Genomic DNA, 121,102 nt, shown 5'->3' with positions numbered 1-121,102 from the left:
TGTTGTTCCAAACTCGTAAGACCTCAGCTCATCTTCGGAACACAGTTTAAGATATTTTAGATTTAGTCAGAGAGCTTTCTGTCCCTCCATTGAAGCTGTGTGTACGGTATACTGTCCATGTCCAGAAAGGTAATAAAAACATCATCAAAGTAGTCCATTTGACATCAGAGGGTCAGTTAGAATTTTTTGAAGCATCGAAAAATACATTTTGGTCCAAAAATAACAAAAACTTTACGACTTTCTCTTCTGTGTCTGTTGTATATTTGGGTGAAATAACCCTTTAAGTCTTCCTTCACTTAGGATTTTATCAAAGCAAATCAGCAAGCTCCTGACATTAACCACATCAGGTCATCACATCTGCCGTCTTTTCTTATATTTATGTGCAATTTTAATGTCTCATCAGTATTACTTTTTTTAATGCAAGTGCCAGGTATTTTAATTCAATATTGTATTTCATCCCTGCCTGTGTTTTGAAAAATATCAGAATTATTACACCAGTTGATATGACTGCAATCACACAGTGGAAGAAGAGCATTTCATGTAACAAAGAATGTGTATAGTTCTGAAAATGTAGTTGTCACGTACCAAAGCCAAATGCATTATTACATTGTTGGGATTTTTAAGATGGATTGTAAGTTATATTATTTGTCACTGTCTCAAAATAATTTCTTAAATTTAAAAGTGCCCCTATTATGGATTTTTGAAAATTACCTTTCATGCAGTAACACAGCTCTCAAGGTTTCAAGTGAATGAAGACATCCTGCAAAGTTTTAAAACTGAAAGTACACCATGTATAAAGTCATTGTCTCTCAAAAGAAAGAGTCGACTCTGAATCATTGAAACAAGTTGTTTTTAAAACGAATCCCAAGCAGTTGACGTCAACATGAAACATTAGCATATTGTCCGCCCACTTGTTGGTCTTTTCCTTTGGTCTGAATGAAAATGCTAATTCATTCTTTGCCACTAGGTGCTGCTTTTGGAGCGGTAAAAATACATTGTAAAAAAAAATCTGTGACATTTACGGTAAAATACTGGCAGCGGTGGTTGCCAGAACTTCATCGTGATAAATATGGTAGCAACATTTTAGGTTTTACAGACTTAACTTAAATTCACAATAAAAAAAACGTATTTAATTAACTGATGTAATGTTAATAAACAAGCATATTAAAGTACTAATATCTGTTTTGAACCATTGTAATACTGATAACCACCAAAAAAAGGTGGTGATGAGAAAGTCACAAGATGAATCAAAGCTCATCACAAACAGCTCTTCCACAAGCTGAGAAGGGATATATATATATATATATATATATATATATATATATATATATATATATATATATATATATATATATATAGGTGCACAGTGTTTTTCAAAGAAACACTAAACACCATCAGGATATCACACATGATACTGAAATAATGCAATAAACATTCATTTGACAACTTTAGATGTAAGATAAAACCTTAATGTACACAACTGATAAGAAAAATACTAAAAAGGAAAACATAAACACAAAAACAAAACACTGGGAGTGTCAATTTACGTTTTTTTACTGTAAATTATACAATTGCTTTTTCTTTTTCACTTCCAAAAACTGTGATTTTGACAGTATTTTACTGTAAAATTAGATTTTATGTAATCACAGTTATTCACCGTTTATAGTATGGAAACTTACTGATAACCAATTAACAGATTTTTACTATAGCATTTTTACAGTCTTTTACTATTAAAATCAATCATTTTTTACAGTGTTGCGTTTTCCCCAGTAACTGAGTTTGGGAAAATTAATCGTTGAGCAAATCGTTTGAGAGTCGTTGACCAAGTTAGGTAAAGATAAATGCTTATTATAAGACAGTGAAAGTGTTTTTTGACCTTACATGTTGGGAACGTCCAAAACCAAAATATGAACCTTTCATTACCCATAATAGGGGCACTTTAATGACAACTGGCCAAAACTAAATCTATGAGGAACAAAAAACCACGATGTGACTGCCTGAAGCAATTGAGGTTTGCACATAACGGTGATTTTTCCCAATAAAACCTTTCAGATCTTATTCATTTGTCTGTATTTCATGTTTCTATGATTCTCAAGACAATCCAAACTAGATTAAATTATTTGTAAAGACAATATGTGATGCTGGTGCTCATATAGCACACTTCCCTGAACCATTTGCAGGATCATTTAGGTCCAAAGCAAAAGCATGCATGCAATATGAGTTATGTTCTCGTAATAAAATCCAACAATACAAGACTGTATGGATTTAACCATGCAGTCTTTGCGTAAATGTATTTAGATGTAGCTGTCTGTATTCTGAGACCTGCTAAAGTTATTTATAAGATAAATAATTGAGTATATGGTATTATAAACCTACTTTCATCTTCAAAAGACGCTATTCATTTAAGATACTCCTCTGGATTAGGTTTAGGCTTATCCCTCAGATGATTAGCATTACATAGTTTAAACTTTGTGTGTTTGAAAGGATGGTATCTGATTACACATAATTCATTAGTGGTCATGGGATGCAGTTTTGGTCCAGCGTTTTCAGAGTGTTGGGGTGCGTACAGGATGACTACAATGGGGAGGACAGGAATCTGATACAGAGGTCGGAGTCACTCTCCTCTCCAGATGAGAGCATATTGAACCGGATCACTGTTAGTGTTCACTTACACAATCCAACCTTAATGTTTACAATAACACTGTGCATCGGAAGTAACATTATGGTGATCAATACAAAAAGCATAATGAATATCCACACACACACATTTTATATATATTTTATATAAGGTGATGGAAGCATATATATATATATATATATATATATATATATATATATATATATATATATACACACATTTTGTTGGACCTTGTTTAAATAAAAAAAGTAAGTTAATTGTTTTTGATATATGGATCTTTAATTTGATAAATAGTCCTTGTCGATGGAAAAATAACCAATCAACTGTAAGTCATATTGAACCACGTTTGCATTTTAGGGTCAAACAACAGTCCAATCCAAAGGTCTCATTAGAGCATCAGTCTATGGGCCCCAGCAGGTAAAGGCCCTCAGTATTCCTCCTCCTTCAGCTGTTGGGGCCCATATACCAGTGCTCTAATGCGACCTTTCTCCTGCAGTCCAGTTTGATTAGCGCGAGGGCCGGACGAGCACTGAAAGACCTGTTCACAGCCATTAGCGAGATTCCTTTATCAATGTCTAGTAATTAAAATGTCACCACTTAATTTTCAGGCCATGGCGAACCTCTTGTAGCAATCTTTTCCTAATAAAACAGTAATCGAAACGCTATTTTCACTCGAAACAAAAAGGTTGCGGCAGGCGACTCGGGGGTGTCAAGGCGACAGAGATCAATATGAGAGAAGCAGATTGATCTCGCGCTAAAGTGAAATTTATTGGGGTCGCGCTTTTATACTGAGCGGATATAACGGTGACTGTAGAACACTGCTTTTCAGCTGATGCGTTTATTAAACGTCTCTTGGTGAATTAGTCTGCCTTTGATTTATGTGCCAATCTTCGCAATGACCTCCAGGACAGCATCTCGTATTTTTCTAAAACACACTGGTTTAAATCTAAAAGGTTTCCGTCTTTGTTGTCATCAGCAATAGAATGAGCTTCTTAGTCAAATAAAATATTTAAAAAAAAGTTGGCATTTTATATTATCTTATTATTATTCGCGTCAACATGCTGTGGTTTAAATAAAATTGGTTATTTTAATATTAACCCAGACCAATATGCGAAATAAAAAATTAAGACATAAAAAATATAGATTTGCCTGGTCTCTTGCCATTGTCTTTAGTCCTCTAAAACGACACCCAGAGGGCATCAGTTCAAACTGTCCTGCAGGTCAGCTGATGATGGCATTAACCAATTTTTGTTTTTATTTTTAAGTGCCTTAAATATATTTCCGCCTGACTCATTCCGATATTACTGACTACTATAATCAGGTTGGTTGGTTTATTTATTTAGCCTATTCTGTTGTCCGAACCATTTGTCACTGACAGATTCAAAATAAAAGGAGACAAGTTGTGCGGTTACATAGTAAATATTAAACTAAATTAAAGTCATTTTATTGCAACTTTATGTGTGATGCAACTAATTATATTTTAAGAACATGTTTTTAATCCTAATTGTATGCAAAATAACATCTACAGTGCACTATTTAATGAAGACGTTTTGTTTTCTCGATCCTTTCTTCCACAGTCAGCAACTGGCCTATATAAAGTTTCTTTAATTAGTTTACTCATGCTCGTGTAATATAATAGCTTGTATATTAATGAGCCAATAATGGCATATGTCGTCCTGAAACACAATATTTATCGTATTGATTCAACCGTTATGTAAAAACAATCATTGATTATTTAATAGCATGTCAGAGAGGTTACCAAGAACATCAAGTTAAACACAAAACGGTAGTCAAATTAATAGTGATAAGTTTAGTCTATGCAACCATTAAATGACTACAAATGCATTTTTGTCAGAATGATTGCAGTATTTCGAGGTGGTAGATGAACGTGCAATAAGGTATATTAATCTCAAAGGTCTGACTAAATGATGGCAGGGTAGCTTGTTTAAAGACGGCTGTTGTGTAGCTGTACCTGCTCGTGGGAGGATCCACGCCTGTAGGACACGTGAGCCCCTGTCTCCCCGCCATAAACACAATGCTGCTTTGAGTCGGAGCTCTAAATAATTAACACGAAAGGAATAATTACAGAATAAAATTGTAATTATTGTTGGGCCAGAACGAAGCTTCTTAGTTGTGAAAGGAGACACGTCCAGGCAGATCTGGTTAAAGTTTCCCTTCCTATTAATATTGAATTAGGTTAAGCCGCTGGCCCCTTGGTCACAGGGCATACTGAGCATCGCTCGACAGATTTTTAAACTTTCCCATTCGTTTTCAACTCTGAGGATATAAGCTAAGTATGATATTTTATTTATATCGTTTTATTATACTAAATAAATACATTTTAAAAAGCATAACGTATACTTAAAGTATGCTTTATTCTTTTAAAATTTATTTATTTATTTACTTATTTTTTGCTCAAACATTTTGGAAGAATTTATATAAAAACTCATCACTTTAGTCTACTTGTGTCAAATGCCCAATGATGCAGCCTATCCATATACTAGATACATGTTCACTTAACGAAAAACACAGTTTAGCTTGAAGGCAGTTTTGATGTAATGGCTCTGCCAAGAAGAATAATCGCTCTAAGGGATTTTTTGGACATTATTAACTAATTGATTCTGGGTAATTGTTAACATGTTATATAATTAACTACCGTTTAATCAGGTCTGTTTTGACACCTCAGCGAATGACGGGAGGTAGCCTATTAGTCTATTAGCCTAATAGACGGTTGCTGTAATAATTAAATGGGATGGGAAAATTTAAGACAGATATTTCGCTTGTTTAAAACAGACTCCAGTGATTTTTTTTAATCCAACGTCTGTCTTCCTAAGTGAGAGACGCATGCACTGAAACGCGTGGCTGGTGACGCCTGCACACATCGCCAAAACATTTCCGAGAGAATGACGATTTTCCACTGTCGTATTTCAGAGTGGACCGCACAACTTTGCCCTGTTCGATATTGATATCTTTAGGTCAAGACTTAGTGGGGTTAACTGAAGGTCATTGATCAGGTTTTAAATAGTTAATACGGCCATATAAGGTTGCACCACTTACCTCAGTCCGTTGCTCTGATATATCACTGTTTGTACACACTAGCCGCTCTCACTGCCTGGTGTGTTTAACAAATGTGCATCATTCACCGGGAGACGTGATGTAAAATGCGATGACCACGAGCCTCTAATAGCAGTTCAGATGCCCTGCGGACATGTAGCCTACAGGAAATATTCAGTGCAAATTCATAATGATATATTAGTTGGTTTCCGACGTGTCACTCAAACATAAACATTAAGTTCACAGGAAACGTATTATTCCAAAACAATAAGACGCAGGTGTACATGATATCAGTGGGGGGAAATTACAAATCATCAAAAGTACCGTTGTTCATTGTTCTTCGTCTCCCTGTAGTTACATGCGCAATCGCACAAAACCGCTAACTTACTTGATTTAATAATATCTATCTATCTATCTATCTATCTATCTATCTATCTATCTATCTATCTATCTATCTATCTATCTATCTATCTATCTATCTATCTATCTATCTATCTATCTATCTATCTATCTTCTGTAGAAGGAGCTCAATTATAAATTGGCAGTGATCTTTGTTTTGGAGTAGTGGAAACAAACGGTTAATACCAGAATCGGATTTGATCTCGGTGGGTGTGCCTTCTTATTCTTTTTGGCGTTCCCTCTCTTCAAGCAGATCGCGCACAACCTATTAAGAAGAGGCACGAGCTCCGGGATTGCCATGTGGTCACTCGGCTCGCGCTCCCGTCACCACGCACGAGAGCTGAGTGGAATGGAAACTCTAAAGTGTTTTTGAGAGGAGAGAGTCTATATAACCTCGCAGTTCTCATCACGCACTACAGACGGACGTTCTGTCCTTGTTTTAGGCCTGTTAATTTGACGCAAACTCACTCGCTCATCTGACTTCGTTTCCTGATAAAAAGGTAAGTTTATTTTTATATTAACAAGTTAATATCAAAATAATAATCAGCGAGTGTATTTTCTTGAACTGACGCGCTTATTATTGTCAAAATTATTTTAGAAGAAAAGCTAGCCTGGCCAATGTTTAAAAAAATATGCTGATACTTTATTACGAAAGAAAATTTATTGCACCTAAATCACTTGATGCAAAATAATATGACAAATCTATAGAATAATTGTGCATCGTAAAGATGTAAGGATTAGGCTACGGGTACATATAGCAAACGAATATATGTGTAGGACTGAAATATAACTGCTCCATGCGCAATGTTTTAATTATAAATGATAAGAGTTTTATTAACAGATCAAAGTCGAACAACACAGGCTGTGTAATTACACAGAAAGCTGCTTACTGCTTCTTTTCCTTGTTGCTAAGCTCATTGGAGTAGCTAAAAGATTCTTCCCTTCTGCCTCTTTGCGTATTAGAGCCGTAAGAGGCCTTTAAGTAAATCGCTCCGGCTTCTGAGCCGATTTGATGCAGGCTCTCAGGTCAGAGAATGCGAGCTTTTAGGGATAGCGTTAGAGCCGGGAATATTCTCAACCTAAAAAACGAGGTATTATTTGCAAATATTAATTAGCAGGCCTAAAGCTGTCATTTAAAATGTAAAGTGTTAACTTAAAATACTAACAGTATAGTCTGTAATATAATGCTAAAATAATTATTCAAATGACTGTAAAAATTGACATTTTTAAATATAATTTCTTATTTTGCACATGTAATTTTATCGAGGATGAAACTTAATATAAAAATATGACAGACACAATTGTAGACAGAAAGGAGACATTTAAAAAAAGAATATAGCTGCCAAATACTGCCTTTTTTCATTTTGCCTTTTATACTATTGTAGACCTATACTATTAAAACTACATCAAATAATATTAAAATTCTAATAAAAAACACAGTAATAGTAATACCTCTTATGATAAAAAAAGTGTTTATATTAGGACAATGCTTGAGGCTACAGAAAGCACACATTAATAATTCCAGATCATCTCTCAGAAGTTGCATTAAAAAAACAGTTCTTGAACCTAAATGCAATGTAACATTTCTGACTCGTTCTTCACAGACTTCCAGGAATGGAGTCGATACCCAGTCAGCTTTCCACGGGACGAGATGTTTGCTCTTCCCCCAACTCAAAGCAAGAACTGCAGCCTTACTCCAGCAGCATCTCGCTGAAGCCAAATCAAGTGAGTGAGACTGTGCTGTACGGAGTGCCCATCGTCTCTTTGGTCATCGATGGTCAGGAGAGGCTGTGCCTGGCGCAGATTTCCAACACTTTATTGAAGAACTACAGCTATAACGAAATCCACAACAGACGCGTGGCGCTTGGAATAACGTGTGTGCAGTGCACGCCGGTGCAGCTTGAGATCCTGAGGCGCGCGGGGGCAATGCCCATCTCCTCGCGCCGCTGCGGCATGATCACCAAACGCGAGGCCGAGCGCCTCTGCAAGTCCTTCCTCGGCGCTCACAACCCTCCCAAATTACCCGAGAATTTTGCATTCGACGTTTCCCACGAGTGCTCCTGGGGCTGCCGAGGGAGCTTCATACCTGCGAGGTACAACAGCTCCAGGGCGAAATGCATCAAGTGCACCTACTGCAATATGTATTTTTCACCCAACAAATTCATATTTCATTCGCACCGCACACCTGAGTCGAAATACACCCAGCCGGACGCGGCCAATTTTAATTCATGGAGACGCCATCTAAAACTCACCGACAAAAGCTTGTCTGATGACCTTTGTCACGCGTGGGAGGACGTCAAGGCCATGTTTAACGGCGGGAGTCGGAAACGCGCAATGCCAGGGAGTGGATCAGATATGTCCTCCCCGCTCAAACAGCAGGCCTCCGGAAACATCACGCAGACCGCTTCCTCTGACATTCCTCACAAAACTTTGCGCTGCGATGACGACCGTGGGAACCTCAGCTTAACCAGCAGCGTGCGTAACTACCCGGTCATCCCCGTGCCTAGTAAGAGTTTCGGCATGCTTCAGAAGATCCCGCCACCCATCTTCCCGCATCCATATAGTTTCCCAGCATTTGGACTGTGTCAAAAGAAGGACGATGGAGTTGGTGAGCAGAATAAGGCCAATTTACCTGGCGTGTTTTGGCCAGGTGCGAAGGACGGTATCTATCCATCGTTCCCCATGTTCTGGCCCACCGCGGGCAGCCTGCCGCTCTCATCCTATCAACCAGCACAACCAAAACCCCACACGGAGCTCCTGGGCGGCCGGCAAACCGAAACAGACATGTCAGAAAGTGAGCGGGGAGGAAACAAACCTAGAGACAGTCTGTTCGAGAACGAGCGCTGTTCTAGTTCGCAGTCCCTCAGGAACGACGAGGACAAGTCTGGGGACGAGGCCAGGTCAAGTGAGGGTCAACCCAGCACCCCCAGAAAACTGAGCTATATTTCTGCGTTCAGACCCGTCGTTAAAGACGCAGAGAGCATAGCTAAGCTCTACGGGAACAGGGACGCGTACAGCGGAGCTCATCCTGGACATTTGTCGCCAGACTTTGTGAGTGAGAGCTCCAGCTACAGATCCGCCTCTCCGTGTGTGGACAGCGGGGAAGAACCGGATGTCGACGTGGAGACTCACAGAATTCCGGAGGACGAGGAGTCTATACAACTTTCCGTGGACGACCGAGAAAGTCCCGTTAGGGAACACAGTCCAACTCCGCAGCCGGATGATGACCAGATAGCCACTCTCAGTGACGGGAGCTCCCCTGATCAAAAGCAGAACAAGCAGGTGGCAAAGAAAAGTGATGCCATTACTTACGAAGTGAGTCACACAAACTGTCATATTCGGTAGCACCGTAACTGTTTGAATCTATATCCAGTGTTAAAACGTAAAATAAAATATCTCCCTCTTATTGTCAAATTATTTTAAATCAACAAAATGGCAGACCGTATTAAAAAAGTCATTGTTTAAAATAGCACTTGCCTGATACAGCAGTCTTTCAGCTCTAATAGCAAGTAATGACGCATAATTGCCTATGGACTCTACATTCAGTTTTCTATTTGTGAACAATTTGCAATTTATGTTGTTATGGATACAGATCGTTTATATTCTATTTGTTAAGGTATAACGATCTTAATAAAAGAACCCAGCGGCGCGTAATTATAGTAAATTAAATGTTAAGAATGAATGGTCATTTCTCCCGCCGCCCGTGGGCTATTGGTGCGTTTTGTGTAAGGGCTCCCCTGTGGATACTGTGCGATTTATTCCTTTGTCAGTCCATCTGACCGAATTTACCTTGTAATAGGAGTAATTTGGCTTGATGTTGCCAAATATTCGTAGATCATTAGAAGTAGTATAAACTGTTTTCTGAAGCATGGTTGCGTAAGAAAAGAAGAAAATAATGCATAATTGGGGTTGCAATTATTTTTTAAACGCTTGGTTAATTTTTGCAGGTGTACTCACATGAAAAGGAGGGCGAATCTGTTCCGAGCACACTGCCCTGCTCGTCCCCTAAACCTCCTCGCTGCGCACCGGAAACAAACGGTAAGACAGTTTAACATTTAAATAAGTGAATTTGGGTAAATTTGGACAATTTTTGCTATTGAGATGACTGGGAAGAATGTCCCCCAATTTACATTGCATCAGTAGCCTATTATTAAGCGTATACTTTAGAATTTTTTATTTTTTTAGAACTTTTATTTAGTCGATTTTAGAAGAAATGATAGGATTTAATTATTTACTTCTGAATACGTGGCCTGCTAACAAGACTATTTTCCTTTAGATTCACGCATTTCAAACAACAGCCCTACTGACGACGAATGTGAATCACAGAAATCCTGTTCGGATCATATCAGTGTTAGCAAAGAGACCCCACGTGAGTAGCAATTAAAAATAATGTCCTGTTCTTATGTGTGTTTTAAAACACCATTATACATTTATATTAAATAAATACTTTTTTGATGCAGTGTGATAAAACATTTCTTCATTATTTTGTGGCAGGCGACGCTACATTGAGAAATACTGATAACAGATTCAATTTCGAGAAAGACATCGAGAATATGGCGAAAGGTAATTATTTGGATATTTTATTGTCAATTCTGAGCAGTGTTATTCCATTGTCAGCTAAGCAAATGTGTTAGGGTGTTGAAATAACAGTTTATACACAAAATAACGAGACAAATTACAAAACAGAGGCAGCCACAAGAAGAAGATGTAAGTCTGTTTTAAAGGGAAATAGCTCTTTGTGTGCAATGTTTCTCTATTTTACACGCATTATGCATTTAAAAATCCGTGTGATCACTACGCAATTGTGTATAGGCTAACTGAGAATTGTCCTTGAACTGCAGACGATCCACATTGCAGGCTCGTTTTCCACACACCCCTCAGGCAACTGTCCTAATTATTTTGCAATGTCATGCTTGAGAACACGGGGACCGTGTGTTTAGCCTTAGTAACCTAAATAGCGCCATTAGACAAGAAAACCAAACAGAGAGTGAAATACATGATACAAAAAAAAAAAGAAAATTTGTAAAATAATTCTCTGAAAGACTGTAGCTTACTCAAAAGCTATTGGGATATGTGTGGTGATTAAAAGTCACAGTGATGTGATAAATGATGTGATTTCTTTCGGTTTCCACAGAGGAGCTCCAAAAGCAGCTCTTGGAGCAAGTGGAGCTAAGAAAAAAACTGGAACGGGAATTTCAAAGTTTGAAAGGTAATTAAGAGATGGATATATTCACACCATGCTTGAATTTGCTATATCATTTCTTTTATTTATAACTTAAGTTAATATAACACCTGTTGACTCTAACAGATCATTTTCAGGATCAAATGAAGAGGGAACTGTCTTATCGAGAGGAGATGGTCCAGCAGCTGCAGATTGTACGAGGTAAAACATATTCTGCACTAATGAAAGAAAAATGGACAGCTTCGAAAAAGTAACACTTGCATATATTTTCAGACAGACAGAATAATTAAAGGAAATATTAGGTCACAGGGATTCTAAAAACATTTAATGTTTGTGACCCGCGCCGAATGATTTATGAATTTTTTTATTTTTATTTTATTTAGACACATTGTGCAACGAGTTGGATCAGGAGAGAAAGGCTCGTTATGCAATTCAGCAGAAGCTTAAAGGTAATTAAGAGACATACACTATCAACCATAAACGTTTTTTGTTACATTATTCTAAAAGAATTACAAAAGAAATATGCAAGTGCTACTTTTTTTTTTTAAACAAATGGATGTACTTAAAAAGCACTGAAACGTCAAAATGTGCATTTGGCTAATTGTAAAGTAGTGCTGATTAGAAAGGAGTTTGATCTAATCTTCATTCACTGGACATCCAGTATGGCGTATCATTGTGTGTCACTGTGCCATTTGGAGAAAGTTGCATGACTCAGTAAAGAATTCTATAGGTTTAGCTGTAGATTTCCCTTGTGCTCTGGTTCTTGGAACTAAATCGACCTTTTCCCTAGAAGCTCACGACGCTCTTCACCATTTCTCCTGCAAAATGCTCACTCCACGCCACTGCACAGGGACCTGCACATTCAAGCCACCCCTCTTGCCACCTTAACTTAAAGCTGCATCCCAGGATCCCAGTGACATCTGTAAACCTCCCCTAAAGGAATTCTCGACTTACACTCTGTCTGAGAGGTTCAAGTTACGCACACCGAGCACTGAGGCCTGAGGACTGCTGAATCACTATCCATCCCAAGTAGGCTATTCACTGGCATCTGAACATTCCACTGCGAATGAAAGTATCTAGGATTACTTTATGAAAACTGTAAAACAAGCCAGAGGATGACGAGAAACATTCTTATAATTGTGCTGTTAATTGTGTAAATAGTTTGATTTTTTTTTTAAAACAATACAAATACATAATATGTGGCAATGTGCAATGAACACTATAATGTGAAATTTCATAAACTGGAATTGTTGATTATTATTCTTATTATTTATGTATTTATGTGTTTTTACATGTATTTGTTTTTCTCTAAATGAATTCACTGATGTGCTCTCCCAAATTAATTGTGTTTTAAGCACTTTAAATAAGCAACATTTCAGACCCATCTATCCAAAATGAATCAACCCAAAAGTGATTGAAAATCAGCTGTACTTCATATTAATGTACAGCAAACACAAGTTTGAACAAGCACTTAACCCATATTTTCCAAATAAACAATTGAGAATACCACAAAAGTTGATATTCCACATGAAAGTGCTCAAACTAAATGTCATAAGACCCCTGGAGTGTCTCTCTCTCTCTCTCTCTCTCTCTCTCTCTCTCTCTCTCTTTTAAAAAAAAAAAGAATATTATCTCTAGTCTCATCCTTCAATAAAAGTTCAATCAAAGCCACAAGTATTGACTCGTAAATTCAAAATATCTCCGTCACAAAATGTTTCGAACATAGGCTACTTTTTAATGATCACAGATTAAATTTCTATTTTAAGACACGAATTCTAAATCCAGAAACTGTATTTATCTTACCTGGAAAACATTTGCGTGATAATAATAACGCCCGGATCATTATCTTGCTGTAGGCTATCCTACAGACAAATAGCCTAAATATATAGGCTAGTCTAAATTAAACAATAATATTTTCTTATTAAAGTGTGTCGACCCCTTTTCACGAAATCGGTCTAGCCTATATTTCGCACGATATAAACGCACGAACCCGAAAATGAGTTTTGGCGTCTATTACTGTTGTACAATACAACACTGCCATCTAGTGGTAAAATCAGACATTGCACATTGCCGATGTGCTTATTCAGCGACAGAAATGTTCGTAACTGCGGACAGTCTATTCTGTTTGATCACACGCTTATTTAGACCATGTCTGGCACGTGCACACACTCAGTACCTGGCGGGGGGCATGGAAATTCCAAAAAACAAAATACAGTACAAAAATATTTCAGAAAATATTTTGTAATAATTAGTGATGATTAAACCATTGTCATTTAGAATTCTTAATAGGCCTAAGTAAAATAACGTATTTTGTATGGTATATTAAAAGGTTATTTATTAATATATATAAGTTTTTTACGTTACAGAACTATGACATTTTGCGCCAATTCATTCATTCATTCATGCATTCGTTCATTCATTTTACGATTGCGATATTTAGGGGGTCATAACACTTCTGTAAATCCAGTAACATTAAAAACGATCTTCTTCTCGATGTTTTAGCCGCAAGATTTAAAATAAAATACAGGTAATTTGGATTCTACAGCAGTTTTGTTCTTTTAATTGGACGGATGTGGACAGAGTGTAGCTATTTATTTGGATTTTAAAAAAATGTAGAAGAGTGTCAAACAAAACTGAAGCACTTAGACTGAATACTTTTAGTTAATTATGAGCCAAAACAACATTATTTTAATAGATTTGAAACCCGTTGTCATACTAAATTGAATGAATTAACTTTTGGGAGCTTTAAAAATCCTGTGCAAGTGTGCTCAGACGCGCTAAAACAGACTTAGCCTTCCTATCCATGAGTCTCTAGTGACGCCCCTGTTTTTGGGGCAGTAACCATATTAACTTTTCCAAAACATACAGGCTTTCCTCTCGAAACCGTAGAGCAACATTTCGGTCACTACTGTTAGAAAACGTGTGAACGGTTACGCCGGCAACGAGCTGCGCGTGCACACCACGTGACCCGATCGCGTCTCGCCTGCGCTAGCAGTCACAAGATGGCGGAGAGTGCGGAACTAAAGGTAAAACGCTGCCCTCAATTTCCAGTCGGATAGTGTGCAGGGAGATCTTATTGTACCGTTAGAAGTACGCGTACTACTAACCTGCTGTATTAAGAGGCCGTTAAAATGGATTTGACCTCTGTTCTTATGTCTAAAGTTGCACGAGAGATGGTTTTGCAGTGGAGGTGTTGTAGAAAGCGTCCAGCGTGTTATTGTTGATGTAGAGGGAGCTGTCTGACCAGCGCTCTCCTCAGGCTCAGGGGAATTACTAACTTTAACTCTTTCTCCCTAAAAACTCGCGTTAAGAGTGTTTGCAGAAAAAGCAGTCTCAGACTCGGGCTGTTTTGAAATATGCTGTTAGGAGACCGTGTATTTTTGATGGTTTGTGTGTGATGTAGTCGCCTGTACTTGTGGATTTGCCAGAAAGCTCCATCGCTTCGCGTGCAGGGCGCGAGCGCTGTTGACGAGCTGTCAATCAAGTGAGTGGAAGTGCACGAGCACCGTCACTCAAATTTCTGTAGATAGCAACTTATTATTGCAGCTGATCTCCAAACTTCAGGCCGATGTCTTCACTTAGACGGAACGTTTAAGCTCACCAGCCCTATGCTAAAAGACCAATGGACATCCTTCGGCTCATAGAAGGATGAAAAAGCTTTTCTTAAAATAAAAAAAAATATTATTCCAATTATTGTAAAAGTACATTGCTGTTAGTTAAAGTGTCAGTTCACTAAAGATGTTAAAACTTATGTGACAGCACCAGTCACCGTTTGCTTATTGCATGAGGGGAAAACTGAAAGTGAATGGTGACTGAGCCTATCATGCTTCATCTTTTGTTTCACAAAAAACAGTAAGTCATACCGTTTTGGAGCAATATTCATTTTTTGTTAACTAACCCTTTAAGTGTAATGTAGTGTGCTAATAACAGGTGTTGGATGACTGTGATGTTCTGATGTTGTTGAATTTCAGTTAGGGTATGTGAGCTGACATTCATAATTGTATAAGAATGGAAAATACTGATCGACAACATGCTTAAGCAGTATTTTTATTTATTTATTTATTTTTCAAGCTGATAAGGCTTTTTTATTTTTGTGTCTATGTCTATGGACTGTAGTGTCTGTGGAATTTGAAAGCCTCAGTGTCATGATAGAGAGTTGACAGCAGGACTGAAAGAAGTTCATACTGTTTTAAATAAATGTCTTTGTTTTTTTTATTTTTTTATTTGAGTGATGCTCTCTTATTTATGCTCATGCAAAGTTTCTTCTTGTATATTGCTTTCCATAAAATGTAGTCCTTTGTTCTTGTTTTGTTTTTATTACTCGTTTCTTACATATAGACGTATTGTTTGCCCTTGAACCATGTCTTTGGCAGGTCCACCAGTGCAGAAAGAAAAGCCATAATTAGATTTGGCATCTAACCTGATATTTTACACCACCTCTATTAAGCAACCACTTTGCTTGCAGAAATATTTAACAGTTACGTTAAAGGCAGTAATCAGCAACTTACAAAATGTTACTTTGGCTTGGAATGACTGTTAGTTCGATGGCAGAAGGTGTGGGTAGTGTGGATAAGAGAGATAGACTTGCCCACACGTTGCTTACTGGACTGATATGCATCGGTTCGAGGGCTCAAGGGCTTGTGATGTGAAGACTCATGTGTTCTTGGTAAACACAGTGGACTCTTTGCATGTAAACTACTTGTGTATTTTCACTGGAATCTCAGTGCTACGTGAGCTTCAGGTATAAAATAATTCCATAGCAAACTCTTTCTGTCATATTTCTATAAAATTATTAGATACTGACTATACAACAATAAATTAGACACAAACCCTGCAAATGTATTTTATCATTTGTCTGCAATGAAGCAGCTCGACTTTGTACTGCAAAGCCAATTTATATAATATATCCATAACAGTATCCCAAAAAATATTACACTTTTTTTTGTTGTTGTTGTTGATGGAGGCCTCGTACTGATGAAAGGCTAGAAACACATCTGATTAAAACATTCAGTTTAATAATGAGTTCCAGAATCTTCATTCTTTAAGCTTAAAGGTGAATCATCAATATTGCTTTGTCCTGTTGTGGAACACTTCCTCAAGATTAATTTTGTGGTTAATTTTCTCACAATTTCCATACACTGTGCTGAGTCTATGAATTCAGCAGATCACTGTTGTTGTTGTTTTTAAAGAAATTTTAATTGCAACTAAAACTTTAAGAACTTTATTGATTCCAGAAGGGAAATGTAATTAATGGATCAGATTACTTATTTATTTATTATTACACCTCTTATTTATTTATACTTCTTTACGTTTTCAGTTGCAGTGATGTGATTCCCAGAGGAGCATGGATATTTGTCTTGTCATATATTCATATCTGGTGTTGATTTATATAATGGTGTTTAGGTAAGAGATGATGTAACCTAAGCTGTTTTTGAACCATGCATGATTGATTTAAATGGTCATTTTGTTACCTGCACTAGGAAAAATCAGTGTAGGCCCAGATGTTTTATTGAATGGATGTTGCTGTTTGTTAGCACAAAGAAAAAAATAATTTGAGTGTACACGCATTCCTCATTTCATTATTTTGTGCAATTGATGAGATCTATTTAAACACACACACATGCTTATACTGATGTACTCATTCCCTCTCTCAGGCTTTAGCCAGCTATCTCCAGCCACACAAATAGCCTCCATCAACTGAGAGGTGATTAAAGTGGGGATTGTGGTTGTGTGTGTGTGTGTTTTATATCTCCCTTCAGCAGATGTTCTCTTACCTGGCTCTAGCTCCTGTACCAATTTCCTGGGGGTTTAGCTCATAATGCACATTCTCTCACATAATGCAGCACAAAAACAAATAGTAGAATAGAGGAATTTCTTCCAGAACTTTTTGGAATCATCCTACTGAACTGGGGTCATTTGCTGCTATTATGGCTTATAAATATGTGTAGACGGTTCAGCATTCTTGCTCTGTTTGGACAAGGACTATAATCTTAATCATCTATTAAAGTCTCCATGTGTCCTCTCAGCATACTTCACACTACATCACAGCATTATACATGAATGAGGTTTAGATTTAAAACACAATGAGCTCCACGTGGTCAACAAATTAGATTTTATGTTTTTGAAGCTGCCAAGAGACAGTGTTGCAATTCCAGGCTGACTGAAGAAAGAGGAGAAGCTCTCGTTCTCTCGCTCACTCTATGATTTGTTTGTAATTGAGGGTGTTGTAGGCCCTGTTTTTATATATTTAATCAAAAGAGATGAATGAGACATGGTGACATATCGGACAGTTTAAACCCCATGCCTCCACAACTGACTACAAGCTCCTATTCATTTTTTAATTCAATGGCCACATGTCAAAATCCAATCAACAACTGATTTATAGAACCAAGTCTGACTCTTTTTGTTCTCTTCTTCTGATGATTTGTTACACTCAGATTTATATTACAATACAGAAAAAAAGATCTCTTGCTCATCATGACTTTAAGGCATGTGTATGTCCATGCCAATCACATGATAAATCTTAAAGTGCGCTTATTCCTCTATGAAACTATATTCAGTGTTTTGGCATTATATAGTGGTTTGGAAATGCATTTGGTGATAAATATAATTTAATATGTTTTTCTGTGTAAACACAGGAACAACGATGACTTTCTCTTCCAGGAAATAAGGCTTAAGTGTGCTTTGGTCTCTGGTTTGCTAGTGTTTTGGATTCATGTTATGCTCTGAAGTCTGGTCTGAATTTTTCATTGTGTTTCCTGCAGAAAGTCCTCTGTAGTCTGGGTATGTCCAGGCATTAGAGCATGAAGAGAAGGGACACCTTAAGATCTGAATGTCTTGGACCCTGTAGAAAGAAAAGTTGTTGTTTGAGATACAGTTTGAGTGTGATAGAGCCGACTCTTTATGAAGAGATTACACAATGACATTCCTGCATCAGGAAAGTTCATCAACACATATGCAAAATAATGCCAGGTGGGCTCAGAAAGCTGTCGTGTCCTTGGTTTTACATGTTAGCCTGTTTTTGAGCTTGCAAATGGTAAGTGATTAACGGCAAGCCTCCTCTCTGGCAAATGTTCAAGGCCACCTGCTCCCTTCTCCTGTTTAAAACAAATTATTTGGAAGTGTTTAAAACCAAACTGATGACTGATGTATTAAACAGACGGATTATTTGACTTGGCCAAATTTTGATGCTGGTTGATAATAGTGTCCTTTTGACCTATTAACAGTAGGCTAGTGTTAGGCTAGTTCACCTTTTTATCAGTTTCTGAATCTACTAAGGATGTCATTATATAAAACTCTCATGATACAATAATATATCAATATAAAGTCCACACGGTATAATATTTATTGTGATATATAGATATATAAAAAAACTTTTATGTCAGAAAAAAGTCAGTGAATTGAACTTTAAAGGGGACTCAAACCTCTTTTTATTTGTGGTGTACTGTCTTAGTCTAAATTACATTCACTCTGCGTTTTAGGAAGCCAAACTAATTAGAATATAATAATAACTATAACAACAATTTTATAATATTTTTACTCAATATTCATATAACAGAAAGACATGTATTGTAAAAGAGTTGCACTGTAAAATAAATGAAAATATTATATTATTTTTGCTTTACACTACAGTATGGAAATTACAAAACTTATTTTCTAGTTTCTACACTTGAAAGAGATATTTTGAATTTAGACTGCAGCAACGTTACATTTAAACCAGCTGTCAGCAATTCATACTGCACTAGTGGACTTATAAAGGGATAGTTCACCTAAAAATTAAAATTCTGTCATTAATTACTCACACTCCTGTCATTCCAAACCCAAAATACCTTCGTTCATAGACAGGAAGGATATTGCCATGATCAATTCACGTAGCAAGGTCATTGGAAAAATAGTCTATGTGACATTAGGGGTTCAACCGTATTTTATGAAGCTACACGAATACTTTTTGTGTGCAAAGAAAACGATAATAACATAAATTATTTATTATAGGGTTACATAAATTATTCAACAGTTCTTCTCCCTGAGTTACCATTTTCCACCATTTTGGAGAGAGTACCCCAGAACATAATCAACGTAATCAGCATTGTTTACGATCAGTATTCGCGAACTGTCTACTGAACGTAAACAACGCTGGAAACTGCAGTAGAGCTTTTATCCTTTTATCCTGATAGAAAACTCCAGCTTCAGTAAAACATGCTTACAAAAATGTGTCTCACTACAAATCTAATGCTGTAATCATCTGCTGTGAAAATAAAGCATAACTGGTGGCTGTTGCATTCCCAAATGTGTGCTAAACTCACAGCACATGCAATAAACGAGTTCACTGCATTGTGAACAGAGCCGTTCTGAGGCGCGGAAAACACTGGATCGCGCGCGAGCTGATCGCCTTAACACAGTGCATCCTTTGCTTTGAAACATGCAGCGAAAATAGACTTGAAGGAATTAAGCCATATAGTGCTTTCAGGTTTGAGTTCGTTTGACACATACTGTGCCAAAGCATAATGGCCCAAAACACATTAAAGACACCTTTTATGTTAGAATAATAAATTTAAATATATTTCAAAAAAGTTTGCCCAGAAGACATATTGTTTCATATCGTCATGTGACCACGATGATATCGAGACAGTTTTGCTATCGCGATACCACAGTATTGATAAAACTATTAATGTAGAATCTACAAGCTTTATCGTCAATGCATACAACATTTCTATTTTTGTTCTCCGTTTTGAGCGCATTTTGTAAAAGTTTAGTTTAGTTTTGTTATGCGAGTAAAGAAAGTGCAAAGTTTTTGTAGCTAATTTTTATTTTTTTCTCTGTTTAATGAAACCAATCACTACTCATGGACCAAGTAATTCTGTCTAGATGACAAATTATAAATGTTGGAAAAACAAAAGCTTTTATCTTCACTTCTAAAGGCACATTTTCAATAATTACAGTAAATATATGAAAATGAAAGAAAAATAACTCTTCAAAATATAAAATTAGTTTAGACATAGCTACTAAAATTGTACCAGTCCATTTTTGTGAATTCAGGCTTATTTTTTCCTAATTTTTGGTCTATATGCGTGTTTAGTCAACTGCCCCTTCTTTTGTGAATGAGCTCCATTGAGTAGCACACCATTTAGTAGATAGTTTAGTGACTCTGCTGGGGACTTTGCTATTTACTGCTGCCATATCTGGAGCCTTTAGATCATGCTATGATAATATTGTTACATGGATGTGTGTGTGTGTGTGTGTGTGTGTGTGTGCGCGCGCTCGTCGCTGGAGCTGTGTTGGTGAAACACAAAGCACTGAGGTATGTGAGAGAGAGTTGATCTTCCGCCAGTGAGCTGCAGGGCTGGAGATGGTGGGGGAGGGGCGGGAGAGAGAGAGAGAGAGTTAGAGTTAGAGTTAGAGTTGGAGGAAAAGCTGGCACTAATTGTGTTCTGGGCTAGAGAGGGAGAGTGAGTGTGCATGCAAGTGAAATTGGGGGTAGGTGTGTGTGTGTGTTTGTAACCCCTCAACTGTTTGTTGGCTGTCAGTCGCAGCATCAGACAGACAGGCATGTGAAAAGATGGAGGGATTCTGTCTCTGAGTCACCTTCATCCTCTGAAATTACACTTCAGGAAAGATGATCTTCATCACAGGCTCATGTGCACCTGAGCCCCAAAGACAGACCGCAAACGCACCTACACAAATGCTTTAATTATCACGCGTTACACCTGAGCCTGAAAAACACTTCTCTGTTTCAGCAGTGGAGAAACACCAAAACACCTTCAGGTTTTGTGCTGGTGTATTTGGCATTGTATGTTCTCCTTTCTGTTTTTAATAAGTATAAATCTGCATGACCTTGAAGAATATTTGGCTGGATCACCCACATCAAGTGGAATTAGAGCATGTACCTGGCACAGATTTACCCTGAACAGCAGAAGCCGAAATATACATACACGCTTATGTATGCTGCAAAAAAGAAAAAAATCGTTTGAATGTTTTTCAGAAGAAATGAGAAGTATCCTTTCTGTTGCCCCGAGAAAAAAACATAAACCCATAAATTTGCATTAGATAAGTAAATAATTTATTTAGAGTTTTTTTGTACGCTGAGCAGTCGTAACCTTTGTGCTGTTTGTGTAATATTACACAGACCTTCACTAATGTGCACCTGTTTAATAAGCCCTTCTCTAGATGGTCATATTCCATATTCCATACGATTTGAAGTCTTTCATGAAATGGCAAGATACCCTGTTAAGTCCACTTTGTCGGGCCATATCAGGTGATTGGAATGGTCTATGATTGGAAAGAATGAGCTAGCTTTGCAGAAATATTTTTAGCACTCTTCCTATTCATAGCGGTTTATTCTATTTAAATAAAGCTGACTGATTATGGAGACATCAAGCACACCTCTTCGTTTCTCCGCTCTGTGGGTTAAGAGTGGTGGTGGTGTTGAATCACTTTGAAACTCGTATGATAGTTTGTGTGGGAAAAATTTACCAGGGTGGCCATATCTGATGTTGACTTCACACTGGTGTAACTGGCGAGCTTTACTTTCTGACCTCTGGGATTTGGTGTGTGTGAATTTGTGCTGTATTAGTTGGTTGTAAATGGCTGTGGGATAAAACATTAGAGCCTCCGGGCTGTGATGAGGGAGAGGGGGTTGAGTGTAGGAGGGAGGTATGTGGGCGGTTCACTTGGTGAGAAAAGTCAGAGGAATAAAATTCATATGAACAAAACATGAATATCATGCAGGTATACACTTGGCTGCTCACTAAGGTGTTTGGTGAATTCTGCATTTTAAGCTCATTTTTATCATGGTTTTCTATGCTTAATACTGCAAATGTCATGTGGTGTTAAATTATATGAACTGAAGGGTCTCAAAAGGATTTTCAAACAACGTTGTGAATTGTCTGAGCTGTGGTGACAGCAGGTCTTGTACACACATGACCTCCAGTTCAAACAACATCAAAATGTGGTTAAATGTACAGAATAGACACTATGTGTTAAACATCCTGCTGTCTGTTTATATATGAATGCATCAGTTTCAGGTTCAGTGTGGTTCTGCAAAATGCTTCACAGTGTGTCACGATGCTTCACACCCAATGATATCCAATTCCTGGAATGTAATTTAACCACAGCTAACTCCTTTATTATGATTGGATCTGAATTATTATTATTATTATTTCTTTCACAGTGTCTTCAGTTCTCTCATTTTTCCATTATTTGATAGTTAAAACAAGTTACTACTTTGACACCCTGGACATGTGAAAAAGCAAGTGTTTCTCAGAAAGAGAACTGACAGACATGCGAAGCATTTGACAGATGCTGTGTGCGTGCTCATGGTCATAGCCTCCATCCCTCTCTCTCTCTTTCTCTTTTTTCCCTTTCAGTCAAGCTATTCAGACTCATGAGCTCAATCATACATCTCTCATTTTGTTTCACACACACACACACACACACACACACACACACACACACACACACACACACACACACACACAACACACACATGCTGTGTGAATCTCCTGTGCTGTCAGTGTGTTGTTGTGTGAGATGTTCATGGCTGGTCTGCAGTATTTCACCTGCTTTTTTTTACTACCCCTTTTTCTGAGTGTGTTCACCAGACCGAATGATTTGTCCGTAAATGAATGTCTGCATCACTTTTAGTTCTGATTTCTCCATCCCTTCACCTGAACAGCTCAGTTATTGATTGTCTTTTCTTTATTTGTTCCAGACAGTTGTTGGAATATGATAGATCAGTAAGTGAATTAATGACTGATTGGGTTGTTATGGGTCATTATAGGGGGAAATTAGAGTCGTTCTTGTAAGCTGCAGTCACTGCACCTTTGTCGGCAGACTCTGCTTTCAAACAGCATTATGCCTGCTGAGTATTTTTACTGGAGCCGTCTCTGTGTGCATGTGTGTGTGTTTGAGTGTGTGTTCAATTTCATTTGTCTTGGAAGCCGAGCAGCTCATGTCTCTGCCCTTCCCCCATCTCTCTCTCTCTCTCTCTCTCTCTCTCTCTCTCTCATGCCCACTGTCATTCTCTTTTTCTTCCTGAACCAACCTCTCTGCTCTCCTCTCCTTATTTTAAGGCAGAAATGCATCATGTGTTTTATTCAGGAATGTCTGGCAGGCTCCTGGTTGTAAGAGCATCTGCTCTGATTTGTTCTTGTTTGCAGCAGAGGGATTGAGTTGTTAATCAGTGCATTGTTAGCTTTTTATTGTCTGGTTAATTCTCAAGTAATATCTTGTCAAAAGGAGAAGCTAATATATATTTACACAGGAAAGAATGCAAACAGACATTACTTAAGAATATTGTAGGTTCCAAATGCAAATGGTTAAACTGAAAGTTCAATCCAAAATTCCAAATTCTGTCATACATTCACCTTCATTGCATTCCAAACCTGTATAATGTTTTTTTGACTGAAACACCAGAAGGTATTTTGAAACATCATTTTAACTGTTTTTTCTTTTAGGTACATATAGTGAAAGCCAATGGAGTCTAAAACAACACTGGACCCTATTGACTAACATTATATTTTACCATTTTTTACTTCTGAATAGGTTTGGAATTACATGACTGTGAGTAAATGATGACAGGATGTTTCTCAATGTCTTATTGCTCAACTGACCATCCCAGCACATTTTAAATAGCAGGACAGCACCACCCATTGCACAATTATATACTCTGAACCAGGGATGGAAATTAGCACCCGCCACCAGCCAAATGCGGGTGATTTTGTGTTGTGGCGGGTAAACTCGCTTCACCTACCTGCCACCGTGGCGGGTAAATAAAAATAGCATACTGTTTCACCCGGCCGGTGGACAAAAAAAAAGTAAATTTTCATCCCTGGTGTGTGTACAACATGCAATAAAGTGTAATATCATCCGAAGCAGCTCCGTGGAGAAAGGCGGTGTAAACCGGGCTCGAAACGGTGGCGTTGTTTCCAGCACAGTGTTTGCAGCTGAAGTTAGTGCCGCCGGCGGAGTGATATATTTGTTGTTTATTTACAGTACGTTTTATAACACGCGCTCATGATATACAAGATCGCGTGAAGAGTTGAATTTGTTATTGCGCACAAATTTCTGCATGCTGTCTTGTCTCTATCAGACCCCGGTAAGTTCATTCTCCTCCAGCATTCTGCAACATTTTAGATTATATGGACAGTTTGTGTTTATCTTATTGTTTTTAATGGCAAAATAAGCAAACTAACAAACAGTATTATCGGTCACGTGTCTAATAACTGCTGTCCAGGGGATGCATTTTATTTCCAGTCTTCAAGTACTTTTTCAGAAGTTAGCTCTGTGGCTAGTAAGTCAACCCTCTACATTGCGAGTAAATCACTCACATATGGGACTAAATCTTCCTTCTGGCTACTAAATGGTGTCTAAAATTAGCCAATGGCTAATAAATTCTCTGATTTGAAGTTTAGCACAGATATTTTCACTCGCGAACACTCTCTGACTCTCCGTCAGACGATCTGTGCTTTTTTTCTCCTCAATGGATGCGCAACGCACCTGTATAATGTACCGTAAACTCTAGTGTTAAGGAGCACAAATCGCCGTCGCTTTCTCTCACACTCACATAGAGAAAGAGGGGGGGGGGGGGTTGACGTGCTACATTTAAACAATATTATTTGTTGTATTTTCCTGTCAAAATAACGGCATTCCTATAGAAGACTTCAGCTTTTAAGAACAGCTGGGTTTTTTTCGGTAGTGGGTGGTTAATGCATGAACGGCAATCTCATTGGCTGGTGCTCACCTATTATCGTCCCTGTTTTGATTTCAGCAAATCAGTTCGAGTGAACACACAAAACCTAATTAATATTCATGAATCCAGCAGCTCATTAATCCTTAGTAATCCTTAGTGTGTTTTATAGTTTTTATTAGTAGGAATCATATTATTATTATCTTATCAGTATTCTTGTAAGTTTTTTTTCCCAATTTGTTTTTTATTTTTATACAGAAACACTGAATGACCAAAAAAGCACCACCACCAGTCCAGTTAAAACGACTAATAAGCATTCAAACATGGTTATCAAGTTTACTTCTAATTACTAAAGTTCTATTCTTAAATGATACTTGATTATTATAAAGCTTGACTGACTGGCTAAAACTAAACTAAATTAAATTAATTACTAGCCAATGGCGATTCAATTGCCAAGGTGTCCGTAGAGGGTTGTAAGTTGTTATGTAGAAACAACATTGTATCACTACAAATGTTTGACAGCTCTGGCATGACGAGACGCGTAAAATCAATGTATTAAAAACGCTGTGTGTTCGTTTGTCAATGGTGTAAAAGTTTGCGAGCCTAAATTTCTTTCAGTGATACAGAGTTGAACAGGTGACTTTTCCCCACCGTGTTCCCTCAACCACAAAAAAAAAAAAAATACACCATACAAATACTGGTGAATCCTTTCCTTTGGAATTAAATACAACATTATTAATGCGTACGAAAACAGTGCAGTGTATCATCCGGTTGGGCTACGGAGTTGGGAGAATGAGCTGCTTCAGCAAGAGTCGGCTGTTTCAAAACCTAGTAAACTGCCTGGATAGACAGCATTCTTGAGCATCACTGAAAGAGAAAATGTCAGTATTTCACTGAGACTTGAGATTAAATAAACTGCTTAAGTATTGTAGATCTTGTAGTATTAATTTTAAACATGCAGTTACACATTGTCGGTTAAAAACAAGAAAGTGGCTGGTAAAAACATTGAGTGGCTGGTAGATTTTGAAATCCACCAGCCACAGTGGCCGGTGGACAAAAAAGTTAATTTCCATCCCTGCTCTGAACATAACATCACAGATGTCATCATAACCGATTAAAATATTTACTTAAATTATTTTATATCTTTGTATTTTACTGCATGTATTTGTAAATTGTGCTCTGGGCTTGGGCTAACAACTGTTTGAACTGTTCCTTAAAGCTTACATAATGCTGTCTATCCACAGTGTTTATTGGGATTTTTAACAGTTTGCTTAAGTGTGCATTTGCTCCATCCTCGATATCAAGAACACTTATGGGTAGTTTTATGAATGTCCTCTGTATTTGCATTCTTGAGTATTGGAATTGAACTTCAATGGTTTAGGACGATGTTCAGCAAAAACACAAGGATGCAAGGTTGCATAGGAACACGTACTGAGAAATGACAGTTCATTTTTTGGTGAACTGTCTCTTTAATCTCATCAGGAAACGCACATCAGTCAAACTGGACAGCATGTGTTCATTTGCCATTCTGGAGAAGAATGGTTTATTATTACGAATGTTAGTGTGTACATTGTCCGTCTTTGCTCTGCATTGTTTGAACTCTTCTGTTTGGTTTTTCAGTCTCGTTTTCAAGCATGTGGAATGTGACACTTCCGTTGTGTTTGTGTGTGTTTGGGGCTGCTCCTGCATATTTCATAGCTTAGACCATTACTGAACTATCCTAGCCTGAGGGAAAGCGCGTGTGTGAGAGATGTGTTTGTATTTGAGTGTGTGCCTTCAGATGTGTGTATCAGTGTCTGAGCTGCGAGTATGTGTATGTGTGTTTGCCCAGTAAACAGTTTGGCCTATGCAAATGAAGTGCGTTTGGCTTGGAAGTGTGATGTTGTCATTGAGTTGGCTCAGAATGTACTTGTTAATTTCTGCCTCTCTCGTTCTTTCCTTTTCCTGTAGCAAATGGTGATGAGCCTGCGGGTGTCAGAGCTGCAGGTTCTTCTGGGCTATGCGGGCAGAAACAAACATGGACGAAAGCACGAGCTCTTGACTAAAGCCTTACACCTCCTTAAAGCCGGCTGCAGCCCGGCTATCCAGATGAAGATCAAGGAGCTCTACAGACGACGCTTCCCCACCAAGCTGGTGTCCCCGGCAGAACTGGCCCTGCCCGGAGTCCACCCCGCCGCTGCCTCCCTGCCCCCCGGCCTCACGCAGTTGGGATTTGATGGGCACGGAGCACCCCCGTCCCCTCTGCTCCCCATCTCCCTCCTCGGGCCCAAACACGAGCTGGGCCTGCCCCACCTCCCCACGAACCTGCACCCCGTACACCCTGATGTCAAACTGCAGCGGCTGCCCTTCTACGACCTACTGGATGAGCTCATTAAACCCACGAGTCTTGGTGAGTTTCTTGAGATTTTGAGGAGTGCATGTTAATGCACATTTTTATTGGTGTATTTTTTATTATAGAACAGTGCGTATCTGTGTGTAGATCTGTGTGATGTACGGCAACCGTAGAGATGTGCGGACCCCTTTTGCCTACATTAGCATTTTAATGGTGTTGGCTGGTTTGGATCAGCATGTTCGTTTGCCTGAGGAGTGTTGTTCAAATAGACTGCCAATCCCCACAACCAACCACAGTCTCTCTCTTTTGCTAAACTGTCTCTCTCACTCTAATTTGCATACAGTGTTAAAAATCATGAGTACACACACTATGGCACCAGACACCATTACAACCCTTGCACAGAATGTTCTAGAGCACACGTTGCTGTGGTCCAAACAGCCAGTCCAAATTTAACTAGTGAATATCTATCTATCTATCTATCTATCTATCTATCTATCTATCTATCTATCTATCTATCTATCTATCTATCTATCTATCTATCTATCTATCTATCTATCTATCTATCTATCTATCTATCTATCTATCATCTATCTATCTATCTATCTATCTATCTATCTACACATTGCAGTTTTTAGAAGACATATATGATAGTCATTAAGCTTTTTGTGTGTTTACCATTGTAATTTTGCATTAATGTCACACTATTTTCCTAATTAATGCTGTACAGTTGCATTGGCACAATCTGTTTTGTTAAAAGCGCTATATAAATAAAGGTGATTTTCTTTAGCTGAATCACTAGTGTTGATTACTTCAACAATTTCTGAAAGTTCCTTTGTTCCTCAGGAACAACAGTATACTTCCACCCCACAGCTCATGTATAAAATATCAGCCTGCTGATAGATCGACTATTCAGGGTGTACTTTGCTAAAACATCGAAAGTCAGAGCAAAAGAGTCATGTTCTCAATGGTGTAAATAGGTGCATCACACACCAACTGAAACGTTTCACAGTTTGTTTTGCAGCCGTATAGGTTTTGAATTGCACATATGAAAGGTGTAATGCAGTACAGACAACACAATCCCAGCAGTACTATCATGACAGTATGGCTTTTTAAAGAGAGCAATATACTAGACTTGCTGTGTAATAAAGTAAAGTGTAAAATTAGCAGTTTTGAATAGATAAACAGGCATGTTAGATATGTAGTTAGTCATTAACGTTAACTAAATAAGCCCATACCTTCAGTCTGGGTAAAACAATGAGGTGTTTGATCAGTTTGTGCATATTTACATTTTCATTGAGCTTTATTGAATCATAGATTATATTCCAGTGGCATTCAGTTTTATTCATTGCAAGTGCTTAAGGCCATTTGGGAGTTGTGTGCTCAGTCTCTTGGAACAGATCTGTAGGTTTGGTGTTAGCATGGTTGAAGACACCATTTTTTTTTTATAGCTAATTTTTTTCAAGCTAAATGTTTGTATGATGATGATATGTCTATTTAACATGCCTGTTCTCTGTTTGTTCTTTGATAGTAGTGCATTGTGTTTTGATTCTCTAATTTCCCTTTGCTTTAAAGTAATGGTAGAATTAATGATGTTAAAACACACCCTACTAAATGCTGTGTTTAAGTCCTCTCGGGAACATCCTAATTACAAATTCGGAATATGGTTAGGTGATTTTCGTCAAAATAAAATTAACTCAGTGGACACAAAAGGTTATGGGTTCAATTTCCAGGGAACACGCATACTGGTAAAAAAAGAAAGAAATGTATAGCCTGAATGCACTGTAAGTCGCCTTAGTGTCTGCTAAATACAAAAATGTAAAGGTAAATCTTAGAAGTATTCAAATTATAAAAATTTTGCTTCAGAAATATTTCTTATTCTTATCAGTGATATAGAAAGTTCAAAAGAACAGCATTCAGAAAATAGAAAACTTTTGCAACTTTGTAAAAGTGTTTACTGCTACTCTTGACCAATTAAATGTGTCCTTGCTGAATAAAAGTAATGTCTTTAAGAAAACATCACTCCAAACGGGACAGTAATGTAGGTATGAAGCTGATGCAGCATTATTTAACTTAAAGTGCTAAATAGAATGAAAAAGAATTTAGTTGTTCAAGTTATAAATTAGTAGTATTACAAAACGTCATTGCCATTTTCATCTATACCACACAAAATGTTCACAAACTGAATTGTTAGCTTTTTATATAATGAGTTACACCTGTTATCATCATAATCATTGAGAAGTTTTTTGGGAACGGAACTTTCAAATCCATTCAGATAACTTTTTCCTGGATAATTTGTCCTTTCATGTGATCACATGTGATTCTCATTGTGCTTGAACAACATATTTATCTCTAACAGCATAGCATTGCCTTCCTGCCTCATAAGCCACAGGAAGCAAGTATTTATTTATTCGTCATAATCACATTATCATCATTATTTTGCTCTCATCGGAGCTATCCATGCACTATGCCTAGATTAGTCATTACATCAATCACTCTCTGGCATGCTGGCATATAGGAGCATTTAAAGAACTTGGATCCTTTTTAGATGTATTTTCGTCATAGAAAGGATGTCAGTGTCTTGTATTAATTAGCAGAGATGTGTCTTACTGCTGCTCGCAGCATGAATGTACTCCCACACATTGAGAGTAATGTGGTGAGCATCCTTCAGTTATGAACCAAACAATACAGTATATACACTTTCTGAATAAAGACTGCATCATAGACCATTTCAGCAATGTCAGAATAGTTTTGTAAATGAAATGAGTTAAACAGATTTAGAGCATCAGCATCAGCTCAACACTAGAAGATGCTTTGTCTCATTTATTTCAAATTGAAATTAACTTTAATTACCGCAAACAATACAACATTGCCGAAGCTAAGATCGCATTTAAACAGAAAGTAACAGATTAGTAGATAATTCAGAATTAGTTAAAGCTGTGCACAGTCTCCCTTTCTGTTTCGCTCTGTCTCTCCATTTCTTTGTGTTTAACTTTCTGTCTTAGCGTTCTGCAGAAAGACTGAGAGTAATTTTTATTGGGGTGTATGTCGGATTTAGAGTATCCTAGCAGTGTTTTCATTAAGACGAATGATCTATAGACGCTTAGTATGGGGCTGTGTGTATGTAGGCACACTAAAGTCAAACATCACTGAAATATCACAAAACATCACTGACTATGTTTACACGAATACCTAAATTGATCTCAGGCACGCTATTAGTGGGTCGAGTGTGTAAACAGATCCACTTACAGTCATGTGGGTCTCGTGGATGTTGGTTTGCATGGTTTTCAAAGTGTTTGGCTTTCCATAAAGTTCATGACTAAATAAAACCATTACTAATAGTAATATGCAGTTTGATATGCTGATGAGTGACTGCAGCTTTGCTAAAATAAGCACATGTAATATTAATTGCTCTCGTGTCGCAATCATTGCTGGGATGTTCCCCCTTTCCATTACTCCAGTCTTCAGCATCACATGATCCTTCAGAAACAATTCTGAAATGGAGATTTGGTGCTCAAGAAAAAATTCTTCATATTATCAATGTTGAAAACAGTTGTGCTGCTTAATATTGTCATGGAAAATTTAATTGAGACAGAAATCCTTTGTAAAACTATAAATGTCATACCTTTCACTTTTGAATTTGAATGCGTCCCTGATAAATGTACTAATTTCTTCCAAAAGACCAGATCATGTAACATTGAAGAAAAAGTATGCATTTCATTGACCATCCATGCTTCTAAATGAAGATAAAGTAAATGAAATGAAGCGCCTTTCATTTTTATTCCATTCCATTACCATCTTATTGGAATTTTTATGTATAATTTATATATCATTGCTGAACTGGATTATCTGGATTATTACTCATATCATGATATGAGATTTTGGTTTGTTGGTTTGATTTTGCGCCAATTCCACACAAAGTTGTGCAGCCGCAGTGAGTGTCAGTCTAACTATTACTTAACTCAGTATCCAGAATCATGACTCAGCCAGCCTCTCTGAAGAATGAAAACGCACCGACATCACTATCAATCACACAACACACAGCCAGCCATGCAGTCAACACAATAAAGAGTCTAATCCACAAGACACTCTCCTGTGAAAGAGAAAATCAAATGCTTATTTAGCTCATTCTAATCTAAATTCAGCAACAAATGACTTTACCAATGAAAAAGTATTTGTTAGGCTAAGCATAGCCTTTTGTCATACATAAAAACTCATGCATATCTTCGGGTTTTTGGTTTGGCTTCACATTTATTATCAGATGCTAAGAAAGGTGCACTCTTAGATACTGTTGCCCTGACACATGGCTACAGAGCAGGATTTATGTCTGTGTCAATTAGGCGCGTTCAGATAAACGGGAAGGTTTGTCAGAAAACAAACTGTAACACACAGGCCCTCACGTCCACTTTGCTTCCAACTGTTGAAGCAAATCGGATGATAAAGACTGCTGTGCTATTTTTAGATTAGACATGGGGGAGGGAACTTGTGCTTGTGCTCTCTCTCTCTCTCAATCTCTCTCTTTCTCTCTCTCTCTCTCTCTCATATGCCTCTGTCCGCCTCTCCCTGTCAATCTCCCTTTGTTTCCCTTCATCTCAACAATGTTATTTTCTCTGTCTCTCCCATACCCGTCTTTTTCTAGCTCTCTCATCTTTTACCTCCCCAGTGTTGATTGTGAGAATAGAGATCAGGCTAATTATGTGTCGGTGAGTTGATTTTCCAGGTTTAATTGCACCCCTGCTGTTTCATGTTAAGGAAAGCGAGAGATTTGATGAAGGTGCCAGGGAGAAAATGAGACCGATTGAATACAAGCAAAGCAGGAAAGAAAGGGCCAGAGGAAGGAACAGCCTGTGAAAATGGGTAGGTGGGTGTATAGTGGCGCTTGTTTGGGCTTTCATCACCACGGCCCTGGTCAATCTTCATAGTTAAATGGAAAGTAATTAGCTCCATAACGATGCCTCACACACTCATATTCAGAGAACACTCTCTCTTTTTGGTGTATGCTGATGAAATAGAGAAAAGTCAATAGACCTGTCAACAGGATGATGTATTGTACATGTACGAGAAGGGAAAAGACAAATGAAGGCAACAGAGAAAATAAAACTAATTGAGAATAAAAGCAGCCGGTAGGGGGACAGCGTGCAGCAAGTGTCCAGAAAGTAAAAGAGTAACAACCTGAAAAACAGCTTCACAAAGAAGCAGGAAATTAAGACATTTTGTGTAATTTTTGAAGATGCTTGTTTACATGATGACCTTTGTCAAAATAACAACATGATACCAACTGGGTATCAAATGTCTCATTAACAAATCAAGCATTCTTTTAGGAAGATATTATACAAGCAAGAGTGCTGTAGTACATAAAGTTTATTATTATTATTCAACAGTATCAATTTGCAAACTCAAATGGGGAACGATAAAGTGCATATATATATATATATATATATATATATATATATATATATATATATATATATAGTGACTTTTCCAATTATATCTTCATCATACATAAATGTCCATGTGTATATATAGATCTCTACATATAATAACAATAAACAAAACAAACATTCTTTAAACATTTCAGGGGGTTGCAAGGAGAGAGAGAGAATAAAGGACCTTACCAGTCTTAAAAGGAAAGAGACTCATGCATGGTTTTAATTTCCCAAGGGGTTGATCATCTTTGGATAAGTGCTTTAAAGATTTTGCATGAATTTTTAAAGCAATTTAAAGAGGGTATACTGTTATTCCACTTACTGTTGTATATATGATATTTACCCATTGTAATAATAATGTTTAGCATCAATGACTGACCTTTTCAAAAGATCATCAGCATAAACCAAAACTTGAAACAAATGCATTTATGGAATATCAGTGTTGATATAAATATTTAACCATCTGTAAATATCCTGCCAGAACTTCAGTATGACTGGACAAGAAATAAATAAATTTTCAATGGTTTCAGGCTCTTCTAAATAAAAAAACACAAGGATCTACCTTAAAACAGTATCTTAGACATTCCACAAAGTCGAACCATGCGGTGTGAAATTTGGAATACCATTTTCCGAAAGTACAAAATCTGTTTGTGGAATTTTGAAAGCTTAATTGGCAATTTGGAAACCTCAAAATCACATTTCAGCAAAAAATCTAACCCTTCAATTTTCTTAAATGCACACTTAGGTATGTGAAACCACATTGAGTTAGGCTGTGCTAAAAATGTTTTAATCCAATTCAGTTTAAGTACTCCAACCGTTGATTCAAATTCAGTGGCTTTCAGACCTCCACCTTTATAGTCTTTAATCATCTGAGATTTTTTAATATGATGTGTTTTGTTTTTCCATATAAAATTAAACATAATAGAGTTAACCTTTTTTATCAGTTGAGGAGAAACATAAAGACAGTAACATGAGTAAATTAGTTTAGATATGCCTTCTGCTTTGGTCAAAAGGATTCTGCCCATAATAGACAGATCTCTCATAAACCAATGATTAAGGGATTTTTTCATACTGTTAATTCTCTCTTCTATGTTTACTAATTCTCTCTTATGTATTTGTCATTTTTAAATTTAGGTATAATCCTGATGCTCTACAAAAAAACTGAAATAGTATTCATGGCTTTTTAACTATAGATTTATCTTTTGTCCTTTATTTGTGTCATCAGCAAATTGACTAATTCAATATTCATAATCAGAAATGGTTATTCCTTTTAATTGAGGATGGTTGAAAACTAAATAAGCTAACATTTGAGTGCACAATATAAACCGTTTTGGAGAGATTGGACATCCTTGTCTAATTCCGTGTAAAATTTCAATTCTAGGAGTCATACCTGGATTAAGGGATATAGAACAATGAATGTTGTTATAGAACATTTCACCAAACCCAAACATTTTAAGCATCGTAAATATAAATTCATGCTCCACTGTGTCGAATAATTATTTTAAAAAATCTATAAATAAAATTAGGCTTTCTTGTTGTATCAGTGATTGATTGTCGGGATTAGTCTAATGTGGTTTCGAATATATCTTCCCTTAATGAATGCTGACTTATACTCCTCTCCAAGTTTCCCAAGTACGTTTAAGACGATTAGCATACACCAGGGCAAGTAATTTATAAACCGTGTATAATAGAGTTATTGGTCTTCAATTATCTAATAATAGTAATTGTTTTTTTGGAGGGTTTAGATAGCAATGTTATTAGATTTCTGTTACACAGATGCATATCACTCTGTTCCACGAGCAGATTTGGGGCTGTCTTATCACTGCCTGGTTCACCTTATACCAACCTACAGGCAAAAACTTAAATCTGCCAAACCTATAGTAAAGACTGTAAAGAGATGGGCCAATGAAATAGAGTGGGCTTTAAAAGCCTGTTTTGACCTGAGTGTTTTTGAAGCTGCTACCACCATTCTGGACACACTCACAGAGACTGTAACATCCTATATTAGTTTCTGTGAGGATATATGCATTCCTTCCAGGACTTAACATTCAACAATGATAAGCCATGGTTTACAGCAAAACTCAGACATCTTCGTCAGGCCAAAGAGGATGCCTACAGAAATGGGGACAGAGTCTTTTACATTCAGGCCAGGAACACACTGAATAAAGAGATTAGAGTGGCTAAAAGGACCTACTCTAAAAAGTTGGAAGATCAGTTCAAATCCGATGACTCTACTTCAGTGTGGAAAGGTCTGAGAACCATCACAAACTACAAGACACCATTCCCTGCCCTGAGGCAAAACAACAACTTGCTAACAACCCAAATTAGTTTTATTGTAGATTTGAAACCCCCCACACCCGTTCTGACCATCTCTCTACACAACCATTAAAACCTCCTGCAATTCCCCTTAACATATTTAGCTATAGCTTGATAAAGCTTGATACTCTCAAATCAGAAGGTTATAATGACGGCAATAGCCGAGTGGGAAGTTACAGGCTAGTTCTCAAGGAGTTTGTCTGTTCTTTTACTAATTATTTTCAGGTTAAAGCATGATTTAAACAGGTACAGCACATTCACACGCAATCGCTTTCGCAATAATGCATTCAAACAAATGTACTCTGACAGTGCTACTTTATTTGTAAATGATTTTGAATAAGCAAAAATTTGAAGAAATGCATCGATCTGTAAATAAAATAACTTATGAAAATGTACTGTTATTTTCATCACAAACAAAATTTGCACAGCAAAAAGCAGCAATTATACCTTTTAATGTTGACAATCATGTTATTAGTTTGGCATGTGGTAGGAAAAAAAAAGTTTGCACACAATAGCCTAAGCCAGTGGTTCCCAACCTTTTTCAACTCGCGGCCCACACAACCAAACACATATGTTTGTGCGGCCCGCTGCAAAAAAATTAACTGAACCCGCTATTGTTGGGTAGTACTCAACTTAGTACTCAGAAGCTAGATTGTTAACTGTTTTTATTGAATGAACTAGGGCTGTGCGATATGGACAAAAAAACCTATCGCGATTTCTTTGATCAATTTTGCGATTTCGATTTTCATAAATGCATTCAGGATGAATTTGAAACATATTTCCAAAAGAAAACCAATTAGAGCTTTATCAAAAAGTTGTAACGTCTCTAGAACAGACATAAGTCAAAATAATCACTATAATAAAGGTGTAACAAAATTTCTAGACTTAATTAAAAAAAAGAAATAATAAATATATATAAAAATATAAATAAATAAATAAATAAAATATATAAATTTATAAAAAACATAAACAAATAAATCCCGTGTCCAGGGACTTTTTTCTTTTTTGCCATGCATTGTTCATAGAGCTCATTAGTTGAAGCGGTGCCTCAGGTGTTGAAATAGATTTGTTATACATTATACAGGTTCACACATAGGCCTACTCCATTATACAGTATGTGTAATGTGGTGCAAAAGCAGCAGCAAGAGCGCATTAATGTAAAGCGAAAGCACATTAAAATAATGCACGAAAACTGCGTCCTTTGCACTCACAACTCTCTCTATGCTCATGTGCTAGATATTAATTATTTTCGCATGTTTTTATTTAGCCTTTTACTGCGTGCAGTGTGAATGCGCTAATCCGTTAACATGGGCTTAGGAAAAAGGCGCATCACAGACAGTGTGTGAACCTGGAGTTACGTAGGCATTTGCCAAGTCTGTTCTTTTCTCGTGCTAGGGGTGTTGCAGTCTAATTGGATCGAATAGCATACTGTGGAAAATCGTGCTATAAAGCGATTTAGAAATCACACACGCTCAAATCGTGATTTTATGACGATTTCTATGAATTGCACAGCCCTAGAATAAACTGGCAATGAACAGAAAATAACTCGGGCTGGCACCGCCCGAAACGGGAAAACCAGATCCAGGCAGAGCTTGGCAGCAGAAATTGTTGCCGGTCCCACTTTGCTCACATACTCTGGTTTCATCCTTTTGATGTCGCCATGTCTCAGTGCTTTTATGAATAGAGCACATCTGCTCACCTCTGGGATAGCGCATCAAGAACCGGGTTGCCCAGGTAGTCGGTACCACCAGTACTTCAAAAAACCCGGTACCGTATCATTTTTAAATTTTTTTTTAGTACCGACTTGGTACCGAAGAATCAGGTCTTTTGACAACACTGGATAGACTAGGGAAATTCATGTCAAACAGCTGCTCCACCAACACTGGTGCCCCTCAGGGTTGTGTTTTCTCCCCACTGCTCTTTTCCATGTACACCAACAACTGCACCTCTAAAAACCTCTCTCTAAAGCTCCTAAAGTTTGCAGATGATACTACAGTCATCTGTCTCATCCAGGATGGTGATGAATCTGCTTACAGACAAGAGGTTGGGCAGCTGGCTGTCTCGTGAAGTCTTAACAACCTGGAGCTGAACACGCTCAAAACAGTGGAGATGATCGTGGACTTCAGGAGAAACCCCCCTGCACTCCTCCCAATCACCATCATAGACAGAACTGTGGGGGCAGTGAAGACATTCAGGTTCCTGGGCACCACCATCTCTCAGGAACTGAAGTGGGACATTCACATTGACTCCATTGTTAAAAAGGCCCAACAAAGGTTGTACTTCCTGCACCAACTGAGGAAGGTTAACCTGCCACAGGTGCTGCGAAAACAGTTCTACTCAGCCGTCATTGAGTCTGTCCTGTGTAGTTCAATAACTATCTGGTTTGGTTCAGCTACAAAATCAGACATCAGAAGACTACAGGGAACGGACTGCTGAAAGGATTATTGGTGCTCCCCTGCCCGACCTTCAAGAACTGTATACATCCAGAGTGAGGAAAAGGGCTCAGAAAATCACTCTGGATCCCTCAAATCCAAGTTATCCCCTTTTTGAACTTTTGTCATCTGGCTGGTGCTTCAGAGCTGCAAATACAAGGACAGTCAGGCACAACAACAGTTTCTTCCCCCAGGCAATCTACCTCATGAACAGTTAAATGTTCCCCACTTGTGCAATAAAAAATGCAATATTCTTATATTTATTTGTTACCACCTCCATCCTAGTACATCCCTGCATCTCACTCTATTCTATTCTATTATAATCTATAACTGTTACAACTCATACAATCTGTTTATTTTTCAATATTTGTCTGTTTATATTTACATATGTGTATTTTTTATTTTTGTCTGTGTGTTGTTAGTGTCTTTGTGTACTGGAAGCTTACCGTAATTCCTCAAATAAAAACCTGTAGTCAAATAAACGCTAGGCCTATTATAGTGGCCGGGGGCGTGGTCAACACGGACAATTAAAGGCCGGTCTTAAATAAAGGCTGGGTGAAAATTTGTGCAGCAGAGCCAGATAATGAACATACACGCCCACTGCCGGAGCGTTTCTCGTTCTCGAGTCAAGAACCGGTTGCATCGGTTTTCGGATCACCTGTGCATTGTACCAAGTACCGTTTCTGTCGGACGCGTCCGATTCGAGAACCGAGGAGCTGATGATACTGCGCATTCGGGATTCAGCATGAAGCAGACCGACACAGAGCGCGTCTGAACTGAACTGGTTCTTTTGGTGATTGATTCTGTGCTAATGTTATGATCTCCGTCCACTGGAACCTTATCGCTTTTAATTTAAAACGGGTTATTTAAAACAAATACTTACGGAGCCCCGCACATGACATGCAAGAAAAAATAAATAAATTGTGCACACGATTTACTAATTCGCTCCCTCAATTTACTAGTGCGCACGATTTAGCAAATCGAGGGAACGAATTAGTAAATCGTGTGCACAATTTATAAATCGAGTGAACGCAGTAGTAAATCGAGGGAACGCTATAGTAACCGTGTGCACGTTTTAGTAAAAAGGGAACGAATTAGTAAATTGTGCACACGATTTAGCCTTATATTTTTTCCTGCGTGTCATGTGCGAGGCTCCATAATTACTTATCGAACAGATGAAATTAGAAATAAAGGCCTTTCTGAATGCATTCTAAAAATGCCTTATACAATAATTTCCAAATATCTTTCCAAAAATGTTTTACAAGTTCAGAAGTTATACCATCTATAGCTGGTGATTTATTATTAATTTGTTTTATAGCTACATCCATTTCCTTCCAAGTAAACTCATCATAAATTTGTCTTGCTCGTTCAGCTTATGTAATTAATCCCCTATAAAAACAAATAATCACAGTCATCTTTTTTATATAAAGTTAATTATAAGCTAAATTTGATTTTGAATTACTTTTTGATCATCTGTTATAATTTCATTAATTAAGATTATAATTTTTAAGATAATAAATTTTTTTTGTCTTTGTTTTTCAAGGCTGAAAATAAATGACACATTACTTTTCCCTTTTTCAGTCCACCACACTGTTGATTGAATATGCTTTATCTGCTTTTTCTGAATGCAACTCATCTAGTTGAGATTGCAGTGACAGTAATTTTGCTGAATTTTCTAGTGATTCTTGAGTATTAACTGCCAGTGAATTTATTTCCCCAATTAGTTCCCTTTGTTTCTGTTTTCTCCCCACTGATAAAAATTTGCCTATATCAATTGCTATTTGTTTAACCTTAAATTGAAACCTTTCCCATTTAAGTTATCTATCATATTTAGCTTTTCAATCTCCTCAATGAGAGCCAACACCTGTTGATAAAATCTATGATTATTTAACAAGTCATTATTTAACTTCCAAATATTAGGATAAATTTTATATTTCTTAAGGAATGCTAAGGATTGAGCAACCATACAGTGATCTGTCAGTGAGGCAGCTGTAATTTTACATTCCAAGACTAGTTTACGTACTTCACAAGAAAAAAAACAATATTCGATCATTGTTCATTTACTGAGGGATTAAACCATGTATGCTGTATACTATTTGAGTTGGATACCCTCCAGTAATCAACAACAATTACAGTTTTACAAAAATTCTATATAGTATCATTATACACCGAATGTGAACCTCTTTGAGGTCTCCTGTCTAGCCATGAATCAGAGACTATATTAAAGTCACCTCCTTTTATCAAATGTTCTTATATTTTGTTTGTATTTATAATTTTTCCATTCATTAAGCAAATAACCAAGTTTCTCAAACATTTCTCTATTAGCCACTTTGTTATTAGAACCATAAATGAGTGATATGTAATATGTGTCAAGAATTTCTACTGTTATTAATCCGTGACCTGTGTCCCCTATATGAACAATTACAAAGCCTTCAAATCTGTTAAATAATACCATCATTCCAGCTGAATGTGAAGATCCATGTGCAAACAAGGGCCAAATCACCCCATTGAATTTTCCAAAACCTTCCATTATTTAAAGCAGAATGAGTCTCTTGGAAGAAAACAGTTAGCTTTTTGTTCCTTGCAAAAAAAAAAATCTTTAGCTAGCAATAACATCGCTGTTCTTCTGTAATTTAATGGTTAGATGCTGAACTGCCATCTATCAGCATGGCATGATTGACCCCCCCCCCCCCCCCCTCCCATTTTGCTCTCTGTCAGCTCTACACTGTCCAATCATAATAATAAAAAAGAAGCAACTTAGGGATCACTACTATCACTATTTTCTGTCATAAAAACTTTTCATCTTGTGTATGCCGTATTGATGTTTGCGCTTGTTTTTTTATTTTTTTTGTCTTTATCTGTCTTTCTGTCTTGCTTCAGTCCTTTTCTGTTTCTTCAGTCACAGAGGTTCTGATTCTCTCAGTGTTTTTGCTGTTAAATAATCAGTGTGTTCTATTGTCTAATTTTCACTCTACACATCACCAAAACAACATTACTGTAGCTAAGGCAGTGATCTTGAGGATTTTCTCTGACCTTTAGTGAAACATTGTGGGACACGTCATTTCAGCATGGCAAAATACATTAAGAATGGTGACCTATAATTAAAACGCTTTTTATAGAAAGCTGTCATAAATACAGTATCTTCACAGAAACATTATTTATTTCTTAATGAAAAATATGCAATATGCGCCGTTATGCAAGGAGTGGAACCATTGTATAAAAACAATGTTAAACTTTGCTTTTATTTGTCTATTTATTTTTGTTTTGTTATTTTTAAGTATATTACGCCTTTTGCATCACTAGGCATGATTACTCCAGCTGAGCAAGAGCTATCGAGAGGGAAATGGGCTGTGAGTGTATTGCTTGTGTTAGATTTACATGACATGAAAAACTGAACCTCTGCGCTTAGAGACATTTAAATTACTGGTGTGACGATGGTTGGCTGGCTCTGCTGAGTTTGTGTCAGTGTGTAGCAGTGAATGTTATTTTAGGGAAGATTTCTCTGGATGAGAGAGCACTTGGATTAGTTTGTGTGTAAGTGTGCAAAAGTGAAAAAATTACTGAATGACATGGTAGTTGACTTACAGAGAGAGTTTTTCTTCCTTTGTCACTTGATCGGCTTTTCTAATGTTTCTAATGTTTACCAGCTCTCTCAGAAACCTCAGGAATTCAAAATAGTTGTTATCGCAAATCTGTAGAACTAAAAAAAAAAAAAAAAAAAAACAATTGTATCAGTCAAATTCATCTTTAACTTTGTTTATTTTGTTTGATAATTTTTTGCCAATACAAGAAAATACAAGTGGTCTTACAACAGGTCCTTACCCACTTTATTCCTTTTTTTGTTGCATCAGACAGCATATCTACCTCGTTCTCCTCGATGATGTAGGATGACCCGCTGGTATTGTTAGCACAGGCCACAGAGCGCGCATTGAATGCCTTACTCCGTTCCTCCACAACATTTTCACCTTTTACATCAATGTTGCTTGATCCTCTGTTGCTAGCATTAACCACGTAGCTGCTACTACCAACGGTCGCTTCAGGTGCTTTACTCGCTTCACTCTCTTGCTCCATCTCAATCTCGATCTCCCCGTGTCATCTTTTTAAAGGAGCTTCCAATTTTTGGTAATTTATTAATTAATTTATCGTTTGCGCTTTTGAAAGCCACTTTTGTGTTTAAAATTTGACAACTCCATGTCTGTCTCAAGTTCAACGTTTTTTTAGTGTTTTGCACGCAATGCGCATGTTCACCCGGGGATTCCCCAGTTCCAATTAGAAACAAATTACACCAAATTCATCATTGTTCGTTTCAAACATTTATTTAATTATCAGTCAAATATGCTGTTATCATTATTTATTCAAATCAATTCGCAAAAAATTTAAATGCGATCCAACTAAAAGTAGTCAAATGCGATAGGGGGACCCAGCTGTCAATCAAAATCTTCCAGTAACGCGGGCGGGCCCCTGATTGGTCCGGGCCCGTAAGCAACCGCTTACCCTGCTTACCGATAGTTACGCCTGTGTCCCCAGCTCCACCAGTATAGATCTCCACCAGGGTAATTTCATGTAAGCTATATGTGAAGCAGCAGTATTTCTTAGATGCTCACAGCAGCATGTCTGTGGATGTATTGGCAGTAGTGTAGCACATCTATCCTGGCAAGACCAAAATGGACTTTTACCTTTATTTATGGACATCTCTAAATGGACTTGAAGCTTGGTGTTTTACCTTTATCAAAAAGATGCAGATCTGTGATTTGCAGTCTGCTGTTATAGCATCCTTATTGTTACTGATTGTAATTAACAGCACAGTCCCTAAAGACTTGCATGACTTGTCGCAGGCTAAATCTGGTAGTACAACAACAAATGTTTCTAACCAGTAACAATCCTCACATAATCTGTATTTAATTTTCAAACATGCACTCTGTCATAGCAACCATTTTAGAATAAGGTCTGTAACTATAATGGTTTCTGACACATTGTTTATCTTGTCTTTGAACCTTTGGAAAAAAACAGCTTGAGTCTCTCCCTTTGATGACAATGGAAATGAACTGAGTAGGAATTATATGAGCATTCCCAGAAAAAGTTTGTTTTGAAGGAATATTGATGTTATTTAAGCTGGACATGGATCAGAGTTGGGGAAGAAGACTGTAACATTACTCTTCGAGCTTTGATTGTAGCCCCCCTCACATATGGGTGGAATTATGAGGATAAGAATCTTGCTTTGCTATTGAAAATGGAACTGACTTTATCTAAATAATTAGGATTGGTTAAAATACTTTGCATATTTAAACTTGTTCAGAGATTTTTCAGAGCCCATAAAAACTTATATGAAACTTTCACTTGGCACAAAGTCATTTACAGTTCTGTTGGGTTTTGTTCACGTTAAGCATTGAATGTAAACTATGAAAAAATATGTTTTATGTGAGGTTGTTTCAGTGTAGTTACTTTTCTTCTCTGGATTTTTTTTTTCTCTCTGCAGCTTCAGACAACAGCCAGAGGTTTCAGGAGACATGTTTTGCATTTGCATTGACGCCACAGCAGGTCCAACAAGTCAGCAGCTCAATGTAAGTCTGTTTATTCATACATAACATTTCCTTCAGAAATGATATAATGATGTTAACAAAGCAAAATCCCAAAATAAGAAGAGGAGTGTCTATAAGGCACTGATTGTGTGATGTCATGTTGGACTCATTTATTATCTCGAATGAGTAGTTTTTCAAATTTCTCTCTTTATAGAGATATATCGGGGACCAAATGTGACTTTACAGTGCAAGTACAGTTACGGTAAGTTATTTATGTGTTGATACACTGAAACATTTTGCATAAATATGATACTGCATAAAACTTCAGAGCACTAGACTGCTGTTTTCTGCTTAATCCAGGTTTTGTCTATCAGAGACAAGCTGCCCTCAGGAGGACCACTTCCCCCCTAATCTTTGTGTTAAAGTCAATGGGAAACCGTGTAATCTCCCAGTAAGTTAAACTGCTACAGTCTATTTGTCCATCTGTCCATCATTCTAAACTGAGACACATGGTCAAGACACTGTTGGCGTCTACACAAAATGACATTTGTTTAAAAAACATTATTTAATTTTTTTTTTTTTAATATCTATTTTTATTTGAATGAAATGCACAAGTTCATCATTTGTTGTTTTCCTATTGTTTTTCACCAGGGATATCTGCCTCCTACCAAAAATGGCGTGGAACCAAAGAGGCCCAGCAGACCCATCAACATTACCTCATTGATCAGACTGTCCACAACTGTCCCCAACACCATCATAGTGTCCTGGACCTCAGAAATTGGACGTGTAAGTTAATAATAATCCCTCCCTCTCATGATTTGTGAATATAAATACATTTGTTTGATAATGTGTTTTTCAACTTTTATGGGAAAAGAAGAGAAGAAAGTAATTTGTGGTCTAATAAAGCAAATCAAGCAAGCCTTTTATAGGAACTCTTGTTGAAATCAACATTTATTTTTAGCTCCCCATACGTGTCTTGCAGCCATTTGCAGTCACATGATGGCCAATTATAGCATCGGCTTAATGCAGTTTGTGTGAAAAGGTCAGCATGTATGTAGTATTTTAGTATTTTCTCAGAGTGGCGTTTTGAGGCACAGCTAAAAAAAAGAATATCAAAATAAAAATCACTCTTGCAGATGGCCTTATTTCAGTCATTTTTCAGAAAAACAAAAATACTTTTCGTAGAGTATTGATGGATATGATGACGTCAAACAGAAATGTATTAACTTGCATATTAGTAAATTAAGTGCTTTATGTCTATTCTTTGTGTTGTGGTCTGTGCTGATCGTTAATATTTCCCTGCATACATTATTATATTATACATTATCTGAAATAGTTTGTGATTTTTGTGAATGCTCATTTACCTTTGATATGTTCTGGAAATGCATTTGTGATGGATGAATGCTCTTGTCCGTTAGCAGTTAATGCATATTAAGAAAAAGAAAACCTCTCTGTTTTACTTTGAGATTACTCTAGGCAGACAGGAGTTCATTACTTCATCCACAGATCCCTATATCTTATTAGCTAACATATTCATCTTCTTGCACATAATACATCACTGCACCTACATATAATATTCAGCTTCATGAATGATGTCATTCCTTATCGTATAACTTGCCTCGGCAGGCAATGAGCAATCCTGGCACTCTCTGTGGTAGATTCCTTAAATTTTTCACTCTTGCTCAAGAGTCATGAAAATTATATGAGCTGTACCTTCTCACTGAATCTTAAGGGCTCTTTATTATAGAACCTGTTCATATGGCACTGATAAAACGATGATGTAAGGTCTGACCTGAAAATATAAATAAATTATGCCCTAAAGAAGCTGCTTCTCTGCAGTAGGATTTTGCACTCTGTTATCCTAGCATTAGTATTGCATTGTCTCACTGTGATGTTATGGTTAATAAGTTATTCCATAAACTATTACATATTTCGTATGGTAACTGGCATTAAAATATATATAGACTGCATACTGTTTTAATAAGATGTTAGTATGTTACAAAATGTTGCTCAAATTGAAGTGTGGGATGCCAGTGTGTCTCTAGTAACGAATCAGTTGATGGATTGTTTTCTCAGAGTTACTCCATGGCGGTGTACCTGGTCAAACAGCTTTCATCTACAATGCTATTGCAGAGGCTACGGGCTAAAGGCTTCAGAAATCCAGATCACTCCAGAGCACTCAGTAAGCATGCACATTCCCAAGAGAAAGAAAGCTGTCCTGTTTGTTGTCCTAAAACCTGGAGAAAATGATCATTTTTGAGCTATGGCTTTCCACAGGAATTTCCACTGGGTTTTTAGTATAACAGATTTACACTTTTGATATATACTACTGTTATTTTGTTCAGCAAGGATGCATTAAATTAAAGTCAGGTAAAGACTTTGTTGCCAAAGACTTGTATCTCAAATAAATGCTGTTTTTTTTCATGTCTATTCATCAATTCTGAAAAACAAAAGGTAAATATTATTTTGAAATATATTTAACCAGTTATTTTAAATTGTAATAATTTCCTCAGATGTGGATTTTGAAACCTCTGTGTTTGAACAAGTCGTTGAAAGAGGACTTCAGTGACAGAACAGCTCTGTTAAGTTTTAATTTAGTTTTTAGTTTTTTTTTTCTTTATATCTAATCTAAAGATAGTCTAAAGAAATAGTCTCTGAGTCCTCTGGTTCCTTCCTCGCGGCAAAGATAAACTATAATTAGTTGGTGTATTATTTTATACAATTTAAAACCTTAAAAATTGTGCTCCATAGACTAGTCAATAATCATTTTCTTAAACCTATCAATTATCAAGACTAAGTAATGCTTGATTGTGTATATTTACCAGAATCTTTTATTCTGTATAGCATGGTGTGAGCTCATCTAGGGTTGATCTAATCACTGACAGAAATGGAAACATCCCAGTTTTACACAGATTGCTCTTGGTTCTTGTCTGCCCTTCAAACTTTCCATGATACTTTAATTTTATGTAGCAACCTATAAACTGTGTGAAGAGGCTTATTAATTCTGAAAGAACGCCCTGATGCCCCTGCTGTAAACAAGCTACAGCACAGCAGCCTGAGGCAGCTCAACCAAATTCTGAAGCACTAATATTTATTCACATTATTTGAGTGTTTTAAAAAATATTTTAAAGTGTAATGGTGAAGATTATGGCTGATAACCATGATAACCCATTTAATAAATACACACTACTGTTCAAAAGTTGAGGATTGTAAGATTTTTTTTTTATTATTATTATTAGCAGCACCAAGACTGCTCTTTTTATTTTTTTCCAAATTTAAATAAATCAGTAATTTTGTGAAATAATATTTCAATTTAAAATAATAATAATAATAATAATTTTCTTTTACAAATTTCTATTTTAATGTTCTGTATATTAATCGTAATTTATTCTTGTGACGGCAAAGCTGAACTTACAGCAGTCACTACTCAAGTTTTCAGTGTCACCTGATCCTTCAGAAATCAGTCTTATTTGCTGATTTGGTGCTCAAGAAACATTTCTTTTTATTTTTTAATGATGAAAACAATTGTGTTTGTGCTCCTGAATATTTTTGGGAAATTGTGATGCATTTAGATTCTTTGTTGACGTTTCAGAACAGAAAGCTTTTTTAACATTATAAATGTGTGGTTACTGTGACATTATATCAATTATATGTATCCATACTGTATAAAAATAGTAAAAAATAGTTAAGAATGGTTGTGTAGGTGTGCATATGATGTATGGAAGTGCTCAGTCCTTTAATATTGCCAGGTTAAATGTGACCGTATAGTTTTTTAAATCCTCCAGTGGTATTAACAACTCAAAGTCATTTTTTAAAAGCAAAGCAGTAAAGATTTTCAGCTGCTAATGTGTGCTTTTGCTCATGTCCTGCAGTAAAGGAAAAGTTAACGGCAGACCCTGACAGTGAAATAGCAACCACCAGCCTAAGAGTTTCATTATTATGTCCGGTAAGCATCTTATTTGTCCGATCACTCGGTTAAACATGCACACACACACACACACACACACTCACAAACACTCGTATTTTTGGAGCAATTTTTGGGCTTCATGTTAGTTTAACCCCGAGGGCCAGCTGCAACAAACCTCTTAAGCTAAGAAAAATCTTAATTACAATTCAGAACTAATTATCTTAGGCTTTTTTTTTTTACTTGACAGGTCTGTTGCAACCAGCTATAGGACCTTACAAAGAGAACCAGAGCTTTATAACATATTATTATTTAAGATTCTAGTGTTTCAAAGTATGATCACACAAAGCAAAGACTGAAGTTTTTATTTTAAACTCAAAATGAAATCAGATTCAGAGTGTTTTATATATAATGATATAAATCCGTCTAAAACAATTAGGCTGTTTAATGTCAGTTGTATGTTGCCATGATTATATAAGTTTTGTTCATGTTTCTCTTTAAATTCTTTGGTCTGTGTCCAAGTCTACAACTGTTTATGTATGTATGTGTGTGTGAGTTTGCCTGGATTTTTTCCATGTGGGATGTCTGTGTGTGTTAATTCCTTCATGACTGTCTGTGCTTTTGTTTGTGTTGCACAGCTGGGAAAGATGCGGCTAATGATTCCGTGTCGGGCGTTGACGTGTTCACACCTGCAGTGTTTTGATGCTACACTCTACATCCAGATGAATGAAAAGAAGCCCACATGGGTGTGTCCTGTATGTGACAAAAAAGCACCCTATGAACATCTCATCATTGATGGGTATGCAGAACAATAACAGAACAGCACAAGAAATTAAGTTGTTTTTACAATCCTCACCCTATGTGATTTATATACGGTATATATATAAATATATATATATATATATATATATATATATATATATATATATATATATATATATATATATATATATATATATATATATATATAATATATATATATATATATATTATAATACATGTACATATATTTATATGTGACCCTGGACTACAAAACCAGAAAAAAATTGCAAAATATCTTCATGGAACATGATCTTTACTTTTTTTTTCTCATACAATGTATTGTTGGCTATTGCTACAAATATCCCCATGCTACTTATGACTGGTTTTGTGCTCCAGGGTCACATATATAGTTGTGGTCAAAATATTTATGTAACAATATAAACTCACGCATTTATTTTTTCTAATATAATTTTGATTTTGCATGAAGTTTTCGAGCTGTTTTCCATTGAGTGGATGATCCCTAAATTTACATTCTCTCTTCTCTAATCTCTCCTTTGTGTCTTCTTGCTCTCCTTTTTCCTAACCATTTCTCTGTCCATTCTTAGGTTGTTTATGGAGATTCTGAACAGCTGTTTAGATTGTGATGAAATCCAGTTCAAAGAAGATGGCAACTGGGCCCCCATGAGGTCGAAAAAGGAAGTGCAGGAGGTGTCGGCTTCATACAATGGCATTGATGGTCAGTTCTGATCATCTCCTAGTGTTGTTGAGGAAGTGCTGCAGGATGTGTTTTGGGTGGATTATTGAAAATTGAGAAGTGGTCTAAGGCATCTTGAAAGCCCTAATACAGTAATTTTGTATTTTGATTTTTTAAACCAAATTAAAAAAAAAGATCTGTGAAAGAAATGAAAACTTTTAGTATTATAACCTTATTAAAAGTGACAGTACTGTTACACTGTTACAAACATATTTAAAAATAAATGCTGTTCTTTTGAACTTTTTATTCATCAGCGTATCATGAAAAAAAGGTTTATACAAACCTGTAAAGCACTTAATTTTAATCATGAGAAGTGTTTCTTGAGAAATGCCATCCCAGCTTGCCATACAGATGCTTATATAAACTGAACATACACCCTGAAATGATTTGGCTTACAGTCTGCTGTGTGTGTGTGTGTGTGTGTGTGTGTGTGTGTGTGTAATCAGGTGGATGTCGTACAACAGTATTGGAGCAGAACTCTCAAACAAACGGCAACAGTGGAGGCAACAGCAAAAAAGTGGAGGTGATTGATTTGACTCTTGACAGCTCGTCTGAAGAAGAGGAAGATGAAGAACCTCCTCAGAAGAAAAGCTGCCCCTCGCTATCTAGCATCTCTCCTCAGATGGATAATGGGTACATTTCATTAAAACCAAACAAAATATTTTCTGCTTCTTAAATATGCTTAAATGAAATTCTAGGGTTTGGTTTTGCGAAAGGTTAACTCAAGCTAGCTTGTTTGTTGGCTTTTTCACAGGGTACTAAATCTCCACAGACAAGCGTCTCCTGTGAGTCGAACTCCCAGCATGCCTCAGGTGGATACCAATTACATTCCCCCACCTCCTCCCCTCATTCAGGACTACCGCCACTACTACTCTACACCCACTGACCTGTCAGGTACAGCACCCAAACATCATTAGGAGCTCGTTTAATGTGGAAAATGTGCTTGTTTAAGCTTCAACATTTGTGCTGATTTATCTGTTACCTCTACCTCTTACAGATCTCAACTTTTTCCCTTTTTTACAAGGAGAGAATCATCAGGTACCAATCCAAACTTTTTTTGGCCTGACTATTAAACTTGATGTAGCTACTCCAGCGACCATCTTCTGTTTGCCTTACTCTTTTTTTTTTCTTCTCTTGCTGTCTCTCCAGCACTACAACATGGTGATGGCAGCAGCCGCATCAGCCTCTGAAGATCACGACCTCCTCCTGAGTCGTTTTCTCCCGTACGGCTCGTCCCAGCTCTTCCTGGACCCTCCCTCTACCCCTGTAAACAACAACCTCCCTCCCATTAACGTCAATGGCAGCAGCACCGGCAGTAGCCTGGTGTCCTCCAACAGCCTGCGGGAAAGCCTCGGACATCCACCCGCCCCACGCCCCACCTCCGAATTGCCCCCCACGTCTGCCATCTATGGTCCCATCCCAGACGTCATCTCTTTAGACTGACCCAGGACCGAAACTGACTGAAGAGACTTCCAAACATTGGGAAGGAAACAGGACAATACAGGATGACTGAAGGGTGTTTTTGTAAACGATGATAATCGTTGCCGTGTACAGAGAACAAATATATTTTTTGTTTTACTTTTGTATATACGTATCTATCTAGCTATCTAATGTATACGTACACTTGAAAGAGTTTTTGTTTGTCCCCTCTGGCTTGCTAAAATTACTTTAGATTTTGTCTCCTGGGAAACTGACGCCCTTATTCCTTCACAGCTTTTTTTTAACAGCCTCTTCAATGTAATATGAACACTTTTTATATCATTGACCCATCATATTCTGAAATCGTCTATATTTTGTCTGATTCCACAGGGCACAATGGCTGCGATCTGACTGTCTGCCGGACTCTTGGTTCAGCAAAACTTGTCTTCGCCAATCCATAACATTTCCCCTAAATGTGCAGGATTGTTTTATATAATGCTTTTAAAGGGAAGGTTCCCCAAAAATGAACATTGTCATCGTTTGCACACCCTCATATTGTTTATTCTTCTGCGGAACACAAAAGAAGATATTTTCATGGTTTTATTTTCCCCCATACAATGAAAGTCGGTGGGGTCCAGTGTTGTTTTAGACCCCATTAAAACCCTCTTTTGTGTTGCACAGAAGAAAGTCGTACAGGTTTGAAAGAGTAAATGATGCCTAGATCATTTCTTGATGAACACTTCCTTTATTTTGATGGGCCGTTAAGAAGCATTCCTTTACATTCAGGTTAACAACTGGAAGTAATAGCGTTGTCACAGATGGCCAATGTCTGACCTCATGATTCTTATGTGAAATGTAATTCATGACTGTTTTTAAAACAATGTTATTCTCTAACAATTTTGCATCCATATTTTCTTGCTCAATGCCAAAATAACACTGTTTAGTGTTTATGATTCTAGAGTGAGAGCTTGTGAGTTCAGTGAACTTAAATGTACACTTTGTGTGGAAAGTAAGGATTTACTCTTTTGTTTTTGTTTTTTTTGTTTTTTTTGTGGCTACCATGCTTAATGTTGATGGTTCAATAATTTTTTTCTTTCTCCTTTCGTCCCTTTCTAATTGAATTTTTCCGAAGGAATGATTTGTTTGGAGGTTCTGCAGTGGGTAGATGGTGAGGTTACGATGTCCTTGGTGTTGGCGGGAAACTGCTCAAAGATGTTTGTTTCAGCCTCATGCAGTGACTGAGGTCTCTGTTCAGTTGTTGTCTGTTAGGTCATCTGTGTTTGGTACTGTACAGGAAAACTAAAGCCACTCATCGTTTCTTCTGTTTTGTCATGTGTGCCTTGTGTGAGTGTGTTTTGTGCATGAAAGACTGGACCTGTTATCGTGGTGTGTGTGTGTGTGTTTGCTTGTATGGCTCTCTCAGTGTGTTGACCAGACCTCCTTTCAAAACCTAATTGGGTTTGGGACTGGGGTAATTGCATGTGACAGAATCTAGCTATCGAGTTTTGTTGTTTCCTTTGACCTCCAAACCTCTTTTTATCCTACGTTTCTTACGAAAGTATTAGATGTTTATCAGTTGATTTCTTGGCTCTAGGATTGGGTTGGAAAGTAATTAGTTAAGTAATTAATGAGATTAAAATGACGGAGACAAAAATACATATGCTGTTGTTGCAAAATCCTTAATACCAAATCTCTAGCAGTGTTAATGTGTGACACGTTATTTAAACAAGGAAATCTGGACAGTTCTTGTCTTTTTGATTCGGTGTGTCTGTCTCATGCCATTGTGTATTTGACAATATTTGTTAGCAGGGATACACAGATAAGGTTCAGTGACAAACACGATACAAGTTTTCATTAATACATTAAAGGGATAGGTTGTGTGTGTATGAATGTGCGTATGAAAGCATGTGTGCATGTTTTTGTTTTTGATGGAAGACAAACATTGTGCAAACTTGGGTGGTCCAGTGATGTGCATTTATGTGTTAAAAGTTGGATTCACAACCTCATAACAAACGTATTTATATAATTTAGATGCTGAACTGTTTTATGAATGGACTTAGTGTCAAAGTCCAAGTTTATTTTATTTTCCATTTCAGTTAGCTGGCATCTATGTTCACTGCCTTAAATTTCATCCACTCTGTGTCTATGTGGCATGTTTTATGAAAAGAATTTTAAGACGTGGAAGACCTATTGTACAGTTGACCAATGTCAGTTTGTATAAAGTACTAAGTGAAAAAAATATTTATTACATGCATTGAAAGAAATTGTTTACCTATTGAATGTTACATGTTTATGTAGAGACATTTAGATGTAATAAAATGCATTGTGTTAACTGGCTTTTGTCTTGATAAAAAAAGCTGATATGTATACAATACTATATTTCTTAGTACATTTAAGAATTTGGATATTACAGCCCTTTACATTTGTTTTTGTTTTTTTACCTTGCTGTAACTCACAATGCAAGATGGACATAACCCATTTGAGTTGAATGGCATACTGCTCGGTGATAAAGGTCAGACAAGCCTGAATCAATCTGTGGAAAGGTGAGGATACTAAATTGAGAACTAACCAGGTGCCTGTTAATATTTCAGAAATAATTACAACACTGTATCTGGGTCAACAAGCTTTAACCTATTTTCGATTCACACAGACCTGATTTAAGATTATATGGAATGTTTCTTTTTTTTTTTTTTAATAAATCATTTTCAATTTATGCTATATCTTAGAAGCACCACTCTCCATTAGGTAGTCATTAATGAATGATAACCCACAAACAAAGAGTCCAAACAACTAACTCTTTTAGAAAATATGGATAAGTTATGGTTTCTCTCAATTTTGTTCTGTAGTCCAGCAGTCATTTTGATTACACATGGTGTTTCAAAGCCATGAACATTGTAAATCTTTTCTACCTTTAAAATAAATCCTAAAATAAGGTGCATAGATTTCTGTGATCCCTCCAATTGTATCATGCAATAATGCTCCTGCGACAAATGTCATATTAGAAACTGTAATTAGGCTGTAATATAACATACTGTAATGTGACAGTCAACTTCAGCAACTTGACAAAAGCCTTGAGAAAAACTTGTGGATATTTAAATGTGAACAGCAGATGGCAGTGAAAACTTACCAAGATGGCAAGATCCACCTGCTCTTTACTTCAGCCAATATCATTAACTGTGTATTGAAAGCTATTTAGTCATGATGCTTCATGAGGTTATTACCATTTAATTCCCGTAGATTTATAAGTATGTGCTATAGGTAAAATAGATTGTTTAAGACTGACATAACTTATTTTGTCTGGATAAATATGATATTATGTATAATATTTACATAAGATATAAATATTAACTGGACAGCTGTTAAACTGTGAAGTATTTCTTTGTCTGTTACACACACACACACATATACATATATATATATATATATATATATATATATATATATATATATATATACACCTCATTCAAAGAGTTTTCTTTATTTTCATGACTATGAAAATTGTAGATTCACACTGAAGGCATCAAGGGCTATTTGACCAAGAAGGAGAGTGATGGGGTGCTGCGCCAGATGACCTGGCCTCCACAGTCACCGGACCTGAACCCAATCGAGATGGTTTAGGGGTGAGCTGGACCGCAGACAGAAGGCAAAAGGGCCAACAAGTGCTAAGTATCTCTCGGGGAACTCCTTCAAGACTGTTGGAAGACCATTTCAGGTGACTACCTCTTGAAGCTCATCAAGAGAATGCCAAGAGTGTGCAAAGCAGTAATCAAAGCAAAAGGTGGCTACTTTAAGAACCTAGAATATGACATATTTTCAGTTGTTTCACACTTTTTTGTTATGTATATAATTCCATATATAATTCCACATGTGTTAATTCATAGTTTTGATGCCTTCAGTGTAAATCTACAATTTTCATAGTCATGAAAATAAAGAAAACTCTTTGAATGAGAAGGTGTGTCCAAACTTTTGGTCTGTACTGTATGTATATATATATATATATATATATATATATATATATATATATATATATATATATATATATATATATATATATATATATATATATATATATATATATATTGACCTGCAAGACATTTTGCTGCGGAGAACAACATTTTATGAAATCAATTCAAGGCATCAGTAAAGTATTAGAGAAAGATTTTTTGAGTGATTCTGGGAATGGAACATTGATGAATCATGAATGATAAATATTCAAATCAGCTCTAAACATTCATGTTCAAAATTATTCAACCCCCTTTGTGCAGAATCTTTTATTCTTTAAAATTACCAATAAACGCTGTCTGTAAGTGTTTAGAAGCTTCTGTCACCTCTCTACCACAGTCTTGGCCCGTTCCTCGCCTGAAAAAGCTTCCAGATCACTGATAATCTTTGGTTTTCACATTGCCACTGCTTTCTTCAAATTCAACCAGATATTTGAAATGAGAATTAAGCCTGGAGACTGAACAGGCCACTTAAGAATATTCTATTACTGATCACTGAGCCAAGCAGAAATAGATTTGGAAGTGTACTTTGGGATGACTGTCCTGCAGGAAAGTCCATTGATCATCAGCTTCAGTCTTTGCACCAAAGGCATCACAATTCTTGTCAAAATGGCCTGATACTTCAAAGAATCCATGATGTCCTTCATACAGTCATGATTTCCACTTCCTTCTACAGTAAAGAAACTCTAACAGGACTGATACACCTCCAAGTTTGACGATGGAGATGGTGTTGTTCTGCTTATGAGCTTTGCCTTTTTTTGCAGCAGAAATACTACTGATCCATGGGTCCAAAAAGTTCCAGTTTGGTCACATCACTCCATAATGTGTCCATAAGATGTCTCAACATGAAAGCCATACTTGTCTAGTGTTCTTCTTACACACTGCATTGAAATTGTTTTCCTCCTTTCATCGGGTCATCTTGCAAGTCTTTGGCTGTACATTGCAGGTTTTTCTCAGTTGCTCTGATTAAACGTTTTATGATATTGTGCTTTTTCTTCAACACCCTCAAAGGTTTTCGGTTTTCTGGTAAACACACTTTAAGCTAAGGAATAAGGCTGAGAGCTGTGTCTCTAGGAACTTTCAATGTCTTGGAAATCTTCATATAGCCTTAGTCTTTCTAAGTAATACAATATTTTTTCTCTTTAGCTTTTGTGAGATCTATGTGAGATCTATGTTGACATTTTTGCTACTCAACTTCAACACATGCATGGGCTAACTGTATGTATCTGCTACAGTTCAAGCTAATTCTGTTTTTAGTTTCTAAAGGCTTAATTGTGTTTTGAGACTGTTTTATTCCCCACCATGCAAATAAGTGATTTAAAAACAGCAATGTTGAATAGGGGTTGAATAATTATGACATAGCAGTATTATAAAAAAAAAACTTATAACTCAAAAGTATTACATTATATATTGACAATATCACTTTTAATATGCCAGTGAACTTTTATAGATGCAATATTTATTTTATCCTGGATCTTCAGAAAAGCTTGTATTTGTAAAGTACTGCAGTCTCTGAGGGGTTGAGTAATTTTGATTGCAACTGTATATATATATACATATATATACAATGCCCTCCATAAGTATTGGAACGGTAAAGACAAAATTGTTCTGTTTGCTGTGGAGTCAAGAAATCTGTAAATATGATTAAAATATGAATATGAGACAAAACCACAGAATGACAAATTTTATTATTGAATGATTCAACACAAAGATTTACCAGCTTAGAAGATCAGCACTTTTACAGTTTCCTCTCTCTATCTGATGTGAGCAGAAGTATTGGATTCTTCACAAATGTGAGCCATAGAGTTTTGGAACTGAGTTGATGGACCGATGAGACAAAGATTAACCTTTATCTAAGTGATTGGAAAGCAAAAGTGTGGAGAAAGAAGGGAACTGCAAATGATCCTAAGCATATAACCTCACCTCTAAAGCTTGGTGGAGGTGGTGTCATGGCATGGACATGCATGGCTGTCTCAAGAACAGGACCTCTTCATTTGAATGATGACTTAATGTATGATGGCAGTAGCAGAATGAATTTGAAAAGGTACAAAATCATATTGGCTACCAATATTCAAGAAAATGCCACACTACTCATTAGAAAACACTTCATATTGGATCAGGCAATGACCCAAAACACCCTGCAGTCAAGGACTTTATCAGGGCAAAGAAATGTAAAGTCTTAGATTGCCCAAATCAATCTCCAGATTTAAATCCGACTGAACATTAATTTCACCAGCTGAAGAGGAGACTAAAGACAGACTAAAGAAGAAACTCCTCAAAACAAGCAAGAGTTGGAATTGGCTGCATTAAAGTTGTTGCAGACTCTACTCTGATTGCAAGGGATCTGCAACTAAATATTAGCTTTTAATCTTTTACATCTGCCATAAATTCGATTGTTCCAATACTTATGCTCACATCAAATAGTGGGATGAACTGTAAAAGTGCTGTCCTTTTTATCTGGTAAAACATGTATGTGTCGAAAGACCTAATAATAAAATGTGACATTCTGTAGTTTTGTCGCATATTCATCTTTTAATCATATTTTCGAATGTCTTGACTCCACAGCAGAGAAAGCAATTTTGTCTTTACTGTTCTAACACTTATGGAGGGCATATATATAAATTAAATACATTTTTTAATTTAATATATATATATAAATGTATGTTATTTCATAATGGTATGAATCCAAAAACTACAGCAAACGCGAGGGACACCCCAAAGTTTTGTAGAGGCCTATGTTTATTTGACGTCGTCCTGTCAATCAAATGGGAAGACGAATCGCTGCTCTCGATGGGCGGGGATATTTAAAAAGCGCCCGATATAAATTCTAGTGCGCGCGGCGTTGTGCTGCTCAGTAGTTTCAGAACCTCGAATTTGTCTGCAGTAGGGATGATGGATGACTGATGTTTTGCCAGTTATCAGTTAGAAAGCCTTAAATTTAGTAATAAATCTGATTAAACAACAGGTTCACTAACTGGAGTACATATGAATCTATAAGTGTACATTATTTGTCGTTATGGGCAACGCTGAAGTAGGCCTAGTGAAATCGCTGGATATAATGGGAGACAGTAATCAAAGTGGTGTCATCAACAGATCAATCAGTGATCGCGAGCGCTTTAAAAGCCTGGAAGACATTGATGTGTCCGCCGACGGGAGTCCAGTGTTGAGATGCTTGATCTCCATCACCTATTCCGTGGTTTGCGTCGTAGGTCTGATCCTGTTGGTGTTCTTCTTTATTCGCGTGAGACAAGAGAGACGCACATCCAAAATAAACTTTTTCATTCTCAATTTGGCCGTCACGGATTTTCAGTTTGTGTTGACTTTGCCTTTCTGGGCCGTGGACACGGCGCTGGACTTCAGCTGGCCGTTTGGAGACGCCATGTGTAAGATCATCCTGTCGGTGACCGTGATGAACATGTACGCGAGCGTCTTCTTCCTGACCGCGATGAGCATCACGCGGTACTGGTCAGTGGCTTCAGCTCTGAAGGACCGCAGCAGACAGAGCAGCTGCTCCATCAGGTGGGTCAGCGTCGTCCTGTGGTCCCTGGCCACCGTGGCAACCGCGCCAACATCCATCTTCTCCACAGTCACCAACGTGGCCGGCGAAAAACTTTGTTTATTGCGGTTCCCCGACGGACAGTATTGGTTGGCAGTCTATCATCTCCAGAAAATACTGATCGCTTTTATTGTGCCCATGGCAATAGTGTCCGTCAGCTATCTGCTGCTGTTGAGGCTCATCCGTCAGCGGAGCATGAAGAACAACTCAAAACGAAGAACGCAAGTCACAAAGTCCGTCACCATCGTGGTCTTGTCGTTCTTCCTCTGCTGGATGCCCAACCATGCCATAACGTTTTGGGGCGTGCTGGTGAAATTCAATGCTGTGCATTGGGATAAGTCGTACTATATCGTTCATACCTATGTGTTTCCGGTGACCGTGTGCCTGGCGCACGCGAACAGCTGTTTAAACCCATTTATTTACTGTCTTATGCGTAAAGAGTTCAGGAAAAAACTGAAGGACCTGTTTCTCCGAGTTTGAGAGCAATAAGTGTGCGTGCATCCCGCGCCACTGAGTCCTGGGGAACAAACGGTATTCCTTGTCGAAGGGGTTATTTTACCCAAAATGTAGGCTAACTGTTAGTAATTATTTAACCTCATGTTCTTCTAAGTCTGTATGACTTTATTTCTGCAGTGGCGCTCAAAAGGGATGACCAAAAGGGATGACAGATCACAGATTTGGGACAGCATGAGGGTGAGTAGCCTAAATAAGAATAGAAGTGGTATTTTTGGATGAACTGCCAGTACCTACAACAGTATAAGCATGGTGTACAGTTGTATTGCGTAAATGTCTTTGTTGTTCTTTGTGAAACATTATTTTAAAATAGCCCAACTTTCGATATAAAATGTGACCTTAATTTTGCGTAAAAACAACAACATAAAAACGCTGCATTCAGTGCACTTTAACAATTCCTCTTCCATGAAATGTTAAAAAATAATAATACAGTATTGTGCACTTCATATCTCAGTGTAGGGGTAATTGTGTGTATCTCATTGTTTCTGAGTGTTAAATTAAAATCTATTTAAATTCAATTAAAATCTGACTTTAATAAAGACAGAATATATAAGAGACCATCCATGTTTCTGAGGATTATGTCTGAGCAAATATAAGGCTTTGGGTCACATTTCCAGTTTTTTCTAGCAGTGATTTTGTGTTCAAACACATTGTTTTAAACCCTCTTAAATCTTTGTGAATTTCATCCTCCGAAATTAAATTCCAGCGTCATTATTTTGCTATAGCCTTTGGGTAACAAGTGAACATATTAAAACCACACTGAGCCTGTTAAGATTTAAACCTGAAGGCTAAACTGTGTTTTCAGGAAAAGGTTATTTTGCATAAAAGTGAGACCAGGGCAGGTTAGAATATTATTTGTTGGCAAAAACCTTGGCTTGATATTGTAGGATATTACCTTTGATGTTTTTGCTGTTTTTTTTTTAATTATTATTTTGTATAGTTATTAGCTAAAAAGCATATAATAAGATGTTCAATGGCAAACTCCATTTTGACAACTTACCACACATGCTATTGGTCAATGAACTGTGTATTTGTTAAATGAACATTATTTATTTATTTATCTATCTGGGCAATAAGACTTAGATTCAATAGCATTTTGCAGTTAGGATTTTAAAATCCTATACAAAGATTTGACAATACAAAATAAACCTACCTTAAGTAATATAAATTGTAAAAACAATAAAATAAATAAAATAGTGTCACTAGCCCTACATTATATTATAAGCCATTTACAATTATACAAAAAAAGAAGAAGAAGAAAAAAAAACTTTCTAAACAACATCAGTTAATTTTGATGTTTTTTACACCTTAACACTTAATAAAAATGGATAGCTATACCACCTGGTTGAGCAAAAGCCAAAGTAAAAGTTTCAGTCCAATTTGCTGATACTCCTTTTCTCTCGCACTCACTGATTGACAACACGCTTTCTGAATTTCCCTCTCACAGTGCTTCCCCGTTCAGTCTTGTCTCATTCTCAAATTCAGTTAGCATTACTGACAGACACTCCCACAAGCTCCCAGCCAAGATACTACCATCCACCCTGATCAGAGCTTTGTGAATCAAAGCATTCAGGAATATATCAAGCAAAGCTAGACAGGCAGACAGACATTTTTTTCATTTAGGCGAAGGCCATATCAGTCTCTTTGCACACATCCAAACGTGTTCTTCTATCCTGTAGAAATGACAGCTCTGCGGCATGCAGTTAATTACCCAGAAAGGGGCGATCAGGTTCATAACTGAGAATGCTTAACGTCTTGTTAAATTGCAGTTGCTTTAAATCACTTACATAGTAAGCTAATGATGGTCATTTGCAGGCAATTTGAAAGATTTGAAAAGACAGTACATCTGCTGCTGTTTACCGTCACGCTCACACAGGAGCCTTTTAATGGACAACCGGCAGAGAAGTGATGCTCTTGATGATGTTCTGTTGGTTATGATTCGTCACACTCCCGTGTTTAGTCAGTAGAGGTCAGTGGACTGTGAGGAACAGTCTGGGCTGCAGTCAGTCTTTTTTGGATGCAAATATTTTCCCTCCGAAGACCAAACTAAAAGTATCCTTTAAAATCTAAGCAGTAGGTACAATTATGGCTCCTATAACTTTTATGTGTGCACTTAAATGTCATTTGAATAATATTTGTTTGTCTACATACCTAGAAATAGAATCAAAACTAAGAAAATTCTGCATGTGTCCTGTTTGTGTACAGTTGTGGCCAAAAGTTTTGAGAATTACATAAATATTGGAAATTGGAAAAGTTGCTGCTTAAGTTTTTATAATAGCAATTTGCATATACTCCAGAATGTTATGAGGAGTGATCAGATGAATTGCATAGTCCTTCTTTGCCATGAAAATTAACTTAATCCCAAAAAAACCTTTCCACTGCATTTCATTGCTGTCATTAAAAGACCTGCTGAGATCATTTCAGTAATCGTCTTGTTAACTCAGGTGAGAATGTTGACGAGCACAAGGCTGGAGATCATTATGTCAGGCTGATTGGGTTAGAATGGCAGACTTGACATGTTAAAAGAAGGGTGATGCTTGAAATCATTGTTCTTCCATTGTTAACCATGGTGACCTGCAAAGAAACGCGTGCAGCCATCATTGCGTTGCATAAAAATGGCTTCACAGGCAAGGATATTGTGGCTACTAAGATTGCACCCAAATCAACAATTTATAGGATCATCAAGAACTTCCAGGAAAGAGGTTCAATTCTTGTAAAGAAGGCTTCAGGGCGTCCAAGAAAGTCCAGCAAGCGCCAGGATCGTCTCCTAAAGAGGATTCAGCTGCGGGATCGGAGTGCCACCAGTGCAGAGCTTGCTCAGGAATGGCAGCAGGCAGGTGTGAGCGCATCTGCACGCACAGTGAGGCCAAGACTTTTGGAAGATGGCCTGGTGTCAAGAAGGGCAGCAAAGAAGCCACTTCTCTCCAAAAAAAACATCTGGGACAGATTGAAGAACAATGCATTTTCCAGCACGATGGAGCACCGTGCCATAAGGCAAAAGTGATAACTAAGTGGCTAGGGGACCAGAATGTTTAAATTTTGGGTCCATGGCCTGGAAACTCCCCAGATCTTAATCCCATTGAGAACTTGTGGTCAATCCTCAAGAGGCGGGTGGACAAACAAAAACCCACTAATTCTGACAAACTCCAAGAAGTGATTATGAAAGAATGGGTTGCTATCAGTCAGGATTTGGCCCAGAAGTTGATTGAGAGCATGCCCAGTCGAATTGCAGAGGTCCTGAAAAAGAAGGGCCAACACTGCAAATACTCTTTGCATAAATGTCATGTAATTGTCGATAAAAGCCTTTTAAACGTATGAAGTGCTTGTAATTATATTTCAGTACATCACAGAAACAACTGAAACAAAGATCTACAAGCAGTTTAGCAGCAAACTTTTTGAAAACGAATATTTATGTAATTCTCAAAACTTTTGGCCACGACTGTACAAAAACAGCCCATTTGTTTTGACCAGTAACATTATTACTGCTGCTACTATAACAAACTTTTCATTAAGTTACTTTGCCTTTTTCGTGAGATGTGGACACGCATGTGGAGGTATGAAGTTGACTGCCTTCCCTTGAAATGAGTGCCGTGTAGATGCAAATTCACCGGTTTGCCCATGGATGTTTGTCATATTACAAAACTCACTTTGGTCTCCTGCTGGGTGTGCTAATATAATCAGATGCCACACTGCTAACAGGATGTCCTGTGGAGACATGGTTTCCTATTACTGAGTGGGTTAAGAGTTATATTATACAAGTCACTTCCTAATGCACATCATCAAATCAATGTATTCCCATTATGATCTAGGTAAGAATTTCATCGCATTGGAATTTAATTGGTCTTTTTTGATGTGTGTATTCTACCCACAGTGTTTCAGTATATTTCTCTCCACCCCTGTATGTATTCAGTAACAATATAATCCAAAAAGTAGAAGTGAATGTACTGCATTGCATGTGTTATAATAGACTTGCTTTTTATTTTTGAACAGTTATTTATTTCTGTTGTAATTTATTTTTATTATCAGTCTAATTAATCCTAATTGTTTGACCTTTTCAAATGAAAAGCAGAATCTATTTAATCATGTGTGTTTTATTTTTATCTTTGTAATGAGACTTCAAAGTCTAAAAGTTTATAGAATTGTTAGGACAGGAATTCAAAATCCAGTCATATTGTCATATCATCCATTGTGGTTTATGGAAATAACATCCATTAAGAATTTATTTTAAACAGTTAAGAGAATAATTAAGCTTGGGCTGTGTTTGCATAGTTATGTTTGATGTTTTTGAATGAACACACATTAGATCCTCTCTTACGGTCCACAGTGATAAGGACTTCATAAACCTCATTCAGGGTATTTGATCAGTGTCTGTGTATTCTCTGAATTTAACCCATGACCTTGGTGATACTAGTACCAGGTTCAGCCAGTTGAGCTATAGTATATGATCAGCATTCATATATTCTGCATCTATCTGTATGTTTATGCTCTACTGTTTGTGTTATCTGTATGCACTAAGGGTCTGAGAGTAACGCAATTTCAATTCTCTGTATGTATGTGCTGTACATGTGGAAGAATTGACTATAAAAAAGGAGACTTGACTTGACTTGATATATCATGCTTGTTTATAAGACTGTCTCAGACAAGAAAATCTTTTAGTGCTTTACTCAGCCTTGTGAACTTGCCCTCTTGATCTCATCCCCCTCCTCTCTCCACTGAGAGATCTCTGGTATTGATCTTACTCCTTATGTCAACACATCAAGTAGTGGAACTGTAGGACACTGAAAAAACAAACAACAACGGTGTAGGATTTACTTTGAAACAATTTTCACTCGGAAACTGCTAGTGCTTTTCACAAACAGTTACGAAGAATAAGCAGGTAACTGTGGAATAAACATCACATTCGGAAGTAGATAAGATTGAATTTTTTGTCTTGTATTTACAATTTCAAAATAATCATGAAACAATTTCCCCTTTTCTCGACTACAGCTGCGAAATGACATTACACTTTACATCTAAACATCTCCCCTTCTGTTCCTGCATGTGCAATCTCAAAAAGCCTGCGTGACAGCTTAAACTTGACAAGAGTGAATTATTCTTCCTTCCAGCTAAAAACTACCCCGACAAATTTCTCACTACCAGCTGAAGGTCGCACAGATGTTGCCTACAGGAGTGTGGAGACATTAGTGTCATCCTTCATGACAAGCCCTGATTTGTGAAAATGAATGCCCTGTTGGTTCATGGTTTAAAAGTAAGAAAAAATAGATTTTTTTTCTTGACCATTACTCTGATAAATTCTTTGACTTTGACTTTGAAAAATTGATTTCCAATATTTCAATTTAGGCTAGATAAATAAATCTATTCAGATGTGCCAAACAAAGAGGTATTCAATAGGCAAACGCAAAATAAAATTAATTAATTAATTAATTCACTCATTTGTTTTTGTTTTTTTGACAGAATATATGGCTAGTTTTGTTCAGTGTTCCATATTTGACATTTAAAAGACACTATTCGAACAGAATCTCAAACGCCTCACACCAGTTTCTTCAAAAGAATTTCCCAGAAGGCCAGAAGGGGGCAACACGTCTCTTGAATGGCATAAATATAACCAATGATAGACATGTATTCTGATTTCTTCAGAAATAAAAGGTATCCTATACGAACCATTTTTCGAGTTTTCGAGTTTCATTTAGGGTTATTGTTTAACACCAGCGATTTAATGCAAACTCGCATTTCAGACTGTTTTTCGTTATAAATGAAAATATCATTAGCATCATACATATTGGCGCTGTAATCACAATAATGAAATTCACTGTAAAATATATAGGTTACCTTTTTCGTACGTAACCTATCAGTTTTCTTTTCTGAACTGTATGGCTCCACCCAAAGCAATTCAGGTGCTGTTATCAAATAAATATTCTTCACATAACTCATTCGCTTGAGACAAAGTCCAGCCCTTTTCCAGGTAAGGATGACGTCAGGCGCACAACAGCATCTCCAGTTGATCGCAGCTACAATATTGCAAACACTGCTGGGACCACGAGGAAGTCCCGCCCCCTTTAACGTCTGATTGGCTCGAGCGTGATTTATTCTACTATCCCTCACTACCATTGGACTGCGGCGTTGTCGGTAAGGAAACGGGTCCAGATAAGCCTGCTGGTGTTTCGCGTCAGGTGAAACTCGCAGTGTGTTGTCAGACGTTAAAAGTTGTTTTTGCGCAGTCAAACTAAACCGTAAAACGTAACTGTTGTTGTAATTTATTCAAAAACTAACCGACACGCTACCGTTTATTTATACAACCAAAGAGAAAACATGAAGAGTTTGAAGTATCGACTGAAAAAGCATGAAGTTACCATCACAGTAAGTTACGAGTTTAAAACATTTGCGCTTGTTTTGTTTAATGATAACTCCTGAATAGACATTGCGCAGGTTTTGTTTCTTGACGTAACTTAGTCGATAAGCTTAATGTACTTTTCGGTGTGTTATTTAATCTACTGCTCGTAGTTGTTTTGTTCTCAAGAGAGCTTACTCAGATCATCCAGCATTAAGGCAAATCTTTTGACACATAATCATGTGTCACATCCTCTAACAGGTCGGGATATGGGCACTGGTCTTTGCACTGCTTGAATTAACATGAATTTGCCGAGCTTTGGGAAACGTTAAACTTGTCTCTGATTGCAGTTATACAATATTTTATTGACTGTATAAAAACGAGACCAGGGATCACTTTCTATTAAAATATCATATTGAGCTTCTGGAAATGAGTTAATAGTTTTATTTTCCTCGAGCAGAACATGGAATCCAAAAACACAAACAGCCTTAATTCAGAAGCAGCTGATCCTTGAGATATTCACCCTCCCCTCTTTTTAATTTCCATGTCAAAGAGCCTGGCACCCAGAGCAGTGTGAGAGGCTGCTTGGGGGTTAGTTATTGAAGAGCTTTTTCAAGGGTTTTGTTTTGGCTTTAAAATAAAGGGAACTCACTGTGTAGTGAAGATGATTCAGAGCATCTGATGTCACGTTTGCTTCACATTTGATGATTGTATGTGTTCTCTTACTCTGTGAGATCAGTTTTGACTTGATGCCTCTGACACATGGGAAAAAAAAGCATTTCCACATGCTTTCAGAGCTGGGCTATTGTCACTGGTTGCCCTCTGACTTAACAGAACACAATGGACCATGGGAGCACACCCTCTGTTTTTGTGACATGTCTGTAGATTCTTTCATAGGCTGGAAGAGTTCTCTCAGTTTCAGAAATCATGCATTCTACACACACACACACACACACACACACACACACACACACACACACACACACACACATATATATGTTTCAGTCTTAATCAGAATGAAGTGTTAAACTGTGTGTGTGTGTGTCAAAACCATTTAAAACCAGCTTTTTGGAACTGCATTAAGATTTCCTTAAATCAGAACTGGACAGTTGGTGTCTATGGTCTTAATGTAAGCACCTTATTCAGAATATCCCATGGAATGTACATTAGTTTATATCTGATATCTTATGTTCAGACAAAGGTAATTTAAGGTCGTATTAAATATTGAAGAGTGTGAAGCATCTTTAGTTACTTTTTGACGTTTCTTGTATGGGATTTGTATTTCAATAATTTGTCAATTCATTTCAATTGATAAAAAAATAAAAAATAAATGGCAAGAGCAAGGATTTCTAGTATTTCCAGAAGAGAATTTCAAAATGTGGGTATGGTGTGTATTATCATTATTTTTCAGAAATGTAGAGATTCTGTTTTTTTAAATCACTTAATATAAATGTATTTTCAAAAATGGATGAATCCTTTTTTTTTCTGTAGTGAAGAATCCAATGACACTGTGATTTTAATAGTACAGCCTTACTTTTGAGTTATTCTTTGAAATGTTTCCAAATTATTAATTAAATAAAATTTTCATGACTGGATTCCAACGATTCTGTCTGTGTTTGCTGCATCATGGCAATTATAGGGCCCTAAAAGCAGAATTACATCCTCTGTCCCCATTCGCCTTCATTGTACAGAAAGCATTACAAAACATTCATCCAAATGCCATTTATGTTGCCAGAAACAAATAGTCAAATGGGTTTGGAATGGCATGGTGGTGATTAAATGATGACAGATTTTAATTTGGGGTGAACTGGTGATGTTTAGTCATTGCAGTGCACTGCAATGTTTATGTTCCACTCAACACTGTCTTCAAAAGTATCAAAGTGTGCAAGCAGTGGTGTTTCTGGCTCTTTGGAGCCCTTAAAGCATGCCTGAATTAACCTTAATTTAATTTAAATTAAATCATACCTGCCCTGAAACTTAATCAAGTTTTTTAGTTGAGTAATACTTCCACAGTTTACTTTTGATAACATCTCAAGTGTGATGTCACTGATGTTTAAATGTACTAACTTGAATCTAATTGTAAAGCATCTACTGCCTCTCACCATCTCTCAACAGTAGTTTTCTGTAGTACCTTCTTTGATGGTTGTATCGTAAGTAACTATCATAGATTGTCTTCAGGATTGGCTGTTGTGTGGTGTTGAAGGAAAGATATCATGGTAAGATTACTGAAGTGGTTTGCATCACAAAAAAAACATTTTAAGGGCTTCTTCATTCTCTAGCTCTAAAGGGTGCACTGGCACCAAAAAGCAAACCAGGCCAACTGTGCAGTACTTAAACTAAGGGATAATTCACGCAAACATGAAAATTGTCATTTACTGAACCTCATGTACTGTACAGTAGTTCCAAATTCCTAATGTATAAGAAGATATTTTGTGTAATCTCTGTCCTGTTTCATGCATTGGAAGATAATAAGCTCCAGTAACCCTTTTGGTTCCCACTGTTCTTCAAAAAATATATTTTGTGTTCCACATAAGGAAAAATAGTCTTCTGGGTTAATCAATAATTTTATCCACCCCTACTGCTTTTCTTTGATCCAAGTAATTGGTTTTAGTTTGGTATTTCCATTGGCCGTGTTATTCAGTCCCCCAATCTGTCGAAAATAACCAAAGTTTTATTTTCACCATCTGTAAGATGTTTTGAAAAGAATTACTCATATCTTCAGCAATATCGTGCAGCATTTATTTATTTATTTCCTGAATTGATTGGTGAAAGTACAGGAGTGTCTAAACATGGTGTATCTGTGTTTGTGCCTGCTGTGTCTGTCTGAAAGCTTTGCTGTGTCCGTGTCTCCAGTGTCCACTGAGCCTCTCTAAAAACTTTGCTGTGTTAAGCTCAGGCCCCCAGTGTAGTGGGAAACTGACAGTGAGGATTGAAGGTTATCCTAGGATGAATAAATGGCTGGGGATTACAGGCAATGGGAATTTGTTGTAGTTGGAAGCCCTCAGGCTTATATGCACAGCTCAAAAGTCTGGAACCCGGAACCCTGTCATCAGTACACTGCAGAGCTGACGTTACTACAATAAAATGAGTTTCCACTGAACTCCGTGACTAACATGCAGTTTCAGAGTCTATTTCCCTGTTTGTTCATCAAAGAGAATTAATTTGAGCTTTGATGTTAAATTGTGTATATTGACAGAGAGGAAAAATTATATCCAAAAAGCAAGGTTTTAGTTTATTCAAGTGGAAAAGAAAATTACCTGATAAGCAGGTTCATTCTCAAGTACGTAATTTGCACATGGTGTCAGATTATGAGTCTCTTTTATATAAGAAATGTGTATAAAATAAATGTTAGCCCAAGTCTGATGGTCAACACATTTTTAATTATTTAAGAGTGTTTTCCTTTTGCACATATTCAGGGTGGTCTGAAAAACTGTGTGCTGCTTTGAACGTACAATTGGTGTCTCATCTAATCTGATTTCATTAATTCAGAAAGGCCCTCATGGAGGGAGAGGATGTCTTGGACAAGTTGTGTCTTCAAGAGTTTTTGATAACACAAATGTCATTGTCATTGTTTTGTACCTGAAATGATTAAGCTGGTCCACTGCAGAGAATTTGGGAGACTGATTTATGAAACGGGCTCTTTAATGCAGCTTAGATTTAAGCATTTGTATTGGTGTTTCCTAGCCGGAAAATTTGGCTCTATACTGGTTGCTAAAACCTGCTGGTCTTGAACCAGGAACTGCCATTGCCAGAGGTCTGAATGTGCAGGATCAGGATGATCTTTTCATCAAGTTTTCAAAACAACAGTATTTCAGGACTGACTTGGGGAAAAAAAAATCACCCCCAGTAAAATTGGATTGCTTCCATTTATTGTGAACAAAGCTGTCTGCACAGGAACCAGCTGATGCCGTGCACGTTCAGTTAATGGACATCCCGTACTTGGAGTGGTTACAATCATCCGGGTTTTAATCGTGGTCAAATGATTTGATATTGATGCAATATTTATGTAGCAGGAGGCTGCTTGCCTAAAAGGGGCATGACATTTCCCAACCAGGCGCGGCGTGGAGCCAATCACATCACACACTGGCCCAGCTAACCAATCACAGGACATTTCGTATTTCAGAAGGTGGGCCTTCATTTGATGCAGGAACTATACAGGCTGTTCATGCCAGACTGCAGAGAGAGGCGTTGTAATAATGTAAAATATGTGAAAAATAATGTGTATTTCAAACAACCTACTATGATATGAGAGCATGTTCACACGATCAAAACAAAATCAAGACGTTGTAAAAGAGCATATTAGGACTCCTTTAACTTTAACTTTTCTATTTCTATATTATTGTATTTCTATAAACATAACAGTATGTAAGTTTATTTCTGTGAGGTTTATTTGTTATGTCTTCTGATTATCATTCTGCTTGATTTAAATCAAAATCAAATTACTTGGACCAAATAAATCAAAGACTACAATGCTGTGGTTATGTTGATATTGAACCCCCTTACACACTTTTGTCAGTTTCAAAAAATTGTCAGCTTTGTTGATTTAATATTAAAACTTTTGTGAATTTTTGTGAATTAAATTTGGAGAAACTTTATTTAACTTTATAAACTTGCTGAGTTTGTACTTCATTTGCTCATTTGAAAATGGAAGAAGCCTTTTGAGGCAAATGTTTAATGCCATTTGATCACTGATCTTAAACTGCAGGGCTTATCAGCAAGTTTTTAGTTATATGCAGGATTTATGTGGCTCTTTCTTTTTTGCTGAAGTCATCCAGAGGATGGTTGGATAAAGAGAGAGAGGAATGTGCTGGTATGTTTACCAGATGTTACCCAGTTGTATGATTGGTGTAAACAGCATAACATCTGGCTCGTTTTTTTATCACCCCCTATTTTAATAAATGTTCACTCCTCCCTTCCACTCTATTGGAAACTGTATCTACTTATCTGTCCCATTCTCACTCTCTTGGGAAGGTTCTGAAAAGACATGAGGCATTTCTTGCCTCACCCTGTCTGAGATCACCTTACACAACCAAAACAGCCACTTTTCTGCCAGAGGATAGGAGACTTGTTTCAATTTGTATGCTTCTTAAACTTGCAAGGAGAGGGGAAATCTTAGATGTTGTGTTCACTAGTAAAGTGTGTAAATAACAACAGGGTCATTAAGAAGTAACACTTTTTTTCTTGAATTTGTGTTATGTGTTTAAAGTCCTCAGTATAGCACTTTTAGGTGACAAAAATGTGTGTTTCGTTTATATTCTAAATCTGTATTTTTGTCAGCCAGAACTGTTATTTTCTAAGAGCTTTAAAAGTAGCTTTGCTTGCTAAGCAATAAAGCAGCTGTTTTTCTGTTCGGCCATTTTCCTATGCTTGCCCACACTTGTACAGTAAGTGAGTTCAAAACATGTACAAACAACACGCTTCCATGACTTTGATGTATGATTTAGAGCCCTTAGTAAGGCAGGGACCTTCCTTTGTCTTTCTTCATCCCCCAGAGTGTTCTCGGATAGCAGTAGGCTATGTTCGTTTGTAGACATGATGCTAAAGGAAATATTTTGTGCCTTTTTTGTCTTTGTATTTACTAGACACTCATCCCATTGTCCATACTTCTCCTGTTTTCTACCTGGCTCTTTTCCCAGAAACCCCATAGAAACCTTGAGTGTCCATATCACATGACATCATTTTGAGACATTTAAGGAATTCCTGGTATTTGGCCTTTCACATATTCAATTTCACTTGGGTCCTCCTAACGTTCATAAATGTCCCCAAATTCTCACTAAGGCCTAACGTCAGAAACAAAAAAACATAATGGATAAGATTCGGGGAACTGCATTAGTGTTCTGTAACTTAAGATCTATATTTGTGTTAGTGTTTACTATGTTCATTTGCAAGCTTTGAATGAGTCACTGTAAGAATCCTGTTTTAATGTATTTTTAATTAATAGAAATGGAAAAAACTAACTACAGAAAATAGCACGTCGTTGACATGTATAGTTATTGCCATACACTTAATGTTTCAACATAAAGTATCCATTGTAGCTCTTCAAAAATGATAATACCTTTTATATATATATATATATATATATATATATATATATATATATATATATATATATATATATATATATATATATATATATATATATAATATAATCTGCAATAGAAACCCTTTAGTTCCAGCTCAAGAGCTGGAGAGATGGATAATGAATGAAATGTGTTGCTGCATATTGATCGTGTGGAATGTACTTGGCAAACAAGAGGCTGCAGTCCTACGTGAACGGACACTATTCATTGTGTTGATGAATACCTAAGAGAGATTACTCTCAGATTACTCATTAATTATGGGCTATTTGACCAGGTATCCAACTATACCACCCCATATTGCGTTGAGACCCCAAAACCTTTGGACTGGGTTTGTTAATTAGTTGTCAAATTTTTAACAAAGTCTTTGTGTGGCTATTTTGTTATGTTGAGAAAAGTGTTCATAGAATTTGCATTTATCATTGATTGTATTTATAATCTGATTAATTACATTTTTAGAACATGATTTCAATATTAAAACCAAGTGTATTTGAGGTCCTTTTGTGAAACATTTGAGATTGATCTGTTTAATGAGTATAGGTGTACTGTTTTTGGAGAGAAGCATACTATGACCAGGGCTCTCCAAACACTGTCTGACAGCTCATGGTTTTGTGTGACTCTGGTACTGCTGACCTCATCGTACACACACACACACACACACACACACACACACACACACACACACACACACACACAACACACATACACACACACAACTCAGTGCTGAACCACAGCAACAACAACTTTGACTGCAGTTGTGTTGGGTCACAGTGATCAGAAGTAAAGAAACCTGACGAAACTCAGACAGCTCCACTAAATCATTTACTATCTTACTTAATATGAGCATAGAGGCAAATTTTACTTGTCTTCACATTGGATGTTTATTTGATCAAATCAGCAGTAGTTTGGAAATGTAAGGTGTTTGGACTGCCTCCTAGAGGAGAGATGTTGCACTGGCACTGCTCTCATGTAGACCTTTTTCTGTTTAAATGGAAAAATGTGCTCTATTTTTTTGTCCACTTTTCTTACCACTAGGTTTATGGTCTACTAATCCCTCCCCATGAGGAAATGTATTCATGGCCCATTGTTTTGTCAGCATAACTCTTTCAGGTTTGACTTGAGTTTCTGCTCGGCTCCATAATAAAATATCTGCTGTTAAACCAGCTGTCACCCCCTTCTTCTGATATTAATACCACCTTAATAAATGTTAACTTGCAACAATATTTCATGATAAATATGTTTTTACTTAAATGATAGTCCATCAAAAAAAATCTAAATTCTGCTCATTCTTATGTTTTTCTAATCCTGATATAAAAACAGATATTCTGAAGAAGGGTCTTATTTTGTAATATACAAGCAAAGTCAGTGTTGTTTTAAACCCTGTTTATGCTCCACAGGAAAAAAAAAGTCATACAGGTTTGGAATGAGCATTTTCTTTTTTGACTGAACTATGTCGTACTTTTAATATGTAACATAGGCAAAGTGCCAATGGCACATTTTTTTTTAGAAATGTCTTGCAGTGCCTTAATGAGGTCTACCATACTAGATAGAGCTACTAATACAAAGAATGCCTTTTTCCCCTCCCAAGTAGGGAAGAATTTAGTGGACATTATGTGTGTGTTTGTGGTATGTAGGAAGAGGAGGGGGAGTGAGAAGGAGTTTCTAAAGGGCGTAGTGAGACAAGTCTTAACCTGCCAGTCTCAGCATAGGTTGTGAAGTAGGATGGTTGCTAGGCTTTAGCTGGCAGAGTCACAGTGGTGTGATGTCCTTTCTTAATCTCTTTCACACTAACTAACATTCACACTCCCTCATCTATGCTATCTGTTCTTCGGATCAACACTGATCAACTCTTCTCATTCTCTTTAGATTTTTGAGTTTTTAAGTTTTAAGTTGTGTTGGCTTTATGTTGTTTCAGGTGTTTCCCTCAGGCAAATGCAATATTGGGCCAGATGAATGTATTCTTTTCTTCTTTTTCTAGTGGGATTTTGCTGAGACCTAGTTGAGTTAACTGAGGTCAGACAAATATTTTTTTAATGAAATACATGGACCATTTGAATTTCTGGAATGTTTTTTTAAAGACCCCTTGATGTGTAAATGCAAGTTTATTAGGGTGGGACATATTGAAGAGATCATTGTGGGACTGACAATAACTAAAGTTACATCACAGACATGACTATTGCTTTGACACTTGCTGGTCAGTGGGTGAGAAGTTTTGGATGCATGGCTTCAGAGTTAGTAGACAATGATGATAAAATAAAAGCTACAATTCAACATGCACATGTTTGGATTTCATTCTTTAATCATGAGTTATCTAAGCAAGCTGTAAGTATTATACAAGGTTTTAGAAAGAGCATTTTATTTGTACATGTGTTTATGGATGAATGAGAGGATTGCAGGAACAGTCATCTATCTCAGTGGTTAAGTCATCCATTAGGGGGCTCCAGTGTTATAGGGGAAATAATTTAAATATGTTAGAGAAAGTGCTGTCACGCTCCTATTTTCCACCACAGACCAGAATCCACAGAAATGGGAGCATGCGAGGTCACTGTAATGTAATGCCAAAAATCCAAAGCATTCCCCACCATGACTGGTTTTATTTAAGAAAACATTTCCTTTTCACTTTTTTTTTTTTTTTTTTTTTTTTTTTTTTATTTATATATAGTGTCTGAGATATTCCACTACTCTCTTTCTCTCATGTCATGTAAGGGATAATGTACATCCAGCTGGTTGTTATCACAGAATAACCCCTGAAAGGGTGAGCAGGACCCCATAGCGGAGGTGTCTTGTATCACCCTGAAGGGGGTTATTCTGCTGTAACAACCGCCTGGATGTACATTATCCTGCTCATTACACGGCTCCTTGCCACATAAGTAAATAATTAGACACAAAATATTGATTTGAGTTGAAATATTTGAACGCAAAGCTTCTGTGAACATAGCAGCTGCAAGCAAGCTGCAAGTTCAAACTAGACTGACAATTAAGGGAAACTGTACAGTCATGCCACTTATTACACAGCATAATACATACATTAAAACAAAAAAACATGCACAAACAAAACCAAATTAAACCCTGCGGCTTGTGATGATAAATTGATGTGTAAAGACACAAACCGATCGGTTTCTGCAAGAAACTGAACAGTATTTATATCGTTTTTTTAACCTCTGATTCACTGTGCGTCTTTGACACTGCCTGCGTGTGATGATGTGCAGAACATTTCAGACCGTTCAGTCATTTTAGTGCATCAGAGGTAAAAAAAAAAACAATATAAATACTGTACAGTTTCTTGCACAGACTGATCGTTTTGTGTCTTTACACATCAATTTATCATCACATGCTGCAGGGTTTCATTTGTTTTTGTTTGTTTATTTTTTTTTTGTTTGTTTTATTGTATGTTTTAGCCATGATTCCCACCCACTAACATTAAATAACTAACAGATTGCAACCATGTAAGTTAAATATTTCAGTTTGTGTTCTACTGAAGAAACCAAGTCACCTACATCTTGGATGCCCTGGGGGTAAGCAGATAAACATCTCATTTTCATTTTTGAGTGAACTATCACTTTAAGACGAAAATGTTTTAAAATCTTTTTAACCAGTTTGTTAGTTATCTTATAATTCATTACAATGTACAAAAACAATCGTAAGCCAGCTGCATTTGTATGAAATGAGAGAGTGAGTCCTAGATACAAGGATGACATAATTAAATAATTGTGCATAATTTTCAATTGAGTTTTAATATTTTATAAGCTATACAAACATAAAGCTTCCACCAAGAAAAAATAAACCGTTCCTAGCAAGAGTTCAGCGGCAACTTCAATTACCTGGAAAAGCCTGTGTTATCAGCTTCTACAGGTTGTTATCGAGGGATAACATGCCTTGGAATGTCACGAATGACCAATCAGATTCAAGTATTCCACAGAGCCCTTTAAAAAAACACATTTAATCAAGTGGGTTAAAGAGTTTTGATATTCTCTTTCCTCCAGCTATTTCATGTTTTCATAATTTTTTGGAATTTTTCAGTATCAACAAATACACAAACAAATCGTTAGAAATATCAGACAAAATTTTAGAGAGACTTTCTCCAAAGCTCCGTGAAAGAAGAACTTTTAAATAAATGTAAGTTGCAGAGGCTATTTATTTTGGCCCCTTGGCATGGGAAGGGACCCTATTTCATTTTGATTGAAATAACAATTGAAAAAGGGGTGACTGTGTGAGAGAGTTATAGTGGGAGTTATTTAGTCTGGAATTCTTCCTCATTCATCAGAGCGGTGATAGGACTCTGCTCTGGTTGAATAAGATGCCTTTGTTTTGATAGAGACGTTGGACGGACTGGCGCCGGCCAACAGAGGATGAACTCTGAAGAAGTCATGACTCCCCTCTCTAGAATCCACTAAGATATGCTGTGCCACCCACAGTCTCTATCTGTTCCTCCTGACTGAATGATGAATAAGGCATCTGATCAGAATGCATTCAGTGAGTCTGGTTTAAAGTTTATCTTGTGCATTTCACTCATTCTGAGCGCAATGATCAACTGCATTCGTGTTATAAACTACCATTTTTTTTTTCTTATTCAGCAAGGATACAATTCAAAACACAAACTAGTCAAAAGTGACAGTAATGACATTTATAATGAAATGGGAAAACATTTCAAATAAATGCTTTCTATTTATTATTAAGCAGCACAACTTTATCTTTGAAAATATTAATAAATGTTTCCTGACTACCGAATCGCCACATTAGAATGATTTCTGAAGAATCAAGTGATATTATTGTTATAAAATATTTTTATACAGTTATTTAAAATGGTAATAATATCCCACAATATTCTATGCTGCTGTATTTTTAATCAAATAAATTCAGCTTTTTTGAGCATGAAAGCCTATCTCCATATCCACTTTTATTTTGTTGCATGTTACAATATATAACAATGATTAGTAGTGAGCTTGCTTTTAATTCATGAAATCATCTTTCCCTCTGACGTATTTGCCTAGAACTCTTGCCAAGTGCATGTTTCCCAAACACAGGCATGGGCACGCTGATGAGATGTAAATTTTTCATTCTTCTCTAATCTGTTGATATTCTCTGAGTGTTTGCGAAATCTTGAGCACTCTGCTCTCAAACACGACTCGCTTTTCATTTTAATTAAGAAGCTTTTTGACAAATGGTCAAGGACTTGAATATTTATAAGAGAATTACATAACATGAAAGTGTTAAGTTGCTTAGTGGTGTCAATGATATCACTAGATTGTCCCATGATGGTTTTGTGATGTGCTAAGAATTATACAGTGGCGGTCTGAAGAAGGATGAAATATGAGGGTGACACCGTATAGTTCAGCAGAAATCTGATCTTGGGCTTTACCCAGCTGTCGGAAGTAGAGGAAAATAGCAGGGATGTGTTCTGACCACTGGGTCAAAGGTCAGATCCGAAGGGTTTGATCAGACAGCTGGACGAGACCCAACTGTGTTTCTGTGTTCCTGTCTGGCCCTGTCTTGTTTTTGCAAAATCTGTATTCTTCTCAGTTTCTCCCACAAAGAGACGTTGGATCAAAACAATGATACAGTGACTGAGACAATGCTTTGTGCACCGCAATATTACAATCAGTGCTAAATAAACACCTCTTTCTTTCGTCACTTTTAATCTCTGTAGGGTCTTTTTATATCAGAATAGGAGAATTACTGATGAAAATTCCAGTGAGAATTTACAATCTTTCATTTTTGATTCCACTACAGTAATATTCATCTTAAATGCAAATAATAATCAACTGAATTGAAAACAATGGCATGCAGCCCTCAGGCGATTTTCAGCTAATCAGCGTTGCTCAAAGTTCTTCCAAGTGATTTATTTAAGCAAAAAGTTGGCAAAAAAATTAAGTACTGTCACTTTCTCATTGTCTGATCAGGATTATTGTTGAATTATTATTTATTAACTAAGTGCTGTGAAACGATTAATGATTAATCGCATCCAGAATTAAAGTTTTTGTTTACATATGATGTTTGTATGTATATCCCAATACCTCCATATAATTATATATTAAAGTTCTCCGTCGCTATGACGGATTTCCGTTAATTGCAGCGAGTCTATGACGGATTTCCGTCAATTGCAGGGTTCCCGTCTGTCCTTAATGTTTTAAATTCACTTTTCATAATTAATTTTAAGGCCGTGAATAGGCTTTAATTTCTCAAATAGTGTAATAAATGTCTTAATTTTAGTTTGAATAGGTCTTAAATTAAGGAAAGACGAGGTGTATTCACCCTGCTGAGGGGGATGTGATCAAAGCGTGGAGTGGAGCGAAAGCACGTTCCTCTCTCCACTCTAAGCATTCTGTAATCACATCGCTTTGGTCCACTCCGGGTTTTCCATTCCCGCTCACGGAAAAGCTGCTCCGTGTTCACTCAATTAGCTTTGGAGAAGTGCATGTCAGATGAGCGCTGGTGTAGAACTACATTTCAGTTAACTTTACCATGGACACACTTATATTGCAGGAAGGCTCCGATGTATCGGAGATAGATAAAAGTGTCAAAAATAAGTGGAGATGGGCTTGGCTCAGCGAAATGGGTGAGAATGGCAAGCCTTTTAGTTCGTGGGCTAAAAAACTGCCAGGTACGTGTCTTTGCACAGTATGCCACAGGAGACTACAATATGGCAAAAAAGTGCTTGCTCGCCATCAGTCAGAAGCTAGTCACAATGCTGCCGTTCGTGCTCTGCAATACACATGCTCCCTGCCTGGTGCGACAAGTACCACAACGGAGGTTCATCCATCCATGGCCGATCGTGTGTGCGATCTAAAAGTGCGCATATGTTCTTTCATAGCGGAGCATGACCTGTCGTTCAAAGTCTCACAACCGCTGGTTAATTTAATGCAATCAGCTGTCAAAGACAAGAGTGCACTTTCGAGATTGTCTGTATCTAATGCACACGCCTCCTACTTGTGCACACATGGCATTGCTGTTCATTGGAAAAACGAATTATCAACAAAGCTGAAAACGAAGATGTTTTCTTTAAATGTAGACGAGTCAACAGATGGAAACATGGACAGGATTCTGAATGTTCTTATTCGATACTTTGATGAGGATATGGGTAAAGTGGCAACTCAGCATATGGCCTCAAGGAAAATGAATATTGCAGATGCCTTAACAATCACACACACACTGACAGACATTCTCCAGTCATATAGCCTGAACTGGAATCAGGTTGTTGCTATACTGTTGGATAACTGCAATGTAATGAGAGGGGAAAAGTCTGGAGTAGAGACACTAATCAGGAGAGAAAATCCATCACTCCTGGACATCAGCGGAGTCACTGTCCATATGGTCTCAAATGCAGCCAAAGCCCTTTTAAATCCTTTCCAGGGATTTGTGGAACAATTTTGTTCTGATTTATACTATGACATTGAAAAATCACCAAAACAGAAAAGTTTTTTCTGAGTTTCAGTCCTTACTTCATTTGGCGAATAAGAGCCTAATACGTCCCATCAGCAGCAGGTTCCTGCAAATGCTAGATGTGTGCAACAGAATATGGGAGCTTATGGATCCATTGGTTGTGCACTTCTACAGCGTCCTGTCTCCTCATGATCAACACAAACACAGGTACATGGCAATAGCATTCTCTTTTTTATTATTTAATTTCTGTACTAGTAGGCCCAGTTTGCAAGATCTCATTAGCCCTTCAGTGTTAAAGAAAAAAAGCAATGGATTTGTTTTCTTTCTTTGGGGTGATAATCAAACAAACAATATATATATAGAATATCGTGCAAAAGTTTGTGTATTTTAGTCATTCAAATTAAAAGGGGAAACTAATATATTTAGTATATTTAACTATATACATATGCATTATACTTCTCAGAGGGCCGACATCACATTTCTGTATTTAAAATCCTTTTTTTAAATTGATTTCATGTAATATTCTAATTTTCTGAGATTTTGAATTTGTGGTTTTCATAAGCTGTAAGCCATAATAATCATCAAAATTATAACTTTTGCACAATATTCTCATTTTTTGAGATTCGCTTGTCTGTGTGTGTGTGTATATATCAATGATCAATTAGGTTATATCAAGTAATAGATATACAGTAGTGACTTAAAGGGTTAAATAAGGACAAATATTGAAGCTCGGCTTCATTACAGATACAGTGAAATTATTAAATAACTTTCATATGAGGGATGGAAAGTGCCTTGACCTCTAAACAAAAATTATATCATGACAAATTAAGTATTGGCAATTAGAAATAGCAATGTCTGTTTTCTCTCCTTAATCCTTGTGTATATGCTTTTTAGTGATGCAGATGGCTCCTAAACCAGCTTCTTGATAAGCATGCAGTTACATCTGATGAGAAGGCCAGAATAATTTTTCTGCAACAGCAAATGGCAAAATCTGCGAAGATCGGAAGTGATGTCAACAAAAATCGGAAGATGCGCATCTGTATGCTTTTTTCAGAGTTTGACAAGCTCACAACCCTGATTGATTTATACCGAGGTATGTTCACTTTTTATTCACTTTAAGTGGTAAGAAAAGTACAGAGATTTCTTATGTATTGAAATCCTTTTATTGGTATATTACTATGTGCTTATTTTTCCTGGAATCCTGGAATGGAATCTAAGTTAACCATAAATGCAGTTTTTAGATCACTGTTAATCAGATAACTTTGGTTCATACTACTACTAATAAACTTTATTTAAGGCATACTCCACTTTAAAATGAAAATTCGGTCATCATACAATCACCCTCATGTTGTTTCAATTCTTTATGAATTTCTTTCTTCTGCTGAACAGAAAGGAATGTATTTAGAAGAATGTCAGTAACCAGACAGTTTCTGGTTACTGATATTCTTCTAAATATCTGTATGAATTTTCATTTTAAAGTGGAGTATCCCTTTAAACAGCACATTTCAAAACGAAGTAAATTTATACAGATGAAAATAACAATAAAACAATAAAGCTAAAAAAAATATATAATGGGTTGTAATATTCAAGGAAGAGTATGTTACATTACTATTAATGTGATAATGAATAAATGGATAAAATATTCAGACACATTTCTAATCAGGTTCTATTGTGATTTTCAGGTGTACTTCCAACTTTCCAGGTGTTCCTGAAGAAGTTGCAGAATGAAAAGCCCATGATCCATGTGCTGCATGCTGAAATGGTGCTACTGGTTCGGGAACTTCTCTCAATTTATGAAGCCTGAAACTATCCCCTTGAGTGCAAAGGGCTTGTTGAAGCTTAATGTTCACAAGAGAGACCTGCAGTACACTGACAAAAGGTTGTCTGTGGGGAAGTTCAGCTTTTTTGCCTTAAACAAGGCTAGAGTGGAAAAGAAGCCCTGGGTGCAGAAGGTCTACAGCTCTCTCAGAGAAGGCTACATAAAGGCAGCAACATTCCTCCTGAAAAACCTTCCCCTCAACAACAACATCATCACCTCTTTATCTGTGCTGACGCCATCATTGATTCTCCACGAATCAGTTCAAGGTGCATTCAACACCTTGGCCAAGGCCTTGCCAAATGCTGTGAAGTCTGAGGAGTTGGGTCAACTGGATGAAGAGGTGCGAGCCTACCAGATTGATACAGATCTAGGAGCACTGGCCAAATGTTTTGAGGAGAACATTGCACGAATCGATGTTGACTGGTGGAGTAAGATCTTTGCCATGAAGATGCCAGGAGGAGGAATGAGATTCCCCATCTTAGGGAAGTTGGTAAAGGCTCTTCTATCATTGTTCACTGGCCCTCTTGTCGAAGGTGTGTTTAACATCATGGATGACATAATTGAGAAAGACAGGGTTAGGCTAAACATTGAGACTTATGAAGGCTTAGCCATTATCAAGTCCCACATGAAGGTAATTGGCAAAACTGCCTCCAAAATACAAATTACCCCTGCATTGAGGAGATCGTGCCTGTCTTCTTATGGGACATACCAAAATCAATTGAAGAAAAATTGAAGAAAATTGAAAGTCCCCAATTGAAGGGGACTTTAATAAAGCCAATCTCTCCCGTGAACTGCCAAAATACAGACAGCATGTTACATGTCCCACCAGAGACAGTAATATATTGGATCACTGTTACACCACAATAAAGAATCAGAATCAGAATCAGAAAGAGCTTTATTGCCAAGTATGCTTGCGCATACAAGGAATTTGTTTTAGTGACATAAGCTTCCAGTAAACAGAGACAACAACACACAGACAAAAAAAAAAAAAAAAAAAAAAACCAATTTACAGGAGAATTACAAATTGGCAAATAAATAAGTGTATAAACAATTGTGCTATAAATGATAATGGAATAGGATTGAGTGAGATGCAGGAATGTTCTAGGATGGAGGGGTAACAAATAAATATAAGGATATTGCACATTTTTGCATAAGCATACGCTTAAGTGGGAAACATTTAACTGTTCATGAGGTAGATTGCCTGGGGGAAGAAACTATTCTTGTGCCTTGCTGTTCTTGTATTTGCGGCTCTGAGGCGCCGGCCAGATGGCAAAAGTTCAAAGATGGGGTGACTTGGATGTGAGGGATCCAGAGTGATTTTCTGAGTCCTTTTCCTCACTCTGGATGTGTACAGTTCTTGGAGGGTGGGCAGGGGAGCACCAATAATCCTTTCAGCAGTCCGAACAGTTCTCTGTAGTCTTCTGATATCTGATTTTGTAGCTGAACCAAACCAGACAGTAATTGAAGTACACAGGACTGACTCAATGACGGCTGAGTAGAACTGTTTCAGCAGCTCCTGTGGCAGGTTAAACTTCCTCAGCTGGCGAAGGAAGTACAACCTTTGTTGGGCTTTTTTCACAATGGAGCCAATGTGATTGTCCCACTTCAGGTCCTGAGAGATGGTGGTTCCCAGGAATCTGAATGACTCCACTGCAGCCACAGTGCTGTTCATGATGGTGAGTGGGGAAAGTGCAGGGGGGTTTCTCCTAAAGTCCACAGTCATCTCCACTGTTTTGAGCGTGTTCAGCTCCAGGTTGTTAAGACTGCACCAGACAGCCAGCTGCTCAACCTCCTGTCTGTAAGCAGACTCGTCACCGTCCTGGATGAGGCCGATGACTGTAGTATCGTCTGCAAACTTCAGGAGCTTGACAGAGGGGTCTTTAGAGGTGCAGTCGTTGGTGTACAGGGAGAAGAGCAGAGGGGAGAGAACACATCCCTGAGGGGCACCAGTGTTGGTGGAGCAGCTGTTTGACATGAATTTCCCCAGTCTCACTAACTGTTGCCTATCTGTCAGAAAGCTGGTGATCCACTGACAGATAGAGCTAGGAACAGAGAGCTGGGTCAGTTTGGTTTGGAGGGTTGTTGGGATGATGGTGTTGAAAGCCGAACTAAAGTCCACAAACAGGATCCTCACATAAGTCCCTGTTTTGTCCAGATGTTGCAGGATGAAGTGCAATGCCATGTTGATTGCATCATCCACGGACCTGTTTGCTCGGTACGCAAACTGCAGGGGGTCCAGTAAGGGTCCAGTGATGTCCTTCAGATAAGCCAGAACCAGTTTTTCAAACGACTTCATGACGACAGACGTTAGAGCCACAGGTCTGTAGTCGTTAAGTCCTGTTATCTTGGGTTTCTTTGGAATGGGGATTATGGTGGAGCGTTTGAAGCAGGAAGGCACTTCACACAACTCCAGAGATCTGTTGAAGATCTGTGAAAAGATGGGGGCCAGCTGGTCAGCACAGATTTTCAGACAGGCTGGTGTAACGCCATCTGGGCCTGGTGCTTTTCTTCTTTTGTTTTTCTTGAAGACCTGGCGCACATCATCTTCACAGATTTGAAGAGCAGGAGGTATGGAGAGGGGGATTGCAGGAGGTGTTAATGGTTGTGTAGGGAGATGGTCAGAGTGGGTGTTGGGGGTTTCAAATCTACAATAAAACTCATTCAGGTCGTTAGCAAGTCGTTGATTAGCCTCAGTGCAAGGGGATGGTGTCTTGTAGTTTGTGATGGCTCTCAGTCCTCTCCAAACTGAAGTAGAGTCGTTGGAAGTAAACTGGTCTTCCAACTTTTTAGCATAGGTCTTTTTAGCCGCTCTAATCTCTTTGTTCAGTGTGTTCCTGGCCTGATTGTACAAGACCCTGTCCCCATTTCTGTAGGTATCCTCTTTGGCCTGACGAAGGTGTCTGAGTTTTACTGTAAACCATGGCTTATCATTGTTGAATGTTAAATAAGTCCTGGTAGGAATGCATATATCCTCACAGAAACTAATATAGGATGTTACAGTCTCTGTGAGTTCGTCCAGATCGGTGGTAGCAGCTTCAAAAACGCTCCAGTCTGTGATGTCAAAACAAGATTGTAAATCCTGCTCTGTTTCGCTGGTCCATCTCTTCACAGTCTTTACTACAGGTTTAGCAGATTTAAGTTTCTGCTTGTAGGTCGGTATAAGATGAACCAGACAGTGATCAGAACGTCCCAAAGCTGCTCGTGGAACAGAGTGATATGCATCCTTTATTGTGGTGTAACAGTGATCCAGTATATTACTGTCTCTGGTGGGACAGGTAACATGCTGTCTGTATTTTGGCAGTTCACGGGAGAGATTGGCTTTATTAAAGTCCCCAAGAATGATTAAAACAGAGTCCGGGTGTTGTTGTTCTGTGTCTGTGATCTGATCAGCGAGTTTCTGTAAAGCCAGACTTACTTGCGCTTGAGGTGGAATGTAAACACTAACCAGAATGAGCGAGTGAAACTCCCGCGGCGAATAGAACGGCTTGCAGTTGATAAACTGCGTTTCTAGATCAGGACAGCACATCTTCTTTAACACAGTTACATCTGTACACCACCATTCATTGATGTAAAAGCATGTCCCGCCGCCGCGCGATTTCCCCGTTGATTCTGCGTCGCGATCCGCTCTAAACAGCTGAAAGCCCGGCAGATGGAGTGCGCTGTCCGGTATGGCGTCATTCAGCCAGGTTTCCGTGAAACACAGAGCAGCAGAGTGAGAGAAATCCTTATTTGTCCGAGAGAGCAGAAGGAGTTCGTCCGTTTTGTTGGGTAGAGAGCGGAGATTTGCGAGATGGATGCTAGGCAACGGCGTTCGAAATCCGCGCTTCCTGAGTCTGACGAGCGCTCCCGCTCGCTTTCCCCGTCTGCGCGTCCTGAAGCGCTTGATCAGCGCCGCTGCTCCTCTGATAACAATGTTCAGTAAAACGTCTGTATAATAGAAATCCGGAAAAATATCATGTGGTGTGTTCTGCCGAATGTTCAGCAGTTCATCCCTGGTGAAACTGATCGTGTTTGTTAAACAAAAAACAGGAAAAACGAACAAAAACAGTACAAACACTGGAGAGCCAAGCACTGAAGCAGCCATGTGCGGCGCCATCTTGGATTGGGGTAAAGGATGCATATCACTCTGTTCCACGAGCAGCTTTGGGACGTTCTGATCACCTTCTGGTTCATCTTATACCGACCTACAGGCAGAAACTAAAATCAGCTAAACCTGTATTAAGGACTGTAAAAAGATGGACTAATGAAGCAGAGCAGGATTTACAATCTTGTTTTGACCTCACTGATTGGAGTGTTTTTGAAGCTGCTGCCACCGATCTGGACGAACTCACAGAGACCGTAACATCATATATCAGTTTCTGTGAGGATATGTGTATTCCTACCAAGACTCAACTAAATTACAACAATGACAAACCGTGGTTCACTGCAAAACTCAGACAGCTACGTCAGGCCAAAGAAGATGCTTACAGGAAGGGGGACAAAGTCTTGTATAAACAGGCTAAATACACACTGGAAAAGGAGATCAGAGTGGCAAAGAGGAATTATTCTGAAAAAATAAGGACTCCGTTCACTTCGAACGACTCAGCATCAGTGTGGAAAAGTCTAAAGAAGATCACCAATTACAAGACACCACCCCCAGCACTGTGGAAAATCAACGACTGGCAGGCGATCTGAACGAGTTTTACTGCAGGTTTGAAAGAACACCCATCACCTGCCCTGAACACCTCTCCACACAACCGTTCACACCAATAACAACTCCTGCAACCAACCCTGAATGCCTCTCCAAACAACCGTTCACACCATTAACAGCTCCTGCAACCCATCCTGAACACCTCTCCAATCAAGCACTCTCACCATTCACACCTCCTGCATCCCCCCTCTCCCCCACACCTGCAATACAGATCAGTGAGGATGCGGTGCGCCAGGTCTTCCGGAAGCAGAAAAGGAAAAAAGCACCAGGCCCAGATTGTGTTACACCAGCCTGTCTGAAATCCTGTGCTGACCAGCTGGCCCCCATCTTCACAAAGATCTTCAACAGATCACTGGAGCTGTGCGAAGTCCCTTCATGCTTCAAACGCTCCACCATCATCCCCATCCCAAAGAAATCCAAAATTACAGGACTAAATGACTACAGGCCTGTGGCTCTAACGTCTTTAGTCATGAAGTCATTTGAAAAACTGGTGCTGGCCCACCTGAAGGACATCACTGGACCCTTGCTAGATCCTCTTCAGTTTGCCTACAGAGCAAACAGGTCTGTGGACGATGCAGTAAACATTGGACTGCATTAGAGCTGAAACAACGAATCGATTTAATCAATTAAAATCGATTATTAAAATAGTTGTCAACTAATTTAGTCATCGATTCGTTGCTAAATAACTTTTATTTGCCGTAAGCGGCTCATTTCGGGCATATTTCAAATCTGCGGTGACCAAAGTGTGGCAGTAATGAGCCACCGGAGGTTTTACTCAGCCAGTACAGCAGGAGAAGTAGCGAATAGCCAATAGCTGGCCTCGTTTTATGTCACGTGCTTCCTGAAACAGCGTCTCTGCAGCATTCAGCGTGATGTGGGAGTACTTTACTTTGAGCCTTCAAAAAAGAAGAGTAACCTGTAAACTCTGCACTACTGAACTGTTTAAGGGGCCGTTCACATATCGCGTCTTTTGCGCGCTCAAGTTCGTTATTTCCAACACCGCACCGCATCGAGTTAAAAACATTTCAACTTTTCAGAATGCCGCAAGCGCTCCGCGTGTCATGTGACAAGAACTAAATAATCAGCTTCATCCTTTCCCGTAACAACGTTAAAAGCTCAGCCAAGATGAAGGAACAGCTGATCATAGCTGTATATGGATTTCCATTTTGAAATAAATTTAGTAGCAGAGCTACAAGCGATTTTTAGAGCTGCAAATCTATTTATCCTTTGCTGAAATTTCCACGTCTTCAAGGAGAGAGCACGTCATGGTCACTTAGCAAAGGCAGACGCCTCAGGGGCGCTTCTGCGCGAGCGCTTTGGAAAGAAGGAGAAAGCGGTGCGCCTAGCGTTTTCCACGCGTTTTTAGGCGCGATATGTGAACGGCCCCTAAGACTTTTATTCGTGCAGATTCTCCAGTACAATGTTGTTTGCAAATGTTTAGTTGTAAAAGCTGATAACATTGCTTTTTAACAGTTAACATTTAAAGCTTTACAAACATGTTCTGTGATCAGTTTGTCGTTTACCAGTTCATAATTCAGTCTTGCAGCTTAATTATGACTGAATGAGAGAGGTAAATGTTTAAAGATATTTAAAATGCACTTTTTTTCTAAGTATTCACTGCTCTTTTTCACAAAGCAGGTTTTTTTTGTGTGTCCAATTTTTTTTTTCTGGACAACCTTCTGATGGATTTTACTCTAAATTGTGAGTTCCATTCATGTTTCAGGCCATTGGCACTTTATTCGAAGGATTGTTTACAATTTCACAGCATAAGCTATAAAGCTGTTTCCCAGTAAATAATAAAATACAACGCACTGCAATCTTATTCTGTTTTATCCTTATTCTTTGTGAAAATATGTTCTGAAAGATTCCTTAAGCTTTGTTCGGGATGTTAAACTACTTTAGGAGCTCTAAGGACTGCCATGGTGAAAACATTATTTGAAATCTCCTTGTGAAATTTGCTAGAGTATGGATCAGTGTTCTGATTGCAGAAGAGTTCGACAAAGGATCACTAACACATAACAAAACAACTCCAGGTATATTTTTGATGAGGATATGACAATGCAAAATGGTTAAAATCTCTTAAAAATCTATGGTGAATGATAAAGACCCTTTATTTATAATTTACTTGGGGGGGGGAGAAAAAAAAAAAAAAAAGTACATAAACCGATTAATCGTAAAAATAATCGGCAGATTAATCGATTATCAAAATAATCGTTAGTTGCAGCCCTAGACTGCATTATGTTCTGCAACACCTAGACAGACCGGGGACCTATGTGAGGATCCTGTTTGTGGACTTCAGCTCGGCTTTTAATACGATCATGCCAAATCTCCTCCTGCCCAAACTAACTCAGCTCTCCGTGCCCACCTCCGTCTGTCAGTGGATCAACAGCTTCCTGACAGACAGGCAGCAGCTAGTGAGGCTGGGAAAATACACATCCAGCACCCGTACAATCAGCACCGGAGCTCCCCAGGGCTGCGTTCTCTCCCCACTGCTCTTCTCCCTGTACACTAATGACTGCACATCTAAGGACCCATCTGTCAAGCTCCTGAAGTTTGCAGATGACACCACACTCATCGGCCTCATTCAGGATGGTGACGAGTCTGCTTACAGACAGGAGGTTAAAGAGCTGGCTGTCTGGTGCACTCTCAACAACCTGGAGCTTAACACGCTCAAAACAGTGGAGATGACTGTGGACTTCAGGAGAAACCCCCCTGCACTCCCCGCACTCACCAGCATGAACAGCACTGTGACTGCAGTGGAGTCATTCAGGTTCCTGGGCACCACTATCTCTCAGGACCTGAAGTGGGACATTCACATTGACTCCATTGTGAAAAAGGCCCAGCAGAGGTTGATACTTCCTTCGCCAGCTGAGGAAGTTTAACCTGCCACAGGATCTGCTGAAACAGTTCTACTCCACCATCATCGAATCCATCCTCTGCACTTCAGTAACTGTCTGGTTCAGCTCAGCTTCTAAATCGGACCTCAGAAGACTACAGAGGGTAGTCCGGACTGCTGAGCGAATCATCGGTTCAACTCTCCCATCTATTCAAGAACTGTACTTATCCAGAGTGAGCAAAAGGGCTGTTAAAATCACTCTAGACTCCTCACATCCAGCACACTCCCTCTTTGAACTGTTGCCATCTGGTCGACGCTACAGAGCACTGAGCGCCAGAACGACCAGACACAGGAACAGTTTCTTCCCTCAGGCAATCCATCTTATGAACAGCTGATACACACTGAACACACTGAACACACTACACTTTATATTTATATACACATACACTTAATTTATCTAACACACATACTTAGTATACACTTAAATTTTGCACATAATATACATGTACATACATAACTGCATTTTTGTAATATACCTGCCTACAATTGTCAATTTGTATATTGTCATTCCTTGTCTACTTATTTGTATTTTTTGTATTTTTATATTCTTTTATTATATGTTTTATGTTCTGTCGCTGTCATTCTGTTGTACTGCGGAGCTTCTGTCACGAAAACAAATTCCTCGTATGTGTAAACATACCTGGCAATGAAAGCTCATTCTGATTCTGATTCTGAAAAAGAAGGAGAACCTTGACAAGCAAAAGGAAAGGAAACTGAGGGAAGCTGTGAAGGTCCTCTCAGCAGTTAGGGTTTAAAAAGTAAAGAAAGGTTCCACCTCTTCTGTTTGTGCTACAGCCTCCACTTCCTCCATCCCTGGAGTTAAATGCAAACCTGCTGCTACAGCCTCCACCTCCTCTACGCCTGGAGTTAAACGCACTGCTGCTACAGCCTCTACCTCCTCCATCCCTGGAGTTAAACGCAAAACTGCTGCTACAGCCTCTACCTCCTCCATCCCTGGAGTTAAACGCAAAACTGCTGCTACAGCCTCTACCTCCTCCATCCCTGGAGTTAAACGCAAAACTGCTGCTACAGCCTCTACCTCCTCCATCCCTGGAGTTAAACGCAAAACTGCTGCTACAGCCTCTACCTCCTCCATCCCTGGAGTTAAACGCACTGCTGCTACAGCCTCTACCTCCTCCATCCCTGGAGTTAAACGCACTGCTGCTACAGCCTCTACCTCCTCCATCCCTGGAGTTAAACGCACTGCTGCTACAGCCTCTACCTCCTCCATCCCTGGAGTTAAACGCAAAACTGCTGCTACAGCCTCTACCTCCTCCATCCCTGGAGTTAAACGCAAAACTGCTGCTACGGCCTCCACCTCCTCCATCCCTGGAGTTAAATGCACTGCTGCTACAGCCTCCATCCCTGGAGTTAAATGCACTGCTGCTACAGCCTCCACCCCTGGAGTTAAATGCACTGCTGCTACAGCCTCCACCTCCTCCACCCCTGGAGTTAAATGCACTGCTGCTACAGCCTCCACCTCCTCCACCCCTGGAGTTAAATGCACTGCTGCTACAGCCTCCACCTCCTCCAAACCTGAAGTTAAATGCACTGCTGCTACAGCCTCCACCTCCTCCACCCCTGGAGTTAAACGCAAAACTGCTGCTACAGCCTCCACCTCCTCTACCCCTGGAGTTAAATGCACTGCTGCTACAGCCTCCACCTCCTCCAAACCTGAAGTTAAATGCACTGCTGCTACAGCCTCCACCTCCTCCATCCCTGGAGTTAAACGCAAAACTGCTGCTACGGCCTCCACCTCCTCCACCCCTGGAGTTAAATGCACTGCTGCTACAGCCTCCACCTCCTCCATCCCTGGAGTTAAACATAAAACTGCTGCTACAGCCTCCACCTCCTCCAAACCTGAAGTTAAATGCACTGCTGCTACAGCCTCCACCTCCTCCATCCCTGGAGTTAAACGCACTGGTGCTACAGCCTCCACCTCACATGGAGCAACTCCTGCACATGTAGTTGGTAGTCAAACACTGAAACGGGTGTCTGGTGTAGCCAAGCTTCAGGAATATGGTTTCACAGCCAAAAGGCAGAAGAAGTTAAAAGCACTCTAGAAACTTTTGCACAAGAATAGCACTTTAATGGTGGTGCTGTTATTTTATCTTTTTTTTCCTGTTAATTAAGAGTTTCATAAAACATTGTTTGGTCTTATAAGATAAATAAAAACATGCACTGAAAAGTTATGTAGATGGTTGATTATTTGTCAAGCTAAGTTTTTTTCTTTTTCATTGATTAAAATAGCTTTTAAAATACGCCATCTGGCAACATTAAAGCGGTTTAAAATGTCTCCCCTTAAAATGCTATTGTTCTCAACTATTTAAAAATTGAAAGGAATATGACTTGGCCTGAAATAAATTTCAGTCAGAAGAATTTTTTTCACTTTAATCACATAATTCTATACACACATACTTACATTTTTAGGTATTCTTGCAAGTATTCATTCTCTTAATGAGTTTTTGTTCTGCTTGTTTGCATTCAGTTTAGACGTAACCGTTTAATACATTAATACCTTGCCAAGACATTTAATCCAGGAATTGAAAGACAAATCCTGTGATATTACTTTGTTACCGTCATACTTTTGACATCTCTACTTAATAGTCTAGCATTCTTTCTCCTACTGTAATGACACCATAGGAGATAACTGACGTTAACTGGTGGGGTCAGAGCCAACTACCTTAGTTACAACCGAAGATTAGATAACGTGTGAGAAACGGATACACCCTACGTCCATTAACTCCAATTCGTTGTTGCTAATATGGCAGCATTACACCTTTTCAGTCATAATATTTGGCATGTCAGTGAGCAGAGAGACTGCCATCAGCCAATAGCTATATTCGTTTAGCGATAGTGTACATATAAACACAACATCTTCCAATAGTTCCTCTCTGCTTTTCTTTAGCATACCGACACACTTCGCTGAGATCATCAAGATGCCTTTTGGGAGGGAAGTGGTGCTAATTAAAGCATCCATTTAGCCCAGCGCTCGACAACAGACACTGAACTTTAGCAAAGCAGTAGACCTTCAAATAGTCTCCAGTTAACTACAGCGTGCACAGTAATGACAGGTTAGATCCTTAACCCTCATACAACTCAAACACAACTAGAGACATACAAAATGGTTCACAAAACAAGTGATTTACATATTATCTGAATGTGTTTAATGAATAAGGGCAGTTTAATGAAAGATGAGTGCAAAGGAGAGAGCTGCTGTGAAATCTTTTTTAGCATGAAAGGGATGAGTTTCTGAAGTGAATGTGGAACAATATTGAATTAGCTTTTTTCCATGCTCATCAGAAGAAAATTGGATCACATTAAAAAACATGACCCGAGAAGATTTGCATTTTGCATATTACTTATATTGTTTTTTTTTGTTGTTGTTTTTTTTATAACAAAAAGAGGATATTACTAGAGCCCGACCGATATATAGGCCGGCCGATATTATCGGCTGATATGAGCTAATTACATTTAAATCGGCATCGGCATTTATAACGGCCGATGAAACATGAGAAACAGAGTCTCATGCTTCACTCATGTTATGAGTGTTGCATAGTGTGCCCACCAGAGGGAGCTCTGCAGCTCCAGAGTTAACAACAGCGCCAGAAGTCCACTACAGAAGAAAGCGATCAACTGTTTTGACGGTGAGTCTGTCGTTCGTCATGTGAAATGATTGTAGATTTAGTTCATACCCTGTATATAAAAACTGTGTGGTAGTTCTAGCTAACGGTCCTATCATTATTACTTCTAAATATTCTGTAACATCACTTACAGCCGCTAATGCATTGCTATATTAGATTAGCCACAAAGCTAATACCATGTTTATCAGTGGAAGAGCGCGAATGTTAATAGGAGGTCAAACTATAACGTTAGCGTTTAACTTATTCTTATTCTATTGCGGTGTGTTTCCCACATAATGACCGCATAATTGGGCCTTTCACACAGGACGCGGTATGCACGGCGCTTGCCGCTGGGTTCAGCGTTGCCCTTCAGATACAACGCGATTTGCGCTGCGCTATGGCATAGGCGGAGTTTTAAAAACGTTTAGCGGGAGCTCTTTCATAGTCTGTTCCTCCTCCTTTCAGTCAGAAGCAAACATGTATCTGTCCCGTTGTAAGAAGCGAGCGATAGCGCTAGTCCTGCTGATGAGAATTAAGAGAGAAGCAAGGAAGAAGAGGCTACCCTCAGGTCCAGAGAACAATTTGGTGAATTCAGGCTGGTTACGTTACTCTAACACTAATAGCTTCCTTTTCAGCAGGCCCCTTAAATGCTTGCTATTAACTTGTTTGAAGGTGGTTCTTCTCAAAATTGACAGCGGTGTGTTCATGACACTAACGTTAACCATTCAACTTCGAATTGATTCCGTAATCTTCCGGTAATAGTAGGCAAGACGATGTTTTGATTCAGACTGCACAAAGAGAAGAGGAGAAGATATACGGGTCTGTTGTGAATGTGTCTGTGAGAGCAAATATAGTGTAGTTACAGTAGGTGCGTCAGAAATGATTAAACCAGAGGGGACATGTAAATAAATGTGAGATGTGTGGAAATGTGTGGAAAATGTTGAAATAATATTGTTAAATATAAGTAGGTAATACCTATTGCTTGACAAATAAAAAAAAATATATATATATTTCTCATTTTTGCCTATGTAGGAGATCCCAGTTTATTATTATTATAATTCTAATGATGACATGAGTAATGATACATGGTGATATTATTAATACACATGCTTATTCTTTCTCTGTCTCTCTTTCTGCCTGCAGATGGCTGAAAAAGGTGAATGCTGTAGCAGCAAAGTGTGGGACTACTTCTGCAAATACTTTAACTTTAGTATTATAATTTATTTACAGTACACACACAGACTGTTAAAACCAGCTTCAACTGGAAGAAAGTAAAAGTGTTAAATGTTTAAAACCAGACTGTTTTTTGATCATTAAAAAATATATACTTTTGATGTGCAATTGTTTAGTCATTGAGACTGTAATCTAAGGCTTTTTTTTAACATAATCCATTCTGGAAAATGGTTTATACAGCCCACATACATAGAACAGGCAGATATTTTGCTATTGAATGTTGTGTAAATGTAGTTTATAGGAAATGGGTCTAATATCCAGATTATTTTTAAAATCAAAATATCGGCTTATAAATCGGCTCTTTTCGAGTTAATATCGGCATCGGCCCCCAAAAATCCATATCGGTCGGGCTCTAGATATTACCAGTATTCTCTGCTTCAGGCCTGTGATATCCAGCTGTGAGATGTTTCAGCAATCTCACCCTCACCTTCAGCAATCCCACCCTTTACAGTCACTTGAGAGGGACACGTCTGCCTCCAGAACTTTCTAAATCTAGCATGACTGCTCTCTGCTCCTCTTTGGGGGGCCGATTGTGGTTAGTGCTGCACTAAATCAGACCTGTTGATGTGTGGATGGCATGTCACTGGTCTGAAGTGACGAGACAGTTTCTGTGTGGGAAGAGTGGACATATGAACAAACAGATGCGATGCGATGGCCTGATTTTTTTTTAGCTGCAGGTGTCTTTACAGGGAGCAACGAAGACGAATCTATTGAGTGAGCTGTTGTGCAGATTTCAGTTTATGCCATTAATAATTCATAGCTGTCAAATATGGCCCTGGGCTAGTGCAGGTTAGTAGTTAAAGCACTGACTTGGTTTATGCAATGAGACGCATGCTTGATTCCTCTTTGTCACACTCATCATAACTGCCTGGTATTGTTCTATTTCTTATACTCTCTGTGTGTTATCTTTGTATAGCAGGACACAAGTATCTATAGCTTTCTTCTATGTGTCTTGATTTATGGCCATGTACGTTTGCTGTTGCCAGGCAAGACTGTGGGTGTGTGATGGGGATTGGGTTTCATTTTACAAGGTGATGACATAAATTATAACACACAGAGTCACCCAGACTGCCCGGCAGCCAAGATCCAACCTAGATACATTGTCCAACCACTTCATTCCTTTTTGGTCTTATTAACCTGTTTGCGCTGAAAACACTAGTAGAGTTTTTGTTTTTGTGTGGATTTCATGGGTACGTTAAAATCTGCACTTGAAGAATGACACACCCTATTACTCAACTTTATAAACAAACCAACCTGTTTGCACCTGTCCCTTGTATGCAAATGCATTTCGTTCATGCATGACACACACACACACACACACACACACACACACACACACACACACACACACACACACACACACACACACACACACACACACACACACACACACACTCATGATTCGTCAACTCTTCCCATAGGTTGACTTAAGACTCTTAATTTTAATTTGAATCAATTAATATACAGATAATAATTTTGTTGTTTCGTTGGAAAATAAAAGTGCACTGATCCTTGCAGATGTAATGAACACTAAATTACTACAATACTAAGTGCTTGATCTTTCCTTAAAATATATTATCCCAACAATAAAAATTCTGTCCTTTACTCACCCTCATGTTGCTCCAAACCTATATGACTTTCATAAAATATTCAGGGGAAAAAAGGTATTTTTTGTTTAAATAATAAAAAGAAACGTTTGTCAAAATATTATCTTTTGTGTTCCGCAGAGATAAAGTCATACAGGTTTAGAATGACATGAGGGCGAGTAAATAATGACAGAATTGGGGTGAACTATCCTTTAATCACTTTCAAAGTTGTTGACTTTAAACCTTCCGTGACATCTGAGGAGTACTGATATAAGAGTTACAGCAGAAGGCATTATTATTAGTATTTAAAGATCATTTCGATATTACAGAACTTTCGCTTTCACTAAGGCCCACCTCTAACTGTTTCAACAAGTGCACAATTCTCTTGAATTACTGGAATAGTCAAACCCATTCATTTGTAAAGGCTGTCCACATTCTTTCAACCATCTGTTTGTCTGTGTGTATAATAGTGTTAACGCGCCTGTCAAAATATTGGCCACACCTATTCATTCTTCATTATTACTTTTTTATTTTTTTATTTTGCAACAGTAGCAAGTTTATTGAAACCAATTATAACGTGACAGTTAAACTATATATATCATGTGCTGCATCCTGGGATGACTTTAAAAACCGTAATGAAGAGGTTCTCATATGTGACCCTGAACCACAAAACCATTCATATGGGTCAATTTCTTGAAATTTCTACATCATATCATCTGAAAGCTGAATAAATAAGCTTTCCTTTGATGTATGGTTTATTAGGATTGGAAAATATTTGGCCGAGATACAACTATTTGAAATCTGGAATCTGAGGGTGCAAAAAAACCTAAATACTGAAAAAAAAATCACCTTTAAAGCTTTCCAAATGAAGTCCTTAGCAAAGCGTATTACTAATCAAAAATTAAGTTTTAATTTATTTATGGTAGGAAATTTACAAAATATCTTCATGGAACATGATCTTTACTTATTATCCTAATGATTTTTGGCATGAAAGAAAAATCGATAATTTTGACCCATACAATTTATTTTTTTTTGGCTATTGCTAAAAATATATCCCAGTGACTTTGGGCTGTTTTTTTTTTTTTTTGGTCCAGGGTCACATATATGTCTTCCATCACTTTTGGGTAACACTCCTCTTCAGATTTGCTAAGGAATCTCTTTGTCTGGAAAACTAATATCAAGGTTTAAACCGTAAATTTTTATTAGTACAGCGTAAGTCACGTATGCCCAAACAAACAGACACATAGTGTATATTTTCTTTGGTCTCGCTCTTTAATATGACACTGAATTGCAGTTGTGAGTTATTTAGCCTGTTCAACCAGTGTCCTTTGCAAAAGACAAAACAAAACAGAAATAGTCCACACACCCACATGCTTAATATTGTGCTTATTTAAGGTACTAGACCCTATATGCATGTCAGTGTCATTGTTTCTATGGGACCAAGCAGGTTTTGAGAGTCGATACCCTTCCCAGTGTCCCCCATATGACATGCTATACATGTGGGTATTCTCACATGTATTCTGCTGTATCGCTGGGGGTAGAGGGGTGTATTAAGGGGTAACTGAACTCCCCCTCTGGCGCTGGTTTGAAAATCTAATGCGTCCCTGCAGCCTTTTGATCCACTTTCAAGTCTCTCACCTACCAAATTAAAAGCTGACGTCTTGCTTTTAGAAATAGATCGTTTGCGTAGTGTTTGTCTTGCAGATACAGAGACGGCATAGGGCGATTGTAAACAGGGTTTCAGGCTCCATATGCCAGGCAGCTGATTGTAAAAAGCCGACACCTAATCCTGCCACCGTGTGCTTCATCCGTCAGCTCAGAAACCCCCCCCCCCCCCACACCCCCACCCCCCCGGTGTGAGTGAGGCTGGAAGCGTCTCCTCAGACCGCCAGATGATGACCTGGTCTGGACCAGAGACTTTAATCTCCTAGAGATTAATGGTTGTAGCTTTATGTGCGGCCATGACTGCGGAGGGGGATACAGTATTTGCCTGCAGTGCTGAGGTTCCTCTCATTTGGCTGGCCTTGTTGCTCACGGGTGTCACCGTAACTGTTACTCATGGACTAGATATGCTAGGATGGTTTATTATTAGCAGTTCTACCCCATTCAGTCATTGGAGGAAGGTCTGAGGTGCAAAAATAAAGAGGTAACCACCCTGAGCCTGTCTACGTGCTGTTTACAGGGATATTTTAGACCTAGAAGAGCCCACATATTTACTGCCAGAGGTTGAATGTCCTTGCCATTTGACATAGAAGAGCAAAGCAGTTACAGACAGAAGGATAGGAGAAGAGAACGGAAAGCAGGATAGAGGCTGTATGGATAGGGGGACGGTCTGACAGAGAAGGGAAGAGACAGAGACTCAGCCCGGGAGGAGGAGCTGCTGTCCCAGGGCTGGTCCCTGTGCTACAGCGGCTCACTCTCTGTGTGTTTGCACCGTTTCTCATGCCGTGATGAAGTCTCGTGGAGAGGCTGTGGGCTGGAGAGAAGCTCGAGGACTCTTCCGAGGTTTCCAGTCCCCCTGCAAGGCACAGGCTGTCTGCTGGAGAGGGGGATTCATCTGAAGACCATAAACACGCAAACACTCGCTGGCTGAGTGTTCTTTTCTTTTTTTTTTTTCTTTCAGACAGAACTTTTTCTTATTTTTGTACTTCTCCAGACCACGGCAAAAGGACCACCAAGATGAGTCGATGGCTCAAATGCACCTCCATGTACTTTGTAGGTATCAAGAGATTCTCCAGTGGTATTTTTCCCTTAAACTTTGCTATGCTTTCAGTTCTTTCTTTTTATGGAGAGACATTTGATTCTGAATTGAGTGAGTGTGCTTTTGGGACGTCTTTTAGCTTAGACGTCTCTTGAAAAGCTTGTGTGAACTTGTAGGACCATGGCAGGCTTAAAGCATCTTTTGTTAATGCAAAAGGTTTTTTTTTTTATGAGTAATGTGTATTAAGACTACTCTAAAATATCTATTTCCTCAGGTGTTTCTTTGGTTCATAAGTTATTTAGTGTCCTGGATGGCTACAAGCCTTTATTAATTTATTATTGCAGTTATTATTTTATTTTAATTACATTTTTATTGACATTCGACGTAAACATAAACATTTCCATTTCAATCAGATGCTTAGAAAAGTGAAAAGTTTTGTTTGGTTTTTTCAATTTATGTAAGATAAACCTTAAAACCATCATTTTTATTTTGTTAAGACTTCGAGCCTTTCGTTTCCTGTTGTGCTTTTGAATATTTGAATCGATGGTGTGCTGGAGTTGTTAACATTCCTTCATTCAGCTAATTCCACTTGAGATCACCACCCTGATCATTAGGAGATTCATGAACAATAGGTGTCACCTCAGCAGCTTTATTGAACTTGACACTGCTGTCTTTCTGTACATGCTGATATTATGAGTGTTCTGATGTGTGTCTCTCTCTATCCTTTAGAACACAGACTGGAATAAGTATGATGACAAGCTGATGAAGGCAGTGGAGAGGAGGGAGGTGGACAAGGTTGCAGCAGTGCTCGGCAAGAAGGGCATCATCCCCACCAAACTTGACGTAGAGGGCCGCTCTGCGTAAGTATCCCTGTCACTAAGGATGGGCCACCATGGTTGACTAGTCATCCAACAACTGATTAGGCTATTAGATAAGGTCAACTAGTTTGTCTAAATTTTTAAATCTAGGTTTAAGAAAGTGTGTGAAGTTAAACAGTCCTATATTTCAAAGCTTGTTTCCAGAATCCTGCGTTCTCTTCCTATTCTTTGTGTGTGGTCTAACTGTTTAACTTAAGAACATGGCCTTAAGGAACGTGGCCTCTCTTGATGGGATTAACCCGAAAACCAGACTAATAATACAGGGCATCCTTAATACCAATGAATCGACTAGGCAGCATACCGGTTAGTCTGTTTTGAAAATATGTAGTTTTGCACATACCTGCCTGAGAGTGAAACACTCAAACTGTGAGATTATTCATAATCATTCAAATTCTTAAACACTCGTTACATCTGCATAGTTAGGCACAATGGTATTATAACAGTAAGATTTTTATTATAGGGAAAGAATATTTATTGACTTAAATGTCTTGGGATCCCTGCTATATCATGATATCAAACTCTGCTTTCAATATAGTTCACAGCTTTATCATGCATCAGACTGGTTATCACTTCATTAGCGCTTTTTAAATTTGAGGCGTCCTGTTTTTTTATTTCCTTATTTACGGTTTTATGCTTTTGTTCATACTTTGGTATTTATAGTCTCACTGATCGGCCCTATGTTTTTGTCCAGTCTGGACTGAAGCATTTTGTGCCTGACCAAGAATTTGAGTAAAAATGGGAAAACATGTTGTGGTTGGAGATGCTTGACCCGGCACAAACCAGAAGAGTCCGGAACAGCCTGGGCCTCCTGGGCTGGAAGTAGGTCTTCAGTGAATAAATCAATGCTTGTGTACACTGACTAAATTTAGCATCTAGAAGTTTTTCTTTCCTAATCTGTCATGTTAACCGCTTACTCAATCTTCTTTTGGAAGTTCCAAGTCTGGAGATCTTTAGATGATGCCTTTTTATTTTGGGATAAATGCAGGAAAAGTATTTGGGGTCAGAGTTGAATCGTTGAACCCCGTTATTCAATATCACACTGAGTGATGTTCCACATTATTACATGGCTGCACAGTAGACTCCAACACTGGTGGATCAACTGTGTCTTTTCCTGTTTTAGAAAGCCTAGTTGGCTTCCCATCAATCCCTGATGTTTTTACTGGCTTGACAGGGTCTATGTAGGGCATAGACAGACACATTTCAGCTTGATTTAACCACAGATTTGTTTCTTTCCCTCATTTAAAGCCATATGGTTCCCCTTGGGGTATTTTTGTCATAGTGTGAGATTCTTCTTGCCCTGTTGGGTGGAGAGGAGCTTGACTTGTAATAAGGTGCTAGAATTTCTCAGGACTAAATCAAGAGCATTGGACACCGTCGCAGTCGCTGGGTTGGTGTTATAGTGTAACAGAGCTCAATTAATAAACACCAGCCTGTTATATGAAACATTCTTGCGGACGTCAGTGTGCCATAATGGCTGCCAGATGACCTGGACATGGGAATATGCAGCCTTTTTGTGCATAGTCAAGTGGAATACACAGGTCAAATGTTGGATTTATGGAAGTCCTCTGGTCGTATATAGCAGGACCCCACATGCAGACTGCATTTCAAGCCTGTTATTTCCCTTACTGGTCAGAAAAGCCCCCAGGGAGGGCGGACCACAGGGCTTGTAGGGCGTAATCCAGTAGTTCTGGTGAGTTAATTGGTAACCTGCATAAGGACAGCATTTTTGCCTTGTGGGCAAACGGAAATGAGCAGATTTCTGTGTTTTTCTATCTTTAAATAAGAGTATGGAATGAAATACACCTGCTTGATGGAAGCTTGCTAATAGATGGTTAGCTCACAGGAAACAGACCAAGCCTTCCTGCTGTGGCATTAGCCTTTTGCTACTTTAACACACCCAGTTTATAATAGGTCTAGGCTATACACACACAGTTTCTAATAAACACTTTGCAAATCCCCAATGAGAGTGAAATTGGTTTTGGTTAGTAAAAAAGTTGGCCAGTAACTTTGTTAGGAACTGAAATTCAAAACGGTTTTGTTATTAGCTAAAATAGTAAAATGATTGAATTGTTTTTTGTAATTGAAATGGTTTTAAACTGTCCAAACTGTTTCAAAACGCTATTATTATTATTTTGAAGATGCTTGACTAGTAAGAATATTAAAGTAAAACTAGTAACATTTTTTCAGTTTGTTCACCTTTCAAAGATGTGACAGTTAATTTTAGAGCCTGAACACACACAGACAGAAAATTCTTTAGAAGTTCAAAATATTTTTTTGAGTTACTTAAAATTTTGCTGCTACAATAGGCCTTTAAAGTAAGAATGAGCCTTGCATTCAGCAAAGTATTACAATTCCTAATGCATTCCACACTTATCAGATACTCTTATGCATTGAAATGGCTTTTGCTGAATTGCAGAGACTCTGGTGACAGACTAGTACAGCATTCAAAACTCTTGTTTTGAATTCAAACTGGCCCCCCGTCCCACCTCTCTAGCACCTCTAAAAATACATAAAGTATCTTGAAGCCACAGATATGCGAGTCAGCCAAGGAGTTGGAGCCAAGCTAGAATGACATGTCTGGGTCTTCATGACCATCTGAGCCCTTCAGTCTCCTCTAATGAGGGTCACTTACTATTATAACAGTCACCTTCTTTCCATATACCTAATAAAATGTTTAGTCATTTTTAGTTATGAAATCATATTTGGAGGAACCTGTAAAGCAATGAGCTGTGTCTCCCCCTTTGACTTCCCTAGAAATTGTATTAATTTAAATTTAGATTAAATTTGAAAACATCATATACTGTAGTAGTGGAACAATGTTGTTTTGATGACTTACACAGTGTCTATAATGCAACTAATGTTGTATGAATTTTCATAAAAATAAAGTTTCAGAAAGTGATACACACTAGGGATTGTGATGAACCACCACATCGCTGAAACGGATAAAACACAAGACCTATTCTCTGTCCTTAATTTTAACGACAACAAATTGTCACCCATCCATCACACCATGGGTGGTTGTTTAGGCCAGTGTGTGGAAATTGTGTCCACAATTTCACCTGTCAATCTTCAGGTCAAAGGCCTGTCTACATGTTTGGATTCTCACCATCAACACTGTCTAAAATAACACTTTGCAAACACAGGTGAAAATCTGCATGGCTCTCTTTACAACATGTCTCAGAGACATTCTCACCGCTTTAAACCGAGCACTAAAAAGTGCAGATTTTTATCAGTTCGGCATCTTGCATATGAAGTACGAAGTGAAAGTGAATTCATTAAATATGGACATTATCTTGGCCAGCATTTTGATAATGGAAGTATGTTTACATTAGGCACTGCATGTATGAATAAAAAGTATGGTTATGTAATGCAAAGTGAGGAGTTTTGTGTGCAAATGCATTTGAGAGACTGAGAGTTGAATTTCTCTTGATGGTAGTCCTTTCTGTGAAAGTGAAAGTGAAGTGACATTCAGCCAAGTATGGTGACCCATACTCAGAATTTGTGCTCTGCATTTAACCCATCCGAAAATGCACACACACAGAGCAGTGAACACACACACACTGTGAGCACACACCCGGAGCAGTGGGCAGCCATTTATGCTGCGGCAACCGGGGAACAGTTGGGGGTTCGATGCCTTGCTCAAGGGCACTTAAGTCGTGGTATTGAAGGTGGAGAGAGAACTGTACATGCACTCCCCCCACCCACAATTCCTGCCGGCCCGGGACTCGAACTCACAACCTTTCGATTGGGAGTCTGACTCTCTAACCATTAGGCCACGACTCCCCTTCTCTAGAATGCTGATGATGGTGGCAATGCCCTTAACACAAGTTTAACCCTTTCTCCCGTTTCGGTTCCTTTCTCTCTCTTTCTCTTCAGCTTCCATCTTGCTGCCACCAGAGGACATCTCGACTGCCTGAACCTCATTCTTAATCACGGTGTGGATGTCACAGCCACAGATGCCACAGGTGAGGATTTTGCTCTAGATGGGTGAGTTTGAATACCAAGGAACACATATAATGATAAAATGTGTCTCTTAAATGTACTTTTATGGGCAGTAAAATGCTCTGTCCGGTTCCTTTCTAAAGGGATAATGTACAAAATAGTCATTACTTACTCTCTGTCACACTGTCCAAATTCAGGAACAGAGATGTTTCAGAATTCATTAAAAATATTTCGGGTGAATTTCTCTCTTTAAATGTTAATGATATAGCAACACATTTTTCACCAGAGAATGAGGTTACTCTGGAAATCCTTTATAGACATATAAGCCATAAAAATGTCACTGTCAAATGATATGTAGAGAAGAACTGTTTGATGTAAAACAGGAATGGATGTGGAACATTTTAGCAAGACTCCCGCTGTTGACATCAGTCTCTACAAGCAGACTGGTTAAGATTGGTTTGTTGTCTAATGGCTCCAATTGATTTGTTGTTTTGTTCCTGTAGGAAAAAATGCCTTACACCTGGCAGCCAGAAATGCCCAGTCGCTATGTGTGCAGAAACTACTCCAGGTAAAGCTGCTTTTCACAATCAATACAGTTTTAAGGAATGACTAGAAACACAAGGTATTTTTGTTCTCTTTTTCTTGTAAAGCCAGACAATTTCTGCTCTATTGTATCTTCTTTTTGATGTGAAGGAAAGGTTTTTAATCATACTTTTGAAGAGTATGAGGTTTTCTGAGGACTTTGATGATGAGAGGAACTTCAGAAAGGATTATTTACGGCCTCCATTATAAGGCTGTGCCGATTCATTTTTGTATCAATGTGCCCAGGTTTTCTCCTTATATTGTGTAGATACTTCACTATTTTTCTAATTAGGTTTATATGATTTATGACTTGTATCATTCCCTGAAGTTCAATTAGGCACTTTCTGAACAGCATTTTTTAGCACAGTCAAAGCTGTATCATTGAGATGCAGTATTAAACAAAAGAAACAACAGAGAAGAGACGCTCTCTGAATCTCTCATCTGATTTCCTCTGAATATCTTCTCGATTACGTTTGATACCATTTTAATAGCAGTCCAGATATATTGTTATATACAGTAGCAAAAGTTTAGGGCTGGTAAGATTTTTTATGTTTTTGAAGTCTCACCAACTGTATTTATTTGATCTGCATACACCAAAATATAGTACCACTGTGAAATGTTTGCTTTTTTATGTGTAATTATTCAGTGATGTTAAAGACTTGGTGCTTAAGAAACATCACTTACCATAACTGAAGTTAGTTATGCTGCTTAATATTTTTGCAAAAACTGAAATGCTTTTTTGTAGGATTTTTGAATAGAAATGTCAAATTAAGCATTTATTTTAAATTGTAAATACATTCACGATGCATATCCTTTCTGAAAAAAAGATGTTTTTTTTTCCTTAAAAAAAGATACTGTTTTAGGACTGTTTAAATTAAGTAGCCTTATTGCTGAGTATGTCTTCTGATTTTTTTGTACTATTATCATTGGCCGGTACCCAGCCCTGCTTCATCGTCATCTGTGTGTTCAAGGAAGTACTGCAAAATCGATTTTTCAGTTTGTTTGCAAACCTTTAATGCTAATAGTGAGCTTACTTCAGCCCACAGGCTCATAAACAAAGTGTAGAAAATAAAGCAATGACCTGAACTCCGTTGCATAACACTGAACCTGACATCCTGATTATGAGAAAACGAACCTGTTTAAAGGCAAATCGAGCAGATCTTGTTTACAGATACGCCGCTTAATTTCAATCAATTAATGCACAAACACATTTTGCAAGAGGGTAAAACTCTGTCTCTGTGCCGATGTGAGTGATGGTGCTTGAGATAATTAAGATCGGAAATGATTCCTATGACGTGCTTGTTGATGACTCCAACAACAGCGTCTTTGTCTCAGTGACTTGTTTGTGTTAATTACTTTGTACCCCAGGGAGAAAAATGAGAAAAATCTGACTCGACTAATTATGTAAAAATTAATTTTAGTTTTTGTCTGTTGCTTGCCTTTGAAATCACTGACAGCTAATATGAAGCGTAATCCACCTTAAGTGTCATGACTGTGTACTGTTATTCAAACAACATTTTCCCGGGTGTCTGCAGTGTTGACAGGCTGCCCGTACTGTAACCTGCAGTCTATATTTCTATGCCATCATCATGTGCAATCTGAGACTGGCTCAGATAGAGTTACCCAGGACACAGTTAGCCAGCAAGACCATGTGACCTTGCTACTGGTTTTGGAGGCTGTTGCTAGAGCATAACAGGTTTTTATAGTGACTGAAGTCAGAGGAGTTGTTTTGTTAAAGGTAGCAAAAAAAGAGGTGGAGAAAGTATGGGGCTTGAGAAAGTAGGACAGACAGTGGAATATGGAAAGAGTGAAAGAGATTTTAGAAATGAGGGCACAGGGGGTGCTGGGACTGAAGACCACTGAGGCCAGTATCTTAGCAACACTCCTTTGCTCGACCTGGTTTCACTTCTCACGTTCAGAATTATTTCAAAGCGTTGAACTAGACTCTCACACCCCCATGTCATTCTGGTGCGTTCTTGGTTTTTGTGTTCATCTGTTTAGGAGCAGCCAGTCATGAAGGATGTTTTCGAAAGTTTAGACTCATCCTCTGACCTTTTAAAGCTTGTAGTCCATGAAGTGTTTGTGAATGGAGTGACTGTGAGTGTGACAAGTGTTTTATGTTTCAGCACAATTGCCCAGTGGGAAACGTGGACCTGCAGGGAAGAACAGCCTTGCATGATGCTGGTAAGCAAAAAGCTTTGTACATTTTGAGATTTTGTTGGAGTTGAACTCTGCAGTCCTCTCTCTTCCATCTAACTCGGGGGTTTCCTGCTCCCTCCATTTTTTTTTGCTCTTTCATTCCTTCTTTTTCACTTCCTTCTACAACAAGTGGTGAAGCAGAGATGGAAAGGGTAGTGGATGAACATTGAATGTGATTCTTTGAGGCAGCAGCAGTCATAATCAATAAGATGTAGTTCACAGGCTTATTTTCCTTCCCTCAGAAGGCTTTCATGTAAGATTTAGAGCTCTTGCTCTTACTCAGTGCCCAGTGGAGGTTTTAGATTTATTTATTCTTTTTTTGTGTGTGTATTTGAGTGTGATATCAGATGAGTCTACTGAATCTAATTCGCATGCTTGGGGGAAATGTTATGGAAAAATGATTATTGTTTGTCTTTTCAGTTATGGCCGGCTGCTCCTCCAGTGTGAAGCTGCTCTGTGACAGTGGGGCATCAGTTAATGTCAGCGACTTTGTGAGTTAATATGTGGCTTGTGGGATATTTCGTATCCTGATAACTTCTTTGTCATCTCATTCTTTTTCCCTGGACAAATGTTCTGTATTTTTTATTTCCCCTCAAATGTACTTTTATCTTCAAATGCTTTTAAAAAAATGTTTTTTCTGTTTGAGTTGATGCAAATGTGCACTTTTATGTGTGTTTATAGGATGGTCGGACTCCATTGGTGCTTGCCACTCAAATGTGTCACCCACACATCTGTCAGCTGCTGTTAGAACGAGGAAGTGACATCACAGTCAGAGACAAACAGAACAAGTAAATATCACATTCATATTTCTCAGTAATTGGTTTTTATTGCCTCTTTTCTTGCCCTGCTGTGTTTTTATCCAGCTAGTGAATTTTCTGAGATCTCCTTAGATTTTATCCACCTTATTTTTTTCCCTTTGGATATCGGATGCTTTCAGTTATTTTAGCTGATTGACAATGCAAATTGGCATTATTCTTAGCATAATTGCTTAATTTGTCATGCATAATAGTTTGTAGCGTGAGCAATTTAACACTGCATTATTATTCTTCTAGTTACTGATCTAAAGCGGCTAATGAATCTGAAATCTCACGATTTCATGGAATAGCTTACTTTCATGTTGAAATAAAAGGTGAATAGAAGGATATACCAAATGTATTAGTTTTATTAGTGTCCTAATAGTTCACAGAAGCATTTTTAAATATAATATTTTGATGTCACTTGGTCATATTGAAAATGTGTTTGTGTTTTTGTTTGTTCACTCAGAACAGCATTGATTCTGGGCTGCGAGTATGCTTGTAAGGATGCTGTGGACGTTTTGTTGAAACATGGTGCTGACGTCACTGCTGTGGATGGTTTCGGCCATGACAGTTATCACTATGCACGGCTCAGCAAAAACCAGGAGCTTGTCTCTCTGGTCAAGAGTTATCTGGACAGTGCCACAAAAGGTTTTGTTGCATCCTGTTTATATGATCTCTCTCTCATATGTCTACAGTGTTGGAGCATTAGAGCAGTGCTTAAATTGCAATGAATTGAAATGTACCTCAAACACGGTGTTAAATTATTGACATGAACTGAATTGGCAGATTTTGTAAATGCATGAGCAGCAACATATGATTCACTGGTCCAAAGAACAAATACTGGACCAAAAATTGTATTCATATTAGCCATATTACAAAGTGACCGTTAAAAGTATCCAGAGATTGAGTTGGATTGTGTACACAATTTTATGGTTGGTTACATTTTATTATTTGCATCAGTTTGTCACATCAGAACAGATAAAAGTCTGCAATCTAATATACTGGACGTTCAGTAATGTAAATAAGAAAGAAAGTATAAGAAGTCAGTTTAGTAGAGGAATCTCACATTTTTAATTGAAAATAAAAAGGGGCAAAATCAAGCAGGTTATAATGCAGTCCTTCACTGCAGTTTCACAGTCCAAGCTTTTTGTCGGTAAAAAAGCACTCCAAGCAGAGCGAAAAAGAAGTGATTTGCCAAGCAATTTCTGGCACAGACCACTTTTTTCATAGGAACCAGATATTCCTTTATCACCTCATTACTTCCATTGTTCCATTTCATTATCCTTTGCATTTAAGTGAAGTTTTTTTTATTTAATATTAAAACTTTTCACAAAGAGGCTGATGAAAATGTCTGCCTTTCTTGGTGTAAATCAGTTGAATGCAACTTTTCGTCAGATTTTTTTATCCTTTTTCCCCCTGCAGTTCGCATTGCTTTGTTGCATCACTTTTGGTGTGAATAGGCCTTTATCAGGTAATAAGGTTATAGAGATCAAAGCCCCAAGAGCTTATGCACACGCTTCCTAAGAAGAGTGCAGAACAGCGTCCTTTCAGCTTCATACTTCAGAGGAAAAAAGAAGCGTTTATACATACCATAACTCCTGAGAGGGAAAAACATCTCAATTCTCCTTCTGTATTTATTTGTTTGTTTGTTTTTCTGGTCGTTTCATGAATGGCTAATTAATCATTACTCATTTGTATTCACAGCAAAAGAGGCTGTCAAGATAGAACAAAAAAAGAGACAGGTATACACAACATTTTCACCTTCACTTCATTCTGAGCAACTCCCTTCAGATGAGATTTTAAGAAACATAATATACAGATTATAATCAATCACAAAATGTTAAAATCTTTCCTTTTATTACTTACTCCAAAACATAACCAATAAGCATACTGCACAGAAAAGGGCTGCATTTATTCCATTGTAATTTCACTGAAGCTATCTAGAGCACTGAGTCTGGAATAATATAAATGGAATTTATGATTGATGTGAAGAGAAAGCAATTTAGTTTTTCTCATTTCAGCACTTGTGCATCTACCATATTAAAAGGAAAATCAATTATTTTAATCTATTATAATTCCTTATCTCAAACCATGTTTAGTGTTTCGATGCACTTGTCTGACTGTACCTGCAGTAGAGACTGCAGTGCTGTAGAAACTTTTACGCACTACTGCCACCCGGTGTTCAATGAATGTAGTACACTATATATATTTTTTCTCCCTAAAAGAACCACATTCAGCGCTTTTTTATAATTTAAGCTTTTTTTATCCTCCTGAAGTTCACTTATCTTAGCAAGTCATAATTTTCTAATTTGAAAAATGCTTTGAAGGCAATTAATGTGCTTTTAAGGTCAGACCGTAAAGATCAGGGAGAATGGTGGAAATAAACTGCAGCCACTCATATAGTTTATAATTTTATAAATTAGTTTTTTCTTCAGCCTCAAAAACCCTTCACTGATTAAGGGGGTCTTTGGCTTTACAATTAGATTAAAAAGTAATTTTTACATTTTATTTTCTGCGTCCGTTACAATCTGTGGAGATGGTTTCTGAAGCCTCTAACCGTGATAATATCATACAGATGAGGGCCAGTCAAATCTATGACAGTATGACATTGCCAGTAAAATGTTCTTGTTCTTTGTTTATAGTTTGTTCACCATTGTTTGTTTGTTATAAGACCTGGGCTTGTTTTATTGTGTGCCATATACATGTTCCTTACACATTCTGTAGATGAATTGTTTATTTATTATAAGGGGTTATAAGACATTTATCATAGACTTTTTTTTTTTTTTTGCATTACAAACTATATATTAATACAAATGTGTGAGCAATTGTGTATGTGTATGTTTGTTTTTTCCAGGACTTGGAGAAAAAGAATGAGAGTCAACAGGAGACACTAAAGAAGTTCCACCAGGAACAGAGAACACTGCTCGATAAAGTTAACATGCTTCAGCAGCAACTCAGTCAGGTATTTCTTCAGGAGTTTTGTGATTGGCCAATTTATTTGAAAGCTTGCGCCTTATATGGGTGTTTTCATCACTCCAGAAAATTGAAGCCAAAATACTTGTACGTGGCAATTTTATCAATTTTTCTGAGCAGGTTGTTGTATATTTCTATTGCAGTATAGTTCTATAGATATCTTTTGTCAAATGTTCTCTCTCTCTTTCTAAGGAAAAGTCAACAGTGGAGGACATTCACAAGGAGGTAATTTGTGTGTTGTTCTGGAAATGGTTTCCTTCTGTCCCAATGACATTGTCTATTCTAATTTTCATCTCTTCATCCCACTTCTGTCATAGTATTTACTATTTATGGATTTTTTAATATTTTTTTATTAAGGTTTGGTGTTAGTTGATATTGAATATTCATGAGTTTCTGTTTTGTACACCAGAGAGAGCAGCTGAAGCGTTTACTTTCTGCCAAAGAGAAGGAGGAAGGAGCCAGGGCCATGGAGACTGTGAGAGTACAGCAGCGGAGCCATTTGGTTAGTAAAAATATTTGCAATGTGTTCATCAAGGACTGCTGCTCATTAACTCCAGATCCAGCAGTTTGTGATCAAAGTTTGATGGAATGATGAATAAATCTGCATGTGTTTATTTTACAGGGAGATTACCCTGGCCAGTCTGTGATCAAAGGTGATTTTGTCTTTTAAAGTTTGCATCTTTAGACTGATGACTCTTCTGATATTAGAGACCTCAGTATAAATGGTGTACTGATGTTGAAAGAATGTTCAGTGTAGGAATGTCAGAAAATATTTTTTTCTGTAAATAAAGGTGTGTTTGTGTGTGTTATCATTTTGGGATCTTTTTTCTCTGCAGGAAAAGACAATGTACTAGTGCGACAGTCACACAGCCTGGATTCTGCTCAGGTGAATTAAAATTCCTTTAAAATCTTTTAAAATCATTAATGCCAGGGATTTCGGCTGAGGACAAAAAGCGAATTATATTTCATGTTGATGTAAACCAGCTTCATCCCATGACAGTTTTCTGCTACTAACAGATTTTAATCCATACAGTTTTGAATTGAATACAAGTAATAGTCTATTGTTAAAGTATAGCATGCTGTCTGTTACCACAGAAGATTTTCTTTATTTGTACAAACAAAGTCTTATACAGTAATGTAGCTTATACTGTAATAAAACACAAGTCACTTTAACATTTATATGCTAACATGAGACTACTGTGATTTAAAATTGCTGTCAATGAGTAATAAGACATCCAAAATGTCTAAATGTTTATATATTATTGTCATAAGTATATATTTATTTTTTGTATGTTAAGAGGGTAAGTCTTTATTTTATGCCTTTAATATGTGTAACATGGGCATTATCTGTAACATTCAACTCTGTTTACATGTTAACATTTAATACAGTTTATTATTACTACTTTGTATGTACTTGTGTAAATACACAGATTCCAGTTGTTTCTATGTACATATATAGATATCCCACGTTCCTTATGCAGTTCAACAATAGCGTCAAACTTCAAGTGCAAAGCTTAAATTTTAAAATCAAGCATTGATTCTAAAGGTTTGCTGAGCATGCACAAGCTTTACATATGATACGGTCATTTCACCCAAGGTTTGGTATTTTAGTTTTTTTTTTTACTTTTTCTTCTCATGTTCAGTAATGCAGTGAGCAGACTGGCTGTGTCAGCTGTGTTAAGCTTAGGAGAGGCAGTGGCAGTCAGATAAGATGCTCTCATTTTATTTCAGAACCTCCATAACCTGCAGTGTCAGAAGGGTTTATGATTTATTAGTGTTATTCTCTAAAGGGACGTACTATGCCTGGAATCAGCTTTTGGGCATATGTGGTGGATGCAATTTTGTTGTCACATTAGCAGCAGAGACATCTTTACTCTCACCTGTGTTAGAGGTCACCGCACACTTTAAAAAGATGAAAAATGCACCTACTAAAGTAGGATCACATGTCTGACTTGGGATGTGGCCTAGATAAAGTTTTCTTTGAAAGTTATAAGCCCTAGTGTGACCCCATATGAGAAAAAGTATGGGAACCATTCCATTTTCTCGTCTCTTAAGGCTGGCTGTTAAAATTTCTTGTTTTAATAGTCAAGAGGGAAAGGAAAGCTGTGAAAAAATATACTACTGTGGCGTAGTATCCACTTAAAACACACAGACACTAGGATCATATGTTAGCATGTTTTGTGTGATTAATAATGAATGCCTACTTGTGTTTGAATTCAGATCTTGCAGCCTACAGGACCCTCTCAGTCTGTGGCCCGACCTTTGGAGCGGTCTCAGCCAGTGGCTGGTGATCCTGAAACACTCTGTCAAGAGCTTGAATGTGTCCGCAGACAGCAAGAGGCTGCACAAGAGGAGGTGGGCCTCCTCCAAAAGGCTCTAGCATGCAAGTCTCAGGAGTGTGAGGAGCTGACTAGGAAGTGTGAGACCATCAAACGCGAATCGGATCAGCAGATACACGAGCTGGAGGAAGCCATGGGAGATGTGCAGAAGCGAATGATAGACTCTGAGGCAAAGGTGAAACAGCTTCAGGCTCATGTGGTAGCAGTAAAGGAGCATCTCAGTAACCAAGTTGTTGATGACCTCAAAGCACAGCTGAATGAGGTGAAGGCAAAGTACGAGGGTGCTTCTGCTGAGGTTGGACGGGTCAGGAACCATTTAAAGCAGAGTGAGAAAGCTTTGGAGGAGTACAAGAAAAGTGAAGGGCTTCTGGCTGTGGAGGTTGAGAGGCTCACTGCAGAGCTGAGTGCAATGCATGAGGACCATAAAAACATGGAGGAGATGCTGTTAAACATGGAGGGTCAAGTGAAGACTGCAGATGCCAGGTTGACCTCAATGGTTCCAGGAGAGAAGTTTGACAACATGAAGAACCTCCTTACCAATGCTGTAGATGAGAAGGAGCTACAGCTGGCTGAGTTAAGGGAAGATTATGACCGTGTGCTGGAGGAAGTGGCAGAGCTCCACCGTGCAATGGACGACAGACAGACGTTCCCTCTGCAAGAGCACGAGCGAGTCCGGAGTGCTCTGGAGGAGCAAAGCTCAACCCTAAAGAAGAAACTTGCAGACGTCACTACAAAGTGTCAGTCATTGATATGTGAAGTGGAGGAAGGTGAGGATGAGAGAGAACTGCTCCGAGAAGAGCTGCAGGAGCTCAGCAACAATATGAAAACCAAGTTTGTGACCTTGGAAAACCATGAGGAGGTGAAGAGGTCTATGGGCCTCGCTGTGGAGGAGCTGAGGGTTAGGTTAGCAGAGGAGACCGAGAAGAGAAAACAGGCTGAAGAGCAGCTTCAGAGGTTGCAGGATGAGAAGACCTCTCTTTGTGAGGACATTGCCAATTTGAGGAGCATGTACATCCCTTGTGAACGTTATGAGAGCGAGATGGCTGCACTCACAGAACGCAGCACAGAACTGGAAAGAGATCTTAATAGCCTTCAAGATCAATACCAGGAGAAGGTCAATGAACTTGAGATTTTGGCAGCTGAAAAATCATTACTGAAGCAGAGCTTTGACATTGAGTTTGTCACAAAGAACGATTACGAGAGAGTGCAGACGGAGTTAAAGGAGGCTTTGGAGAAAGCGAAGATTGAAATCGGAAAGTTGAGGGATGATTATAGAGTTCGGGACGAGGAGTTACAGAAAGCGAAAGAAGGAAATGCTAGGTTGAAGGAGGAGTTTGAGAATGTGCAGGCCAAGTTAGAAAATGAATATATCAGCCTTGTGGAACATGAGATCTTGAAAAGCACAATGAGCAAAGCTTTATCAGAAGCAGAGGGAAGAGCTCAAGATGCCTACTCCAAGTACCAGTGTGCTCAAGAGAGTGCATCAAAGCTCCACGAGGAGGTTGAAGCGCAGAAGAAAGAGTTGGATACTATTCAAGAGGCATTGCAGTTGAAGTTTGTTCCGTTGACTGCTATGGAGGAAAAAGAGATGCATTTCAACACCGCTTTGAAAGACTTGGCTGAAAAACTTGCCAAAATGCAGGATATGTACAATGACGAAAAGACCAAAGGAGAATGCCAAAAGCAGGAGAACGAAAAATGTAAAGAAGAGATGGCAAATCTGCAGCAGAAACTTCAGACGGGGCTTGTGTCCAATGAGAAGTACAAAGAAGTGGAAGATCGCTGCAAGGGCCAGGTGGAGGAGCTGAGTCTGAAGTTGGTGGAGCTGGAGCAGCAATATAAAGAGGTTACGATCCAGCGGGCCGAGCTCGAGGAGAAAAATGCATTGTGCAACTCTGAGATCCAGAGTCTCCAAAAGAAACTGAACTGTGAGTTTATCCATCTGGAGCAGTTTGAGGCTATGCAGAGCTCTCTGAGTGGCAGCCTGCAGGAGGCGCAAAAGGAGTGCAAGTGCCTACATGAAGCTCATAGACTGGAAGTCCAGCGTGTTCATGAACTAGAGAAACAGCTGCAGAGTCAGAGCTGTGATGAGGACCAGTATAGCCAGGTTAGAGAGGCTCTGGAACGTGAGGTCAATGAGCTTCGCTTGGCACTGCGGGAGGAGGAAGAAAACAGTGCGCAGAGGGCTGAGGACGTAGCTACTCTGCAGACTGAGCTTCTCAGAGCCACACACGCTCTGGATGACCTCCACAGCCATGAAGAGCAGGTGACCCTGCTCAGTGCTGAAAAGCAGAAGTTGGAGGAGGAGGTGCGTGAACTTGGCGATCGGCTTTCAGGACTGGATGAGCAGTATGAGGACCTTTACAGGGAAACGACTCGGGCTAGGGAGGGTGAAAAGAGGGCGAGAACAGAAACCGAGGCCTTGCAGGTAAAGAGTGCCTCTATTGAGAAGGAGATCAGAGATCTGAAGGAGAGATACGAGGAATCAATGAGTACAATTGGAGAACTGCAGAAGAGGATTCAGGCATCCACGGAGCAGACTGAGCTTAAAGACAAAAGGGTAAGTCTGTTATATACTAATTTGTTACGTGGAAGAGCTTTTTCGATAAGTGCCTGATATTTTGTCTGGTTATAAGCGAGGTGTTTTTCGTTTCAGATCACAGAACTGTTGGCAGATGTTGAAAGGCTAAAACAGGCTCTGAATGGCTTATCCCAGCTGGCTTATGCTGGCAGCACGCCCAACAAGAGACAGACTCAACACATTGACACACTCCAAGCCCAGGTCAAGAGCCTCCAGCAGCAGCTGGCTGTGAGTAGCTCTGTGCACATACCGGTGGATTTGTTTGTAATTGCCCACAAATATGACATGCCGTCACCTTGGACTAAATAATACACTGACTGACTTGCATTTATGATAGATTTTAGAGCCTTCTGCCCTAATATTAACAAAAAAAGATTCCAAGATTTGGTGTTATTCTGAATTGAATGGTCTGTTTTACTCAAGCGTTATAGTATGTGCATTTTTTTTTTCAATAATGTGTATAAATGAATTAAAATACATTTGAAATTTCAAAAGAGTGCACTGTATTTCAAAGTATTTTGTTCATATTTTTGAAAAAAGAAATTTGCTAAATAGTATTTCAAACTCATGGACCATCCTTTTTTTTTTATCTAAACAGGATGCTGAGAGGCAACATAGAGAAGTGGTTTCAATTTATCGAACTCATCTTCTCAGTGCAGCACAGGTAATTGTGTGTGAATGTGAGTTTAGTGGGAAGGGTTCTTTTTCTTTTCTGCAGTAGCAGTTCCTTCTGTTTTGCTCCTATGTCAAGGTCATTTATTGAAACCTCTTAGGTACGCTATAGCGTATGGTTTTCTTTGTACCATAGATGACATGCAGAGATCAACAGTGCTGTTTTATTAAGACACTGTGATAGTATACAGGTCATAGCCTGTAATTGCAAAGAAGTTTCTGGAAGCAATTCTAAAGGTGGATGTATCCTCACTAAATACCGACCACTTCTTTTCTTTCAGGGTCACATGGATGAAGATGTCCAAGCTGCCTTATTGCAGATCATTCGAATGAGACAAGGCTTTGTGTGTTGAACTCAGCACACTGAGACTACACTGACTCCAATTCATCATTCACACATAACCTCCCGTTCAGCTCAGTGCGGTTTGATACTGCTCTGGAATACTTTGGTCAGAAAGTCACATATTGCAACATTTGACATGTCCTGATTAGGCTGAGCGATGTAAACACTAACATTGTGTCTATAACATAGATTTGCTTAGTGACAGTACTAGATATAGCAGTAAGGATAGTTATACTTATCCTAAAACATAAATCATAGACATGAGAGGCAATGGATAATGATTTATACACAAATAAGCATACTGGCTTAACTAGGCAAGCTATTGCTACATGCTGTAGAGGTGATGGAAAGTGCAGATTGCTGTAAAGATGTAAACTGCACATTCAGTGATTTAAGTCTCATGTACCTCATTTCATGTTGAAATAACCTAACTACAGTTTAAAGAAGAACATTCCCTCCCTCCACTCTTATAGCCTCGATCTGAGCTACATGTACAGTGTATTAATGAGGGACGAGATATTTTAACCTTCTGTTCTTAGTCCAGCATTATTGTATCCTCAGCAGTGGTTACAGTAATATTCTGGTTAGAGGAAGTAGATCTTTCAGCACCAGGGAAACTAGCTTCCAGGCTTTAGTGGAGTGGTGTGCACAGAGGCATACCCTGGGCAGACGATACTAATATTACATGTAAGTTAATGCACATACAGTATACAGTAAGAGCATAAATGCACATTAAAAGTCATTTGCACAGTTGTTTTGGAGGGTCCCAGAATTGTTATGGTTCAAAGTCATCATAAAAGATCAGAGCACACCACTGCAGCTTCTTCAGACACTTTTCTTTTGCAGTTTTGCCCATGTCCATTCACTAGATTGTTTGTTCCAAATACGTGTGATGTATTTGAGTCAGTGGCTGTCTATTGGGTTGGGTGATTCATGGTGGAGTTGTTGTTTTACTGAAGTGTTTATGTAAAATTGCTTTGCTTCTGCAGTGACAGCATCTGACTGCGTCTCATGAGCGAAGCATTTAACACTGAGGCCTTTCATAACACTCTATCCCTCATGGTCCTGAATCCTGGCTGATATCGCCATCTAGTGGTGTGACTTGGCTGGCCAAGTTTGATGTGTGGTTTTGTTTAGGAGAATGTGATGCATTTAGGAATTCTCCCGTTTGATGCTTCCCAGATCTGATATATCACCTTTTACATGGCTTTGTAATACTTTTGATTAATGAACAACATCATGTTTGTGGTAACTATTACAGAATTCAGCAGGACTGGAATGGAAAGGCACAATAATCTGTCCAGGTTTCGGAACATGACTGTATACTGACATACTCTATATTTTGTGTATCTTTTTTTTTTGCCTTCATCTAAACTGTTAAATTAACTTTTGAGTTTCCAATCAGATATTCTAAAACTGAGCACCCAACCATGGCTTTCCAGCATTGATTTTAATTTCTTTTTAAAATCCCACCATCGTCGTGCCATTTGGTTTGTTAGGTATTAACTGATGCCATTGGTTTTCTCTTTTGGGGATGATTAATTGTAATGGTTTCATTATTTATTAGTATTACATTCTAACTGTGCTCTTATGATTATCAGTTAGTCTGTATTTCTCCTTCATGGACATTTTCTTCCCTTTTGTTTTGAGTCTAACATCAATAAAAGTGCCTCTTTTAGACTAAACTGGCTCTGTGCAAATTACTAAGATTGATCCCAGCAGTCTCTGAGTATCATGAAGTGAACCTTGCTTTTGCCAGACCATTCCAGCCCCTCTCACTCTCCCTTGAAGTGAACGCACATGTTGTTACTTTAAATCCAATTTAGGGCTCTTTTTTTCTCATGTGGTTTGCATCTATTTGTACCTTAGCATTTAACTTATCTTTAAAACAAAATGAGATTTACAAATAAAATGAAAAGACAATATTTTTCTCAGAATAAAGGTCATAGTGATTACATTTCTCACTCACCTTAAAAGAGTAATACTGCAGAACAGAATCCATGTTGCTTGATTATCTTAGTTTGTGCAACATATTTTGATCAGTCATTTTTCATCTACATCAGCCACTATATTTTTAAAGCTTGTCCCACACCTGATTAATTTCACATTTTTTGTCTATGTGATTGCTGAAACGACAGCTCTCAGTTTGCCTCCGACTCCCTCTCTCCCCTCCTCTTGCAGTCTCTTGTTTTTATGAGTCTGTTATTTGTGGCCTGCCCTGCATAAGCTGTTCTCAGCAATTATGGCAAATACAATTCAATCTGTTTGGAGCTTTCCCTTTAATCTCATTTCCAGGACCATAAGCAGAACCAGACATCCTCCAACCACTCCCCTCTCTTTCCCTTTCTCTCTACCATTAATCATGTCTGTAAGGATCACAGTGGAACCCTGTCGTTTTGCTGGCCCCCTGGTAGGTGGGCAGAATTGGAGCGGGGGGGATCAACCCTGTTTGTGTTGCTTTAATGTGGTTGGTTACTCAGTCGGTAGTCTTTGTGTCGTGATTTACGCTCACTTTGACCACAGAGCCCTCCACGTGTCAGGCGAATAATTTGCTCCCTTTTTTATCTGTGCTGCACGTCCATTTCTGTTTTTGATTTTGTGTGCATTTGAAGTTTTCTTACCTTTCATTTTAATAGTTTAATAACAAATGCAGATGTGCACCACATCCCGTTTCCATCAGTTTCACCCTCTTATCATCGGGCAGCTTTTGAAAGAATGTCATGGAAACCCCCATCTTTTCTCATTAGCCACCCTGGATCGGTCACCTCTGCTCACCCCTTTAATGTTTTTGCAGAGGTCCCTGCACTTTGTTGCCTCAATAAAGTTCATTTATAGGATAACAGGGCTCTGGAGGACAGATGGGGCTGATTTGGACTAGATGGATTCAACATGTCTCCTGCCCAGCTCCTCTCTGATCCTTGCCATGTAATCCATACCTCCCTGACCTCATCATCCATCATATAACACCTGGGATGAGGGAAAAAATGGTTGAAAAAATATATAAAAATGGATTTATTGGCCGGCCACAGGAGAGTCCCACTACCACCGCCAGGCCGTGGCTCCATCCGTCCACAGACGGGTTTTTCTGCACAAGGGAAGACACAATTGGGTTGTGTTCTGTACTTTTGGTGTTTTACCTCCATTAAATGTGTTTAAGTTAAAAATAAACATCCTTGTTTGAGTGGGTCTGCAGTAAGCAGCAGAGGGTTGATTAGATCACAGAGGTACAAAAATTTGATACTGTTGAGCACATTTCAAAGACTTTTAAAACTTGCGGTTAAGACATCTTAACCGCAAGGTAATTTTGCAGGAGGGGGTGTTGTACTCCAAAGCTGAAATTTTAAACTGCACATTTAAACGGTTACATCTGAGCTCATTGTTGTTCTTTTTTCCCCTCATTAGCTCTTGGTTAACCACTAATGCCTTGTGTATCAACTCATTTTTACTTTCTCCCCCTTTTTCCGGTCAGGCTCAACAAGAAACATGTGGTTATCCTGTCTTCCAAGCTCAAGCTCTTAATAATCCCCAGGCTTCGATGGAAAATTGACTGCATTTCACATGTCTGCTAAGAGCTGACACATGGGGCTGTGTCCGTGGTTTAACAGAATAAGCCTGCGGAATTGATGGTTGGCTGCTTGGAAATAGTGCTGCAACTAATGTACTTTCTTGATTTTATAAAGGGTTTGGTTTTGACTGCTTTTTTTTCCTCTACGGTGTGGGCTTGTGGTTCTTTAAAGGCTTGTTAAGAGGTAAATTGAGGGGAAAGGTGAGGACTGAGGAGAGCATAACATTTTTCTTTTTTTGGCCATCTTTGTTATGCCTTTTTTTATTTTTTAAGGAACTCAACTGGTCAATGGTCCGAAGTCACTGGAGAAAATCCTGGTTTACTCGATTCAGGTGGACCTAGAAGAGTTTAGGAACTAGTTTGTAAGTCTTTATATCTCAAGGATGCACTGACAATAAAAATCTGATAATTATTTGGATGTTATATAACCAATACATGGCAGAGAATAAATTAAAATATACTATTTAATTTGATAAAATAGTAAGACACAAACAACTAAATTCAGTGAATCAGAATTATAATGTAGATGAAAGTGGATATTCATTTTGAGATGAGGATGACATTTTAAATTATTAGTAGTATTAGCAAATGTAAGAAGAAAAAAAACTTCCACAAAGGAAACCCTCTATATCTTATATTCTTGTGAAGGATGCATATTTGTGAGTAGAAATATGAAAACAGTATAAATGAGGAAGCACAATTAAATATATAACATCTAAGGTGCCTTTTTTTAACTGTAACATTTGTTATTATCATCAAGGTTAAAAATATTTTGTGCAATTATTTTTGTGGATTTTTTTTATTTATTATTATTTATTTTTTTTAGGATTCTTTGATGAACAGAAAGATCAAAAGAACAGAATTCATTTAAAATAGAAATCCTTCTAATGTAGTCTTAACTGTCACTTTAGTGTCCTAACTGACCCCAAACCATGAATGGTATATTAAATGCATGCACAAAATACACACACACACACACACACACACAAATAATGCTCTCATATCGTGTGATAACCAATACACAGTCTTGCAATATTTTTCCGTATAATATATATACAGCTACATTGCTTATGGTAACCATATGCTGCCAATTGCTGCGCCACTGTAATATATCATTTTTAGTTGCTTTTATTGCACAATCATGTCATTGAACTAATGAACCATTCTTGCTGATCTTCAAGTGATTTGCTTCAGCTTGTCTTTTCTTTTTGCACCCAGCTTTCAGTGTTTACTTCCTTGATTTCATACCTCCGGCAGGAGGCCAGCAGCGGGGTGAAGGTTCGGCTCTGGAGGTGTTTGAAATGTTTAATGTTCCTGAAGAGTTTCCTGCTAGCAGAACATAAGGTATTAGTTTATTCATTACTCATTAGGCTCACAGTCAAAGTGCTTTAGGCAAATTCAGGGTAGTGACTGTCGATCATTAGCATTGAAAATGTGCATTTGTTAGACACTGCCGCAGTCACACAATTGAATTAAGACATGAAAGCCCCCGTCTCCTAAGAAGGAATTCACAATACATAAACAGGTTGTAAAGTGGAAAATTACATCTGCATTTGTTTCTTTCCTTGAAATTCAGCCACATTTGGTAAACTTTAACAAACCCTTCTTGAACACTTTGGAAGAAAAAGGAAAGCTGAATTAATTCCATGTGTTTTGAGAGCTGCACAGGGGTTTATTGTAGTGTTGAGTTAGAGGCACAATCTTGCCTACATCTTTGACAAGTGAGAGTTTAGTTTTAACAAGCAAGGGCATTCTAATCAATTTAAATGACATTTTTACCAAATTTACCTTGAAATGTCAAACTTAAAAAACACTCTACCTGCTTTTATATACCAGAAGTTGAACAGAAATTCATTACTTAAAGTGTCTCTAATCAAGGACAGGCTCTTTTGATGTTGCCATGAGCTTGTTGTCCTGGATGTTAATTAAATAGCTTTTCCCTCTTCTTATAAGGCAAGGTATTGGATTAATGGCTTTAAATGTCCTCTAAATCTCTCTAATCTTCCTTCTTTCATCTGCAGCATTTGCAGGTTGGTGTTGCTGTGATTTGCTTGCATCATCTGCCTTTGATCGCACCTTAATGATCACAGTTCGCCCTGGATGCAAATCCCTTGAATAACTGTTTCCGGATGCTAGCAGGTGTTAGATGGTAGGACCAGTGGGGAACAGTGGCTGCTGTGTCCAGCCTTTCATGCCTCTGGCTCTCAGAGAGCCACTTTCTACCTTTCACAATCAAAAGGAAATATTTATGATCCATCTAAACAACAAACGTCTGAATCCTGAGTGTCACGGCTCACAGAGAGAGTCAATGGACTGGCAAAACAATTAAATGAGTGCACTGTACAGGAATGGTTTGATCAGATGTGCGGATGAACAATTAAGATCATGAGGATCATCACAAATTTTGTTTGAATAATTTGTATGAGGTGTACCTTTAGTCATGTACGAGCTTGTCACTATAAAAGTATCCTTAAAGGGACACCGTTATTATTACCTTTGAGTAGCAAAATCAATATACTATTAATTTACACAGTACAAAGATGTCCATAGGTACAATCTGAATGTGATGTTTTCAGGATGATTTTTTTGTAAGACCTACAAAAACTAAATGCCAAATGTTTATGTAAAGAAATAGTGTATATTATCTTACATGTTTTGCTTTTACTGGCCTAGTTTTGTTCCAGTAATTTGATTGGGAGGAAAACATTTTTATTTTTATTTTAAGACTTAAGATATTGTGCCTAACTGACTCCATCATGTTAAGTGGTTATAACAGCGCAGGCCCCATTGTGCCCGATCTCCAATTCTCTCATTTGCCCTTAATTACTATGCCAGCAGAGTCCATTAAATATTCTCCAGCTAATGCCTCATTAGCTTCCGCAGGCTAAATGGTCAAGAGATGGACATTTTATTGGTAGTAGCACTGTCCTCTCCGAATCACTGCCTGAGGTCGTAACAATGAATCTGGGTTTAGAATGGTTTCCCAGTTTTCATATCTGATTTTAAAGACTCTCCTTTTGAGGAGTTATTGCCTTTATAGTGAGACAGAAGTGTGGTGTAATTCCATTCCCATCCTCCAGAGGGCAGACCTACATTATGTTTTAAGACTTTGGCATTGATTCATGACAGAGCAGAATGATTACTGATGTTCTTAGAAGCAGGACCTGACATATATTAATTGTAAACATTGCTGTAACACGTCAGTCTCTCTTTCTAACTAACTTACCTAACTTTTTTGGCTTCATCATGCTAATATATTTCAGTTAAAGACTTACAAAATGTATTTATTTCTCTTTTTTTCCCCTTGTTTTTTTAATTCATCAATGTTCCTCTTGATCCAGCTATTGCGTCCCTGCCCAATTAAACAAGATCATCCGGAGACTGTAAAACTGTTGGCTTTTAAGGAGTACCCTGGAAAGATTTGGATATAAATCTCTTCTCCTTGCAGATGTACAGCTTGAGCTTATGCTTCCTCTGCAGTGAATGTTGGCCCTGTATCTGTTTACACAGGTGAAATGGCCTGTCATCAAATATTTATGTGATTTACTACTTGATTTTCATTGGCTGAGGTGTTGGCAGGTGATCTATTGAATCTGTTGGTGTGTCATGGCTACTCATTCCCATTCTAGATGGGCAATAGAATGCCAACTCGCATCATAATGCCTCTGTGAATATTTACCCAGGTTCACCTGCTGCCGCATCTGCTGAAATGATTGTAAAGAGTCCGTAGAGATGTGAGGTGGGGATGCAAGTATCTGAGCATACTGTGCCGCTGTTTTTTTCTTTCCTGAACCTAGCCAGAAAATGGTATTATAAAGGCAGTGGGTGTAAATGGTAACTCTTATGATCAAATGACAACAACAATGCTTAAATTACCAGAAATTGGCTGTTGGCTGCCTTTAGACTTCGCTTTGCCTGCAGAGATTCCCAATCAACCAAATTGCACTAAAACTAGATGCCACATGCAGAGAAGTGTGTTTGTGTACAAAGGAGTAATTGAGCTTGAGTTT

The 121,102-nt window shown here is 38.1% G+C and overlaps 4 protein-coding genes across 12 annotated transcripts; all 4 read left to right on the top strand.

Moving 5' to 3' along the window:
* Window positions 1-6,086: 6,086 nt before the first annotated feature.
* skor1a (SKI family transcriptional corepressor 1a) lies at window positions 6,087-13,135 on the top strand. Of its 8 annotated transcripts, none has more exons than XM_059530972.1 (9): window positions 6,087-6,591; window positions 7,696-9,406; window positions 10,039-10,129; window positions 10,368-10,460; window positions 10,586-10,654; window positions 11,226-11,300; window positions 11,411-11,474; window positions 11,657-11,722; window positions 12,067-13,135. In XM_059530972.1, the coding sequence occupies exons 2-8, from the start codon at window positions 7,706-7,708 to the stop codon at window positions 11,718-11,720; spliced, it is 2,157 nt and encodes a 718-aa protein (XP_059386955.1). In that variant the 5' UTR covers window positions 6,087-6,591; window positions 7,696-7,705; the 3' UTR covers window positions 11,721-11,722; window positions 12,067-13,135. The 8 variants fall into 8 exon arrangements, with proteins under 8 accessions (XP_059386955.1, XP_059386946.1, XP_059386897.1 ...); XM_059530963.1 differs by having other exon boundaries at window positions 12,064-13,135; XM_059530914.1 differs by having other exon boundaries at window positions 11,400-11,474; window positions 12,067-13,134.
* A 1,073-nt stretch (window positions 13,136-14,208) lies between these two features.
* On the top strand, window positions 14,209-51,987 carry pias1a (protein inhibitor of activated STAT, 1a). The gene is made up of 14 exons (XM_059530985.1): window positions 14,209-14,299; window positions 26,908-27,346; window positions 42,937-43,021; window positions 43,194-43,241; window positions 43,340-43,430; window positions 43,631-43,765; window positions 45,056-45,161; window positions 46,852-46,925; window positions 47,522-47,682; window positions 48,251-48,381; window positions 48,846-49,032; window positions 49,154-49,293; window positions 49,397-49,437; window positions 49,549-51,987. Exons 1-14 carry the CDS (start codon window positions 14,276-14,278, stop codon window positions 49,840-49,842), a joined length of 1,956 nt encoding a protein of 651 aa, XP_059386968.1. The 5' UTR covers window positions 14,209-14,275; the 3' UTR covers window positions 49,843-51,987.
* A 4,705-nt stretch (window positions 51,988-56,692) lies between these two features.
* LOC132114476 (relaxin-3 receptor 1-like) lies at window positions 56,693-58,472 on the top strand. The gene has a single exon (XM_059522616.1). The coding sequence runs from the start codon at window positions 56,836-56,838 to the stop codon at window positions 57,853-57,855; it is 1,020 nt and encodes a 339-aa protein (XP_059378599.1). The 5' UTR covers window positions 56,693-56,835; the 3' UTR covers window positions 57,856-58,472.
* Window positions 58,473-64,008: 5,536 nt separating this feature from the next.
* uacab (uveal autoantigen with coiled-coil domains and ankyrin repeats b) lies at window positions 64,009-115,212 on the top strand. Of its 2 annotated transcripts, none has more exons than XM_059530881.1 (18): window positions 64,009-64,245; window positions 96,951-97,081; window positions 100,976-101,064; window positions 101,545-101,609; window positions 103,750-103,807; window positions 104,243-104,313; window positions 104,504-104,610; window positions 105,086-105,267; window positions 106,324-106,361; window positions 107,474-107,581; window positions 107,785-107,817; window positions 108,002-108,094; window positions 108,215-108,245; window positions 108,429-108,478; window positions 109,813-112,491; window positions 112,588-112,740; window positions 113,111-113,176; window positions 113,466-115,212. In XM_059530881.1, exons 1-18 carry the CDS (start codon window positions 64,198-64,200, stop codon window positions 113,535-113,537), a joined length of 4,074 nt encoding a protein of 1,357 aa, XP_059386864.1. In that variant the 5' UTR covers window positions 64,009-64,197; the 3' UTR covers window positions 113,538-115,212. The 2 variants fall into 2 exon arrangements, with proteins under 2 accessions (XP_059386864.1, XP_059386873.1); XM_059530890.1 differs by lacking the exon at window positions 64,009-64,245 and adding an exon at window positions 95,716-96,235.
* Window positions 115,213-121,102: the final 5,890 nt, after the last annotated feature.

This window comes from Carassius carassius, chromosome 3, assembly GCF_963082965.1.
Source record: "Carassius carassius chromosome 3, fCarCar2.1, whole genome shotgun sequence".
In the NCBI taxonomy this organism is placed as follows: domain Eukaryota; kingdom Metazoa; phylum Chordata; class Actinopteri; order Cypriniformes; family Cyprinidae; genus Carassius; species Carassius carassius.
The sequence above is the reverse complement of the archived record's forward strand: the minus strand, read 5'-3'. Positions and strand labels throughout refer to the sequence as shown.

Coding starts and splice junctions, on each gene's coding strand:
- skor1a (XM_059530904.1), top strand. CDS start 7,706: ATGGAGTCGATACCCAGTCAGCTTTCCACGGGACGAGATGTTTGCTCT. Junction 10,130..10,367: donor CTGCGCACCGGAAACAAACG/GTAAGACAGTTT, acceptor ATTTTCCTTTAG/ATTCACGCATTTCAAACAAC. Junction 10,461..10,585: donor TGTTAGCAAAGAGACCCCAC/GTGAGTAGCAAT, acceptor ATTTTGTGGCAG/GCGACGCTACATTGAGAAAT.
- pias1a (XM_059530985.1), top strand. CDS start 14,276: ATGGCGGAGAGTGCGGAACTAAAG. Junction 46,926..47,521: donor GAGTTTCATTATTATGTCCG/GTAAGCATCTTA, acceptor TGTGTTGCACAG/CTGGGAAAGATGCGGCTAAT. Junction 49,294..49,396: donor TACACCCACTGACCTGTCAG/GTACAGCACCCA, acceptor TACCTCTTACAG/ATCTCAACTTTTTCCCTTTT.
- LOC132114476 (XM_059522616.1), top strand. CDS start 56,836: ATGGGCAACGCTGAAGTAGGCCTAGTGAAATCGCTGGATATAATGGGA.
- uacab (XM_059530881.1), top strand. CDS start 64,198: ATGAAGAGTTTGAAGTATCGACTGAAAAAGCATGAAGTTACCATCACA. Junction 103,808..104,242: donor AACAGCCTTGCATGATGCTG/GTAAGCAAAAAG, acceptor TTGTCTTTTCAG/TTATGGCCGGCTGCTCCTCC. Junction 107,582..107,784: donor TTCAGCAGCAACTCAGTCAG/GTATTTCTTCAG, acceptor TCTCTTTCTAAG/GAAAAGTCAACAGTGGAGGA.